The sequence below is a fragment of the Bos indicus genome, chromosome 13 (genome assembly GCF_029378745.1).
Source record: "Bos indicus isolate NIAB-ARS_2022 breed Sahiwal x Tharparkar chromosome 13, NIAB-ARS_B.indTharparkar_mat_pri_1.0, whole genome shotgun sequence".
NCBI lineage: Eukaryota > Metazoa > Chordata > Mammalia > Artiodactyla > Bovidae > Bos > Bos indicus.
Genome location: NC_091772.1, coordinates 40533319 through 40653714, shown reverse-complemented (window position 1 = coordinate 40653714; position 120396 = coordinate 40533319). Strand labels below are relative to the sequence as shown.

General features: G+C 44.3%; 1 protein-coding gene and 1 pseudogene across 2 annotated transcripts; one reads left to right on the top strand and one right to left on the bottom strand.

Annotated features, from left to right (window-relative positions):
- The first annotated feature begins 5536 nt into the window (after window positions 1–5536).
- LOC109567618 (S-phase kinase-associated protein 2-like) lies at window positions 5537–7463 on the top strand (annotated as a pseudogene).
- Window positions 7464–26378: 18915 nt separating this feature from the next.
- On the bottom strand, window positions 26379–119825 carry KIZ (kizuna centrosomal protein). Of its 2 annotated transcripts, XM_019973257.2 has the most exons (14): window positions 119491–119660; window positions 111784–111846; window positions 109598–109751; window positions 104727–104819; window positions 95805–96450; window positions 95107–95422; window positions 71733–71846; window positions 64921–65071; window positions 54211–54376; window positions 53276–53335; window positions 41276–41380; window positions 39159–39255; window positions 26925–26968; window positions 26379–26527 (listed from the first exon to the last, which is right to left on the bottom strand). In XM_019973257.2, exons 1-14 carry the CDS (start codon window positions 119595–119597, stop codon window positions 26460–26462), a joined length of 2184 nt encoding a protein of 727 aa, XP_019828816.2. In that variant the 5' UTR covers window positions 119598–119660; the 3' UTR covers window positions 26379–26459. The 2 variants fall into 2 exon arrangements, with proteins under 2 accessions (XP_019828816.2, XP_019828817.2); XM_019973258.2 differs by lacking the exon at window positions 71733–71846 and having other exon boundaries at window positions 119491–119825.
- Window positions 119826–120396: the final 571 nt, after the last annotated feature.

The window sequence follows — 120396 nt, the reverse complement described above, 5'->3', positions numbered from 1 at the left end:
TGGCTCCTTTCTGTCCACGTGGTTCCTTGGCCATGCCACCTGGCACCCCCCGACCTCCCCACGCTGCTGTCCATGGTGCTACAGAGCAGGGCCTCTATGTCACAGGCTACACCTCACCTTCAGGCTAAAGGACAACCACGTTAGGAAAGTCTGTGCTGTTTCCTTTGCCCTAAGTAGTGCTGTGCCCAAATATAGTTCTGTTTTCTTTTTTTTAAACCAACTTCATTTCGCTTTAATTTACATACATTGAAATGCATCCGTTTCAAGTGTACACTTCAATGAATTTTGACCAGTGTATATACTTGTGAAACCACCACTACAACTGGGACATAGAATAATTCCATTGCCCCACACACACACAAAGTTCCCTGTGCTCCTGTGCATGGGGTGGCAACTCCTCCCCTCACCCCTGGCCTCAGGCAACAATTAATCTGCATTTTGTCCCAGTAGAATAGTTTTTCTAGTGTGTGCTTGTGTGCTCATTCGTGTCTGACTCTTTGCGGCCCCATGGATTGTAACCTGCCAGTCTCCCCTGTCCATGGAATTCTCCAGGCAAGAATACTGGAGTGGGTTACCATTTCCTCCTCCAGGGGATCCTTTTGACCCAGGGATCAAACCTGTGTCTTCTACATTGGCAGGCAGGTTCTTTACCACTAGCACCACCTGGCAAGTTTTTTGTTTGTTTTCTAGATTTTCCTATAAATGAAACCTACCATTTGTAGTCTTTTGTCTGATATCTTTTCCTCAGCGTAATGGTTTTGAAACATCCATATTCTGTGAATCAATCCTTTGTTAATTGCTATGTCTATGTCCCACAATTTCTTGGATCTTCACCTCTTGGTGGATATTTGAGTTGTTTTCAGCTTTTTGGAATAGAGCTTCTGTGGACACCCATGTACAAATTTTTTGTGTTTGCAAATACACTTTTCATTTCTTTAGAGAAAATACTAGGAATAAGAATTGCTGGTAACATATATGGCTTCCCTGGTGGCTCAGACAGTAAAGAATCCACCTGCCATGTGGGAGACCTGAGTTCAATCCTTGGATTGGGAAGATTCCCTAGAGGAGGGCATGGCAACCCGCTCAAGTATTCTTGCCTACAGAATCCGCATGGACAGAGGAGCCTGGTGGCCTACAGTCCACCGGGTCGCAAAGAGTCGGACGCAACCGAGCAACATTTATGTTATATATGTTTGATGATTATAGGCATGGCCTCTATGAGCATTCTTGTCATTGTCTAAAACCTTAGGAGGCTCTCTGATTTCTATGAGTGGAATTCATACTCCTTAGACTAGCATCTTTGGCCCTCTGCCATCTGCTTTTCATTATTTTGCTTTTCCACCTCGCTAGTATACTTATACTTCACTCACTCACACACAATTGAACTTGCTTGTCCACAACTGAGCCAAATATAAGTGGCAGTGCTTCCAGGACTACACATGGATTTCCTCCTCTTTCTGCCTCATTGTCTGCGACCACATACCTACCAAAGGTTTAAGTCCTAACTTAGATGTGTGACTTATGTACATTCTTAAGACAAATTTCACAGATATCATGAATCTTGAAATTTTGTTTGTCTCTAAACATTCCAAGCATGTTTGTAAGATTTCAGAAATCCTCTTTTTGAAGGGTGGGGAGTACAGAAGGCATTCTCTTCACAGATTCAGTCTTCAGGCATTTAGTGAGCATCTACTATGAGCAAGGCATAGTAGTAGATACATTTGTAGAGTCTCCGTAGGATGGGTGTGGGTCACTGCAGCAGTCTAAAAAGGGCAAGTAGCAGACAGCTCCAAGGGAGCATGAAGTGACCACATGGGCTGATACAATTTTATCTGAAGCACAAACAAGAAAACTGGAATGTACAGTTCATAATGATTACAAAGAGGAAGAAAAAGAAAGGGTTTATCTCACCCTGTCTCACTCAACTGTTTTCTCTTGTCATCTTAAAAAATACACAGTGCAAGAGTTGCAAGTTAAGTTTGGTTTGAGGCAAAATGAGGACTGTAGCCTGGGAGACAGCGTTTCAGATAGCTCTGAGAAACTGCTCCAAAGAGGCAAGGGGGAAGGTCAGTACATATGTGATTTTGGCGAAGGTAGAGTACATGCAATTAAGCACGTTATTTTTTACAGAAGGTTCTGATGGTCATGAGGAGCAGCTGTCACCATGAAGAATTTCATGCTTTTCTAGATAAAGAAGATGTAAAAACTGGGCTCATAAAATTGGCCCCTGAAAATATCTAACTATCTGGAGATGTGTTCTATCAGTTCCCCAACCCCCACCCCAAGCACAGAGGGTCTCATTACTGCTCTCCACCCTGAACTCCTTTCAGGGGGTGTCGAAGATCAGCAGCACATGCTTTAATCCTGTAGAGGTAGATGGTAAGTGCCAATTCATAGTTGACACTCTTGCCAATTTGTCATTAACACCCTTCAAGATGGGCTTCCCTGGTGGCTCAGCTGGTAAAGAATCTGCCTGCGATGTGGGAGACCTGGGTTCGATCCCTGGATTGGGAAGATGCCCTGGAGAAGGAATGGCTACCCACTCCAGAGAATTCTCCAGTATTCTAGCCTGGAGAATTCCATGGACTGTATAGTCCATGGGGTCACAAGGAGTCAGCCACGACTCAGTGACTTTCACTTTCACTCTTCAAGGTAAACCTAATTATGAAGATGAAAATAAGGATGGCCGGGAGAAGAATTGTGCATTTAAAAATATTACCAGTGGCCCACTTTGCTAAATTTGCTAAAACCATGCCAATTTGAAGGAGAAAGTCCATTGGTGTAGAAAGCATGCAAGCACCATTTCTCATTTCTTGTATTTTTTAAAAAACTAATTCCCACTGTTCTGCAAATCCTCGTTTTCTTTTCTGAAATGAATCTTCTACCTGGACTAGTGCACGTCTTTGTCTTAGAATATGTTACTCAAATAGAATCACTCAAGAAACTTGAATAAGAACTAAGACAGAATTGGACACTTGTGTAATGCAGAAATGAGTCATGACTCAAATTCTAGTTGCACAATGTGGGAACTAGTCCAGCACCATGAGAGAGTGCCTCAAATTAATTAGTGCTTTCAGAAAGTTAACAAAGGTAAGAACCTGAAAGCTTTTCTGTGTGTGAATGGCAGTCACGTGTTTCTATCTTTCTATCACGGGATCACTTACTTAAGGAGAACTGGCTTAGAAACCTCTGTCTTTTACAGTGAGCACTTTAGCTGATGTCTGGGAAAAACAGGCTTTTATGATACCAAAGACTGGAAATATTTTTCATGCAGCTGATCCCATGACCCAAGGTGAATCAAATAAAGCTCCAAAGAATATGTTTCCCTCTGTCTAGTACCCAGAGATCCCACAGCATGTGAGCCTGACTTTTACTGTCCAGTCCATAGTCTCCTCCTGAAATCTCATTCGTTTTTGCCCAGCCAATCAGCACTGTCAGGCTCCAGATGCTACGGCCCTAAAAGATGCTTCATTGGAGAGAGGAATAAGACATGTGGAGCTTTAAGTTTACATAGTGACCCAAGTCACTGGCCTGACTCTAGACCTACCGCTGTGTGGCCTTGAATAAGCCTCTCGCCTCCTTGGGACCTCACTGTCCTCACTTGTAAAGCCACTTGCTACACCCAGTCACCTCTGAGGATACTTCTGGCTCTAACCATCCAGTATTAGACACCCCTTCCTTGTCCAAATGCCTGTGGCATTTGTGATCTTCACTGAATACGCTGACATACACAGCTTGTTGCCACTTGTTTTCAGCTGAATGGGGCTTCCCTCCCCAATGACTGCGGTCATTCAGTGCTTTTGGTGACGTTTGATAGATCTTGACTGCACAGCTTTGTGTCAGCCTCTTTTTCAGGTGCTGGGTGTTTATCAAAAATGACCTGTTCTCCTCGATTCTACAGTCTTGCTTGGGGTAGGGAGCAACTAAGTGAAGAAACAACATGTAATTGGGTTGTGATAAGTGCTATGGAGTAAAATAAAACAGGGCCTAGGGATAGAGCATGAGAGTGGGGTGTGGGCTCTATTTTAGTGTCAAGAAAAGCTATTTTCCATACTTTAAAATTGGAGTGTGCACATGTGTGCTAAGTTGCTTCAGTCATGTCTGACTTTGTGCAACCCTGTGGATGGTAGACTGACAGGCTCCTCTGTTCATGGGATTCTCCAGGCAAGAATACTGGAGTGGGTTGCCTCGCTCTCCTCCAGGAGATCTTCCCAACCCAGGGACGAAGCCTGTGATTCTTAACGTCTCCTGCACTGGCAGGGGGGTTGTTTATCACTAGCACCACCCGGGAAGCCCTAACATTGGGTTATAATTAACATATATGCTTCTGACACCAGTTTCAGTGTGTAATTGCAATTCTCCATCAAGCAGTTCTCTGACACCAGCTGGGTGTCCTACAATTCAACTAGGTTCTGACACTGTCTACCCCGAGACAGCATCAGACCATGTTCATGCAAGTTCGTGTGTTCGATGCACAGTGAGGCCAAACAAACAGAAAGGTCAGAGTTTGGAGCAGAGCAAGTTTTACTGCCGGGCCATGTAAGGAGACAAGGTAGTTCTCGCCCTGAAAAACCTCTAGTTTCCAAAAGAGTTTCGGGAAAGCATTTTTAGGACCAGGGAAGGGAGTGGTGTCACAGGTCTGAGGTCAGCTTGTGCAGTTATCTGACTGGCTGATGCTGAGGCAGAAGGATGGGATCACAGGGATTCAGAGTGTCTCAGCCCTCAGGCTCCAGGAGGCTTGGGGCTCTGTGCTCTCGGTCTTCAAGTAGTCAACATCTTCCATTTGTTGGAGACTGGGAGGCTTTTACATCTTTAAAACAACTCAGGAAATTTGCATCCAATATTGTTATCTAGATAGTTTGTGTGTGTGTTAGTCACTCAGTCGTGTCCCACTCTTTGCGACCCCATAGACTGCAGCCCACCGGGCTCCTCTGTCCATGGGATTTTCCAGGAAAGCATACTGGAGTGGGTTGCCATTTCCTTCTCCAGGGGATCTTCCTGACCCAAGGATCAAACCCGGGTCTCCTGTACTGCAGGCGGATTCTTTACCAACTGAGCTACGAGAGGAGCTAAAGCAGAGGATGGCGGTGGGGGGAGACATGTCCCTCCCCCAACCCAGGAAGGCCCCAAGGGGTACTTCTTGGTTACAATTTCTGCCCCTCCACCTTTCTTTGGTATTCCTGTCAACTACAAATTGGCACTTGCCATCTACTTATCTATTTGGTGGCTATGGTTTTCCCAGTGGTCATGTATGGATGTGAGAGTTGGACTGTGAAGAAAGCTGAGTGCCGAAGAATTGATGCTTTTGAACTGTGGTGTTGGAGAGGACTCTTGAGAGTCCCTTGGACTGCAAGGAGATCCAACCAGACCATTCTAAAGAAGATCAGCCCTGGGTGTTCTTTGGAAGGAATGATGCTAAAGCTGAAACTCCAGTACTTTGGCCACCTCATGTGAAGAGTTGAGTCTTTGGAAAAGACTCTGATGCTGGGAGGGATTGGGGGCAGGAGGAAAAGGGGACGACAGAGGATGAGATGGCTGGATGGTATCACCGACTCAATGGACGTGGGTTTGAGTGAACTCCGGGAGTTGGTGATGGACAGGGAGGGAGGCCTGGCGTGCTTCGATTCATGGGGTTGCAAAGAGTTGGACATGACTGAGCGACTGAACTGAACTGAACTGAACTGACAGGCTAAAGTGGGAATCTGGGAGGCGGGCACCTCTGCAATTAATGAGCACATTTAAAACTCCCCAACCTGCAGACGCCACACACAGGAAACATTTCCAGGAGACACCCAACCAGAGGACCAATGCCACCACCAGTTTCACGTGGGGATGGGGGTTCTAGACTTCTGATTGCTTTCAGGCATGGGGGTCTCCACCCTGGAGAAGGAGGAGATGGACAGTGAGACTATCCCCCAGCAACTGCTTTCAAACCTGGGCCACCCACAGAGTCCCCCATGAAAATGGCTGAAAAGCAAAGGAAATGACAAGGACTTTGAGATTATCCACAGACCTAAGCTAAACGAGAGAACTTTCCAGCTATTTCTTGGGACTCCCTTCCAGACGAGCTACTCTTAGGAATCTTTTCCGGTCTGTGCCTCCCTGAACTCCTGAAAGTCTCCAGTGTTTGTTAAGAGACAGCATTATCTAGAGTTTGATGAGTCTCTCTGGCAGACTGTAGACCTCACGGGCAGAAACCTCTACCCAGATGTGGTTGGTCGGCTTCTGTCCTGAAGGGTAGTTGCCTTCTGCTGCCCGTGATCATTTATGGACCAATTGTTAGTTGAATATTTCAGCCCTTTTTGTCTACAGCACCTGGACCTATCGAACTTAGTGATTGACGTGTTTACCCTCCACGGCCTTCTGTCTCACTGCTCCAAGTTGCAGAATCTCAGCCTGGAAGGCCTCTGGCTTTCTGATCCCATTGTTGATAATCTTGCTAAGAAAACAAATTTACTGCAACTCAACCTTTCTGGGCATTCTGGATTCTCTGAATCTGCCCTGAAGATTTTGCTGAGCAGCTGTTCCAGATTGGATGAGCTGAGCTGAAACTCTCTTGGTGCTTAGACTTCACTGAAAAGCACCTATAGGTGGCTATTGCACACGGTGTCGGAAGAAGGCAATGGCACTCCACTCCAGTACTCTTGCCTGGAAAATCCCATGGACAGAGGAGCCTGGTAGGCTGCAGTCCATGGGGTCGCATAGAGTTGGACATGACTGAGCAACTTCACTTTCACTTTTCACTTTCATGCATTGGAGAAGGAAATGGCAACCCACTCCAGTGTTCTTGCCTGGAGAATCCCAGGGATGGGGGAGCCTGGTGGGCTTCCACCTATGGGGTCGCACAGAGTTGGACACGACTGAAGCGACTTAGTAGCAGCAGCAGCAGCAGCATACGTGTCGGAGACCATCATCCAGTTGAATCTCAGCAGGTACCAAAGGAATCTGCAGAGATCAGATGTCTCTGCCTCAGTTGGGAAGATGTCCCAATCTTGTCCACCTATACTTAAGTGATAGTGTTATGCTGAAAAGTGACTGCTTTCTAGATATTTACCAACTCAGCTACCTCCAACATAGCACTCAGTGAGTGCTATGACATAATACCTGAAACTTTACTTGAACTTAGAGAAATTCCCACACTAAAAACACTACAGGTCTTTGGAATCATGCTGGATGGTAACCCTCAACTGTTAAAGGAAGCCCTCCCTCATCTACAGGTTAATTGCCCCCATTTCACCACCATCGCCAGGCTGACCATTGGCAACAAGAACCAAGGGATATGGGGCATCAAATGCTGACTGTCCCTGGAGAAGCCCAGTTGTCTATGATGAATCTGTTGTAAGATGGTGTCTCCTCTTTTCTTTGAACAGGAAAAGTAGGCAGGAACCCCAACTGTGGAGAGCTCAGCTATTTTTATTCTTGATTTTCTGTTGCCTTCCTTCTACAAGTATATTAGAGAACCATTGGAGAGACAAAACTGTGAAGTGTTGCTTTTTAGAAATGATTATGAAAGCTTTTATCACTGCTGCTGCTGCTGCTGCTGCTAAGTCGCTTCAGTCGTGTCTGACTCTGTGCGACCCCATAGACGGCAGCCCACCAGGCTCCCCCGTCCCTGGGATTCTCACTGCTATACCCTTAAAAGCCTAAGTTCTATGCTTTTTGAAATTTTAGGGAGAGTGAACCTTTAATTTCAAGATACCTTAAATAGCAAAATTTGAACCACATTTTCCAAGTGCCCTTCTCAGAAAATCTATTTAGAATCAGGCTTAAAAATTACCACCAGCAAATCATTTTCATAGCCTATATGGCAACTGAACTTTCTTCTATTTAATTTTTCAGCACTGCTTTATTGTAAGACATAGGTTGCAAAAAATAATAAGCTATTTGTATTGTAAGCTGAACAGAATGAGAATCAGAGTAGATTTGCAGCAATATCTTCTGAGGATAGCAAGAAAAATAGACATCTCAACTGTGCCTTTAGATTTGAAATCAGGTTGATGGAAACAAATAGCCCCAGGTCATTCACCTTAAAACCTAAATAAAGGAAGAAATGATAAGCCAACCAGAGGTGTAGAACTGGTATAGAATTTAAAGGCTCAAGAGACAGTTTTCTATGACAGGTTAACCTGGGGGATCCTCTAATGCCCATTAATGAAGTCCCGTTTATATACAGTTGGGAAGGTCCCCTGGAGGAGGAAATGGCAACCCACTCCAATATTTTTGCCTAGAGAATCCCATGGACAGAGAAGCCTGGTGGGTTATAGTCCATGGGGTTGCAAAGAGTCAGACACGACTGAGGGACTAATACTTATCTACTTATCTACCTCTACAAAGATTAAATCATGTCCTGCTGCAGCTGCTGACCTTCAACACCCCATGAAAGGAATTCAGGGTGGAGAACAGAAATGAGGCCCTCAGTCCTGGGGGCGGGTGAGGACTGGCAGGACATGTCTTCAGGCAGATATTTCCAGGAGCTGATTTTAGAAGCCCAATTCTTGTATCTCCCCATATCTAGAAAAAGCACTGAAATCGTCCAAGGTGAAGATGGTTCCCTGCGACTAGCAAAGGCTTCACGAGACCAGGAGAAATCTTCTGGAAAAACATATACTTGATGGTATGTGCTTCCCCCTTCACCAAAGGTCACATTTTTACTGACCTTCCCCCCAACCTCTTGAGAGCATTTTCTCAGCGCATTTTGCCTCAAGTAAAACTTAGTTTGTTACTCTCACATTGTGCATTTTTTAACAGCCTTTTAAAATTATTATTAGACATTGATTTACTTATTTGGTTGCCCCAGGATCTTTAGTTACAGCATGCAAACTCTTAGTTGCAGTATGTGGGATCCCATTCCCTGATTAGTGATCGAACCTGGGCCCCCTGCAGTGGGAGCACAGAGTCTTAGCCACTGGACCATCAGGGAAGTCCCTGTGCATTTTTTAAAAGTTTTTAAAAGTTGACACTCCTCAATCTTGAGAAGAGCAAGTTTTGGACAAGAAAAGGAATGAAGGGTCTCTGTGGAGGTACAGTCCCTGTTGGGTTACAGTCCCACAGGTTGAGGGCTCAGTCCTCCAAGACTGTCCTCCTCTGAGACCTCAGAGACCACCTGAAGGCCTGGCCATAACCTGTGCTTCTAACCCAGGGGCTGTAGATCAGAAGTGCCCATGACCTCCTCCTCAGGAGGTCATTAATTTGCTAGGGTGGCTCACAGAACTCAGAGACACATTTTACTTACTAGCTTATCAGTTCAGTTCAGTTCAGTCGCTCAATCATGTCTGACTCTTTGCGACCCCAAGGACTGCAGCACGCCAGGCCTCCCTGTCCATCACCAACTCCAACCAACTTTTCTCAAACTCATGTCCACTGAGTCAGTGATGCCATCCAGCCATCTCATCCTCTCTCGTTCCCTTCTTCTCCTGCCTTCAATCTTTCCCAGCATCAGGGTCTTTTCCAAGGAGTCAGTTCTTCACATCAGGTGGCCAAAGTATTGGAGTTTCAATTTCAGCATCAGTCCTTCCAATGAATATTCAGGACTGATTTCCTTTAGGATGGACAGGTTGGATCTCCTTGCAGTCCAAGGGACTCTCAAGAGTCTTCTCCAACACTACAGTTCAAAAGCATCAATTCTTTGGTGCTCAGCTTTCTTTACTATCTTATCAGTTTGTTATAAAAGGACCTCACCTATGAACAGGCAGATGGAAGAGATTCATGGGGCTAGTGGGTGAGAAGGGCATGGAGCTTTCCTGTTCTGGGGTCCACCATTCCCTCCAATTCAATATGTTCATCAACTTGGACCCTCTCCGAACTTACACTTTGGGCTTTTCTGCAGGCTTCATCTGGTGGGCATGATGGATCACTGACTCCATTTCCAGGCCCTCTCTCCTCCCCTGAAACCAGAGGGTGGAACTGAAATTCCCAACCATCCAATCAAGGCTGGTTCTCCAGCCTCATTAACCTCACAAAAGAAATCTCTACTCGCTCTCAGAACTTGGAAAATTCCCTGAGTTTCAGGAGCTCTGTGCCAGGAACTGGGAAACCAAGACCATATATATATATATATTTCTTATGATAAGTCATAATATCACAACAAACCATATGGTGAACAGTTCTTAAATAGTCAGTGAACTTTGACAATTGTGCAGATGCATGGTAAAGTTAAAACAGGTCTGAACCTGCTGTAGCATGTTCTCGTCATTTCCCTCCTTTGAATTTGACTGGCCTGACTGACTTGATCCCAATGCAGAATGTGGCAGAAGGGATAGTAAGTATGTGACTCCTGAAGCCAGGTTGCTGCTGCTGCTGCTAAGTTGCTTCAGTCGTCTCCGACTCTGTGCAACCCCATAGACGGCAGCCCACCAGGCTCCCCAGTCCCTGGGATTCTCCAGGCAAGAACACTGGAGTGGGTTGCCATTTCCTTCTCCAATGCATGAAAGTGAAAAGTGAAAGTGAAGTCGCTCAGTCGGGACCAACTCTTAGCGACCCCATGGACTGCAGCCTACCAGGCTCCTCCATCCATGGGAATTTCCAGGCAAGAGTACTGGAATGGGGTGCCATTGCCTTTCCGAAGCCAGGTTAGACAAGGCAATACAGCTTCCAGTCTGAAGGGAAAGCGTCTCTTGCTCTCTCTCAATTCATCCACCAGGTTATGAGGATGCCAAGAAATCACATGGAGAGGCCAGGTGTTGCCATTCTGGCCAACAGCTCCCGCTGAGGTCCCGGCCTGGGGATGTTGGTTTTCTCCTTGTCAAGTTGCGTGTGCTAGGCGAGGAGGTGCGGAATCAAAGCAGGACTTAGGGAAGCCCAGGCAGAGACAGCCTCATCAGGAAAGCATTGGAGGCCAGGTCAGAGCGCTGGTGGACAGGGATAAGAGGCAAGGGGCCTCTCCCCAGCCTGTGGTCTGCTTCTTATGGGCCAGGGATCATCCCTCACCCCGCCTCTCCCCCTCCATGAGAATATAGCTAGGTCAGAGTCCCTGCCTATAATCACCAGAATGGAGAAAGATGGCCATGACCCCAAAAGGCAGCTATAATAATATGTGACATCTATTTAAAATCTCAGCAGCTTTCTGCTGCCCTGAAGAAGGAGCTTGTTGGGTTTGGCAAATGGATGCAGCACTAGGCTGGAGGGGTCAAGTAAGGCCACAGACCAGTTTTGCAATTGAGAGCCGGTGTGCTGCTCTAGACTCACGTGGGCCAATGTCATCTCCCCTGTTCCGACAAGACAGGCTTGGCGTGACTTGGAATCTAGGTTCTGCAGGAAGTGATAAAGCGAGGTGCTGTGATGACTGCTTTTCTGACCGGGGCAGCACTGGCCACATAAACATCCACACGCTCCTCATTTGATGATGAGCTCAGGCCAAGATGGGCCTCCAAGGGGAAAGCTTTGAGTCTCCTTTTGCTCGCTCCGAGCAGGGTTTGAGAGTCCTACTGGGTTGAGAGTCTCTTCAAATATCTCAAGTTTGCCCAGCGGGAATGATGTCAACCTTCCGTTTTTAATCAGCAGTTCTTCCCCTGAGGCCACAGAGAAGATGGGATGCAATCTGTCCCTACCCAGTTCTCGCAGAGCTGCTTCTGTAGGAAGAAACAGGGAAGACATTCGATTTCCCAGGTCATTGTATTGCCCATGGGGCCCCTGCAATATTCTGTTTCTGGAGATTTCCTGGGGGAGAGGGTTGGAGGTGGGAGCTGGCTAAACCAGGGTCCTGGTCCTTTCTGTCTACGCAGAAGACTCTTGGAAAGGCACTACACCTTAAAGGATTCAGGTCACAAATAAACCTTCGAAAGTCCTTGTAAACATTTGTTAAATATTCATTTATTAGAATGAAACAGACTCTCCCATGTGACATGAGGGCAACATTATGTGTGGAGCCCTGTATCAAGGTCACAGGACAAAAATCTCTGGAACTGACCAAGCCCCATGGCAACTGTTGCCATGAGCCTCTGGATCTAAACCTGCCAGTTGCCTGATCACATGTTAGGTAAAATACCCACCCTGCTACCACTCTATAGCATTCTAACCAATCACCTAATGCCACCATTCCAGTAGGAATTTTCTCTGTCTTGAGGCTATAAAAATTGGCTACTCGCCCGCATCAGAGAAGGCAATGGTAACCCACTCCAGTACTCTTGCCTGGAAACTCCCATGGATGGAGGAGCCTGGTAGGCTGCAGTCCATGGGGTCGCTAAGAGTCGGGCCCAACTAAGCGACTTCACTTTCACTTTTCACTTTCATGCATTGGAGAAGGAAATGGCAACCCACTCCAGTGTTCTTGCCTGGAGAATCCCAGGGACGGGGGAGCCTGGTGGGCTGCTGTCTATGGGGTTGCACAGAGTCGGAAACGATTAGAGTGACTTAGCAGCAGCAGCAACAGCAGTAGCCCACGTAAGAGGTCAGCTCTCCCTTGAACCAGTCCGCTGTTCTAACAGTGTCTTCCACTCTAATAAACTTTATTTTTCTCTTATTTTGCCTCATGTCTGGAAATTCTTCTCCAACCTGCAGATGGGCCATGACAATAAGTGCCCCAGGAACCTTCAGAATCCTTCCGCACAATACCAAGAAATTTGTGTGGGACCTCCCAGATGGGCCAGTGGTTAAGAATCTGCCTTGTGATGCAGGGGACGTGGGTTCAATCCTTGGTGGGGAAACTAAGATCCCATATGCCGTAGCTAAGTCCAGGAGCCACAACTACTGAGCTTTCGAGTTCTGAAGCTCGTGAGCCATAAATAGAGGGGCTGTGAGCAGCAACCAAAGATCCCACATGACAAAACTAAGACCTGATGCAGCCAAATAAATAAATAAGTAAAAGTAAAACAAAGAAAAATGAAGAAGAAACTTGTGAAGTTATTCAACTTCGGGCAAGATAATGTGCAAACTGAGAATTATTATTACTGTGCATATACCTGTTTCTTCACGTGAAAACTCAAAATGTTCGTTTGGGTTTCCTGTAAGTTCTTATGGAAAAAAAAAACACCTGAATGATCTTTTGGGCCAATCCAATATATTAATAATCGTTCCTCTCCCACATTCTCCCAAGAGGACTTGCTGAGGTTTAAGGTCACCGTGGGGTTAAAATGGGAGACTCAGGAGCCTAACATGAGCTCTCTTCACATAAGAAAATTCTAATTGCTCACAGGTAAAAATGGTTACCTGTTCAGGTAACACCTCCCCTGGCACACTCATGCCCAGAACTACTAAGCCCCCAGTAGTCCACTTGTCAAACTCCTATTAGTCCTCTGAGACTCACTCCAAAAGTAACCTCCTGATTGAATCCATGCACAGAGGTCTATCCTGTCCTTAACATGTTTCCACAGAAAAGTGAAAGTGAAAGCTGCTCAGTCATGTCCGACTCTTTTCAACCCCATGGACTATACAGTCCAAGGAATTCTTCTGGCCAAAATACTGGAGTGGGTAGCTGTTCCCTTCTCCAGGGGATCTTCCCAACCCAGGGATCGAACCCAGATCTCCCGCATTGCAGGCTGATTTTTTACCAGCGAAGCCACCAGGAAGCAGCAAGTAATAACACTATTGCATGCATGCATGTTCAGTTGCTTCAGTCACGTCTGACTCTTTGCAACCCTGTGGACTGTAGCCTGCCAGGCCCCTCTGCCCATGGGATTCTTTAGGCAAGAATACTGGAGTGGGTTGCCATGCCCTCCTCCAGGGGATTTTCCTGACCCAGGGATCAAACCCATGTCTCTTATGCTTCCTGCATTGGCAGGTGGGTTCTTTACCACTAGTGCCACCTGGAAAGCCCAATAATACCATTAGCTAGTATTTATTGCATGCCTTTATTAAGTGAGTGACTGAATAAATCATTACTTCTTATATTATTGCCAAGGTGTCTATGAGAAATGTTTGAGCTTGGAGATTGGATGCTGGCATCTCTGAAAAGGAGAAAGAACTGGTCCTTGGCAAGAATTGGGACCAGGATGGAAGACTGACAGCATTCCCGTGACTCTGGAGAGAGTGAGGTGGTCTGCTTTCAGCTGATTTCATACCGTTGCCATAAGTATGCTCACAAGTGCTAGGAAGCCTGGCAACAGGACCCTGCAAACGCCACTTGGTAAACTTGTTGTTGTTGTTCAGTCATTAAGTTGTGTCCAGTTCTTTGTGACTTCATGGACTGCAGCACGCCAGGCTTCTCTGTCCTGCACTAACTCTTGGAGTTTGCTCAAATTCTTGTCTACTGAGTTGGTGATGCTATCTAACCATCCCGTATGCTGCTGCCCACTTCTCCTTTTGCCCTCAATCTTCCCCAGCATCAGAGTCTTTACCAGTGAGTCAAGTCTTTGCATGAGGTGGCTGAAGTACTAGAGCATCAGCTTTTAGCATCAGTCTTTCCAGTGAATATTCAGGGTTGATATCCTTTGGAATTGACTGGTTTGATCTCCTTGAAGTCCAAGGGACTCTCAGTAAACCTCCATGGTTATTAACCAGCAGGATGCTGCAGAGTGCCTTCCTAGCTCTTGTCTCTAGCACGTTCCCTCGATCGGGAAGCATCCGGCTTTAAATTTGGGAAGACAGGAGATGGCAGACGTCCTGTCCATCAGCATCAGCTGTCGCTGTCCTTTGAGCTGCCAACGTGACAGCTGGGGAAGAGAGGGTTCAAGTTGACTGGCAGAATGTTTTACAACAAATGAGTTTGCACGTAATAATAGTATAATAAATAAGTCTCTAGAGGCACCCGGTTATCGCTTGCATTCCAAAAGTGAGATATGGCCTTACCAGAAGCTCACAGAGCCATCTGTCACCAAATATTAGTCTTGGTGTCAAAGGCTGGACCGGCCTGAGGAAATGGAAAACATCAGTGGAGGCAGGCAAATGGCGGCACCGTGTCTTTCAAAAAAGATTTAAAGGGAGCTACCTTCAGGAGCCAGAGATTTCCAGATGATTTTGAAATAAATATATAAAACTCACTACCCAAAGCGGTTAGACTTGGGGTCTTGGGTGATGAATACTAATGAGCTTTCTCGTTGGATGAGTTTAGTTTCTGTCACTCGGCATCTGTTCTTGAGTAATCTCATCCTTATCTGCTTGGATTTGGGGCTGGAATTACTGAGATCTCCTTTAATGTGTTTTTGCCAGTTTGATGCATCAAAATCTGATTGTCCCCAAAGCACTCTGCTGATGACACAACCACTGGTGACAGGAGCACTGAAAGTGGGTGAAAGCTTGAGAACTGGATAAAAGCTGTTAGGATTTGTAGTTGTTTGCTTTCCTCATTTTTTTTTTTTTTGGTTGAGGAAAGGAAGGAGGGAACTCACGAGCTGACCAGACAGAGAACTGGGCATAAACAACCCCACCCGTCAACAGCACAACCCTCAGACCACGTGGCAACTGGGAAAGCCTGGGGTAGGGGAGCCCAAGAGGCACCTGGGTGGTTGGGAAAGGAAACGCATTAGAGGAGCAATTCACTGAGATGAGAAGTTCCAGGACATGGGCCTTTCAGAAGATCTTCATAAGGTCTTCAGCCTGGACTGGCCCTGACAGAGTCTCATCCTGGAGGATATGTGATGTCCCATTGCCATCGGGACCCTGCAGAGGACTCTACTGGGAGTTACAGGCATGGGTCCCTAGGGACAGAGTTCAAGCAAGGTCAACTTTTGTGGTTCCAAGTCACAGAATTTGCCTCTGCTCAGGTTTCTCTGTTTCGAACAATCCCGCCCCAGGCTTCCTGGACCAGGGCTGGTGGGCACTGACAGCACAGATGGCAGAGTGGTCCCCACCTCCAACCAGGCCCCTGAGGGAACCTCGCTAAACAACCCCCTCCAGACTCCTTGGACTAGAGTTCTGCTGTGATTTCAGGAGCCCCTACTGATCAGACAGACCTGTGTGAGACTTGGAGACTGGTTTGTTCTGGTGGCAGGAATGGGAGTTATTGCATTTGTTGTTCAGTTGCTCAGTTGTGTCTGATTCTTTGGGACCCCATGAACTGTAGCATACCAGGCTTCCCTGTCCTTCACTATCTCCTGGAGCTTGCTCAAACTCATGTCCATTGAGTTGGTGATGCCATACAACCATCTTATCCTCTGTCGTTCCCTTCTCCTCGTGTCCTCAATCTTTCCCAGAATCAGGGTCTTTTCCAATGAGTCGGCTCTTTGCATCAGGTGGCCAAAGTATTGGAGCTTCAGCCTCAGCATCAGTCCCTCCAATGAATATTCAGGATTGATTTCCTTTAGGATTGACTGGTTGGATCTCCTTGCAGTCCAAGGGACCCTCAAGAGTCTTCTCCAACACTACCATGCAAAAGCATCAGTTCTTTGGAGCTCAGCCTTCTCAGTTATTGCATAAAGGGGCCAGAATCCCAGCTGCACATGATAAAAAGAGTTCTGGAGACAGATGGTGGCGATGGTTGCATAAGGTGAATGTGCTTAAAGCCACTGAGCCATATACTTGAAAACGGGTAAGGTGGTAAATTTCACATTACGTGAATTTTACCATGATTTTAAAAATTTCATTTTTATTTTTGACCTTGTGGCTTGTGGGATCTTAGGTCCCTGACCATGGATAGAATCTGGGATCCTGACAGTGAAAACTTGGAGTCTCAATCACTCCAGGGACCACTAGGGAACTTTAAAAAAAAAAAGTTTTTTTAACTAAAAAAAAATCCACCATGGGAGAGGAGTTTCAGGGGGAATGGATACATATATATGTACTGAGTCCCTTTGCTGTTCACCTGAAACTATCGCAACATTGTTAATCAGTTCTATCCCAATGCAAAATAAAAAGTTTAAAAAAATTCCATTCTTACGCACACATAAAAAGGAAACTATGAACTAATTCAGAAAGTTAACACTGTTTTAAAAGTCCTACACATATAGAACCCATCCTTGTAAATCACATAGATCACGCTTTGATTCAGAGTCGCTGATACTGAGGTTTGTCAGCATTGCTGCTCTCTGCACCCTGAGGAGCAAGCCTGGGCAGCATTTAAGGCCGCTCCATCATCCCCAGGACACTCACGCAGGGGCCTGCTGCCCATCCTGCAAGTGCCGATGTCAGCAACACCCACGCCCTGACTCCTGACTGGCCAGCACGGCACAGCCTGGTCTCAGTTCAGTTCAGTTCAGTCTCTCAGTCGTGTCCAACTCTTTGCAACCCCGTGAATCGCAGCACGCCAGGCCTCCCTGTCTATCACCAACTCCCGGAGTTCACTCAGACTCACATCCATCGAGTCAGTGATGCCATCCAGCCATCTCATCCTCTGTTGTCCCCTTCTCCTCCTGCCCCCAATCCCTCCCAGCATCAGAGTCTTTTCCAATGAGTCAACTCTTCGCACAAGGTGGCCCAAGTCTCAGAGCTGTTTAAACGAGGTGAAAAGTATGTGTCGGAAGCGATGAAATCTTTTTCTTGACTTTTATTAGCTGGACTGGGTGAGCCTAAAATGAGGCTGCCAAAATGCTTCCTCCAAAAGGAAATCTTGTCCCCTGTTTAAAACCCTTCTATGGCTTCTGAACGTTGACCGAAAGAATAAAGTCCAAACCCCTCTGCATGAGATACAAATCTCTTCACGACCGTTTCTTTAAAAAACGATGAATTATTTTTAGCATGCAAACATGTAGAGAATAGCATAGCATAGATGTCACGGGGCCACACTCAGATTGGATGAGTATTTGACAAAAGTTGGCACTTAGCCACATTTGCCTAGCACACTTGGTTTTTAAACTGAAAGAAGCTGTTCTGAGTGCATCATCTCTGTACGTACGGCTCGCCCTGCTGTCCTCTTTCCAGGGCCGGTCACTCTGCAGGATCTGATTATGTCTCTTCTGCCCACATTTTACATTTTCACTTCATCTGAATGCCCCCTCCTTCCCTGCAAATGATACAGTGAATTGTTCTGTGTCTTTCACTTTAACGTGGGTTTTACTCACAGTTTAAATCTTTCAGCAACATGTGCTTCTCATTGTTTTCCTGGCAGTGGGCACTAATGTGCCCCAATTTTTGCCATTTCAAACAACAGAACAATTAACATTTTGATCGTGTCTCTTTGTGTTTACAACAGAGTTTCTGCACAGAGACTTTCTTACTAGAAATATAATTAAGCCACAGACGAGAGCTATGTATGTAACTGAAAATGTTCTAGTAGCCACATTAAAAAAAAGATACAAACAAATTGATAACATTAATCTTACTAACGTATTTTTGTTTAATATACCATTTCAACATATAACCAATATGTTAGTGAAACACCCTATAGTATTTCTTTCATACAAAGTCTTCAAATCCGATATGAATTTCTTGGTTTAGATGAGCCACATTTCAAGCTCTCAGGGGTCACAAGAAGCTGGTGATGAGTGTACGGACAATGTGACTGTCAAGTATATATTTAGAGATGGAACTGAAATGGAATAGGATCCCATGGTTCTCTACCCGCCCCTCCCCTCCCACCGCCCATGCCCTCTGCTGCTTTTTGTCTATGGAAATATTTAGCCAAAGAATAAGTTTAATCAGAGAAGTGAGAACATGCAGAAACAAAGGAAAGATAATATTAGTTTAGTCATTAAGCATAAATAAGGACCTTCAGTTCCTTCTCAAGGGCTATAGATAATATTCTGGGCCATATTCTGTGAGCTGTCTGGTAGATACTGAAACCCCCACCAGATGGAGAAGTTCACTACATGATGAGCAGACTATCGCCATGACATTTGTTGTTATTACTCAGTTGGTAAGTTGTGTCCAGCTCTTTGTGACTCCATGGACTGTAGCCCACCAGAATCCTCTGTCCATGGGATTTTTCAGGCAAGGAAACTGGAGTGGGTTGCCATTTCCTGCTCTAGGGGATCTTTCCAGACCAGGGATTGAACCCAGGTCTCCATTTTTTACCACTGAGCCACCTGGGAAGCCCCAGCCATGACACGAGCTGCCACAATTCCAAGAATTGGCCTCAAGAAATGGAAACAAACTGACCCTGGAAATGAAGATTAATTGTACTTAAAATAATCAAGATGATGCTAGTCAGATCACCAATGACCAATTTCAAGAGCTGACTGTGCTGTTTCTACATGCAGCCCCTCCGTCCATCTATAAAAGCTCTTGTACACTGATAGTCAGTGGAGGCAGTCAGCCTTTGGACTGATGTCTGCCCTCCCTCCAAGCGGCCAGCATCTGAACACCTGAAATAAAGCAAACTTTCCTTTCCACCAACCTTGCCTCTTTCATTGCTTTTTGAGAGGTGAGCAGCCAGACCCCACTTCCGGTTACAGAACCATAGCATCACAGGTTATGACACCATCTGCAATGGTGCTTGATATAAATGTGCTCTTCAAAGTGCGTGCAAGTTCTTTCCTGGTGCCCTTCCTGACGCTCAGAGGGATCTGCCTGCCATCCTTGCCTTGTCCTCTGGGTATAGAAAGCTGCCTTGTTGTACTCTCCTTTTGCTGTTTGCTTTTCTGGTAAGTTTGAGTACCTTTTCATGTTTACTGCCCATGTAGGTTACTCTTCCTATGAATCGCTCATTCTAATCCTTTGTTCATCTTTCTGTGTCACATTTTTCTTGTTGATGTGTAGTTCTTTATGTATTTTAGCTGCAGAGCTCTGACGGACTCACATCCTGCAAATGTCACTTTCTAGTCCATGGTTTGTCTTTGCATCTTGTTGGTGTCGTTCTCATACAGAACATTCTAGTTTCAATGTAATATTTATTAATATTTTTCTTTATGAGTTTGTGCATTTTCTATGTGTGTTAAGAAATTCTTCCTTGCTTGGAAGTCATAAAGACACTTGCCTATTATTTTTTTCTTTAAGAGTTTTAAAGTCTTCGTTTTCACTTTAGTTTCACTTTAGTTTATTCTAGTTGGAATTTCCTCTGTGTTAAGTGTGATGTATAAATTTTACCCCCTTACACCCATTAGGATGGCTGCTATAAAAACATACCAGAAAATAACAAGTGTTGGTGAAATTCAAACCCTTATGCACAGTTGGTGGGAATGTATTTAAAATGGTGCAGCCACTGTGGAAAATAGGATGGCGGATCCTCAAGAAATTAAAAACAGAATTACATGATCTAGCAATTCTGCTTCAGGGGACATACCCAAAAGAATGGAAAGCAGGGAAAGAGGTCATTTTTATGTTCATAAAAATAAGTGAATAAGAACCTTATTCACAATAAGTAAAACATGGATGCAACCCAGGTGTCCACTGATGGATGAACAGAGAAACAAAATACAGCACACACCTACAATGGAATATTGTTGTTGTTTAGTCGCTCAGTTGGACATGACTGGACATGACTGAGTTGGGACTCCATAGATCATAGCCTGACAGGCTTCTCTGTCCATAGGATGTCCCAAGCCAGAATACTGGAGTGGGTTGCTAATTCCTTCTCCAGAAGATCTTCCTGAGCCAGGGATCCAACCCATGTCGCCTTCATTGGCAGGCAGATTCTTTCCCACTGTACCACCTGGGAAATTGTATGATGGAATATTATTCAGTCTTAAGAAAGGAAATTCTGATGTGTGCTCAACATGAAGGAAGCTTAAGGACATTATACTGAATGAAATAAACCAGTCACAAGAAGGCACCCTTATGTGAGGTTCTTAGACTAGTCAAAATCATAGAGGCAGAAAGTAGACGGATGGGTGTCAGGGCTGGGGGGAGTGGAGGGCAGAGAGTTATTGTGCGATGGGAACAGGTTTCAGTTTTACAAGATGAGATGAGTTGTGGAAATAGTTTATTTAAAAATGAAAAATATTTTTATCTTTAAATAAAAAGACAATTGGCACACTATTATGAATGTATGTGATACTAATGAACTGTACATTTAAAACATGGTTAAGATGGCAAATCTTATGTACATTTAGCCAGCTAAAAAAATAGAAAAAATGTACTAAGGAAAATGGTGTCAAATGTACCCTGAATGCGTAAGTGAATAAATGAGAGAATGAATGAATGAATGGTAGGGGAGAAATAAGGCAGTGAGCGAAGGATAGAAGATGCCAGGTATTAAGAGATGGCAGTGGAAGGACAGCCAGAAGCTTCGACCTCAGTCTTTGCTGAACAGGAGCAAGGCCACATCCTGAGCTGGGGGAGGGTGAGGCTCGAGGAGCGGGTGTGGGGCTGCTCCCTTCAGAAACTGACAAAGGGTCATTACAGATGCTGCTATCCGCTGAGAGATAATTGAAGCAAAATAAATACTTTATGATTGAAGCATAACACACTTAATTTTGTGTTTTGCCATGTGGATTACCAACTGGTCCAGCATCATTCACTGAAAACTCTGTTACCACCTCATTGGTTTCTGAAACATCTGTCTGTACCCAGATCTCATGCCTGGGTTTTTTTCTGGGGCCTCTATGGCAACCCACTCCAGTATTCCTACCTGGAAAATTCCATGGACAGAGGAGCCTGGCGGGCTACAGTCCATGGGGTCGCAAAAAGAGTGGCCACGACTGAGCAACTGAGCAACATTCTGCTCCAAGTTTCCAGCCCTGAGCCTGGAACACAGACCTAATGATGATCTTGTAATAAATCTTGATGTTTGCTATGGTAAGATCTTCTCTTTATTATGCAGAACTGTTGGCCATTTTGAACCTTTAAATTCCTTCCAAGCTTAATGACCAGCTTGTCAACTTCTTGGAAATGACCTGTTGGGATTTTGATTGAAATGGCATTGACTTCTGGGATTAATCTGGACAGAACTTGTACTTTTGAAAATAGAATCTTCTCATCCATAAATGTGTAGTTCTCTACTGTCAATAGATGTTTAAATTTCGTCTTTCACTGATGGCTTAAAAACTTGAAGATTTTTCACATGTAATTTTTGATTACTGTAAATGGCATCTTTAAAAAATATTTTCAAACTGGCTTTCTGGGTGTATCACTATACTGTTGATTTTTTTTTTAACCTTAAAAAAAATGTATTATTTATTTGGCTGTGTTGAGTCTCAGTCGCTAAACAGCGTTTTCGTTGAGTCATGCAGAATCTTTCATTGTGGCACATGGGTTCAGTTGCTCTGCAGCTTGTGGGATCGTAGTTCCCTGACCAGTAATCGAACCCATGTCCCTTGTATTGCAAGGCAGATTCTTTACCAGTGGATCACCAGGAAAGTCCCTATACTGTTAATTGTTGAAATTGCTTTTATCTCAAAACTCTCACTGGTTTTAATGCTCTTCTCCAGCGTCTGGATCTTCTTTGGAGACAACCTTGGCATCAATCACCCACACTTTGTAGCCTCCCCCCTTGCTCCCACAGTCTGTAGCCCCTCTTCCTCTCGGGCGCCCCTCCAGCCCTCATCCTTGCCACACACGTCCTGCACTGGTTTCACGTGAGGACCGTTTCATTTGCACCAGTTCTCTTATGCCTCTGGGCCTTGCTGGGGTCATTTCTCTGCCTGGAGTGTTCTTGCTCCTCCAGGCCCCGCCTGTCCTGTGCTAATGTCACCTCCCACGTGAAAGTTCCCCAACTCAGCCGCAGGAGGAATAGTGTTTTCGCTGCTCAGAGCTTCAGGGACAAAGGATCTACCAAAGGGGCTGTACACAATGTGCTGAGCTTCAGGCTTTTTCACCCTTGTTGGAGTGAGGGCGCCCGAGGTCAGTGACTATATCAGATCCAGCCCTGTGCTCCCAAAGACTAGTCCCCCAGAGTCTGACACACAGGAAGTGTCAGGATACGCAGCTTGATCAAGCTGTATCCGAACTTCACTTGGTAGAGCTGGGAGGGTGGTCACCCCAGATCTAGAGTTGAATTCTCAACACTGTGGGTTCCCAGGATTGATTTCATCATATTAACCAAGCTCACAAAGTTTGTTTCTTTGACTAGGGTGAAATAAGAGATTGTGAAATATGTATTGATCTCTGCCCCTGGTTTCTGACACAGAGCTCCTAAAACCCCTGGAATTCCTTGGGCAAAGAAGTGGTTTTTTTTTTTTTTCCTAATGAGGTGGCTCTGGGGTGGGGGTGGGGGTTCCTGGAGTGCTGCAGGAGAGGGAGCTGGACACTGAAAACACAAAGCCATGATTAGAAGCTTGAAACTATCAGCTCCAGGCTCCCCCTCTTTGCAGAGTGAAGAGGGGCTAGAGGTGTGTTGTTTTTTTAATTGAAGTATAACTGATTTACAATGTTGTGTTTATTTCTCCTGTACAGCAAAATTATTCAGTTATACATACATACATTCTTTTTTGTATCCTTTTCCATTATGGTTTATCACGGGATATTGACTATAGCTCCCTGTGCTCTACAGCAGACCTTGTTGCTTATCCATTCTCTGTGTAATAGTTTGCATCTGCTAATCCCAGCCTCCCACTCCATGCCTCTCCCAATCCCCTCCCCCTTGGCAACCACAAGTCTCTTCTCTATGTCTGTGAGTCTGTTTCATAGGCAGGTTCATTTGTATCATATTTTAGATTCCACATGAAAGTGATATGGTGTTTGTCTTTCTCTTACTTCACTTAGTATGATAATCTCTAGGTCCATCCATGTTGATGCAAATGAATCTACTTCGTTCTTTTTTATGGCTGAGTGGTATTCTATTGTATATATGTACCACATCTTCTTCACCCGTTCATCTGTCAATGGACAATCAGGTTGTTGGAAGTGGAGTTAATAATCAATCATGCCTACATGATGAGGCTGCCGTAAAATCACCGAAGATTCACAGCGCTTCTGGGTTGCTCAGCACGTGGCGGTGCCGGGAGGGGACTGCACCCAGTGGGGACGTGGGAGCTCCGTGCCCTTTCCCCGGATCCCACCCTGCACATCTTTGCACCTGGATGGTCTCCGCTGTACTTGATCATATTTCATGATAAACTGCTAAATGTAAGAAAGGGTTACACTGGGTCTTGTGAGCCATTCTGACAGATTATCAGACTCAAGTTGTGGGGACCTCAATTTACAGAGCAATCAGATGGAGATTTTGGGAATCTGGGGCCCTACAACCTCTGATTGGCGTCTGAAGTAGGGGTTAGCCTTGTGGGACTGAGCCAGGAAACTGGGGTCTGCACTAACTCCAGATACTACCAGAATGGAACAGAGTTGTAGGACCTGCAGCCAGTGTCAGAGCTCGGGCTGATGTAGGGGGGAAGAACGCCGACACCTGGGGCCAGTCTTCTGAGTGCGGCAGTTGTTAGAGAGCAAAAGAAAACATAGGTTGTTAACTTAGGCTGTGATTCTGCTCTTACCTGGGAAACAAGACAAGCTGTGGGCCCAGTGCACGGCCTCCCTGGGAGCTTAACCCCGGCAAAGACCCCAAAATAGGTTAGCAAGTTGTTGGTGAGCAGAGCGCCCCCTCTTCATATATTTTCAAAAGTCAGTTATCTTCTTTCCCCTAAAGAGTATTTGAAAAGGGAAATTTATACCACTTCTTTTTAAACCAGGGTCACTGGAGATAAATACAAAGTAACTGAAAATAAAATGCATTAATTTTCGATGGAAAATTCTGCCTGGTAATGGCATTGGGCCCCAGGCCTTCCCTACCACTACTGAATGTAAGATACACTCGTGTTGAAGTCCAGCACCACCTGAGGCTTTGCTCGGGACCAGCATCAGTGCTCACATGTGTGGCCTCTAGTAGAAGCTATGCAGAGGCAGGACTCTGTATGTTCCATCAGCACGCCTGACAATATCTAGGAAGCATCCTGGCTGAAGGGCTTGTTTTATTTTTTTAGTGGGTATAAGCAAGCTGTTTAAACTTGGTAAAATCTAGAATTAAAATTAAAAGTGTTTACAAGAGTTTTTAAAGGGTTTTATATGCATAGAAAAACTCTAGAAGCAATTACCCAAACGTCAGTAATGCTGACCACTGGACTTGTGTGTGTGTGGACTAAGTTCAGATTTTTAGAGAAGCTGCAAAGATCACAGAGTTCTTATGTACCTTTCACTCAGGTTCAGTTTCCTCTAGTGGTACATTCCTCTAATCCCACATTTTAAAAAATATTCATTAATTTATTTGGCTGCCCTGGGTCTTAGTTGTGGCATGTGGGCTAGTTTTCCAACCATGGATGGAACCTGGACTCCGTTTGGGGGGCTTGGATTCCTAGCCACTGGACCACCCTGGAAGCCCCTAATTTCACATTTCTGTGGTGCGTTTGTCAGAACTAAGAAACCAACACCAGGCATCACTATCAGCTAAGCTGTGCTGTGAAGTTGCTCAGTCGTGTCCGACTCTGCGACACCATGGACTGTAGCCTGCCAGACTTCTCCTTCCATGGGATTTTCCAGGCAAAAATACTGGAGTGGGTTGCCATATCCTTCTCCAGGGGATCTTCCCAACCCAGAGATCAAACCTGGGTCTCCTGCATTGCAGGCAGACTCTTTACTGATTGAGCCACCAGGGAATCCCTATTTTATCAACTAAACTCCAGACTTGATTTGGATTTCACCAAATTTTCCATTAATGTTCACTCTTTTTGTTCAAGGATCCAATCCAGGGTCCCACATTTCACTGAGATGTCATATCTCCTTTGTCTCCTCTGGCCTGTAACCGTTTCTATGTTCGTCTTTATGATCTTGACTGTGTTTTTCTGTTGTTAGTGCTTTTGTTATCTTGACTAATTCAAGTCACAAGGGTTTTTACCCATGTTTCCTCTTCAGAATTTGATAGTTCAGCTCTTACATTGGGTCTTTGACCCATTTTGGGTTACTGTTTGTACACAGTGTGAGGTAGAGATCCAACTTCATCTCTTCGCATTAGACTGTCCAGTTGTCTCAGCATCATTTGTTGAAAATACCAGTTCGTTCCCCACTGAATGGTCTTGGCAACATTACTGAAAATCAACTGATCATAAATTTGACAGTTTATGACTGGATCATCAATTCCGGATTATATGTGAATCAGTATTTCTCGAAGTACCACACGGTCTTAACTGTCTGCGTGTTAAGTTGCTCAGTCATGTCTGACTCTGGGACTGTAGCCTGCCCCCAAGGACTGTAGCCCACTAGGCTCCTCTGTCCATGGAATTCTCCAGGCAAGAATACTGGAGTGGGTTGCCATTCCCTTCTCCAGGGGATTTCCCTGACCAAGGGATCCATCCCAGATCTCCTGCATTGCAGGCAGATGCTTTACCATCTGAGCTACTACACCATCTTTACTTACCCTATCTTCACTTACTGCAGCATTTAAGTAAGTTTCAAAACTGCAAAGTGCGAGTCCTCCAACTTTTTCAAGACTGACTTGGTTATTTTGGGTCCCCTGAATTTTGTTATGAATTTTAGAATTAGCCTGTCAACTTCTACAAAGAAACCAACTGGGTTTTGATGGGCACTGTATTCATCACTGTGCTTTTTGATAACGCTTCAAAACAAATATGCCACTTTATATTTACATCATGAAATTCCACTGGAATAACAATATGGTCCCTAAGATTGTTAGGGACCAACTTCTCATGTTAAACAACTAGAAAACTTAAAAGGGCACAATGATTTTGGACATTACATCTGAACACAGGGACTTAGCTTGTTTGGAAACTTTATTTCTAACAGATATTGCAGCTTATAAGTCATAAAAATCACCAAAATCATTGGTGGATGTGTTATGGTGTCCTGGGACGTAGAGCAGCTTCGATTTCTGAGTTACTCTCATCAGACTCGCTCCAGAAGGCTGGAAGAGAAAACCAGAGAGCAGCTCAGCATCTCTACAGTCTGATTAGCTCGACTTCACCAACCCAGCCCACAAAGGGCTTCCTGGGGACCCCATGTGGTGCACGTGAGCAGACGTGCCTAGAGCACAGGCCAGGATCCCTGGCAAACTCACACCTGCAAGTTAAAACGGTGTAGTCCCTGGCCACGGGAGAAGCCTCCGGGTCCTTCCCAGGGAGAAGCCTCCTGTTCTCTGTAGAGGCCACGGGTCCTTCCAGGGAGACTTTCGGGCCGTGAGCACAGGCAGGCTCTCCACCCCCTCATATCTCCCTTAAAGGTGCAGATGACACCACACATCACAAACCACCCTTTTTGTTAAAACACAAAATGACAGTCTGGTCTCCAACTGTTTCTCTTACCTTTAGACTTTAAATTGGTAGTTAGCTTCCCTTCATTTTCATGCCTGTAAAATAAAGAAATAGAACCTAAATTTTGAAAAAAAGACTAATAGTTTTACATGGGTAAGTGAGGAAAGAGGCACTTGTTACTCACTGAGAGGCCAAGAAGTTTATGTTTACTCCCCAAGTTTTAAAAGCAGAAAGCAAATGTCAGGGTCCCCTTGGCCCAGAGGCACCTACTGATTGATGCTCTCTGGTGGAAGGGTCCCAGGAGCCTTGGTCTCCCGCTCGCTGGGAAGGCAGGAGGCAGGCCCAGGGGCACACAAGCAGGCACAACTCATCACTGCCAGCCCAGCTGGAAGTAGATGACCCGGGAGCAGCGAGAAGTAAGCCAAGAGGTTACAAAACTTACCTCCATCAAGCCCGTGATACCAACACTCAACCGTTTAACAAGGAGTTCACAATAAACTCTGTGTGCTTAATTAAGGACACTGACTCTGGGTGGAGAAAACTCAAGTGTCCTGTCACCTGTGTTCAGGTTTCCGTGTGTCACATACACGAAAATGTGAGGGTCCAAGGATGCATCTGACGCTGGCTGACATGCTTACTGAAGCCGTTGGCCCGAGCAGGTGGCTCTGTAAGAGGTGGTGCCCACCTCCATCACCTTCTCCATCCCAATTGTCATGCATGTGAGAGTCATCTCTGGGAGCACCATCCAAGCTTCTAATTACACTTAAATTCTTTAAGGTTTGTAGTAAATGGTCAGTTCAGTTCAGTCGCTCAGTCGTGTCAAACTCTTTGCGACCCCCAAAATCACAGCATGCCAGGCCTCCCTGTCCATCACCAACTCCCGGAGTTCACTCAGACTCATGTTCACCGAGTCAGTGATCCCATCCAGCCATCTCATCCTCTGTCGTCCCCTTCTTCTCCTGCCCCCAATCCCTCCCAGCATCAGAGTCTTTTCCAATGAGTCAACTCTTTGCGTGAGGTGGCCAAAGTACTGGAGTTTCAGCTTTAGCATCATTCCTTCCAAAGAAATCCCAGGGCTGATCTCCTTCAGAATGGACTGGTTGGATCTCCTTGCAGTCCAAGGGACCCTCAAGAGTCTTTTCCAACACCACAGTTCAAAAGCATCGATTCTTCGGCACTCAGCCTTCTTCACAGTCCAACTCTCACATCCATACATGACCACTGGAAAAACCATAGCCTTGACTAGATGAACCTTTGTTGGCAAAGTAATGTCTCTGCTTTTGAATATGCTATCTAGGTTGGGCATAACTTTTCTTCCAAGGAGTAAGCGTCTTTTAATTTCATGGCTGCAATCACCATCTGCAGTGATTTTGGAGCCCCAAAAAATAAAGTCTCACACTGTTTCCACTGTTTCCCCATCTATTTCCCATGAAGTGATGGGACCAGATGCCATGATCTTCGTTTTCTGAATGTTGTTTTAAGCCAACTTTTTCACTCTCCTCTTTCACCTTCATCAAGAGGCTTTTTAATTCCTCTTCACTTTCTGCCATAAGGGTGGTGTCATCTGCATATCTGAGGTTATTGATATTTCTCCCGGCAATCTTGATTCCAGCTTGTGCTTCTTCCAGCCCAGCGTTTCACATGATGTACTCTGCATAGAAGTTAAATAAGCAGGGTGACAATATACAGCCCTGATGTACTCCTTTTCCTATTTGGAACCAGTCTGTTGTTCCATGTCTAGTTCTAACTGTTGCTTCCTGACCTGCATATAGGTTTCTCAAGAGGCAGATCAGATGGTCTGGTATTCCCATCTCTTTCAGAATTTTCCACAGTTTATTGTGATCCACACAGTCAAAGGCTTTGGCATAGTCAATAAAGCAGAAATAGATGTTTTTCTGGAACTCTCTTGCTTTTTTGGTGCTCCAGCGGATGTTGGTAATTTGATCTCTGGTTCCTCTGCCTTTTCTAAAACCAGCTTGAACATCTGGAAGTTCATGGTTCACGTACGGCTGAAGCCTGGCTTGGAGAATTTTGAGCATTACTTTACTAGCGTGTGAGATGAATGCAATTGTGCAGTAGTTTGAACATTCTTTGGCATTGCCTTTCTTTGGGATTGGGAGGAAAACTGACCTTTTCCAGTCCTGTGGCCACTGCTGAGTTTTCCAAATTTGCTGGCATATTGAGTGCAGCACTTTCACAGCATCATCTTTTAGGATTTGAAATAGCTCAACTGGAATTCTATCACCTCCACTAGCTTTGTTCATAGTGATGCTTTCTAAGGCCCACTTGACTTCACATTCCAGGATGTCTGGCTCTAGGTGAATGATCACACCATCATGATTATCTGCGTTGTGTAGATCTTTTTTGTACAGTTCTTCTGTGTATTCTTGCCACCTCTTCTTAATATCTTCTGCTTCTGTTAGGTCCATACCATTTCTGTCCTTTATCGAGCCCATCTTTGCATGAAATATTCCCTTGGTATCTCTGATTTTCTTGAAGAGATCCCTAGTCTTTCCCATTCTGTTGTTTTCCTCTATTTCTTTGCATTGATGGCTGAAGAAGGCTTTCTTATCTCTTCTTGCTATTCTTTGGAACTCTGCATTCAGATGTTTATATCTTTCCTTTTCTCCTTTGCTTTTTGCTTCTCTTCTTTTCACAGCTATTTGTAAGGCCTCCCCAGACAGCCATTTTGCTTTTTTGCATTTCTTTTCCATGGGGATGGTCTTGATCCTTGTCTCCTGTACAATGTCACGAACCTCAGTCCATAGTTCATCAGGCACTCTGTCTAGTAAACGGTCAAGGGGATATTAAAAAAGAAATAGTTGCTTGTGTATGGCTTGACATTCCGATGTTTTTCTCATGTTTCTGTTGAAGTTTTCACTCGAGTTTACATTTGGAGATTATTCCATGAAGGCAGATTCTGGCCTTTAGCTGGGAAGAGGGCTGAGAAAGGGCGAGGACCATTGTGCAGCAGTGACTCCAGAAACCCTGGGCACTCACCTCTGTTCCTTTGGGCTAACCTAGGACTTGAAAATCTGCCTTCTGCCACAGCTGCCATAATTTACATTTTTTTTTTTCCAGAAAAGAAGCTCCATGAAGGCATAATTTTCTAGGCTCAACATCTGTCAATGTTCCCTTTAAACTTGGTACCTGTTTCTTTGTTTTGAGATATAGCCGATGTATAGTATTATATGTTACGTGTATACAACACAGTGATTCACAATTTTGAAAGGTTATATTCATTTATAGCTATTATAAAATGTTGGCTATATTCCCTGTGTTGTACAATAAAACCCGTACCTCTTAATCTCCTCCCCTAGCACACCCTACTGGTAACCACTAGTTTGTTCATTGTATCTTGAAAATTTTTTATTGGAGTATAGTTGATTTAGAATGTTGTACCAGTTTCTGTTGTATAGCAAAGTGAATCAGTTATACACATACCTCTACTCTTTTTATTTATTTAAAAATATTTATTTTTTGGCTGTGCTGGGTCTTACTGGCAGCACGTGAGATCTCCAATCTTCGCTGTGGTATGCGAGTTCTTAGTTGCGGCACGTGGACTCTTAGTTGAGGTAGGTGGGATCTAGTTCCCTGGCCAGGGATTAAACCTGGGCCCCTGGCACTGGAAGCACAAAGTCTTACCTACTGGACCACCAGGGAAGTTCCTAACCACCCTCTTTTAGATTCTTTTCCCACATAGGTCATTAGCAGATTATCGAGTAGAGCTCCCTGTGCTACACAGGACGTCCTTGATAGGGTTCTCTGGGTCTATGAGCCTGTTTTTTTATTACAAGCACTGGTTTATTGTATTTTTTTTTAGATTCTACATTAAGGGATATCATACAATATTTGTCTTTCTTTCTTTGACTTACTTCTCTTAGTGTAAAATCCTTCAAGTCCACCCGTGTTGATGTAAATGACAAAATTTCATCGTTTTGTGGCTGAGCAGGGTTTCGTTGTACACATGGACCACATCTTCTTTATCCACTCATCTGCTGGTGGGCCCCTAGGTTGCTTCCATATCTTGGCAACATCAGGGTGCATGTATCATTTCAAATAGTATTTTCATTTCTTTCAGATATATACCCAAGAGTGGAATTGCTGAGTTATATGATAGCTCTTTATATTATATATGATAGTTATCATATGGTTATATGATAGTGTTCTTGCCTGGAGAATCCCATGGACGGAGGAGCCTGGCAGGCTGCAGTCCATGGGGTCGCTGAGGGTCGGACATAACTGAGTGACTTCACTTTCACTTTTTACTTTCATGCATTGGAGAAGGAAATGGCAACCCACTCTAGTGTTCTTGCCTGGAGAATCCCAGGGACGGGGGAGCCTGGTGGGCTGCCATCTATGGGGTCACACAGAGTCGGACACGACTGAAGTGACTTAGCAGCAGCAGCATGATAGCTCTATTTTTAGTTTTTTTGAGAAACCTCCTTCCATACTGTTTTCTACGGTGGCTGCACCAATTTACATTCCCACCAATGTATGAAGTGTTACTTCTTTTCTACAGTCTCACAAATATTTGTTATTTGTGGTCTTTTATAAGGATGGCCATTCTGACCTCATTGTGGTTTTGATCTGCATTTCTCTAACAATTAGCAATTTGAAGCATCTTTCTGTGTTTTTGTTGGTCATCTCCATGTCCCTGAAAAAAAAAATGTCTATTTGGGTCTTCTGCCCATTTTTTAATAGGGTTTTTTTTTTTTTTATTTAGTTGTATGAGCTCTTTATTTTCGATATTAACCCCTTATCAGTCATATCATTAGCAAATATTTCCACCTGGTCTGTATGTAGGCTGTCTTTTGGTTTGTCAATGGTTTCCTCTTCTGTGCAAAAGTTTTTAAGTCTAATTAGGTCCCATTAATTTTTTTTTTAGGTTCCATTTATTTTTGCTTTTATTTCCTTTAGAAGACAGATCCAAAAAAAATATTGTTGCGGGTTGTGTCTACTATTTATCCGGCTCCCACTTCACGAGGACACGGGGCTCACTCTGGGGCAGGGGTCAGCAGATATAACAATGCTATAAAGATGCAGAGAGAGACTAATTTGCCAGTTGATATTCAAATAATTAGAGCCACCTGGCTGGCAGGGGGCTGGCAGGAGCACTACAGGGAGGACTGAGAGAACAGGTGGATGATGGGGTAGGTGGTAGTGTGGCTGCAAGATCCCAGGGAAGCAAGGCACCCCCTGAACTCTACTGTGGCAGCTGGAAGGGATTTCCAGGCCAGGGCAAGACAAGGGCACAGAGGCAGGTAAGCACACGCCAGGTCCTTACCACGTGGCCCCTGCTCTGAGCTCCACACGCATGTCCAGAGCTCACTGGCTGGCTCAACTTGGCTGCCTCTGAAGCATCTCATGGCCAGCATGCCAGCCAGCATGTCCACCCACAACCAAACTCATGCTTCTTCACCAAACCTGGGCCCTTTTCCTGTCTTGGCCAACGGCACCCCAAGCCTTGATTCCCTCCCAACCCTTCGCAACTCCTCTGTTCTCCCACACCCAATCAGTCATTAGGTCCTACCAAGCTTACCTCCCTGCACTTCCCAAATCCTCACTAGTCCCCTATCTGCTGGCACCGCTACAACCTGGTCGGCCAAAGTAGCATCTCTACCTGCCTTTTAACAGCCCCCTAACTGGTGACACCACATCCACCTTGTTCCCTCCAGCCCACTTTCCACTTGGCAGTAAGAGTGAGCTTTTGAAACACAACTCTGATTACTCTGCCTCCCTGCTGAAAATAAAAATTCTTCAATGCCTTCCCACTGCTTTTGGCAAAAGAAGCCTGAACAGCACCTCCAAGGTTGATGTCTAGACTTCATTGGGCTTCCTGCTATAGCCTCCCCATCCCCTCCACCCCATCCTCCATCCCCAAGTCTTCATCAAATTTGCTCTTTCACAGCCATTTCTGTTACACACTGACATGTGACTGCCCTTAGGCTGTCAGCTCCATGAGAACATCCACTGTACCTGTTTCGGTGCCTGGTACCCAGTGTCCCGCCCTTAGCAGGTGCTCAGCAATACATGCAGAAGGAACAGGTGAGCCTCAGTAATCACAGGGCCTTGCTTAAAGGCACTTACTTGATCAACATTTGATGTTAGATTATTTAATCTGCATGTTTCTATTTTTATCTGAGTTCAGATCAGGTTGTTCAAGTGTCTACCCAGAAACATATTTCAAAACTAAACATCCGTGTTCACCAAGGAAGGTGGAAGATGCTCCTGGGTGTTTCCGACACCATTCTCACCCCTGCTGCTGCTGCTGCTTAGTCGTGACCGACTCTGTGTGACCCCACGGACTGCAGTCCACCAGGCTCCTCTGTCCATGGGATTTTCCAGGCAAGAGTACTGGAGTGGGGTGCCATTGCCTTCTCCGTCTCACCCCTTAGGAGCAAGTATTTTTCCCTTTGGGAAGCCATCCCTGCAAGTCGATATGACACTGCAATGCAAGGTTGGTTTTCATTACATGTGATTTGCAGGGTCAATATTTCTTTCTCTGGGTCACATCTAACATCTAAAGCTAAGTCAAGGCCAGTGGGGATGGTGTGAGAAATCTCCTGGGTGTAGACAGAGCCATCTTGTGCACCTATTACCGTAAGGTACCGTAAGAGAAAAACCCAAACCAAATACACTTCTGAAAGCATAAGAATACAAGAGTTCAGGTTACAGGCCATGGGCTAGGTCCCTGTGTTCCATCAGATGTAACGCATCTGGACCCCGATGGCCTGAACTTCCCCGATGGTGTGGATGTCACACCTCCGGTTTGTGCGGCAGAGGCAGCAAAGGTGAGCTGTGGAGGGTAAACAGCGCAGGTGTGTGGTCTCTGTCAACTACTCAACTCTGGCTACAGCACGAAGACAGCCACGGGCAGTATGTGAACTAGTGGATGTGGCTGTGTTCTGATCAAACTTGATGTAGAGACGCTGAAACTTGAATTTCATATAACTTTCAGGTGTCAGGCAGCATTATTCTTCTCTGGATTTTTTCCCAACTGTTAAAAAATGTAAAAGCTCTCTCAGCCTGCAGGCTGCACCCAGAACCAGACAGAGGCCCAGGGCTGGGTCCACTGAGGCCTTCATGAAGCAGGGCCATCACCTCACGCCTAGGCAGTAAACCAGGGAGTCCGCCCTCCCCGGCCCCATGGGTGACTCCTGCAGTCCAAGAGGGCAGGGTTTGTGGGTTCTTCTTTTTCCCCTAGAAGTTCACCATTGGACTGGAGGTCCTATTTCCAAACAGAGCTCTTTCAGGTCAAACACCAGGATAGCTGATTAGACTAAGGTGTGGCCGCGCCCCACCGGTCGCATTCCAACAGGACAGTGTCCCGGCAGGGTGGAACCTCCCCTTCCGCACAGGGAGCACCGTGTGCCCACCTGTCAACATTCCACCACTCAGGCTTCATCGCACGTCTTCCCTCTGTCTGTCCATCAAGCCATCTCAGTTTCCCATGTTATTTATACATTCCCTTGCTGTTGATAAGGGATTAGGACACACGATTGGGACAACTCTCATCAAAATCACTTTTGTTCTCAGCCCTGCTACATGTAAGAAGTTAAGGTTGGCCAGGGTCTTAAACAGCAGGTCTTATTCTAAGCACAGCATCTCGTGAGCACCTAGGATGTGATCCTGCTGACACGGGTAACTAGAGAAAACAGCTGAAATTGACAGTGTCGACTGTTCACGTTAATATGAACAAAAGCTAATAATATTGCTAGAAATAGTCTACATAGTTAACATGAAAGTGAAAGTCGCTCAGTCCTGTCTGACTCTGCGACCCTGTGGACTATACAGTCCATGGAATTTTCCAGGTCAGAATACTGGAGTGGGCAGACTTTCCCTTCTCAGGGGATCTTCCCAACCCAGGGATTGAACCTACGTCTCCCACATTGCAGGCAGATTCTTTACCAGCTGAGTCACCAGAGTCAATATAGGTACAAAATGAGGTGGCAAGGACATCTGTAAGGATTCAGGTTTGTGGGGCCAGCAAATAGAGACGAAGGGAGACCTGAAAAACTCATGGGTTCCTACAGTGTGTTAGTTGCTCAGTCGTGTCCGACTCTTTGCGACCCCATGGATTTGTCCACGGGATTCTCCAGGCAAGAGTACTGGAGTGGGTTGCCATTTCCTTCTCCAAGGGATCTTCCCAACCCAGGGATCAAACCTGGGTCTCCCACGATGCAGGCAGATTCTTTACCATCTGAGCCATCGGGGAAGTTCTACGGCTCATTAAGTCACAGCAGCGACGCGCTGTGCTTATGAAGGAGTGTCAGGGCTGTCAGGTGAGCACAGGGTCCTGGGAGGCAGGCCCAGGCTTGGCGGGGTGGGGCGGGGATGGTGCAGGCCCCAGGAACTCCTCAGAGCTGGGGGGGTTCTAATATTAGTAACACACTGACTCTCAACCTCATGGTCAGTATCATATTTTTGAAAGAAAAATGTATGTATAGCCCATTAACAAACATACCCAAGTTACTGTGGCTTTGAGGCCACGTCCATCAAGTGTGGCAGTGAGACTCCGAGGGTCCTGCCAAGAACTTGGCCTCTGGTGCTGGGGACGATGAGGAAGGGCCCCCCGTGGGAAGAGTCCTTGCAGTTCTAGGGTCTGATCAAAAGCCAGCAAGGAATAACTGACTTATGAGAAGACGTGGTCTCTAGACTCTGAATTCTGTAACTTCTAATGATCTTGACCACTGGTTAAAATCAGTTATTAAAATGTCTCACATAGCGTCTTCATCTAGAATTTTCCTCCAGACATATTTCTGGAAAAATATAAGGCAAAAAGACAATTCAGAAACAAAAAAAATTTTGCAATCAGCGTGCCAACAAACCACTGTGAATCCTTGATTTTAAATTTTCGAGGTCTACTGAAGGCAGAAAGCTTTAATTAGACAAAGTCTGAGCGCCCCCTGATGGTCAACCAGGGGCCCTGCAGCAGATGCCATTTTTAGGGGTCAATTTCTTTACTCCTTCCCTTCAGCCAATCAAGCAAAGACTGTTCTTTCAGGCCATGGCGGGGTGGGGGTGGGGGTAAAGTAGGCGGGCTTATGACAAGAAACATGTGGAATCTTTAGGAAGCTGCTACTTTGGTAGAATTTAAGAAGAATGTAGATTTGCTAAGCCAGAGACACGGGGCTTTTACCCTAGAACCTCAAGGCCATCCAGGAAAACCTCGTGTTTATTATTCTGGACTACGGGTTCCTTGTGATCTTCAGATCATCCCAGGGGAAGTGGCCCCAGGGCCAGGCAAGCAGAGCCAGGACGGCCCCACTGGAGCACGGCTGCTGCCTGGCGCCCTCCACCGGCCGCTTCCGGGGCCGCAAGGCTGGCCCTGAAAGCCACCCACAGCGGGCCCTGCCAGGGTGGGGCGGCCGGGTGACTTCTGCTACTTTTTCCCCAGGCAATTATGTTACAAGCACACTTCCTTTTCTTTCGGTAAAGGTTATCTTGATCCAGGCAGTAAACTGCAGTTAACGTGGTAGGCGGTTAAAATACTCTCTTCGGTTGAATACATGGATCCGGGAGAGTGGAAACGGCTTCCTGGGGAAGATGGGGAGAGACAATGTTTGCGGAGGAGAGGAAGCTCCGGCATGCACCCCTGAACAAAAGGGGACGAGTGGTCTTTACTCGGAGAACAGCTTCCTATTAGGACTCACTCCTTCGTACATTATGCCTTTCATCCCCACTCAACCACAAAATGATTTTGCTCAAGCAAATACAATGGGAGAAAAGATTTACACTGAAAGAATCTTTAATAATAAACTGTTGCCGATCTGCCTACTTGCCCGTGATTTATAATACAATAAACATCGGATTCTATTACGGCTCAGGCACTGAAGCCGAGGCTCGGGAAAACGGAATATGAAAGCACTGGGACCCCACCACCATCACAATGAAATGAGCAGGGATAAATGTGCTAAGAGTATCTCTTTGCATCTTTTATAGCTGATGTGTATTAATCTGTAACGCTTATTAAGAAAGTCATTGCTATGCAAAGCAGCGCCCAATCCCTTTCTCTGGCTTTTCAACAGAGCGCACTGTTTAGCCAATAGGACGGACCCTCTGGCCCTCATTCTGCATTCATCACAGGCAACATTTGCACAATGTATCTCTCAAAGGCGGCTGAAAGGAAGGCCTTAATACTCATGTAAACAACTGCAAACCAATTACTTAATGAATCAGGCCCACACATAATGAGGTGCAGACAAAGAGCTATAAATGCATTTTTGCGCCCAAGCCGCTGCTTTAAAGTAAAATCCCTCAGCTGTAGTTTGGGCTTAACTAGCACATCATAATTATTGTCTCTAGGACATCAGAGGAAGCCATTTTTTTTTTAAAGGTCCAGCAAGGTCTTTTTTTTTTTTTTTTTTTTTTGAGGTTGCTCATCAGCTCACTGACAAAATAGAGCAAAGAAGAATTTTTAAAAGTGCTACAGCAGCACTGCGCTGTTATGTTTATTCTCGAGTACTGGGTTTCGAGACCACTTGTAAAAGCAATAAAGCACGAGGAATGACTGCAGTAAGTGGGGTCCTTAAATGTAAGCCTCTAAGAAATTTCAGTGAGTCCAGGCACAAAGAGCGAGCCTGGGGAGGCATATGAACACCAAACCCAGCACAAGAACCAACCGTGACCAACCGTGAGCCAAACCCACACACTTCAAGCCCAGAACTTTCATCACTGGATTATTATCAAGTGTGGAGAACCAAGGGTTCTTGAAGGGCTCTTTTTTTTTTTTCCTCCTTAAAGAGGATGATGTGATTACTTGTAACTTAGGAAATAAATTCCATGCAGAAATGACAGTAATAACAAAAGGCCCCTGCCTCAAACTGAAGGGAAAAGAAGTTTGATTTTATAATGAAATACTGATGCGAGCTGTGAAATGTCAAACGATCAGACTGAGAAAATGTTCTACAGAATCTGACTGCTTTCTGAATGTGTTTAAACATTGCCCAAAGTAGGGAATATATAAGAAAAATTTAAGAAGAATTGTTTTTTTTTAGGACCTCTAAAACAAACACTTCTAACAATCTTTAAAAACTAAAGGGATGTATTATTAAGCCAAATGGTGACATTAATCCCTAAAAACTGCCTGTAGAATTTATTATCTTTTAAAATTTCTTTCAGGAGACCTAGAACTTGAATTTATAGTAAAATCATAAAAATATACTTTAAAACTCTTCTTATCCCATAATTCATTATCTCTCACTTCCTTCAAAAACATAGATAAAAACACAGGTATTAAAAATAAGTTTCTAAAAATTAAGAGTGATTCCCTAAAATTGAACATATCAAGTTTCTAAAATCAAGAAGTTAATTTCAGAAGATCAACCTCATTTAAATATATTCCAGGTCCTAAAAATACTGTAGAGTTTTCAAAACATAAATGAAAATGATTTTTTTTTTCACTGTAAAAATACTACATTTCTAAACAAGTAAAGTTAATCTTATGGAATGTCAGAAATGTAAAGTTTCTGTTTTAAAATTTCACTAGGGCAAGTAATTTTTCAAATGTAACGTAATCATCTATAGGACATCTTTTAACCCCTTAAAATGTTGTTGCAAAGGCAATTGTATGTCGTTTTAAAAGATATTTAGCTCAAAGCGAAAAGGTAGGTATGTCATCAGACAACTGCTTCTACTCCTACCCATAAACTCTTCCTCAGTGACTCAATGCCACTGCACAATCAGTATTTTATGTTGATTGCAAATCTAGCACACAACTGGCTTATCACTGCTCCAAAAACTACAGTTTTAAACTACAGTTTAAAAAATGTGAAAAGATAAATTCTCACGTTTGAAAACAAGCAAGAAAACATCAGAAAGGGAAATAATAGTCCAGCCCAAATACTTGGTAAAAAAAGAGGAATACAAAAACAAATATCCAACAATTGCTTGTATATATACCCGCTGTCTCCGAAAGAAGAAACAGGCCACTTTATTTCTTTTAAGGCCCTGCGTTCTCTCTCTGCCCTCTCCTGACGCCCTCCATTGTGTGGTTTCTAAGCAGCCCTACTGCGAGCAGCTGTAGACGCTAATTTGTGGTTCACTGAGGTGTCAATGGAGTCTTAAACCAAGGAAACAACAGCTGCAAAACAATACTTGGCTCTGGGGCAAATATTTTCAAAGGTAGACTAAAGTTTCAACTGTCACTTCAGATAAACAAAACCCAAACCATAATGTTCCATCAAGTCACCCAACAAAATCACTTGCAGCAAGAGTTTCACCCTGGGTGGACTGACATTTCTCGTCTTGCTGGCACGATTCAGAAAGGCTCCACGACTTTACCTTGACAAAGGACTCCCTTCGCTGGATGAAAAACTCGCTTCCGAAGCGATTTTGTGAGTTGTCTTTGTCTTGAATGTCCCGCTGCCGGTTTTCAAACCTGAGAGGAGCAAGCACAAACGTGGAGAGTGAGTGTGGCCGCTGCGGTGGATGAAGAAGCCCTAACATGTTAAACAAATGTCAACAGAGAAAGAGCTGTTCACAGAATGCAAGGCGGGGAATGACAGGGAAGGAGTTCCCCTGATAACCTGCTATCACAGGTGGTTTCCTGTGATACTGACACAGAGTGAGTAGAAAGCGAAGCCACTCAAACAGCACCATTTGAAATGACCACGAGGCATGTGTGAGCAGAGTCTCCACAGTGGCCCTAAGCTCTGGATGATTCGTGTTGTTGTAACACTTGGGCAGCGACAGATCACTGAGACAGCGAGAGCTGGGAACCAGTCTCGTGCGTTAACTGGTATTCTAGATGACAGTGCCTGCCCACCCACCTTTAAGCCCTTCTGCCAGACCCTGCACTTTTCCTTCTTGCAGAGGAGAATAAACCTCTACTGAGAACACGAGATGGCTGGATGGCATCACTGACTCGATGGACGTGACTCTGGGTGAACTCCGGGAGTTGGTGATGGACAGGGAGGCCTGGCGTGCCATGGGGTCGCAAAGAGTCGGACATGACTGAGCGACTGAACTGAACTGAACTGAGAACCACTGAGGCCACTCCTTAACTATCCTGAAAAGGCTAATGGGGAACCCACACCGTCCAGCCCTTTCCCTGGAGCTGGCCGGGGTGATCCCTGACCTCTGCCTCCTGGGTGCCCTCAGCCTTGGATGCTTCTACTACCAGTTTGAGCCTGGCAGTCACCTAAGATTGTGGCTATAGGGTGCATGAGCACCTCCTCAAAAGGCGTGTGTTGTTTTCCTAACCTGTAACCTGTGTGTCTGCTCGTAACCTCTGAGGCAAAGCAGTTCTCTTAACAAAGTGCCCACGTTCAGCCCCTAGACGGTCTGCACCTGCTTAAATGAACCGGGTCTTTTCAGACAGGAGAACAAAGTGGCTTCTTGTAGAGACGGGTGTACTGACCGACACGTGACACGTCCATGATTCAATCTGTGGTGGCTCTGAGATCGGCGCGCATGCCCAGCACTGCCTGGGACCATGTCTGACATTCCCCCCGAAATGTCTGTTTGATAAAGACATCCTTGGGACAACCGGGAAATTTGAACATGGACTGGGAATTATGTGATGCTAAGAAATCATTCTTACAGGTGAAGTTCCAGTAGGCTGGTTTATATAAAAATTAGAGGGAATTCCCTGACAGTCCAGTGGTTAGGACCCCGTGCTTTCACTACCAAGGGCCCGAGTTTGATCCCTGGTCAGGAAACTAACATCCCATGAGCCATGCAGCTCGTACCCACCCCTAGCCCCCAAAATTATAAAGTCGTTAAAGTACACTTCCTTCTGCTATTAATCCATTACCTTCACAATAGGAGCTGGAGTAACTTATATTAAAAAATAAAATGTAATAAAGTAGAAACCACTGAAAAATAATAAAAATACAATAACACATGTAAGAAAATTAAGTGAAAGTTGCTCAGTTGTGTCCGACTTTTTGCGACCCCATGAACTATACAGTCCATGGAATTCTCCAGGCCAGGATACTGGAGTGGGTAGCCTTTCCCTTCAAGAAAACTAAGGAAGACTACAATTAAAACAAAAATCCTGGATTGAAGGAACTACATTTAAGCTTAAAAATTGAGCTTTTATTGGGGTTCAGTCTTTTTACTTAAAGGAGCTCAAATCCCCCAACATTCAAACAAGGGAGACAGCCTGGATGACACACCCCACCACTGGTTAACAAACTGGAAGGTGTGAGAAGAGAGGGAGTTTGGGGTGTCTCTGATGGCGCTGTCATGACACGCCAGGCAGACTCCAAGGGTCCGTAGGCTGTTGGCAGCACACATCCTGGAAGGAAGCCACTTCCAAACGCCTGCTATTCAGGACGGAGCCCTGGCTTATCCTAAGGTGGTGACAGCCTGTTACAAAGCAAACTCCAGAGAGCACACCCCTCCCTGCACAAGCCCGAGTGGTGGCTTCGGGCTCCCAGTGTCGCTTTGCTCACCTGGCGGCTGTGACGTGGGGGCTGTGGCCTCTTGGAATCCATCTCCGGCCTGATGCGTGCTGCCCTGGAGGGCGGACTGCTTCAGCCTCTGGTAGGCTTTCGTTTCTACAGGTGAGAAAAAGGCACAGATAACAGGACACCCACAGGCATGAGAATGAAGTTGGACCCTTACCTTACATCACACACAGAAATCAACTCAGAAAGGATTAAAGACTTGAATGTAAGACCTAAAACTATTCAGCTCCGAGAGGGTAGGAGAAGAGCTCCAGAATTTGGCAGTGATTTCTTGGATACAGCACCAAAAGCACAGTCAACAAAATACAGACAAACAGGAAACAACCCACAGACCCTTTGGTCCTTCTCTAAGTGGGGAAGACTGCTGGGAAAAGCACTATAGAGAGGTCCCGTGAAGGACCTGAGTGATGCAGGCTTTCCCGCTGCCTCAGGTCTCAAGGCCTCGTGGGTGAAGTGGAGAAAGGAGACTTAAGAGTTTCAGCAGTGACACAGCAAAACGGCCCCCATGCTCCCCACAGGGCCACAAACTACGGGGGTTGCCATGGGCTGCATTCCTGCTCCTGCTGGTTGTTTAAGAACTGAACCACGAGGCCCTTGTTACTGGTTAAAAATTACCGAAAGGAGAAAAAACATAACTTACCTACTCAGAATCACTCGAGATAAAAAACAAGCATTTAAAATGAGCATCCTATTTTGGAGTAGTAAATGCTATCTAATTTAAAAAAGTACAGATCAGGGATTCTATTTTGAAAATAATAAATTCTAAGGAAACTTTTTAAAAAATAAAAACATTGCTGGGTTGTGAAATCAGTGCACACTGGAACGTGTATTCTGAAAACTTTACTAAAGAAAACAGCAGACGCAGCACATGCAGAAGGGGAAAGTAAGTAAGTGTGTGTGTGTGTGTGCGTGTGTGTGTGTGTGTGTGTGTGTGTGTATAGAAGTGACCTGGCCCATTGTCCCAGGGCAACTCGGACAGGAGTGCATCGTAATACTCTGATTGATTCTAACGTTCTTGTCACTTCAGAGTCCCTGTAAGGCAACCTGGGGCACGGGTAAGGTGTTAACGAAGTCAAAGGTGGGGTGTCTGATTTCTGAACAGGTAAAGAATCACTGTAAATGAGATGAACATGCAGTTGTGAAGATCAACCAAAAAGTTTTTCAGCTTTTATGATACAAGTCCAGACTTTAATGACCATGTGCTATTTCTGCATTCATTTAAACTTATTTGGGCATGGCAAAGAGAGCAAAGATGGAAAGAATTTTTTTTAAAGAGAAAGAAAGAAGAAGGAAGAAAGAGAAGGGAGCAGCCTCTGGGTGAACAAAGGCCCCTGGTGGCTGGAGCTGGAAGCTGGGCTCGTCTGTCTACCGTCTGAAGGGAATCGTTTCACTCCAGCGAGCCGGCTCTCAGGTTTCTCAGAAATCAAGAACACATGTTATTTATCTTCCAGAGAGAATTTTTGTGCAAAACTTCATGTTACTTGTTGCGAGGTGATTTCAGACTGGCGGGTGGGGTGGGGATTAAGCATTCTGTCCAAATATGAGACAGAATGGATCTCCTTGCTTGCCTGAGCCTGGGAGGGAGGGCTGGGCAGTGAGCAGCCTCGGTGCAGGGACCATCCTAGCGCCTGGAAATCAGGGGCCATGGTCACACGCCCCACATCTCCCTCGGGTGCTTGCTGCCTGTCCTACGGGGAGGACTCCAGAATCTCTCCCTGAGCTGTGTCCACTGTCCACATACAGTGGTTTGAAGGGAGAAAGCTAACGTTTCCCACCCATTCAGCCTGAGCCTGCCTCCTTCCTAACCCAGCTCCTCCTTGGCATTTGATCCTTAGACCTCCTGGGGTCCTTCTCCGAGCAGAGTCACTGGTGGCCCCTGGACAGTTTTTATCTGGGATGTGGCAGCCTGGACCTGAGTAATACAGGGTTGGCAAAGCTAGCTGAGGGCCTCCGGGGGCACTGCCTGCCCTTACTTCTGGTGAAAGCTTCTGTAAATGGTTTCAGGGCAGAGGGAGATTTAAAGGTGAAAGGATTAGCTGCACTCACTGGAGGAACAGACACTAACTGAGGCAGGACCAGCGCCCCCAAAGCAGCTGGAGGGGCTGGAGCAGCGCTCAGGACGCCAGTCCTTCTCCCCTCACTCTTTAGTCAGAAGAGCTGCATAAAACAGCAGCCCAAGCACTGAGAGATGACCCAGAAAGGAAAAACAGAATCAAGGTTTGGTTTTAAAAAAAATGACCAGGAGAGGCTGAAGGCTATGCAGCCTGTAGAAATAAAGGCCGAGAAGTTTCAGCACCTGGATCACAGATTCTGCCACAGACAGCAAGGACGGGGCAGGGTATACGTGCAGATTCTTGGGGGCCGGGCAGGACCACACATGTGACTCTGGCCAGACAACGGAGGAGGGAGGTTGGGTCCTGTGGCTGCAGGGCAGCAAGGGGACAGGAGGGGATTTGCGTCCTGTCTTGGGGGGGCAGACAGCTGTCTTGTGGCCACAGACGACAGCTTCCAGGTGAGAAAATGGGCCTAGTCTTGCCAGATTTCTGCCTTAAGAAAATTAAAACACTGCCCAGGCCACTTAGAACATACCTGCAACCCTGAAACCAGAGGGCAGGGAGAGTTTCTTTGTTCACTGAATGAGGCACAAGCACCCCTAGAGACAAACCTCAGCCATGGGACACAAGCTGGATGTCAGGGCCAGCTTTCCCCGCTGAAGGACCCAGCAGAGCCCACAACACAGCAGCAGGGAGGCTGCAGCAGTCCCCTGGGGATTTCGAAGGAGCTGCCCATATCAAACAAACCAGATTTCAGAATCCTTGGAAGCAAGAGGACAATTTTTGCTAGTGGTGCTCAAACAATTCAGACCCTCTTCTGGAAGAGCCTAGAAGACCTGGCCAGGATTTAAACATAATAAGGCAAAGCTACAGACTTGAATTTGTGGCAATCCAAGTCCAGGTTTTTCTGGAAGAAGGCAGTGAAGAATCAATCAGTTGAAGGCTGCACACTGCAGCCGTGCATATTCAGTTATTAAATGAATGAGTGAGCAGATGCAGGAAAGGGAATAAAGCTGGAGGTTCCAGCTGGCCTGTTATGAATAAGGTTGCGACAAGGGTCCTTTGCACCTTTTCAAGGTGCAAAGACCTGAGACCTGAGTCTTCACCACTGCACAGACCCTGTAAGCCTACAAATTTGAGGACTGGGTGGCCCCTTAAGGCTTCACTTTGTAGCCTGTGACTCCCAACTCCACAGAGATACTTCTTCCCGTCAGTAATATCAAACTCTCAAAAAATATTGAGTAGTGCAAACAGTTATATAAAACAACTATTTCTAAAAACACAATATGCTCGGATACACACAGAAATAGCATACATGCAAGCACAAGCGTGCAGCTGTGAGTTGCTCAGTCAGGCTTCTCTCATATACTCAAAGTTGTGTTGAGATGGGGAGTTTCAAAAGTAGAAAATATTGCAGCTTAAAATACAAAATAAGGCAAGGGGTCCAGGGGGTTAATATCTATCCCTGGCTATCAATTCCAGGCTGATGACACAAGATAAAATTATTTTTCCCTACTTGGTCACACAAGCTGGCTGAACCCAATCATCTATCTTCTTGCAAAGTGGTGAAGGATCCCTGAGATTGTTTTCTTTTTCCTTTTTGATATTCATTTTGTGTCTAGAAAATGGGAACCAAGAAAGAAAATGAAAATGTGCTGAATAAAGGGAGGCAGGAGAGAGATGGCGCTGAGGAAGAGAGAAAAAGCCCCAACTTCTTATCTTTCGTTCTCTTTTATATGCAAATGTACACCTGCTAAAATACTTTTAAATCTACAAATAAAAAGAAAAGGAAAATATCTGATGAACAAGTGCCTTTAACAACCCATTACAAGAGCCAGATAAACACTTGGTCCCCCAGCCTCTGAGGGGTGTCTCCAAGGCAGAGGGTCGGCCTGGCTTTCCAGGAAATCCCTGGTGAAGAAAGAGCTGGGTCCAGAGAGGGAATAACAAAAGGAGATGCGAACAATGCTATTAGCGCAGCGAGAAGAGCGACCTTGAACCGAGAAAGAACCGGGCATCTCTGAGCCAGGGAGGATAATTGCGATTCCTGCAGGAAGCATGCAGAAATTCTAAACTTAAATTCAAAAAATATTTTATGTCCCTGGGTTTCCCAGTGCTGTTGCTTTTCATGTGTTTCTGCATCCAGGCCGACTTTTTATTCACATAGTGCTAGATGCAGCAAACCCAGCTGTTTTTGCTAAATAAGACAAAAATTGTGGGATGGAATACTAAAATTAATTCTAAAGGTAAACATTATTACTGAAAACCCAGAAATCACTTGTCTAGTAATCTCAAATTAAAACAAGAAAATATTAAGGATAAGGGTGCTTTCACAATTCTGAAAATACAGAAAACTCATCTATATTTAAGGATTAAAAAAAACAACAGAACACCACCTGTCTATGTGAACGTAAGGTACACAGGTTGGCTCCATAACCAAAATCACTTGTCCTATGTAGACTGCCACGCCGCCAGCAGTCCTGGGCCAGGGGACCTCTCAACCCGGGCTTCTTCTCTGTTCTCGCACGAGATGGCTGATGCTCAGAGAAGGGAAAAGCTCCTCCTTCCAACCAGTTGCCTACAGATGCTTCAGAAAAGAGGTGTTTCCATCACATCCTGAATTTCTATGGGACAATTCAATGGTTACACCTGAAAATAAGTGCCAGGCTGGTAACTGACCTTTAGTGAATGTTTAAAAACCGAACTGAAACCGTTTTGCTGATGCTACTTCACACAATAATTCATAATCACAGTGCCAGCCACGTAACACTGCTCAGTCACGGGAGGTGAATTTTCAACTCTTGAGGTCATGGAATATTTAACTTTTGAGTCATTTTGATCAGGAAGTTATATCTTACTGGCATAATTAATAGTCCTTAAAAACAATATTTTTAGTCATTTGCACTCAGTGATTTATAAGATGAGAAGAGTTGGAATGAAGACTCTTTATTATCCTAATATCATGATATTATAATATCAGCATTATCATCATCTAGAGTTGGGCCAGGAGCGATCATGTAGGTGATGACCCAGAGGCGACAATGTAAACTAGGATGAAGTCCCTCCCCTGCCAGGCTGAATAGTGCTCCTCCCAAATTCACATCCACCCAGTACCTCAGAAGGGGACCTGCTCTGTGAACAGCATCTGTGCCGATGCACTCGGTGAAGTATCTCAGGATGAACTCATCCTGGATTCACTCTGGACACTGACTCTGCTGACTGGGAGGGCACTTCCCACTGGGAAGAGGACACAGAAGCCCAGACACAGAGACGGCAGTGACACGAGGCTGGAGGCAGAGACCGGGGTTGTGCCATCACAGACCTGAGGCTGCAGCAGGCCTGGAAGGATGCTCCCGGCGCCTTCACAGGGCACTGCTGCCACTTTGATTTTGGACTTCTAGCACCCACAGGTGTGAGAGCAAACAGGTCTGTGGTTCTCAGTCTGTGATGCTTTGTCACAGCAGCCTTTGGAAAGTCACACCCTCCCTGAGCCCTGACTGCATCGAAGCATCTAGAGCCTGACCTCCCCCCCTTTCCACTGGGGTCTCTTGCATAAAAGAAGTGTGGTTCACAGGATAACCTACAAGGAGGGTTCAGCTCTGAGGCTCCCTGCTCCATGGTTCTCAGGCTTAGGGAGTTGCCTGGTGTGTTACATACAGACTGATGCCTGGGCTCACACCTGGAGGTCCTGGGGTACCCAGTTCAGGATATGGCTGGTGCACAGGTTGGTCCAAGTGGGATTCTGCTGGCAGCCTCTGAGCAGAATTTCTCAGGCACTTCTGAGTTCATTCTTGGGAATGTATCCGCTTAGGAGCTCTTCCAGAAGGTGCCCTCCATTCCTCCACAGCCACAGTAAATGGGTGCTGCCAGCCTGCAGCATATGAAGTGAGGAGTTCTCTGCTTTCATGAGCAGCAGGCCCCATGGTGAAGCCATGGCAGCCTGACTCCTACCACAGACACAGGGCCACCTGGGCAGGGCCAGGGCCAACCCAGCAGCAGACAGTGCTTTCCTGGCTGCCCCAGGCATGGCATCTGGACCTGACTAGGCATCTCCAGGACAGAACAGGTGCGGTGCAGACTCAAGACAGGCTCCGGAGTGCAAGCGCTTTGCCATTCGCCTTCACAGTCCTGTCGTCACTGCAGTTTTCTCTCCCAGGATATCCCAGGATAGATCCAGTCTCCTATGACGATGTGGCCATCGTCCATTTCCAGCCTTCTCCCATTCTGTGGTAAAGCTCGAGCAATGGTGCTTGGGGAAGCCCTGCCCAGTGTCTGACAGCACCCTTCAAACCTAGGCTGACCTCCCACAGAGCTTCTAAAGGGACGGACCACAGACTGACCTGGAATATTTCAGCTTGCCAAAGAATATCAGTGAGAAATGGCACAGTCAGGCAACCACTTTCAACACAGCTTGACCAAGAGAATTGGTGTCAAAAGAATGAGAGGCTGAATGGACATTCTTAGAGGCTTAATCCTCTTGAGATAAAAGCTGAGAGCCCTTTTCACATGGAGCTTAAGGAGATGAGTTTTGCCAGGATGGGCACGTGGGTGGGAAAAGTACTGGTGGAGTGACTGATGGAAAGAGACGGTGTGATGGCCTGAATCAACAAGCACTTAAAGGAACTCCTTTACATTCTCATTTTCATTCATTTATTTGACAAAATGAGTGCCCACTGTGTGCCAGATATTGTGTCAGGGGCTCTGTTTTCTCTGACACTTAGCATAAGCTGCATCATTTACTAAATTAAAAGTCACCAAATTCTCAAGGTAAATTGAGTATAAATACCAATAAAATTACCAATGGGGGAAACTTCCCTTTGGGGGTGCGAGTGGTTCAGAGGAAGACTTTCTTCATCTAGACAAGCATGGCTTCATTCCTGGCCTAAGTGCTCCAGGGAGATACTGCCCTGATGGTCCTGTACTTCTTGTGGTCTCAGGCTCACCTAGGGGTACAGGCTAACCCTGCTTTACAAGGGCCACCCCGGGACTGTCTGCACTCAGAAATCCTCGCAAGTTGCCCACCTCTCCAGGCTTTGTCCTTCATCGCTCTCAAGAGCATCCTTTCAGGGCTCATCTTTTGTTAAGTTACAAGCTGGTATTTTAACTGATCCAGACGCCCTGAGGCAGGTGCCTCTCTTATACAACAAGAGAGGCTGGCTGGTGAGATGGATGGACTTTTGGGCTTAAATACTTAAGTCTGAGTGGCTATATGGCCCGGGGCTCCAAAATCACTACAGATGGTGACTGCAGCCATGAAATTAAAAGATGCTTACTCCTTGGAAGGAAAGTTATGACCAACCTAGATAGAATATTCAAAGGCAGAGACATTACTTTGCCAACAAAGGTTCGTCTAGTCAAGGCTATGGTTTTTCCTGTGGTCATGTACGGATGTGAGAGTTGGATTGTGAAGAAGGCTGAGCGCCGAAGAATTGATGCTTTTGAACTGTGGTGTTGGAGAAGACTCCTGAGAGTCCCTTGGACTGCAAGGAGATCCAACCAGTCCATTCTGAAGGAGATCAGCCCTAGGATTTCTTTGGAAGGAATGATACTAAAGCTGAAACTCCAGTACTTTGGCCACCTCATGCGAAGAGTTGACTCATTGGAAAAGACTCTGATGCTGGGAGGGATTGGGGGCAGGAGGAGAAGGGGACGACAGAGGATGAGATGGCTGGATGGCATCACTGACTCGATGGACATGAGTCTGAGTGAACTCCGGGAGTTGGTGATGGACAGGGAGGCCTGGCATGCTGTGATTCATGGGGTCGAAAAGAGTCGGACACGACTGAGCGACTGATCTGATCTGATCTGATGGCCCTGAAAAGGACTCTCAATCTTTCCAAGTTTGCTGGGCCATCTGGAGAACTGTCTGTGTTCCTCCAGGGTTGCTATGACGGTTAGAGATGTTAGAGGCTTAGGAGGGTGAGGACCCAGTCTCTGGCTGTCTCTGGCCATCCCTGGATTCAGCCGAAGTAGAGGTGTGACATATATGCAGATTATATACTATTCTTGTATAAAGAAACCCACACACTCATAGATAATCCCCTTAACCTTTGATTTCGACCTGGAATCTTTAAGGTGAACAACTATACTAATGAAAGGGGTGGACTGTGTTAGCAAGCAGATCAAAGGTTCGCTCTTGTTCATCCGTGGTTCATGGATGGATGTCTCTTCCAAGTCCTCAGCAGGTGCCTGTGCTATGTGAGCAGCCAAGGGTCTGTGTTCTCTGGGTGCAGCTCTGTACCAGCTCCTAGCTCCCCAGGGGAGCTGCCTGGCCCCCACCACGAGGCACCCACCACACACCATACAGGGACATGGGGCCCTCACCAGTGAGGTCGCCAGGAGCCCTTGCAGCTGCCGTTTGGGCCTCTTCTTGGACGGTTTCTTCATGAATATAATGAGAAGTTCCCAAAGTCCGTGAAGCTCTCTTCAAGATTCCTCTCTGATGAGGTAATGTCCTTTGGATTCAAATCTTCATTTGCCTTCTGATGTGGAAACTTCTGGCAGAAATGGATTCAGTGGGAGATGCTGTCCATGAGGACCCGTGTCAGCGCAGGGCTGGGCGGTTGCGAGTAGCTACTGTATCTCCAGGAAAGCGAGCTGCTGTCAGGATCCCAGGCCGGAGGTGCCCGGGTGCCCCTCTGGGACCATCTCATGGTTACTCCCTCTGTGGCACCGTGCAAGCCCTCCCACTTCTCCCCTCTGGGTTTCACACGTGAGGTTCCTTTTAACTAGATGCACAGGGATGAAAATGGTACGGCCAGTGGGGCCGGTGCAGAAGACCAACATAAGATGCACACAAAGATCGACGTAAACCACAGCTGACGTGGGCTGCGTGTCCAGTACAGGCTTAGTGCCTTTACACTCCCGACCTCACCTCACACACCATCTGGCTGGGCAGGAGGTCTGCTTTCCCAGGTCAGAGGCTCAGTGGGTGAAGAAACAGAACAGGAAGTAAAGAGCTGGTGACAGCAATGGCTGATGCCAAAGACTACCACATTTTCTTAACCCTCCGAGGGCAGCCTTGAAAATGTTCCTTTTCTTTGGAATATTCTAGAAGGACTGCAGCCTGTACAGATGGGGAAGCCTCAACAGAACTATTACAAAGGGGGAGGATTCTGTCTTAATTCATACACCTGCCTTACTTTGTTGCTGCTCAGTCTGACTCTTTGTGACTCTGTGGACTGCAGCATGCCAGGCCTCCCTGTCCCTCACTATCTCCCGCAGTTTGCTCAAGTTCATGTCCATTGTGCCAGCGATGTTATCTAACCATCTTAACCTCTGTCACCCCCTTCTTCTTTTGCCTTTAATCTTTCCAAGCACTAGGGTTTTTTTCAGTGAGTTGGCTCTTCGCATCAGGTGGCCAAAGTACGGGAGCTTCAGCTTCACTATCAGTCCTTCCAATGCCTTACTTTACCAAAGGCCAATCTCCAAATAATCATGGCAAGACACAAACATTAATGAAGAGATCAAGATCAAGAACTCAGAGATCAAAGCAGCTGTAACGATAGATACAACCACAGCAGAGCAGAGCTGAGGCGCCCAAGGCCTCTGGCAGGCACGTGCTGGGAGCTGCCAAGGAGGGGGTGGTGGTGGCTGGGGCAGAACCACGATGTTCCCACTAAGAAGATGCTTTGGACAGCTTTTTCACATTTTCCTGGTTATGTTATGTCTATTTCTTTGGCCTGTAATAGGCACAAAGAATTTTTTTTTTTTTTTTTTTTAGCTGCCAACTAGTGACAGATCTGGAGAAGGCAATGGCAACCCACTCCAGTACTCTTGCCTGGAAAATCCCATGGACGGAGGAACCTGGTAGGCTGCAGTCCATGGGGTCGCAAAGAGTTGGACACGACTGAGCGACTTCACTTTCACTTTTCACTTTCATGCATTGGAGAAGGAAATGGCAACCCACTCCAGTGTTCTTGCCTGGAGAATCCCAGGGACGGGGGAGCCTGGTGGGCTGCAGTCCATGGGGTGGCACAGTCGGACACGACTGAAGTGATTTAGCAGCAGCAGCAGTGACAGATCAATGACAGATTGTTGGAATTATAATTTAATTAAAAAAAATCTTCACGGAAAATAACCTGTATTACTTTGAGGCACATCATACCTCTTCTTGCGTGAAGAGAAGAAAGATTTGAAACACTGATACTTAACTACCTCCTCTCTTACTAGGAAATTCTGAGATATACAGAGGACACACTGGAAGTTATGGGGGTGGGGCTAAGTGACACGGGTGATGGGGTGAAAGGGCGCAGACTTCTGGTTATAAAGTCAGTAAGTCCTGGGGACCGAATGCACAGCGAGGGGACTAGAGCTAACACCGCAGGACTGTGTACCTAAACACTGATGAGATAGGAAACCTTAAAAGTTCTCAGTAAAAGAAAGAAAACCTGTAACTACATGTGGTGACGGACACTAGCGAGGCTGACTGTGCCCAACATCCTGCAGTGTCTACGCACAGTGACTCATCACGCTGCCACCTGACACAGTATAATGTCCCATGCCAGCTCGCCCTAAGTTAAAAAGTCCTCTGGGAAAATCACACCTGTACTAATGTGGGAATACCGACTCACCACAGGGGGGTCTGGAAAGAGTGCTGAGCAGACAGGGATCGATAGGAGACAAGGGGACTTCCTGGTTCCCCAGGGTTCCCCAACAAGCCCTTGTGATTTGAACTGAAGCAAATTCAGAGGTCGTTAGATATCCTGCACTCAAAGGCAGATACAAAAGAAAAGCACCCAAATGACCTTCTGGATGTCTGTAGTTTGGGAACATCTACACTTTTATTAATTTTACTAATAAAAAAACAAACAGGGGACTCTATCAGAGTTTTCTCAAAATGAAGAATAAAAATCCAATAAACATACCACTGGGAAAATATTTCAAGGAAAAGAAAACCTCTGTATTTTGGAGTGAAATATTATCTGATGCAGAACATATACAATAATTGCTCCACTATAAACTCCTTTTTCAAAATCGGAGTTCATTGCAGACACATGGGTTCAGAATTCATCATCAGGCCATGAATCGTACTGCCATAAAAGAAACTGTTCTCTTTGCTGATAAACAACAAAACTAACTCATATGCAGATGCATGCCTCAGTATCTCGGTGCAATGGTGTATTTACTTGTATAAATATTTAAAGTCAGACCTTTGAATTTATAATGAAGTAGCACACCACTTTACAAAATAAGGTACTAGTAAATTTAGATGTATGACAAATAGAATTCTGATCAGAATACTAATTGCTGCTGTTGATATTCTAAAACTAAAAAAAGTAATGACATTCAGATTTCATCTAAACAAGCCGAATACATGAGCAGAAACCTTAACATATCTTAACGAAACCTTATTGCTAAAATTTGTAATTGATCAGATGGGCTTTGTAACTGAGACACAAGCAAGCTTCCTGTCTGGCACATTTTTTCCTGCTCTTTTTTTTTTTTTTTTTTTTTAATAATGATACAGTCAATTATTATAAGAAAGAATAGAGGAAATCAGACACATCTGTAGTTGGCCATATAATGACTGGTGTCCCCACGGGGACTTGCCTTTACACACAGAGGCAGGCGCTGAAAGGCTCATGGGGGTGGGACACGCTCAAGCACAAATGTGCAACAATTCTGAAGGACTCAGCAGACCTGAGTATTTTCCACCTGTTTGTGTTAACCTAAGGTCACCACTCCGGGAGTTGGTGATGGACAGGGAGGCCTGGCGTGCTGCGATTCATGGGGTCGCAAAGAGTCGGACACAACTAAGCGACTGATCTGATCTGATCTGAAGGTCACCACACTCTCAGGTTGGAGCTCCTGCTCCAGCACATGGTCACTGAATCTGCCTGCTCTTGGCGGAGTCCATGAACACAAACCTAAACTGTTCTGCTTACAGAAGAAAGTAAAATCCCAGGTCCTCAGGCAGCCGTCAACTTACCTGAGATGGGCATCCTCGCTGCCATGCTTTCTTCTGTGCTCTCTTCTCTGCTCTCGTCTTCTAAAAATGGAACAAGTGATAATAACAATGTATTTCAAGGTTATACTGACAGAACCGGCCTTTGTTTGGTTTTTTAGTTGCCATTCCTTTTAACTGCACTGCTCCCTACCTTTTCTTTTTGGTTAGTTTGTTTCTTGTCTGAAATACACTGTGCCTAGAAGAAAGCCTATTCAAAAGCTAAGATATCTCTATGCTGCTTTCATGCAAAATAGTTTAGCCTGACATTGATCATATTTGGGTGGGGCTTAACATACGTGGGCCTCAGGTATAGCACATGTCATCAACTTCTGACCTCATCCCAGGCAGCTCACGTCCCGGACAGCTGACAGTGGTTTCCTGACACATCTTACCAGTAACACTAAAATAATCACCATTTCTAGAGACTAAAAATTGGTAATAAAATTGGGGGGGGGGTCATAAATTCATGGCTTCCTAATCATTTGTTTAGACTTTTATAAGGCTGTATTATAATTTAAAAGAATATTTATTGATTATGAGTAAATTCTATTAAGTGATATAAAAAACTTCAAAGTACTTCATGGAATTCATTTTAATGGAATCATCTCCATCTTTACGGGATGATCAAAAAAGTACCTAATGTCAGGTGTTAATTCTGTTAATATTTCATAGCTTTATAAAAACTAGTTCCATTGGAAATTTAGCAGAACTGAAGACCTACAATTAGGTTTCCCATTCTTCTCGGATTTCAGGTATTTTCCTGAAGTGGAAGGTGGTATAAAACGAGTAATGTATCACACATACTGAATCACAGGCATTGCTTAGCAGCTTTATTTTATGGGCACACTTTGAGAAAGAGGGTGGCACGCTGATTCTGAGTGCAGTTCTGCTGTGGATGAACCCTTAACAATAGCTACCTTGTTCCCTTGTAGTAACACCTTTGGGCCACAGAGTGGGTTTTCCATTCCTTATTCCACTTTCATCACTAGGAGTAGATGGCAAACTACAAGATGACTTGCTGCTGTGAACAGCCAACCTGTTGTCATGCTCTTCTGTGAGATCTTTTTTCAATAACGCAGTTGCCTATAGGGTTTAAAAGCACGCACAAAAAATTAACAAACTGTGGTCACACTCCCCTTGGTCTCAGAGATCAGCCTTCAAATGTTATTTTACGTCAAGCTTTACTTGAGATTTGTCTCCTGACATTTAAACTACATGAAAATGTCAACTCCTCCAGCTCAACTCCAGAAAAATAAATGACCCAATAAAAAAATGGGCCAAAGAACTAAATAGACATTTCTCCAAAGAAGACATACAGATGGCTAACAAACACATGAAAGGATGCTCAACATCACTCATTATCAGAGAAATGCAAATCAAGACCACTATGAGGTACCATTTCACACCAGTCAGAATGGCTGCGATCCAAAAGTCTACAAATAATAAATGTTGGAGAGGGTGTGGAGGAAAGGGAACCCTCTTACACTGTTGGTGGGAATGCAAACTAGTACAGCCACTATGGAGAACAGTGTGGAGATTCCTTAAAAAACTGGAAATAGAACTGCCTTATGATCCAGCAATCCCACTGCTGGGCATACACACTGAGGAAACCAGAAGGGAAAGAGACACGTGTACCCCAATGTTCATCGCAGCACTGTTTATAATAGCCAGGACATGGAAGCAACCTAGATGTCCATCAGCAGATGAATGGATAAGAAAGCTGGAGTATTACTCAGCCATTAAAAAGAATACATTTGAATCAGTTCTAATGAGGTGGATGAAACTGGAGCCTATTATACAGAGTGAAGTAAGCCAGAAGGAAAAACACCAATACAGTATACTAACGCATATATATGGAATTTAGAAAGATGATAACAATAACCCTGTGTACGAGACAGCAAAAGTGACGCTGATGTATGGAACAGTCTTATGGACTCTGTGAGAGAGGGAGAGGGTGGGAAGATTTGGGAGAATGGCATTGAAACATGTAAAATATCATGTATGAAACGAGATGCCAGTCCAGGTTCAATGCACGATACTGGATGCTTGGGGCTAGTGCACTGAGACGACCCAGAGGGATGGTATGGGGAGGGAGGAGGGAGGAGGGTTCAGGATGGGGAGCACATGTATACCTGTGATGGATTCATTTTGATATTTGGCAAAACTAATACAATTATGTAAAGTTTAAAAATAAAATAAAATTTAAAAAAAGAAAATGTCTTCAAGATAAAGTAACACTAGGCTATTTTCCAGCAGAATTTAATTCTTCACGATAATTTACACTCACAAGGAGATGTTTTCTGTGGACTGTAGTGTGGTATCTTTTTACTTGGGAAGGATGTGTGTGAGCCATGACTAACTCTGTTAACCCAGGTGGTACATCCCAGATCCATTCTCTCATGGCCTGAATTCTGTCTTTCAGGCACGTGAGACAGAATTGGTTTGGCTTGAGGAGATTTGGAAAAATGTGACCTTACAGTATCCTCATTCTTCAAATGACCCCTGAACTTTCTCCAAAAGGAGGACGGTGGAAGGACTTAGGGGCTGAGGAGGGTACACTGAAGCAAAGAGAGACCTGACCTCGCTGGAAACCATAACCTTCAGTCAAGGATACGGATACTCTGCACTTTGCCACCAAGTCGGCCAGGGAGCTCAGGAAACTCAGTGGCCACACAGCCTGTCTGCTTCCTCCAGGCACAGAACGGTCTTACCTGTGCCACTCCAAGTGTCCTGGGCAGGGAGGTGGGTGGAGATCTGATCACAGCCAATGTGAGACATAGAGAAAATGTGGCAATTAACAGGATAGGTTAATAGCTGTGACACTTCACATCTGGGTCAGCATTCTTCTCTTAAGAATTAAAAATACACTGGTGACCAGAGCTGAACAATCAACACAATGTCACCGTCTGGCTGCCAAGGCACATGTCTCCCTCTCCCCCATTTGGAGTGGAAGACTGCTTAGTGGTGCCGACCTCTCCCTGGGACATGATGGCAGCAGTAAACCTACCGTGTGGGGAATGGACCTGAGACCCTGCAAGTGAATGTGAAGGGGAGCTGGGCACAGCCTCTCCGGCCATCTTCTATCCAAGCGTGAAGTGGTAACAAGGTTAGTGTCAAGTGAACAAAGGGGAAGATTCTACTCTTTGCTTGTCATCGTGAAAGGACATGACACTTTGACAGGGAGAATCATTGAGGCGGAAGCTCAACGACTCAGCCTGGTGAGTTTGGCCAAGGCCACTGTTATTGGCCTGGACATCCCAGCAAGGTGCTTGCCTTTGGCTTTCCCCTCATTTCGAGATCTCCACCCATCCTGATCTAATCGAATCTGTTCCTGTAGAGAGCGGGAGCCTCCTCTGTGCACCCAATAATCCTGGCTATTTGGAAAGCATTTCCGAAGATGAACAAAAAGAATTGGCCTAGTCTCTGCAGTTAAAGCTGTAATTTCCTTTTCCTGATATTTAAAATAATCCAAACATTATGACAGGGCCTCAAATATGTATTTCTTATTTGTATTATCATGAGACTTACCTGGTGGCTCAGATGGTAAAGCGTCTGCCTACAATGCAGGAGACCTGGGTTCAACCCCTGGGTCGGGAAGATGCCATGGAGAAGGAAATGGAAACCCACTCCAGTACTCTTGACTGGAAGATCCCATGGACAGAGGAGCCCGGTAGGTTACAGTGCATGGGGTCGCAAAGAGTCAGACACGACTGAGCGACTTCACCTAAAGCACCTTTGTATTATCTCATACAATAGCTGTAAGTGATAATTTCTTAGCATGACTTCACAATAGCCACCGTCTGAACCCATGGTTTAAGAATAAAGTTGTTAAAAGCCTGTTGAGGGTTTCTACACTTTCTACTGTGCAATGTGCAAACAGAGGAGACTGTCCTGGATGGTCAGTGACTCAGACAACTTCTCACTAGTCCCTGGTGATGACACATAAGCTATCTGTTTTACACGTCCCTTTCCTACAAGAACTTCTTTTGTTTCAACTGGGTTCCACCTGGGCTTCAAAAGAACACAGACTAAAGTATTATAGCTACAAACGTCTTTCTAACAACCCCTTGTAAGCTTGGTGAGAGTACCACCAATGCCATCATCTCTACCTGGAGCCCTTTTTTAAAATTTTTACCATGGTAAGTGTTGGGCATTCTACAGGTTTCATTTATTTTGTATATTTTATCCCATTTATCGTTACCTACTTAATACTCATATCTCTGGGATTTCTCTTAGCTTTTTGATAGGAACATTAAAGATAATTCTAGAGGTAACTCCTCAGAGATAAGTACTTTATATCTATACGGGTTTTGATGGATGGTCAAATCACAGCATGAGAATGGTTGATCTGATTCTGCTGGACCATGAGGCCAACAGAGAGGGCAGCAAATCTGCCCAGTGGGTCATCTGCAGAGGAATTCACAAGATAAGTCCCTCACAGGGAAGGAATCATGACAAGTTGGGATAGAAACAAAAGTCAGCCTCAGCTAAGGATGGGTCAGAAGGTCCATTCAAAGGATCAGTCAAAAACAACTTATGCAGAATCATAAAGAACACCTGTGATACCTACTCAAGATGTGTGCAGATCTTTGAAAGGGTGCATTTCTAAGAAGGCCCCAGACGGAAGGAGTTTGCAGAGTGACGCTGACAACATGAACCCATACCTGCAAAGGAACCAAATCCCAGAGCAAGCTGCCATGCATGTGCCACCTGGGACTGAAGGGCTCTGCAAAGTGGGACCTTCTATCTGAAAAATTCATCAAAGATGGACCTTCTGATGGTGTTTATGAATGGCCCATGCTTGGGTTCCATCTGATCCGTTAGGCAATAAAGGCTTTTTCTCCTCTCATACATTTGGAGCCAGTCTGGTACAGTGAGGAGGGGTGGGGTGGGGGGCTGGATACTGTTTCATGGTTTTCAGCAGTCTGCAGCCTAAGTCAATATCAACAAACTAGTTCCTCAATGTTCTAACCTTCCCAGGAGCCAGGAGAAAGCACTTAGAAATTCAATGCCAAAGTATACACTATCTGCAGGATGAGTGAGGAAGACATCTCCATATTTCAGATCTCATGGAACATAAACCATCCTATGAATTACATTCAGCAGGACACCTAGAGTTAACTGCCTCGATTTCTCTAGGATTTTCTTAAAGTTCAGTTTAAATGCAGATCTTTCTAAGTCTAGAACCCTAAAAGTCACCTAGGCTAACTCTAAATTTATATCCCCAAACTTAGCAATTGTGATATTCAAATGCAGAAATTGATAAATGAAGATATTAATGGAAGAGGCTTGTATCCAAACACCATTAAGAAAAGTGAGGGATGAAAATCAAACTGCTCAAACTATTATAGCAAACAGAAAAAATTTATATAGAGAGTTCTCAAAAGTCAGCAAGAAAAAATATGACTAACCTGATAGAAAAATGAACAAAGAACGTGAACTGGCAAATTTTATAAAAGAAAAAATACAAAAGGCTAACAAACAGGGAGAGGAAAGAGTTTGATCTCAGTTGTAATATAAAGGTCAGTTCAGTTCAGTCGCTCAGTTGTGTCCAACTCTTTGCGACCGCATGGACTATAGCACGCCAGGCCTCCCTGTCTATCACCAACTCCCAGAGTTTACTCAAACTCATGTCCATTGAGTCAGTGATGCCATCCAACCATGTCATCCTCTGTCATCCCCATCTCCTCCCACTATCAATCTTTCCTAGCATCAGGGTCTTTTCAAATGAGTCAGCTCTTCGCATCAGGTGGCCAAAGTATTGGAGTTTCAGCTTCAACATCAGTCCTTCCAATGAACACCTAGGACTGATAAATATCCTTTAGGATGGACTGGTTGGATCTCCTAGCTGTCCAAGGGACTCTCAAGACTCTTCTCCAACACCACAGTTCAAAAGCATCAATTCTTCAGTGCTGAGCTTCCTTTAGAGTCCAACTCTCACATCCATACATGACTATGGGAAAAACCATAGCGTTGACTAGATAGACCTGTGTTGGCAAAGTAATGTGTCTGCTTTTTAATATGCTGTCTAGGTTGGGCATAGCTTTTCTTCCAAGGAGCAAGTGTCTTTTAATTTCATGGCTGCAGTCACCATCTGCAGTGATTTTGGAGCCCCCCAAAATAAAGTTTGTCACTGTTTCCACTGTTTCCCCATCTATTTGCTATGAAGAGATAGGACCAGATGCCATGATCTTAGTTTTCTGAATGCTGAGTTTTAAGCCAACTTTTCCACTCTCCTCTTTCACTTTCATCAACAAAATGATGAAAGATCACTAAAGAGTGATGAGCTCTTTAGTTTCTCTTTGGTTTCTGCCATATGGGTGGTGTCATCTGCATATCTGAGGTTATTGATATTTCTCCCGGCAATCTTGATGCCAGCTTGTGCTTTATCCATCCCAGCATTTCTCATGATGTACTCTGCATATAAGTTAAATAAGCAGGGTGACAATATACAGCCTTGATGGACTCCTTTCCCACTTTGGAACCAGTCTGTTGTTCCATGTCCAGTTCTAATTGTTGCTTCTTGACCTGCATACAGGTTTCTCAGGAGGCAGGTAGGGTGGTCTGGTATACCAATCTCTTGAAGAATTTCCCACAGTTTGTTGTGATCCACACAAAGGCTTTGACATAGTCAATAAAGCAGAAATAGATGTTTTTTTGGAACTCTCTTGCTTTTTCAATGATCCAACGGATGTTAGCAATTGGATCTCTGATTCCTCTTCCTTTTCTAAATCCAGCTTGAACATCTGGAAGTTCACGGTTTAAGTACTGTTGAAGCCTGACTTGGAGAATTTTGAGCATTACTTTACTAGCGTGTGAGATGAGTGCAATTGTATAGTAGTTTGAGCATTCTTTGGCATTGCCTTTCTTTGGGATTGGGATGAAAACTAACCTTTTCCAGTCCTGTGGCCACTGCTGAGTTTTCCAAATTTGCTGGCATATTGAGTGCAGCACTTTCACAGCATCATCTTTCAGGATTTGAAATAGCTCAACTGGAATTCCATCACCTCCACTAGCTTTGTTCATAGTTATGCTTCCTAAGGCCCACTTGACTTCACATTCCAGGATGTCTGGCTCTAGGTTGGTGATCACACCATTGTGATTATCTGGGTCGTGAAGATTTTTTTTTATAGTTCTTTTATGTATTCTTGCCACCTCTTCTTAGTATCTTCTGCTTCTATTAGGTTCATACCATTTCTGTCCTTTATTGTGCTCATCTCTGCATGAAAAGTTCCCTTGGTATCTCTAATTTTCTTGAAGAGATCTCTAGTCTTTCCCAATCTATTGTTTTCCTCTATTTCTTTGCATTGATTGCTGAGGAAGGCTTTCTTACCTCTCCTTGCTATTCTTTGGAACTCTGCATTCAAATGGGTATATCTTTCCTTTTCTCCTTTGCATTTTGCTTCTCTTATTTTCATAGCTATTTGTAAGGCCTCCTCAGACAACCATTTTGCCTTTTTGCATTTCTTTTTCTTGGGGATGGTATTGATCACTGCCTCCTGTACAACGTCACGAACCTCCATCCATAGTTCTTTAGGCACTCTGCCTATAAAATCTAATCCCTTGAATCTATTTGTCACTGCATTTGTGTCAAATGAACACACAAAAAAATTGGCTGTCATCTGCACTTCTGAATTTGGTGTTCAAAAAAGGTTGATGGTATCCGGTTTCATAAACAGTGCAGAGAACTGATATTTTCATCCATTCCTGGTAAGCGATGACCCTGTCAGGGTGAGTTCTGGCAGTGCAGAGCATAAGCCTGGGAGATGCACAGACCTAAGATCTCTGACCTAAGAGATCTACATCTAGGAACTCATTCTCAGGAAACAGCATGAGAATCTGTAAAAAAATTGAGCTCTCAAATATTCTTTGAAACTTTTTCACTAGAGAAGAAATTTAAAACAACTTAAAATGTTCAATACCAGGAGCCTGGTTAAAGAGACAGTGGAAGGGCCACACAGGGGTCTCTCTCTGCGCAACGGTCAGAAAGGATGGAGAGCATGTGATGATGTGAAAGGAGGTTTCCCTGTGACATGGTGTGGGGGCAGGTCACGGAGGCCATCCACACACAGCACAACCCATGTTGGTCAATATATTAAAGACCACACATCTCAGTGTCAACAAAGTTCTATACAGAGAGCTGGGGAACAGGCAGTTGTCTTGTCTTCTTTCTGTTTACCTTAATATTTCAAGTTTGTTTTTTTCCTGCTATGTTTTTCAGAAAAAGAAAACATATGTTAGCTCTACAAGAATACGGTTTCTGCAATGGGTGGTATAGAGAGAAAATGAATGTGAAAACACTTAATAAAATAAAAAACCTTCATATGGAAATCAATGTTATTAATGCAGATACAGAAGAGCAAGAGAATGAAAAACCAGGGATGTTGACAGCATGGCTATTCCCCTCATACACAGATTTAACTGACCCTTCCTCAAGAACCTTGCAGACCAGAAGTAATTGTTCAGTGTCCAAACGGAAGTACAAGTGTCATCACTGAAGCTGTATGTGGGTTATAGGAGAGGAAGGAGACGGTATCAAAGTAGCAATGAGAAGAAAGGGGACGTATTCACACGAGCCAGTGAACGAGTAGTCAAGAGAGGAGGATGGCACCCCAGGTCACCATTTAGGGAGGGGGTGGGGACTCCCAAGGCTGATTCCACATGCTCTGTGAACGACACCGGTGGGCTGGGCTGCTTTGCCTGTGGACGCTTCCCTGGGTGTAGGTAGGCACCACTTAGGAGAAAAGCAGTATTAATGTACTTGGTATTTTAATGAAGCACCCAACTCATTTTTTTTTTTTTCCACATAGAGTAATTACAGATTTTCCTGATTTAAAAGCATGCAGCTCAATTATGTAATTGCCTAATAGGTTATGCGGGTGCTGTGGATCTTATCTAGTCTCAGGGGGACATAATCCGAGTTTCGGCGGCTTTAATGATGTATTTACTCAAGAGACGGGATTGACTCCAGCTGACAGCGAGGGACCCACAGGTAAACATCATTTACATGTGGCTGTTTAATTAGCCATTTACCCAAGAGATCAAAGTAAATATTTCTCAGCTTCATTAGACTCTTAATCAAATGATTTCTACTAGAGCTTTCTTAAATTTTGAAAATCTCTTACTTAAAAATTTTTTATCTACAGAGAAATATTTAACCGTATTATTTACTAAATATATATATGGTCTATACAGGACAACAACTCAAAGACACTTGACTGTGCTGATTTGTGACTGTCATGGTCCTACAGCCCAGAAAAGCATTCTGTCCTCACATCTGCCAGGCTTGTCCTGCCCATGTCACTCAGGTGGCTGAGTCTTTAGGGCTGTGCTTTTTTTCAGTCACAACCTATTTAGAAACTGCCTGCTTGCTTCTATTTATAAGGATGGGTTTTGTCATTTATTTATTGGTAATTTTTATGGTTGTCACTAGATAGTGATTTAAAAAGGAACAAAATACCTACTAGGGGAGGTAGAAGGTTATTTGACTAATGAGCTATCAATTGGGCACCCCTCTTCCTATTAATTATGGAGTTATTATTTGAAAAATTATGAGTGAACTGGTTGTCTGGAACTTGGAATATGTTTTCTAATATAAACATCACCTTAAAAAAAAAAGACAAGGAGATGGTAAATGGCAATACTGTAGACCAATGCTTATTTTGCCCTTGATGTGACTGAGATATGATGTATCTGCAGTGAGTATGAATGGAGAACAATGCTGTTACAAAACAGAACTAAATACAATGGATAATAAAACCTGAAAACAAAATCCTTATTAGGATCTACATTTATCAACAGATATGAAAAAGAATCTAAAAAGCAATGGTTCTGTTCTTCCTAAAGAACACAGTTCTTTCTTCAAGAACATTTACACGGACAATGCCATACCACAAACAAGACAAAACTGAGGGTTACTGAGTCACATGCAGCGCAGTAAAATGAAAATGTGCTCAGGAAGGATGTGCACAAGGTTACCTTTGAAAAGGGCAGGATCTGTGAGGGGCACCCAGGGGCTGTATCTCTACCTGCAATAATCCACTCCAGAAGGAGAATGGGGAGAAAGGAGACGAGGAGAGAGAGAAGAGCAAGGGTAGGAGCAGAGGCAGGAGCAGAGGAGAGAGGGGAGGGCAAAGGGGTGGGGAACTGCAGAGTGCAGGGGTAACACACATGCAGACGTGGGTCGGTGGCTTCACTGTGCCGCTCCATGTGTGTATGTGTGAAATGCTTTTTAAAAAGTCCTTCTACTCTTTTCTAATTAGAGGACTGGGGGAGGGGGTGTTGGGCAGGGCTGAAGGTGCTCTGAAAGGCTGGAGGGCAACACAGAGGCTCTGGACAGGGCTGCAAAACAGGCTGTGGCTTTGGGACAGAGGGGCAAGGACTGCCTCCAGAGGGGGCTCCTATGGAATCCTGAACTTTGTGCATAATCAAAATAAAGAAGTATTAAAGCCAGAAAACTCTATGTTATATAGAGAGTTAAGCATGTATAAGGGTGAAAACATACTTGGAGGGAATTCCCTGGTGGCCCAGTGTTTGGGACTCCATTCTCTCACTGCCTTGGGCCTGAGCTGGATCCCTGGTTAGGGATCAGATCCACTAGCCAGATGGGCTGCTCTGGACCTGAGTTTCTGCCCTCCAGCCCCACCCACTGCACCTCCCTGGGAACTGGCTCCATGACTCTGCTCCAGCATGACCTGCTCTACCTGTGCAAGTGCTCAGTCCACTCCCGACTGTCCCGCTGAACCACGGCTGGGTGCATCCTTGGCTGTCCCCCTCCCAGTCCACAGGGACTAAATTCCCTGAGGCCCCTCCTGCAGCTCAGCTCAAGGGACTCTGTGGCTCTCAAACTCTGCTGAACCCATGAACACCTCTCCTGAGCCGGGCCAGACCCTGTACAACTTCTGTTCCCTGTCCCCAGGTGTAGTCTGCTCCTCAGCCACAACAATGGCTCTGTTTCCTGGGAAAGTGTGCACTTTCTTGACCTGTTCTTTGGCCCCTAAGTCCGTCACCCACCCCCTCAGAGCCTGCTGAAATCCTGCCTGGCTTTTCAGAGTCACCTTCGCATGCCCCTTGGCTCCCTCAGACATCAGGTCTGCCCTCCTTGCTTCTCCAGATGCCTGGCTCCCCTTCTGGAGGGTCTAAGCCCTCTGCCATGTTCCCACTGCAGACACCCACTCTGCCATCCCCCAGAGAAGGGGCTGCATGGGATTTCTCTCTCTCCCCCTCATAGATCTGGGCTGCTGCCTAATCCACAGAAGTGGACAAATACATATTTGCTGAGTTGACAAAAATGACCACACAGTATGTTTAAAGGATGGTGTAGAGAAAGAAAACCAGAATTCTCCAAGAGGCTCCTGAGCTCCCTGGACAAATGTTGCGGTAGGTATGTTTAAATAGGTTACCTACAGGCCCTGAGTTAACTAACCTTCTGTAAGAAAGGACCTGAAATGTATACACAAAACACTATGCAAAAGGTTTGAGATCAAAGTTCATCCAACCAACCACAAAAGCTCACTTACAATTTACATTTTTCAAATATGTTAATCATTGTTAAGGATGTTAACTATTTTCTCAAATGACTAACTTGTACAATTTGAAACTTATTTTAAAGAATAAAAAGTATTAACCTTTGTCCTCTGGTCCAGTTTGCTGACCAGGAAAACTCCAGACAGCTTCGCTACTTCCTCTTCTTGGACAAAAGTATCATGTCCTTTCAGGGCAGCAATATGTTGACCCGATCGTGTCCTTAATAAGCCTGAGGCTGGTGTTTGTTCAAACCTATGAAACACAATTAGGAGTCCATTAGACATGTGCAATGCTGGGTGACTTATGAGTCCTATATTGTTAAAGGTCCCCACAATCATGATAGCAGAAGACAGATTACACAGAAAAGTCTGGAACCTAATATAATCTGGGATAAGGGGATTTCCAGAGTTCAGGTTTCTTTTTGGGGGGTAACTTTGATTTTATTTTAGTTACAATATCATTGATAGATGAGAATTCTCAACTCTGTCTGCACCCTGGGACCACCCGGGGGGTTTTGCATCATCTAGGTACTTCATGCCACTGCTTCAGAGTTCAGGAAAACTAGTCTGCTGGTGGGGAACCCAGCAAATTGAGACTTTCTTTAAGACTCTCAGAGCGATTCTGACGTGTGGCCACTGTTTCTAACTAGTGCAGAGGTGGTCAGGCTCCTCTTAAATGTAAAGCAAACAACAGTTCATATCTCCACTTCAATTAGTTTATTCTTATTATACTCGTGCAGTGCTTTCATTATTTTTTTTAATAAGTTACTATTAGGAAAAAGTCCAACATAAGCCTATATTGCTGCCTATAATATAGTATTTAGATATTAAACGGAAGAAAAATGTGCTATATTTCAGGCCGGGGACAGGAAACACATCAGATGAGCTTGGAGCACCTTGTCCCAGGAAGGGAGGAAGCTCTCGGACCCTGAGTTGTGTGAACAGGCCTCAGGGGTTCTGCCAAAGAGGCACCCACTGGCCAAAGACGAGACAGTGTGAGAGCCAAAAGAACGATGACTAACATGGACTGGAACGCGGTGCATGTATAAAAATACATGAGTTCATTTAAAAGATAAATAATAAAAAACCTTTGGATTCAGCCTTGAAAAGGAAGGAAATCTTTGTCACATACTACAACACAGATGTACTACAACATGACATTCTACTCCATTATATAAGCCAGTCACAAAAAAACAGTGTGATTCCACTTACATAAGATGCCGAGAACAGTCAAATGCAGAGGCAGAGTAGAGTGGTGGCTGCCAGGGGCTAGGGGAAGGAGGATTGGCGACTTGTTTAATGGGGACAGAGCTCCAGTTCTGTAAGACGACAAAGCTCTAGAGATCTGATGCACAAAAATGTGAATGTACTTAATGCTACTGTACACTTAAAATGGTTAAGGTGGTAAATTTTATGTTTATGTGTGTTTTTACCACTAAAGTATCAACAAACCAACCTTTGGATACTGCTAGAGAAACAACCTGTTACTCCGGAAACTGGTTAAAGAAAGGGATGGAGTCAAGCATTTGTCCTGCCTTTGTGGTCAACAACAAAAAACACAAATTAAAAAAAAAAAAAATTCAGAGTTACCAAGTAGTTGATGGGAAAAGTTTTTTCAATTAATAGATGCAAAGAAAGGGCTGCATTAGAAAAGTCACTGTTCTCTAAGTCCAAATTAATGAATGCACCTAGGAAATGATCAGAATGTTGAGGAAACGGCATGATGGAAGCTTTGAATCAGAGGCACCCGTCTGCCAGTGCCCAAGTCCTCAGCCCAGTCCTGGGAGCACACGCGAAGGGACACAGTCACGTGCTGCCTGAGGCGGTGAAGAGAGAAGGCCCAGCACTGCCTGTGAGGGCGTTCTGCCAGAATTACCTGCCTGGAATATAATTCTGGAACCTGATCCAACCAGCAGTTTACAGTTTACATTTGGATCCTGATTCAAAGACTGCAAATGTAGACAGACTGCTTTTGAGAACACCAAAGCAAACTGACAAGGACTAGGTAACAAAGAATTGTCTTAAGTGGTCAAGTATTAAATATTTGTACGTTAGAGATGTATTTGTGAGAGGAAAAAATGTTGTCTGTCTTAAACTACTGAAGAAAAAGTGTGGGTGAGGGAAAGATAAAAAAAAAAACTAGCAAGATGTTGACAACTGTGGGTCTGGGAGAGGGTACGTGGGACTTCATTATATTCACGCCTACTTCTGTAGATGTTTAAACATGTCAAAGTGAAAGTCAAGTTGCTCAGTTGTGTCCAACCCCCCTTTTCTACCCCATGGACTGTAGCCTATCAGGCTTCTCTGTCCATGGGATTTTCCAGGTAAGAGTACCAGAGTGGGTTGCCATTTCCTTCTCCAAAACATGCCAAAGTATATACTAAAAATCTGTGTACTAATATGTGCAACTTACTTGGAAATGCATAAAAATAACAGATTGGAATTGATGGATGGATGGATGGAAAACAGATTTGGGAGTGTAATAAAATGTCAGTGGTAGAAACTGGGTGGTAGGTATGTTGGCATTACAGTTTTTCTCACTTTTCTGTATGTTTCAAAATTTTCATAATAAAATGGGGAAAAAGTCTAGGTGTAATTCAGAACCTTTGAAAATAAATCTTAATTGTTATAAGATTTGGCCTGATCTAACCCCTGCTTTTCCCCAAGACTTGAATAAAGTGGGATGCACCACTGGAATCCTTGAACTTATTTAAAAACTTCCCCAGATGATTCCAAGGTTCCTGGCCAGTCTGGTAGGAAGGCCCTTGAGCAACTTGTCTCTCCTGGTGACATCGAGACCTCACCAACGTCACAAAGCTTCCAAGTCCTCTGTTCTGTTCTATGTCAATGAGTTACCCTTTGCATCTGCATCTGGGTTTACAGTGATTTCCCTCCTAGGAAAACGCACACATGGGCCAAGGTCAAATTCTAGTCCAGTCATCAAGTATATTTCTCATAATGAGTAAAATCAATTGTTTCTATCTAGAAAGCATGTTTAGTTAGGTTGAATTCAACTTGAAAACAAGTTTAAGGAGGATGAGTTAGTTGGGATGCACTGACTTATCAGACACCAGCCTCTCTCGGGACTGAGACACATGGTTTCTGCAGAAGCAAAGCCAAGGGCAAGACTCTGGTCACTAACACCTATTCCAACTGTAACCATCCTTTGTGTCCTGGCATGAAAGCACTAGCTGAGGTTTCTTGTAATTATTACACTTGCTTCATAAAAGGAGAAAACCCACAGGCTCAAAAAGCAAATGAACTTCTGGAGGAGAAACAGCATCAGAATCTGTGACTTCTGAGTGGCTAAGCCAACACCTGGCAACCAGGAAGGTTTGGGCCATGGTGGACACTGCGTGGAGTCCTGCCCCTGGTTCTACACAAATAGACAGAATTAGAACACCTACGGAGCAGTTCAGAGGACTTAAAGGAGTTTTTTCCTCTCTTGTCCACTTCACTTTGCAAAGTTTCTAGTATCAATGTCACATAGGAAAAAAAAAAAAAAAAAAGCATGATGTCAGCTCAATTATATACTCCTCTAATTAAAAATAGATTTAAAGTCTATAATGAATTTCATACACTTATAATGGTTTCCAATGAGAAAACTGCAATTTAAGCAAAGGTATCAGCATTTCCTAACTACAACTGATTTACAACAGATGGGTAATCTGACCAAAATCTTAAATGCAGACAAAATAATAAATATCTTGAATTTTATTCTGAACATAAGCAGAATAAAATAGATTCTACATATACTCCAAATCCTATAAACCTGACAATTCTTCAGCATTAGTTTGAGAGCACAGTGGGGTGAATGTATCTGAAAGGAGCAATGGACAGAGACAATTAATTGCACCTGGAAAAGACATAAACTCATGGGTAGTCTCATTACGGTTTCTATAGAAGACAAAGTGATTAATCACTTTTATGTTAAAATACATTTTCCAGGAGGCAATAAAGAACAATTTTTTTAAAATAGACTGCCTCAAATGACATGCATCATATTTTAAAAACTCATAATTGTCTAAAATGACAACTTACTAGTAACAGTAAGCCTTTCACATGAAGGTCTTACAACATTTAATCCCAGGTATAACAAAAATCAGTAATAACAATAATAATGATGATAGGAATGGTTTTGTCCTTTTTCTTTGAAGAGGCTTCATTTTGTGATAGAGAATTCAGAAATCTATCTTTCCAATCTATGCTGTGGACCAGGTGTCCCATTTTCTGGATTGAATGGAAGCAAAGAGACGGATGTTGCTTGCCAAGGTTTGGTCAGGGACACAAGCAGGGCCATGGCCACACAAAACATGGCTCTGTTTACAGGCTTTCAGGAGTCCATACGATGTTAGAGCCTTCCCATTCTGCCCAGCTGACATCAATGTCACTAACAACTGAGAAACAGAAGTAGATGATTCTCTTCAAATTTGTGTTTCTGGAAGGACCAGCTGGCAGCTTCGGTCTAAGGGCTGTCCCTGGCAGACAGGAATACCCCATTTAGGGAAATACCTAGCAATACCTTGCCTGTAATGCAGGAGACCTGGGTTCAATCCCTGGGTTGCAAATATCTGGAGGAGAGCATGGCAACCCACTCCAGTATTCCTGCCTGGAGAATTCCATGGACAGAGGAGCCTGGTGGGCTACAGTCCATGGGGTTGCAAAGAGTTGGACACGACTGAGTGACTAAGCACAGCACAGCACTAGGAATACCTCCTGAGCGCTGAGGGCACAGGAGGTGGTGAACATGCAGAGGGCAGGGGAGCATGATGCCAGGATTAAGACCTGTTAGGAAGAACTGGCAGCTAAGACCTGACTGCCTGTCTCTCAGAGGTCAGATAGACACCTGGGACTTTTTCTGAGGCTAGCGAGGGAGCCAGTGGCAATCAGTGTGCAAGGAACAGCATCCTCAGTCATGACACGGGGTAATTCTGATTATAACAGACCACAACAGTGACTTCAGGAACCATTCCTGACTTCTTTATCTGGCTTTAAAAAATGACTGTGGCAGAGACACAGTTCCGAAGGCTCCAGATATTAATTTTAAAATTTGTGTTGGTCATAAAGAAAGATCATTTCTTCTTGGAAAGCTGATTTATACATAACTGTAGATCAATAGTCATGGAAAATGCAACCTCTCATAATGGGAAAGGACGCTCTATTTATGCATGTTGAGAAACTGTAACAAACGCGGGCCGAGTCGATGGAGATGGCATATCTTATCACCACGCCACAGTCTGGCAGCCCAGGTTAAGAGAGTCACATGATGAATCACCTAGTCTAACAACTCAGTCCACAGAGAGAATTATAAATGCATATGTGCCTTCATGCGACATACCACCACTGTGGTTTATGCCAAACAGTATATCAACACACACAGAAGACGGTGAGAAAGAAGTGGCGGGTCCAGCGAAGAGCCTTGCTGCACACAATCACCAAATGGCCAGAGAGACTCCTCTCTAGCCAGCTTCTCCCACCCTTGTAAAGGGCATTTTAAGACTGCCTTTATCTTCACTTTGCATGATAAAAACATGAAAGAGGATTTCCATGCATTGCCCTTCACTGCTGTAAGCTGAAAAGCTACTGACCAGGATGGGCAGGTCCCACATTCTCTGTAGTGTGGAGATCACAGCAAGATTCAGAAGTGGATGTAAACACGTTCCGTTCAGCACTGGTGACCCTCACTCTGCAGTCTGTGGGATGTAGTCCTGTGATCAGCCACATTTTCTTGGGACAAGGTCCTTTTAGAGACCATTACCCGGACGGCTCCTCACGCCCTGATGGGACCCGATACACAATGGATTTATGCCGAATTCCACTCTGAAAACCACGTTATCCTGCCTGTTTATATACTTATACAAAAGAGTCTGCATGACACACAGAAAAGACAGTAGACGCCAGATGTAAGACAACCAGACCTGAAAGCCATCTCACTCTCCCGGCCAGACAAGGCCCTTTCAGGTGGGCTGACCACACCTGAGCAGCCGTTTGTTCTCAGCTGGAAAACGGTGGGGACAGACTTCAGTGAGGGGACTTCACTTCAGTCAGTCCCCCAAATAAAAATCAGGGTAAGGACACTGGTAACATTCATGCACCCATGAATTAGGCACCTACCAGGGGCAGCACTGGAGAAACCACTACACATATTATCTATCTGTAATGCTGGCCCTGACAAGCCACCCAGAGTGCCGAGAAGGTGCATGGATAGATTTCTGACTGATTCAGAAAGAACCATGACTCATGTGTGCCAACCACCCTGCAAACAATTAACCCCGCTTGCTCACGCCCACTTTTGAGCCACTGAAGACACATGGTTGGAGCAGCGCTCTCACACTTGAGGGAGCAGAGGTAAGCATCCGTTCAAGCCCAGATGGCAGGGCCCCACCTCTAGACCCCTGGTTCAGTGGATCTGGGGTGGGACCCAAGAACATGCGTTTCTAACAAGCTTCCAGGATTTGTTGATGCTGTTGGTATAGGAACCATATTCATCAGAGGCCTGCATCACCAGCATGACCTTGGAAACGCAGGGACCCATCTGGGGTTTGGATTTGGCAAGGACACCTGTCCAGCAGGAGGTTCTGCTGGACTACCACCTGGGTGTTCACCAAGTTATGTGAACATGCGAGACTGAGCTTACCCGTGTTCCCTCCCCACTTAAAATGTTGCTATGGGCAGGGGTTCAGCAGATACATGCGCAGGGACTGAGCAAGATATAAGAGCAGGAATTGAGCAGATGTATCCAATTAACAATTAGAAACAAATACATTCACAAAGAAGTAGATGGTGAGGCCACAGTTAAATCGATGCTCCGGGTGCCCAGCACAGAGCTGACTGTGTACAGCAGTGTTTTTCCACCCTTATCTGGGAACGAGAAGGGCCTATCCACCACAGCAGCAACTTGAGGACTGTCATACCTGACTTGCTCTTTGTCACTGCCACCCCTGGGGCAGAGTTGCGAGAGCTGGTGAAGGACAGCGGTTCTGTAGGCATCAGGGCCTTCTCGTAGGATGTCACTGTGGTTACAGAGCCTATAAAATAAAACAGGTGCCGCAGGAGATGTTTATTTGAGCCCAGACGGTCAGCTTCTAGAATCTATGGTGGCTCTTCGTGGTTTATTGAAATATATCTGTAATATAATCTAAACATAAAGATGCAGCAACTACACTGTCTCTTGACAAAGATATAAAATGGGGTGGTTTGAAAAACTTGTCTGTGAGAAGGTGGCTGTTTTAAATCCATCAGAGGAAGTGGCTTTTAACCCTTTGCAGACTTCAGTGAGGTTCACATCCACAGCTGTGCAATCTCACTGCACATCCCACCTCACTGATAAGAATGCCAGATAATCGGAACAGCTGAAAAGACTAATTTCACATTGTCAATCATAACAAAGTTAGATCTCCACTCACATGAAATTTACTTAAATTGTCACTGCTAAGAAATTGAAAACTGCTGGCTGAAGTAGAGGTTATGTCCTCTATTTCTGAATGCAGAAAAAAATGACTATTATTTCTCCATTCAGATCCCACTGCAATGAAATTTTCTTTATTTTTAGAAAGAACAGGAGGGAGTGGAAAGAGGGATTTAGCCCTTGTCATCTATTTGCAGTCCACAGGGACACTGGTGGAGTGTTAATTGTTCTAGGTTAGGTCTGTCAGGGTCACAACAGTCTCCAAAGAGCTTGGTTAGTAAATTCCTTAAAAAAAAAAACAAAAAAAAAAAACACTGCATGACTCTAAAAAGTCATGGGAGAAGATATCAAAGACAAAATACTTCTCCTTTAGAGAAACTGATCATATATGTAGCTGGCAATATACAACACATTCCCCAAGAGGAAAACGAAGCAACTTATAAAGCAATGTTCATAGCAAAGTATTACTAATTTGTAATCAGTCTAAAGGTTGGGAGAGATCTAATGGTTGGGCTAAGTTACTCGATCCATTCGATGGCCATGTGCCTGATGATACAAGGATGAAAAAGACCTGCTCCACCTGTACACTGGAGGCTCCCCCCACCCCCCGCCCCACCCTAAGCAGGCCTTTACCCTGGGCAGGAAATAGAAACAGGTCCCCAGATTCAAGCCTTGTTCTGGACTCTGGGCCCCTCTGCTGGCACCCCCAGCTCCAGGCCAAGTCCCAGCTCTTGTCTAAACCCTGAGCCTGTGGCCCATGTCATGTTGGGTCCCCCCTGCCTGCCCTCGGCTGCCCCAAACCTCCTTGCCCGTGGGATGTGCATGCAGTACCTATGTCTACCAGCTTTTTCGAAGGCAAACTCTGGGTCCCGATTCTCCCTAGAAGGCTGTATCTTGTCATCAACCAATTCACAGAGTGAGACCTGCCCTTAAGAAGATGAAGATAAGCCAATTTCAGAGCAGTAATGATACGTAGAGGGAAGGATGGTCAGGAAGGTGGGGCAGGGCCCTGTGCCAGGCAGGATGCAGACAGAGGGAGACCATAGCTGAAGCCAGGTGGCAGCAAGGCAAAGGCGAGGGAAAGCCAGGCTAAGAGGGGGTGGGACCCAGCAAGGAGATAAGCTGGCTGGGGTGGTGACTGGACAGTAACAGGAAATAAGATTCAATATAAAACTATGGCAAAGAAACAGCGATAAACGTCGTGGGTTTTTGAGTCATGGCTGGTTTCCTGGCAGCTGTAGCTGTGGACGGGGTTGGTGAGGGAGAGACGGGCCAGGGGACCGACCCTCTGCTCTGGGTGGCAGGGACGAGCTCGCAGATATGAGTGTGGTGGTGGGCGGCAGACAGGGAGGACCCACACACCCACCGCTGGTGGGGTGAGGATGCTAAAGGCTGGGCACGTGTCAACCTTAAAGGGCTGGTCACCCCAGGCTCCCATGGCAGAGTGTCTCAGTGAGGCTAGATCTTTCCAGTTTTTAAGAGAAGCTGGAAATTCACCATTGCTAGTTTTATTTTTATAGGACATCTCTCAGATTTTAACATGGTACAACTATTCAGAAGAATGTTAAAAACTGTGCTTGATCCAGCTTAGATGGCCTCTAGACTCACTTTCCGACCAGGGGGACCAGGGCTGAGCCCCGAGCAAGGGATGTGGCTTCTGTATCCTTGCAAACCCAAGTACAGCAGGGGAGCTTGGCAGACGGCTCATGCTGCTGTGCCAAGGTGGAATGTGGCAGTGCCCCCCAGGGACAAGTATCTTACCTCTGCCACTTTTAGGAATGATGAGAAGAGAAAGCCGATCAGTGGGGTCTGGTTACTGTTATAAACTCCTTACGGACAATGCTCCCCGACTCCAGCATCCTCCCCCCATCTCCATCCCAAGTACCACCATGGCAGGGCCAGTGAGCAATCATACGCCAAATGCCTTCCCTCTTTAGCAGTCTGCGGAGTCCAGATGTCAGGCCTGCTCAGACCAACTGCCCCCACACTTGTCTGGCAGTGTCTCCAACTGCCTCCTTCACAGGGATCTTTCTCATCCCTGAGTTCCTCCAGCATGAAGCAGATAGCACCCCACCCTGTGCTGTCCTCCAGCTATGCCCCATCTGACAAGTCTTCCCCACATGACTAAGAGGCCTGTTGAGAACAGCAAGGGTACTTGGGATTTCACAGGATGCTGACGACACTCTTAAGGACACTGTGTGCTGAATGACAGGACAAGATTTAAACCCACATGACATAATTCATGACATGTGTGCTGTTACAGTCTGTTTTTACACGGTGGTGTCACACCGGCCCAGGGCTTCCAGGGCTCAGCAAGGAATGATCTACAAGATGGTCAGTGAGAGCCACCAGCACTGTCCCCACGGAGCCATGGCCCACCCTAGATTAACTCCTAACCTTATGTGCTGAAAGATGAGTGGCTCTGAGTTGAGGATTTCTAATACTTATCTCCCCATGTGACAGACTTTAATTTGCAAAATATCCATCAACACTTGCCTGCAAACAACTTAAATAATTCACACAATGTACAGAGTTAAAAGACGATGTGTGATGAAAATACCATTTTCAAATTCAAGAGCTCAATTTCTTCCCTGTCTTCTATTTGCATTCCTACCAGAACACTTCAGCTAGAAGAGCATTGGCCTGACAGCCCGTCTCTCTCCTGAGGAGAGGGTGTCCGGGCACCAAGGCACTGGGCCCCTACCATCCGTTTGCTTTCTGTGAGGTCCAGCAAGAGGACAAACCTGCTTGAGGACAAGCAACTGCTAGTAACACAAATGGCTGCTTTAACATAATTTTATTTTATCCAGTAATACTTAAGCACGCAATAAATTATGTTTTGGCTAAATTTAAACTAATTACTTTCTGAGAAAGCTTCATTTTCAGTCACACAGAATTCAGGACATTATTTACAAGAAAGCAACTTCATGCCAGGCTAATGTGAGCAGTCAAGGTAGAGTCTTTTTTTAAAAAGAAATAAAGGGAGAAAAGATGCTTTTTCTTTCAGTATCACAAACTGAGAATTACTTCTTGGCAAACAGAAAATAAATTTCTCCTTGACTCCAGCACATGACTTTCCCATCTGCCCTGGTTGTCATCTTCGGGGCACTTGGTGAGCACGCGCTTCAGCTGCAGTGATGGGAGCCTGACTTTGGGGTTTCATTTTCTCCGGGAGACACAGTCTTTGCATAGTGTGGGCCCAGACTCCAGACAGGGACGAGTCTGCTTACACAATTTACACAACACAGTGTTACTTGTTGAAAGTTTTATGGATGATGTTTACTGTCTCTTTAAGGAAATGGAAGAATCAGAAGGCAGTTGGTTCTATCCAGAACGAAGTTTTAGGGAGGAAACTATTTCAGAAAGAGCAACAACACCAAGGCATCACACACAGAGGCGGCGGTGAGACGTGAGTATGTAATGGAGAAATAACCCACACACATGAGGGTGGGAAGAAGGCAACACGGCCTGCTAGTCTCCATCGGATTCCAGAGCTTGTAGAATCCTCGCCTGGAAACTCACAGCTTTGGTAGGTCATACTTTCCTTTTGAAACATAAGGTGACTTTGATCTTTTCACTAAGAACATATGGTCTGGATAGACTAGATTATTTTAAAACCATCATTCCATCAGATCCTAGGTCTGTTTTTCTCCATTTAATGCCCAAGGAAATTTATTGATTACAATGAACAACACTGAAAAATCCTAAGACCCATGAGGTTCCTGAGTTTAAACAGAAGTAACAGAATGCATTCACGCACCTCATGTTCTGAACCCACAACTGACTGAGCGACTGATCTGATCTGATCGGGTTGGCCAAAAAGTTTGGTCGGTTTTGCTGCAATCTGTAAGGAAAAACCAAAATGGACTTTTTGGCCAAACCCAATGTAACTAATGAACCAAAGCCCAATCAAGGTTAGTCAAAACCGAAGTAGCTAATTCAATCTGTGTCGCTTACACATCCTCCTGAAGCAATTTAGCACCTTCGCCAGTAAGAGAAAACCTCCCGTGATGCCCACCCACAGGTGTATACACACACACACACACACACACACACACCCACCCCACTGAGCAGCAGAGAGGCCCGGAGAAGCCCTACCTCCATAAAGATGCAAATTAAGATTTAAACAGGCTAACAATCGGCCGGAGCTAATCCTTTTACAGAGGTGTGAATGGCTATTGAGAACTGAATTCCGGCTGCCAGCTTTTGTTGAGTGGTCCTACAGACACATCTCACGCAGCAGCAGTGCCAAGCCACTGACTCTGAGGATGACTGATAAAACAGTTTCATCAGGCAAGCATCATTTGTTTGCTCTGATACCAATTTCCTGACCATCCATCCAAAGGCGTGCATGTAAGCAGACTGAGGCAGCAGCGCCTTGGGAGCAGGAACGAGGAGCAGCCGGAACAGCTGGGGGTACGGCCCTGGAGGAGTCTGGACGCGAGGGGGCGGTGCGGGGGTGCGGGGGTTTGTTAGCCACACAAAACGGTGGTAGAAAGGACAAACATGTACATAGTTAAACAGTACTTTTCTTTTCACGGCCTGTCTCAAGAAACCTATGTTTCAGGGGCTACTTCAGCCCCCATTGTGCAGCCCCCTGGGTGGTCCCTTCCTGGGGGCCACTTAAAGGCGCACAAAGTCTGGAGGGAGGGAGGAGGAGCCGCAGCACAAAGGCCGGGGCCGGGGTGGGGGGCAGGGGTCTGCGGTGCTGCGGGCCAGGGGTCACGAACAAGGCTCCTCTCTTCACCCGGGAAACAAGGCTCCTTGTCTTCACCTGGAGGCCGGGTGATGGCGCTGACAGCTGGGACCCCGGCACCCGCGCCTGTGAGGCGGCTCTTTCTTTAAAGCAGCAGAGGCCTGACAAGCAAAACCTTTGCCTTTCTCTCTCACTGGCCTCCAAACAGACATTCTTATTTGGCCCCACTTCAGTTTTCAGAACTACTGCCTCTCCAAGACTACCTGTTTTCTTAAGTTCCTTAATGAGATTCTGGAAGGCTTGATTTATAATAGGTGTTCTTTCACCCTTCAACAGAAAGAACCAGTCTGAACCGAGAACCCAGTTCTTAGTAGCCAAGAATTTTTGTGGGTCCCAAATTTCACAGCCAGGTGGATAAAAATCAGCCCTGCCTGATGGGGGTGGGCAGTGAAAGCTGAAAACGTTTGCTCCCAGGGTGTCTGTTACATCCCTGACATGTCACCAGGGGGGTGTCTCCCTTAGGGTGCTGGCTGCGCTCTCCAATCAGAGGTGCATGCAACAGGTCTGCAGAGCCTGGCTTGAAATCCCTGCTGCAAAAATGAACATGCAGCAGCTGCTGCTGCTGCTGCTAAGTCACTTAAGTCATGTCCAACTCCGTGCGACTTCATAGACAGCAGCCCACCAGGCTCTCCTGTCCCTGGGATTCTCCAGGCAAGAGTACTGGAGTGGGTTGCCATTGCCTTCTCCGATGAACATGCAGGGTGAATGACTTATCAGACTACTTGATGCATTTGCAAAACTTAATACCATCAGGCCACATATTTTGGAAAATTTTTAAAAAATATAATACTATGAACACAGTAAAGAATTTTTATTAGACATTATCATTACTGGTTCTATAATTAAACGCTAGAGCCTCTTGATGAAAGTGAAAGAGGCGAGTGAAACAGCTGGCTTAAAACTCAACATTCAGAAAACTAAGATCATGGCATTCGGCCCCATAACTTTGTTAGGTAGTTAGAATAGGGAAAAGGAGTCCAAAATGGCGGTGGCTAAAAGACAAGGAAGGGAAAAGCCCGCAAAAATAGAACAGGACAGTCAAAGGAAGGTCCGAGGACCTGAGTGAGGACTTCAGGTAGAACAGCACTCCTGACTAAGCCCAATTTGCATAGAGCAGGCCCAGGGGGAAGGAAAAAACATAAAAAGAGGAGCCAAAGGGCTCTCGCTCTCTCTCTCCCACGTGCTGGGGTGCTCTCCTCTTCACGTCTTTGGATCGACATGCCCTCACACCTCGAAGATGGATTTTCCTGCTGTCTTCTAACTAAAATAGAGGGGTAACACTGATTTGTCTAAGAGCTATAACACGGTCCATTCGAGACCTGAGAGCTATAACACAGTCTGTCCAAGACCCGAGAGCTGTGACACGCCAAGGGGGCTTTAATGTCCATCACCCCAAATCTTCGTTGTGACAAGACAGAACCAAAGAGCATACACTCGCCTGACAACTTCATGGCAAATAGATGGGGAAACAATGCAAAGAGTGACAGACTTTACTTTGGGGGGCTCCAAAATCACTGCAGATGGTGAATGCAGCCATGAAATTAAAAGACGCTTGCTCCTTGGAAGAAAAGCTATGCCCAACCTAGACAGCATATTAAAAAGCAGAGACATTACTTTGCCAACAAAGGTCCATCTACTCAAAGCTATGGTTTTTCCAGTAGTCATATATATGGATGTGAGAGTTGGACTGTGAAGAAAGCTGAGTGCTGAAGAATTGATGCTTTTGAACTGTGGTGTTAGAGAAGACTCTTGAGAGTCCCTTGGACTGCAAGGAGATTAAACCAGTCAATCCTAAAGGACATCATCCCTGAATATTCATTGGAAGGACTGATGCTGAAGCTTAAACTATAATACTTTGCTTACCTGATGCAAAGAACTGACTCATTTGAAAAGACCCTGATGCTGGGAAAGATTGAAAGTGGGAGGAGAAGGGGACGACAGAGGATGAGATGGTTGGATGGAGTCACCAACGTGATGAACATGAGTTTGAGTAAGCTCTGGGAGTTGGTGATGGACAGGGAAGCCTGGTATGCTGCAGTCCATGGGGTCGCAAAGAGTCGGACACGACTGAACAACTGAACTGAACTGAGTGGGTGCTTTTGGTAAAGGGGCATCTTACTGTCAGGGTAGAACCAACTTTGCTGCAGCATAATGACTGATGGAGGACCCTAAACCAAACATCAGACTTTCGCTGTGCTATTACACATCTGTCTCCATATGTTTGCATGCACTGGGGTGTATGTGTGCATGCATGTGTGTGTGTATCTGCAGAAGAGACTAGGAGGCTCAGGTTGGGCTGGCACAGTTCCAGCACATGAGGAAGACCAGAAGGCATGATGGGTGGTGGACGAGCTCACTGAGGCTCAGGCAGTGGTCAGACCCTGAAATAACTTAGTATATAAGTCACTTCTCCAGGACAGGTGATGTTCTTACGATGCCAATTATGTTTGATGAATGGAAGTCCCATCCAGGGCAGTCAGTGATCCAGGTCCACCTCAGTGATGACACTGAAATGGGAGAAGCAGCACCCAGGGAGGGACCAGCATGAAGGGACTGAACCCTTGGCTGTTGATGCTTGCCCCCTCCTGCAGGAGTCCAGTAAAAATTGAGCAGAGCACCATGGGAAAGACTGTGCCTGCTTGCTACCTGCCCTTGAAATACTGTATTGCAATGAAAAAATCAAATCACTTTACTATTCAAATACTCAATCATCCAAGAAGCTTCTAAAATAATCCCAAAGACAAAAAGAAGAAACAGGAAAGGAGATGATACCAAATTATCATTGTGAATGAACAAATGAATTAACTGTGGAAGAAAGGCCGGCAGGATGTGAGCAAGGAAACAGTCCATGCTAACTGGCCCTCTTGGGTAGATGCTGGGAATTAGGTGAAACAGCATCTCCTGTCAGTGCTGGGCTTCGGAGGATGTCAGACAAGCACATCCCTAATTTGGAGTAACTGCATCTTTCAAAACAGTGGAAACCAATTTCAAGTATGCTCATGACTGTTACTGTTTTAGTCGTATACTGAGTTGTATCCAACTCTTTTGCAACCCCATGGACTGCAGCCCACCAGGCTCCCCTGTCCATGAGATTGTCCAGGCAAGAATACTGGAGTGGGTGCCACTCCCTTCTCTAGGGGATCCTCCCAAACCAGGGATTGAACCCGCGTCTCCTGCACTGCAGGCGGGTTCTTTAATGGTGAGCCACCAGGGAAGCCCGTGCTCATGATGACAGATGTAATTATGCTCCAACAAGCACGGTCAGCACGTGTTCTCATGATCCGTACTTCAGCTGAACAGTAAGGACTGTCAGTGCCATGAGCCAGTACCATAAGAAATTTGTTTAGAGTCTAGAAAGCAGTGTTTTTCACTGTTTGGGGATTCCCTGGTGACTCAGACCGTAAAGCATCTGCCCGCAATGCAGGAGACCTGGGTTCAATCCCTGGGTTGGAAAGATCCCCTGGAGAAGGAAATGGCAGCCCACTCCAGTACTCTTGCCTAGAAAATTCCATGGATGGAGGAGCCTGGTGGGCTACAGTCCATGGGGTCGCAAAGAGTCGGACACGGCTGAGCGACCTCACTTTCCTTTCACTTTCAGTGTTTAAGGTGGCAGGACACCTGGAGTTCTCAGAACTTGGTGCAGAACACCAACGTGCTGATGTACTTCGTTTCATCACACAAATCAGAAAAAGTTTTATGAGTGGACGATGAATATACATGTACAATATAACAATCACACATCCATGATAAAAACCCAACCCATCAAAGCTAACAAGATCAGCGGCTTCCTACAGATTTGTCCTTACTCACTCGATGTTCTCACGCATTTTTTCATGCTCTAGTAGGCAAGCCACAGCAGGGACCGAAGTTTTAGAAAAAAGCAAGTTCTCAAAATCACAAAGATTCATTTTCCTACAGACCTGGAGAAGAGTTGTTTTTTTTTTGTTTTTTTTTTTTACTCACTGCAGGGTAATTCTAGTAGAACACATCTGAGCATCACTGTGATGGAGGAAATGAGTCTAGAATTGCTTGACGGAGCAGATTCAGACACATTCAGTCCATCAAAATGAGAAGCAAATTAAAACAGATTTACATTGATGAGGGAGAGCAGTGAGAAAAAGTGAGAGTCAGTTGGACACCATGGAGGACAGGGTTCAGGACTCCTCCCCACTGGGTTCAGATTCTCCTGGAGGTTAAGTTAACAGAGTGAGTCGCCCAACAAGGACTCAAACGGTGAGATCAAGTGTGAAAGTACAAGAACACATATCTTGGATGTTTTAAAAGCTCACTTCCTGCTTCATTTTGGGTTTTCGGCTGTCTTACATGCATGCACTCCCCATGATGCCCCCCACCCCCCAAGGGAAAGCCTCTCATTCAGGTCCTCAGCTCCAATGTCCCTTCTCTAATCCCACCTTCAAAGTGATTTGTTTTCTTTCAGAAGCCTGTCACTGTGGCTCAAAGACTGTTCTTCAGAGGTGAGAAATATCAGTTAGGGGGACTGTAAAAGGGGAGCCGAGCCGGGAGGAGCTGAAGAGGAGGAAAAAAACAGCGGCAAGATGGAGAGGAGCCAAGTGTTGACGCGTTCCACCCGACGACTGGAGACAGGTCCCAGTTTTGCCCCAAGGACCCTTCCCCACCATCACCCACCCACCTTGAGAGGGGCTCACAGTGAAGCGCAGGGTTTGGTCGGAGCCAGTGGGCATTGCCTTGGCCCAGGGACACTCAGGGTGTGGCTACACAGTGTGGTCAGAGCCAAGGAGGCAGAAGCCCCACTGCTGGGCCCAGGTGTGAGCACCTCCAAGTCACTGGGGGGCACTGCCCGAGCTGGGCAGCCCACCTGAAAGGGGGTTCCTGGTTCACTTCAGGGTGAGGAGAAGGGACTGCAGTGGGTGTGGGGCCATCTGCCCTGAGGACACTCTGGGCGTGAGCTCTGAGTGGAGCTGAACTGAGAGGATCAGGGCAGCAAAAGGGATCTTTCCACTTGGAGTGTGGAGGGGGAAGAAGGAAGTGACCAGAGACAGTAAGAGGCCACCTGTCAAGATGATGGGAGAGCAACAGGAGGGGGAGCTCTGGGGCCACTAAACAAGGCAGGCGCCCCCCGCCCTACTCCAAGAAGACAGAGATGTTCATCACTGTGGTACGTATTAGCATGTCAAGTTTACAGAACAGCCTAAGCTGATCCCTCGGAGAAGGCAATGGCACCCCACTCCAGTACTCTTGCCTGGAAAATCCCATGGATGGAGGAGCATGGTGGGCTGCAGTCCATGGGGTCGCTCAGAGTGGGACACGACTAAGCGACTTCACTTTCACTTTTTACTTTCATGCATTGAAGAGGGAAATGGCAACCCACTCCAGTGTTCTTGCCTGGAGAATCCCAGGGATGGGGGAGCCTAGCGGGCTGCCATCTATGGGGTTGCACAGAGTCGGACACGAGTGAAGCGACTTAGCAGCAGCAGCAAGCTGATCCCTAACGAGACATTAAAGATTCCAGGTAAGCCAAGCTGCAGCGTGAGATGTGAGAGTTGGACTATAAAGGAAGCTGAGCACTGAAGAACTAATGCTTTTGAACTGTGGTGTTGGAGAAGACTCTTGAGAGTCCCTTGGACTGCAGGGAGATCCAATCAGTCCATCCTAAAGGAAATCAGTGCTAATATTCATTGGAAAGACTGATGCTAAAGCTGAAACTATTACTTTGGCCACCTGATACAAAGAGCTGACTCACTGGAAAACACCCTGATGCTGGAAAGATTGAAAGCAGGACGAGAGGATGAGATGGCTGGATGGCATCACCAACTCAATGGACACGAGTCTGAGAAACCTCCAGGAGTTAGTGATGGACAGGGAGGCCTGGCGTGCTGCAGTCCATGGGGTCGCAAAGAGTCGGACACGACTGAGTGACTGAACTGAACTGAAGGTGCAGGGTGGTGAGACACCACTGTCCCACCCTAGACGACACCCTTGGAGCTGCCCAGGCTGGGGCTCAATCCTGTCCCCCCAGAACAGGGCTGAAATGTGACTCCTCAGTTCTCCTCTGCCTTCCCCTGCTGCAGGTGAACCTTGGTCCAGCTGCTCACACACCCTGGCTTCAATGAACCCCACAAGGTTTCAGACGAGGGTTTTCCTTTATGATACATTTTCTACTCTAATTCTCTTGGTTCTGGAAGGGATCCCATTTTTGGGGGAAAACTTATCACATCCATTTGGATGATTATCTTCTGGCTGAACCCTGAGTTCTGGGGGTTCACTGTGATCTTATTTATGTGCTGATGCCAAGCGCAAGCTATGCTTACTCTGCACCATACCCACCACTTCTCAATGAAAAGGACCAGGAAAAATAAAACGCCCATTTTATCAGGATGCGGATTCTTTGATGCTAGAAATTAAATCTAACAAATGGCCAAGAATCAGAAGTGGGAGAGACAGAAGCCAAGTTCATTTCTAACTTAAGAAAAAAAAAAGGCTGGCCCACTGCTGCATGTTATATGAAAGTCTATGTTAAGAGGGTAAATCCGAAGCAGTCTCATTACAAGGAGAATTTTTTTCTATTTCTTAATTCTGATGGATGTTCTTTAAACTTACTGTGGTAATTATTTTGTGATGTGTATAAGTCAAATCACTATGTTGCACACCTTATATTTATACAGTGGTGTATATCAAGTATATTTCAAAAAAGCTGGAAGGAAGAGAAAAAGGCTGGCCATTTCTGTCTCACCTCACGGACGTCCCTGATTCTTGACTTCTGAATCCCTCGTATCAGATTACCACAAGCTAATTAGTTATCAGATGCCAACATATGCCAGCCACTGTGCCAGGTGCTTGTGCCAAAATGTGAATCTGATGAGGGTGATAAATGAGAACTGAGAAGTCAAGCTCGGTAAGTCAATAGTCATACCTGCCAGATGACAGCTGCAAAATGTCACTGCTCTGCAATTCTTCCTGCAATTTCACAGCACATTTTGAGCAAGGTGAGATCAAGAGAACATTTCAAACCAAACAATTCCTGATTTGTTTCCTGTGACGGGCAGGGCTAGCCCGAGAAATAAGGCAACAGGTTTGTATTCTGGGTAACTGTCCAGCCTGAAATGTTTACAAAACACAATCACAGCCTGAAATCACATATTCTACGTGTCAGCAGACAATCATGAGCTTGGAAGGCTTTCTAGAAATCACACTCAGGAAAACAGCAAAGTATTGTGTACAATCTAAAGGGACGAATTGTTAACAGGCTTGAGCAGGCTTGTCACAAGGGGAGAAACATGATATACAAGGGAGAAAGCCGTCCCAGGAATAGATTGAAAAGGTAAAGAGCAAACCAAATGAGAAAGGACTGGGACAAAACTATGCACTTCATCATGACAAAGGAAAGGGACCAAACGAGATCCGGTTTCTTAGGTTTTCAGGAAGGAAGAAGCGGCCAAGCAGAAGTGATTATGAGGGAGACGGGAGCAGGGGACACAGTGAAGAAGGGAGGGGCAGGCTTGGGTGCTGACATTGTTTATTGACTGGGTGGGGGACCAGGTAGTCACCTGTGATAATTAACTGAGCAGTATGCTCAAGATTCGGAGAAGGCAATGGCACCCCACTCCAGTACTCTTGCCTGGAAAATCCCATGGGCAGAGGAGCCTGGTAGGCTGCAGTCCATGGGGTTGCTCAGAGTGGGACACAACTGAGTGACTTCACTTTCACTTTTCACTTTCATGCACTGGAGAAGGAAATGGCAACCCACTCCAGTGTTCTTGCCTGGAGAATCCCAGGGATGGGGGAGCCTAGAGGGCTGCCATCTATGGGGTCGCACAGAGTTGGACACGACTGAAGCAACTTAGCAGCAGCAGCGGCAGCATGCTCAAGATTTGTTTGCTTTTCTGCATGCATGCTATACTTCAAGAATAACACTTATCTTTAAAAAGTATATACAAGAAGGACTTCAGCCTCATTTAGTGCCATCAAGTTAATGCAGGCTAATCCTTGCATTAAGAAAAATACATATATATATGTGTGTGTGTGTGTGTGTGTGTGTATAAAGTATGTCTTTGATAGCATTAGAGAGACAAAGTAGGAAGGAACTACAGGATCAAACTTTAGAGAAAAAGGAAATTCTAGGAAAGAACTACAGGATCAAAAATTGGAGAAAAAGGAAATTCAGAGAGATGACCCTAATGTTTGGAGCACCTTTTCTTTGAAGGGCATGTGCCAATGTCTGAAAAGGTAGCTGATGTAGTGGGGTCATCTTTGGATAACCCTAGAGAGCAAGAGAATAAAAACAGAAGTCCAGGTCCACCAAGGAAGGGGAACCCTAATAAATGATTCATACTTGGAACTGGACACTCGGGGCTACTTCCTACAGATAAGGGTGAAACAGACATAGTCTGGCCCTCAGAGGGACCAAAGCCTGGCTTCAACCCATCTCACTCCTCACACCTGGGTGAATGTGACCCAGGACTGCTTCTGCCCGAGGTGCTGCCAGGAGCAAATGTAAATCCTCTTTAGGTTTCTTCCTGAAACTCATGTATTTTATATATATAAAAGTCATTCCAAAAAAGAGCAGAGAAAAAAGGGGACATAATTATTGACATAAGCAGGATTTCTAAAATACAAATTTATGCCCACAAATTTGAAAACTTAGAAAAATGGATCTCTTTCTAGTATACTACATATTTTCAAAATTGACTCAAAAATATATGAAAACCTGAACATACAGATGAGCATTTAAGAATCAGAATAAATAATCAAACAAAAATGGAGAGAACTTTCATCAGCAGACCTGTTCTGCTGGTGAAAGCAGCTCTCCCGCTGTAGCCTTTCAAGTGCCCCTCTGTCTCCCCTACCCTGGCTCCACTCCAGGTCCCCACCTCTTCTGACTGAGGCCAGCAGCCTATGATGAGACGGCTGGCAGAGGTGGGACACTGGGTTGAGGCTGGCCAATGGGCAGTTTTTTCAACGTCTGTTCACACGCCAGGTGACAGTGGCTGTAATTACTGCCTACTTTGCTGACAATCGGGTCTCAGGATTCCTGTCCTCTTGAAAACCTGGTTATGAACTTTTAAAAATTTAAACCAAAATAAAGATAAGAAAAGCCTCAGCTATGTCAGATCAAAACAGGTGAGCTAACAGGAGAGGCACAGGCAAGACTGGAGAATGAAATGCCAGGTAGAACTTGAAGGGGACGCACTGCCCACCCCACCCCACCCTGGCACTGGGCTATTTTTTCCATAAGTGTAACGCAGGACCTTTCTTTGAGGAAAAATGCCAGAATACGTGGAGTGGCGAGAAAAAAGCTCAGGGGAGCACCTGAATTGAGGGGCAGAGGTCATGTCCAGGAAAAACAAGGCATAATGAAGACAAACGAGCAACAGAGAGCAGACATCTGAAGGTCTTATCATGCTGGAAGGAACAACATGCTTCCAGTGCCTCTTAAGTAAACTCGGGGCCAATGTGAAAGTTGTAACAGTTGTAAACCATTACTCCAGGCAACATGACTCCAGCAGCAAGTCTTTTCTCAGATGTAAGAACTTCCTTCTTACACTTAACTTTTGAGAGGGGCAAAATTAAAATCATTGGATGAGACTCCACCTATATGACTGCATTTTTCTGACCCTGAGAAACCGAGGCTTTCATTTGACTTAGTGTATAAGGCAGCATTACATTTTGCTTTCAGGCATGCTCCATGGGGAGAAAGAACAAAGCAACTTTACAAGTACTTCGTTCAAGCTGGAAGAAAGGCATATAGCACTGCTCCAGCTTATACGAGGCTGGGAAGCACCAAAATCAATATGGACAGAGCCAAAGGTCAAAACGCTGATGCTTGGTTTTCTTTCTCTAATTAAAGAATCTATTTGCTTCTTGAGCGTCCTCATTCAACCTGAAGAAATATTATGCCTGATGACACTCCAGTTATGCAGGCAGTGGAGAGAGTTATCAGCAGACAGTTATGAGTGCAGACTCTGGACCCAGACAGCTGAGTTCAAAGCACGCTGACCCTGAACATAACCTCACTGTGTCTCCGTTTCCACCTCTGTAAGATGGTGATGACAACAGGAATAAATATACTGTTATAAATAAAGCTCTCACAACAGTGCCTGGCACAGAGTTGATGCTACTAAAGGGAACATCATCATACTGGTTGTGGTTTATATGTTCGAGCACAGAAACTGGGAGCATGAGTCTGGCATCTGCTAGTCAGTCCGGACGTAAGCTGCACCTCCAGCCAGCTGTGTGACCTGGGAAGGTTGTTAATCTCTCTAAACCCTACGTGAAACACTCTATTTGGCATCTGCAGCACAAGCTTGGCCCTCAGTTCTCCACACTCTTCACTGCAGACTCTCCCCAGACACCTTTTCTGGTTCCTTCTGAGCTTCCTGACACTGAATGTGGAGCTAGTCCTTGAGCTGCTTTCCTATGCATGTTTATTTCCTAATGTTCCTCTTGGGGCCCATGGGGCTTTAAAATGCATTTACACTATGATGCTTTAGTAGAGTTGCAGGATATAAAGTCTACAGGCAAAAATTAGTTGCATTTCTATATAATGAACAATCTAAAAGGGAAATTAAGAAAATAATCCCATTTACAATAGCATCAAAAAGGACAAAACACTTACAAATAAACTTAACCAACGAAGCTAAAGACTTGTACATTGAAAACTATAAAACACTATTGAAAGAAATTAAACACCAATAAATGGAAAGACAACTCATGTTCACGGATTAGAAGACTAATATTGTTATAATGTATATGCTACCCCGTATGATTGACAGATCCAATGTAATTCCTCAACCTCCCAGCATCATTTTTTTTTTTTTTAACAAAAAAAGCAAACAATCCTAAAATTCATATGGACCCACAAAGGACTCTGAGTAACCAAAATAACATTGAGAAAAAAGAACAAAGCAGGAGAACACATGTTCTCATTTTAAAACATACTATAAAGCTACAGAAATCAAAACAGCATGGTACTGGCATAAATACAGACATATAGACAAATGGAACAGAATAAATCAATGCATATATAGCCACTCTTATCTGGACAAAAGTGTCAAGATAGGGAAAATACACAATGGGGAAAAGTCAATCTCTTCTTCAAGTGGTGCTGGAAAACTGGATAGCTATAGACAAAAAAAAAAAAAAAACCTGGATCCTTATATTATACCAAATATGAACTCAAAATGGATTAGAGACTTAAATGTAAGACCTGAAACTACAGAACTCCTAGAAGAAAACACAGGGGGAAAGCAGCTTGACACTGGTCTTAGCGAAGATTTCTTGGTTATGACACCAAAACCACAGGCAATGAAAACAAAACCAGACAAGCAGGACTATTTCAAACTGAAAATATTCTATACAGCAAAGGAAACCAGCAACAAAATAAAAAGGCAACCTAGTGAATGGGAGAAAATAATTGCAAATCATATGGCTGACTGGGGTCAATATCCAAAACATATAAAGAACCCATACAACTTAATAGCAAAAAATCCAAGCTTCTGATTAAAAAAATGGGTGGAAGATCTGAATAGGCATCCTTCCAAAGAAAATAAGTACAGCCAACAAGTACGTGAAAAGGTGCTCAACATCACTGATCATTAGGGAAATGCAAATCAAAACCACAATCAGGTATCTTCTTACACCTGTAAGAACTGCTATCATTAAAAAGACAAGAAATAATAAGTGCCAGCAAGGATATAAAGGAAAGGGAATCCTCTGTGCACTGTTGGTTTGAATACAAACTGGTGCAGCTGCTATGGAAAACAGTATGGGAGTTCCTCAAAAAATTAAAAATAGAACTACCATATGACCCAGGAATTTCAATTCTGAGTATTTATCTGAAGGAAATGAAAACACTAACTTAAAAAGATATATACACCCCCATGTACACTGAAGCATTATTTACAACAGCCAAAATACAGAAGAAACTTAAGTGTCCACTGATGAATGAATGGATAAAGAAATTGTGGTATATATTTACAATGGAATATTATTCAACAACAAAAAGGAAATCCTGCAATTTGTGACAACATGGATGAACTTTGAGGGCATTATGCTAAATAAAATAAGTCAGTCAGGGAAAGACAAATGTTGTATGATCTTACTTACATATAGAATCTAAAAAAAAAAACCCTGAATTTTATAGATACAGAGAACAGACTGGGAGTCTAGTGGTTGCCAGAGGCGGGCAAAGGGTGGGAGGAGGCCAAATGGATGGAGGCAGTAAAATGCACAAACTTCTAGTTACAAAACAAGTTCTGGGGGTGTAATGTAGAGCATGATGACAACAGTTAGGAATACTGTATATATGAAAGTTGCTGAGAGAGTAAATCCTTACAATTCTCACAATAAGAAGAAAATTTTAACTATGTGTGGTGATGGATCTTACTAGCCTTACTGCGATGATCATTTCCAATGCATAGAAATGTCAAATCACTACTCTGTACACCTGAAACTAATGGAAGGCTATGTGTCAATTGTATCTCAATTAAAAAACATAGAAATATCTTCAAATGAAGGAAAATGAGCCTCCCAAAAGTTAACTTTTCATCAATATGCTGGAACAAGTGGATATCCAGTGCAAAAAAAGAAAAAATAACTTAAACACAGACATTATACCCTTCATAAAAATTTACTCAAAATGGTTCATAGTTCTAAATGTAAAACACCAAACTATAAAACTCCTAAGAGATAATATAAGAGAAAACCTAGATGACCTTGGGTATGGAAAGGCCTTTTCCATACCCAAAGATATGGATCCATGAAAGAAGTAATTGACAAGCTGGACTTTATTAAAATGAAAAATTTATATTCTGCAAACGATAATGTCAAGAGAATGAGAAGACAACTTATACACCAAGAAAAAATATTTGCAGGAAAAGAAATATTTGATAAAGGACTGTTATCCAAAATATACAGAGAACTCTCAAAATTCAACAGTAAGAAAATACAGCAACTCAATTAAAAGTGAGCCAAAGACTTTAAGAGAGATCTCACCAAAGATGATGTACGTACAGCAAATAAGCATATGGAAAGATGTCCCACATCATATGTCACCAGGGAAATGCAAATTAAGACAATAATGATGGGGATTCCCTGACGATCCAGTGGTTACGCCTCTGAGCTTCCATCGCAGGAGGCACTGATACCATTCCTAGTCCAGGAACTAAGATCCCACACGATGCGTAGCATGGCCAATAAACAAACAATAAACAAAAGTGACACAACAATAAGACGCCACTGCACACCTATGAGAATGCCCCAGATTCAGAACACTGATGACACCAAATGCTAGTGACGACGGGCAGTGGCAGGAACTGCCACTCAATGCAAAATGCTACAGCCATTCTGGTAGACAGTTTGGAAGTCTCTTAAAAAAACTTACAAAAGTAATGGGAATACTAGAAGAAACAGAGAACGGAGCAGAAGAAATATCTGAAGAAATAACGGCTGAGAATTTTCCAAATAAACCAAACCACAGATCCTGGAAGCTCAGAGAACACCAAGCAGGACAAACACCCAAAACAGCACACCAAGGAACATCATAAAAATCCTTAATGTGTATGCGTGCAACAACAGAGCATCAAAATACATAAGCAGAAACTGGTAGAACTGCAAGGAAGAATAGATAAGCCCACTATTACAGTTATGTATTTTAACACACCTCCATCAGTAACTGATACATCCAGCAGGTAAAGAGTCAGCAAGGATATAGCTGAAGTGGAGAGCACCATTAATTAACCTGATCTAACTTACATGTACAGGATACTTCATCCAGTAACAGTAAGATACACATTCTTCTCAAGCTCGCATGGAACATTTGCCAAGACAAACCACATTGTGGGTCATAAAACATACCTCAACAAAGTTTAAAGAACAAAAATCATAAAAAGTATGCTCTCAGATCAAAAGAAAATAACAAAGATTATAGGAAATCTAAAAGTGGAGATTAAATAGCACATTTCTAGATAACAAATGAATCAAAGAAGTCTTAAAAGAAATTTTAAAATATCTTGAATGAAAATACAACTTACCAAAATTTATGAGATGGAGTGAAATCAGTGCCTATGGAGAAATTTATAACACTGAATAGATGTTTTAGAAAAGAGGGAAGATCTAAAATAAATAAGCTAAGCTTCCACCCTAGGGAACGAGAAAAAAAGAACAAATTAAATCCAAAGCAAGCAGGAGAAATCACAAAATTTAGAGGAGAAATCAATGAAATTGAAAACAAGAAAGAAAATCAACAAAACAAAAAGCTGGTCCTTAAAAAAATTGGATACACCTCTAGCTACTTTATCTGCAAGACTCTTCCTCTCCATCGTATGCCAGCCTGATCACAGGAGGGCGCTCCACCACCCTCACTGTCCTGTCCACACTGCAGGTATGGGGATCACACAGAGGCACACCAGTGGGCAGGAATATCAGGGGCCATCTCAGAATTCTGGCTAGCTCGTGGGTAAGTCATCCTGAAGACACTGTTTCTCCTAAATCAAGTGATTTACCATATTACCCTTCTCTCAAAATAGCCTTCAACTGCTCTGCAGAACATAGAGATGAACTATATGTACATTAACTGCGCACTGAAGGCCTTTCTCAACCATGGTGACATTCCAAACCTTCACTCTGACAGCTGCTCCCAGACAAGCCTTCAGCCAGGCCCTCTGCCTGCCCCCCAGCCCCACCCCTTGTGTTCTCTGTACCTGCACTCTTTCTTCAGACCCATTCCACCCCTTACCCTCCTCCTCTGTACTCAAAGCCTGGACATCCTTCAAGATGCTGTATCAACACCTGTATAAAACCTGTCCCGACCCTTTGGACTCACACCGAGCTTATCTCTATTTGAATTTGTCTTAAAGTACTGTGGTGGGTTACAAAAATTGACCATAAACTTCTCATTGCAGGGTACACACCCTTTGCAATGCAACTCTGCCACTCATCTCAACAAGAGATGGGCTGTCTTTATCTACCTCTTGACTCTGCGCTGGACCCTGTGGGTGTCTTTAGACAATGGGACGTTAGCAAACAGGATGCAAGCAGATACTTAAAGAGCATCTGTGCACTGGACTTCTCTCCTGCTGTCTTGAGAACCCCACTACCTCTCCCAGGGTGACTGAGGCTGAACTAATCCCCCAAAATGAGGGACAAGTGGCCAAGTTATCCCTGTAGCCCCAAATGACACAGGGTCAACCACCTGTCACATGACAAATAACGAATATCTAGTGTTCAAAGTCCTAGAGCTTTGGGCCAAACTTTGTAGCGAACTGCTCACTCCTTAAGAAAATACAAGATTCAAGGTCCTCCTTTTTAACATTTCTTTTACCCAGCTTCATTCTAGTAAGTGCGCTTGTGAGAAAGGTTAATTACAGCTTGTAATTACAGCTCAGGTGCAGGAATCACAGCATGGGGCTCTACGTCTGGGTCTGGAGGTGTCCGTAAGAGAAGGCAGAGAAGCTCCTAAAGGTGGAAGCAAACCCAGGGTCCATCAACAGGTGAGTAGATAAACAGAATGTGGTTTATCCATACACTGGAATACAATTCAGCCATAAGAATAAAAGAAAGTTCTGAGACATGCTGCAGCGTGGACCCACGGGGAAACCAAAAAACTTGTGTGACTTGCTTTCTTGCGAGACTCATTTCATTGTGTCTCTACAGTATCTCCGAGACATGCCTGAAGTCATCATCATCAATCTCAGCAAATGGGAGGGTCCAGTTTCCTGTTCAATTCTTGCTGTCTTCCTTTGTCCCACCTCTTCACCTTTGTTAACTAAAATTCATTCTAGTAACTTTTCTCAGGCCCCCAAAAGATACTAAAGTAAACTGAGAAGCTCTGGCATTAGGGCGGTATTCTGTAAATATGAAGCCACAGGCTCAGATTAATAAATAACCCTCTGAGCAAAGGAGAAGAGCAAAGGCTGGAGAGAAAGGAAGAGAATGCAGGGTCTCGAGAGATGTGGGAAGTCTGCGAGTTAACAAGAACTACTTAAAACCACTGTAAGGAAAAAAGTAAAACCACTGTCAATCTATGCTTGGGGAGGACTTTCACCACAGATCAACAGACTCAGATTTAGTAACATGGACACAGAAAACCAGCATCACCAACTGATCTTTCATTCTGGGGGCATTCTATTAAGATAAACCTTCAAAAATTCCTCAAATGCTTGCTGCTGCTGCTGCTATGTCGCTTCAGTTGTGTCTGACTCTGCGCGACCCCACAGACGGCAGCCCACCAGGCTCCCCCATCCCTGGGATTCTCCAGGCAAGAACACTAGAGTGGGTTGCCATTTCCTTCTCCAATGCATGAAAATGAAAAGGGAAGTTGCTCATTCGTGTCCGACTCTTAGCGACCCCATGGACTGCAGCCTACCAGGCTCCTCTGTCCATGGGATTTTCCAGGCAAGAGTACTGGAGTGGGTTGCCATTGCCTTCTCCAACTCAAATGCTTAGTTTCCAACAATTTTTGGTAAAATATACTCCAAAATTTCAAGAAGATGGTTTTAGGGTCACAAGAAACAGTCATTCATATAGAATAGGAGATAGAACATCCTTAATTCTACAGTCATACTCAACCTATTCATTTCAAAAAAGGACTGAGTCCTGAGTAAGTCCACTACTCCTCCTACCAAAATACCAACTTGTGCAAGAACTGCTATAAAAAGAAGGCAAATACCACCTGAAATAGAAACATTCTCTTCTTAGTAATAAAGTTTCTAATGATGTAGTACATAATAACCCATACCTCCTCAATGAGAGGCAAGTACCATTACTAGAAAAACCCCATTGGGCTTGCCTCTGCTATAAAGCAAATCTCCCAAGGATGGGCACCACAATGGTTCTTCCATCTACAGCACAAGTACTTTATACTTAAGTGCTCTTAATAAATATTTCTTAAACATCAGTTTGAAGTCCATTAGACTATAAACTTTTCATTCTAAATTGGTAATGAGTGGTAAGAGGCAGTATATTAAAAGCTACACTGGTAGTTTAAAGAAAACATAACACCCTCATGTGCAAGAAATCCACTTGGCTTTTCACTGTTGCTGGGAATGCTGGAGAGCGAGTGATGGCATCACAGTGTCACATGTTCCAAGGTGGGATGGGGGCAGGGAGGCTGTATGGAGGGTTGGCCCCCCGCCTAGGTGTCAATCTTACACCCCTGGCCTTGGTGTCCTCATTTTATTTTTTAGGCCGCTCTGTGTGGCATGGGGATCTTGGTTCCCTGACCAGCAACTGAGCTCAAGCCCTGGGAACTCAAGCCCCCTGCCTTGGGAGCATGGAGTCTTAGCCACTGCACTGTCAGGGAAGCCCTAGTGTCCCATCTTAGATGGTGAGCTCTACTCTGCGTTGTTTACTGAGGTTCCTTGTACCCCTAAGATATTTGATGCTATTAGTGCTACCCTTATTGCAGAACTGATTCTCAACATGTTGTTTCTATGTTTCCTACAACTCCACTACCTCCAATCAACAGCAAACCTGGGTTTCTTGCATTGCAGGTGGATTTCTTTACCGTCTGAGCCACCAGGGGAGCTCGTGGAAAAAAAAAATGAATTTTTTTGACTTGAACTTTTATGACTTGGATTTTATAAGTGCTCAAAATATATAACATTGACACTCCTCTTGAACCTTAAAGTCTCCAATGTCCTCACATTTACACTGAGAAAAGGAAAGCTGCCTTACATATACACTTATTAAAACTTATTAATGCATATTTAATTGTATCACAAAAATGACACAAGGGAAAGGGATAGAAGGATTAAGCAAATTAATTAATTAGATACAAAGTTCTCAGTCTCAAAAATTAAATTCCCAAAAGTTTAAGTGTTTGTCACCTGTGTTACTACAAGTCCAAAATGACTGGTTTTCTAAAAGAATGGTGGGTAAGAAGTGGAGGGAATTACTTATGAATTAACCAGGGATTCTTTAGATATCATTATAAACTGCCAGTCACCATGATTTCAATGATACTCAGAGTTTTAAAGCTACTTCATTAAAAAAAAAAAAGAAACTAGTCCTTATCCAAAAGACTATTTATGAGAATTAAGGGACTTACACACTTACAGCTGAGTGTTCAATAATATACTCCCAGTGGAATGGTCTCTAAAAATATCTATAATTAAAACTGAACAGTGAAAAAAAATGAATGACTTACTCCTTTGCTGGCAAGTTAGTGAAGGACTCATTTGGTGAATCAGGAGTGCTTGGGGCTTGCAAAATACAGTTAGGTTTTCCGGTGGATGGGGCATCTCTTTCTTGCTCAGAGTGGATTACATTTAAGGTCTCTGTTCCATCTTCTTGCTCCATTGTGTCTCCCAGATTTGTCTGTAGTTCTGGACTCTTTAAAATCAGATCGTCTTCACTTACAGAAACTGTGAGGTCACTGCTACTGCTCAAACTCTCCTCCTCCTGCTCTTCCTGCTTTTTTCTGAAGGGCTCCTGTGACTGTGAGTCCTCACAAGGAAGGTGATCTGTAACAGGGAATATGAACAGATGGCCAATCACTGACTTCAGGGAGCTGGGAGAGGTAAGATGCTCTACCTCTCAGAGCAGAACTACTCATCAGCTAGGAACATGCAGAAACAATCCACAAGTAACTGTGGTGTTTTTTTAAAGCACATTAAAAATATTTTTAAAATATCACAGTGGGTTTAAAAATCAGAGAATTTGTTTGCAAAGGTACTTCTATGGACATATTTAAGAATGCATTAGAACGGAATTCATTGGCACAGTCACTACTTTGCTTTGGGACAGATACGACAAGACGGTATTTTGTATTTTTAACACACATCACCACCCAGAAAAACTAAATACTGACAAAAATCAGCAAACCGTCTTAGCCTCTCACCCCACCTGAGGAAGCTTTCCTGGCAGGGGGCTTCTCTTGAGGACATTCGTTTTCAGATACATAGGATTCTGAGCCTGACAGCGGAGAGACTGGCGGTCTGGCTCTTTCTTCCTCGACTTCAATATGCTCCCGTGTCAGTATTTCTCCCTCTGATCCCTCTGATCTCCTGGAACTGTCACACTTTAAATCAGTGGTTCTGTTCTCCGGACTTAATCTCTCCCATAACGGGGAATGGAGTTCGGCCGACTTTTTGCCTTCAGATAAATTACTCTTGCTCTGACATGCGTTGCTTCCTATCTCGAAGCAATGAGTTTGTTCCTCCTCAGACAATGCGCTGGCTGTGACTGGCGTTTTCTCACCAATCTGAAGAGATGTCTTTCCATCTATTTTGTCAGACTTATTTAAGCACTGTGTGTCACCAGGAGTTTGTACTACACGGCTGCCTGTCACATCACTGCTCTGGGCTGTCTGCTGGTGTGAATGTGGGTCAGGAATTGAAAAGTTCTTTGTGGGTTGGGGAGATTTCCGCTCTGTAGTGAAATCTCCAATGCCTGAGACAGCTGACATTTGGCGGCCCATAAAGATGGTTGCTGGTTGATACAATCCTCTTGACATGGCTGTCCCTGAGTTAATTTCTGCCGGCATTACAACCTGCAGCCCCAAACGACATGAATAAGAGTTAAACATGCTGTCTGTGAACAGTGAGGTTATTTAGGTTGTTTTCAGGAACAAAATGAGGTAAGGAAGCATGACCAATGAAATCAACACCTACCATGTTTTATAAAACTCATTGTGTTTTGTTGTTGTTCAGTCGCTATAGTCAAAGCTATGGTTCTCCCAGTAGTTATATATGGATGTGGGAGTTGGACTGTAAAGAAGGTTTCTATACATTAATAATGAAATATCAGAAAAGGAAATTAACTGTCTCATTCATAACTACATAAAAATACCTAGGAATAAATATAACCAAGGAAGTGAAAGATTTCATGTTGAAAACTATAAAACATTAGTGAAAAACACTGGAAAAGACACAAATTAGTGGAAAAATAGTCTGTGCTCATGGATTGGAAGAATTAATATTGTTAAAAGGGCCGTAATCGCCAAAGCAATCTACAGATTCAATGTGATCCTTATCAAAACTCCAGCGGAATTTTTCACAGAATCAGAGCAATCTTAAAATTTCTGTGAAAACACAAATGACCCAAATAGCCAAAGCAATCTTGAGAAATAAGAGCAAAGCTAGCAGCATCATGCTGTTTTATTTTGAAATATATTACAAAGCTACAGTAATGAAAACAGTATGGTACTGCCATAAAAAAAAAAACAAAAAACAGACACATAGATCAATGGAACAGAACAGAGACCACAGAAACAAACCCATACATGTGGTCATTTACAACAAAGGAGCCAAGAATATACAATGGAAAGAGGACAGTCTCGTCAACAAAGGTGTTGAGAAAACTAGACAGCCACATGAAAAAAAAATGAACCTAGATCATTAGCTAATACCACACACAAAAATTAACTCAAAATGAATTAAAGACTTGAATGTTTTACAAAACCATAAAACTCTTAGAAGAAAACACAGATGGTAAGCTCTTTAATGTAAGTCCATGGCAATGATTTTTGAATCTGACACCAAAAGCAAACGTAACAAAAGCAGAAACAAACAAGAGAGACTACTTCAAACTAAAAAGCTTCTGAACAGCAAGGAAAACCATCACCAAAAAGGAAAACTATCGAATGGGAGGGAATATTTGCAAATGATATATTGATGAAAGTGAAAGTCACTCAGTCGTGTCTGATGCTTTGTGACCCCTTGGACTATACAGTCCATGGAATTCTCTAGGCCAGAATACTGGAGTGGGTAGCCGTTGCCTTCTCTAGAGGATTTTCCTAACCCAGGGATAGAACCCAGGTCTCTTGCATTGCAGCTGGATTTTTTACCAGCTGAAACAACAGGAAGTCTTGATATATTGATAAAGGGCCAATATCCAAAATGTATAAAGAACTCATACAACTCAAGAGCAAAAAAAATTGGCAGAAAAGTCTGAATAGACATTTTTCCAAAGAAGACATACAAAGGGCCAAAAAGCATAGGAAAACATGTTCAACTTCACTAATAATCAGGGAAAAGGAAATGAAAACCACAGTTAGATATCACCTCACACATGTTAAAATGGCTATTACTAAAAACAAGAAATAGCAAGTATTGGTGAGGATGTGGAGAAAAGGAAACCCCTGTGTACTGTTGCTGGGAATGTAACTGGTGCAGCTACTAGGAAAACAGTATGGAGATACCTCAAAAGTTGATCTAGCAATTCCAATAAAACAAAGGCACTATCTTGAAAAGATATCTGCACCCCCATGTACACTGCAGCATTATTCACAATAAGCAAGATACAGAAGCAATCTAAGAGTCCAATAACGGCTGAACAGGTAAAGAAGTGGTACAAATACACAATGGCATATTATTGAGCTGTAAAAAAGAAGGAAATCCTGCTATTTGTAACAATGTGAAAAAAATCTGAGGCATTATGCTAAGCGAAATAAGTCATACAAATACTGTATAATCTCTCTTACATGTGTGCATGCTCTTTGCAACCCTATGGACTGTAGTCCGACAGGCTCCTCTGTCCATGGGATTCTCCAGACAAGAATACTGGAGTGGGTTGCCATGCCTTCCTCCAGGGGATCTTCCCGACCCAGGGATCAAACCTGCATCTCCTGTGTGACAGGAAGATTTTTTTTTTTTTAATTTTACCACTGAGCCACCTGGGAAGCCCAATCTCTCTTACATTTGGATTAAAAAAACAAAAACAAAAACAAATACAAACCAAGTTCACAGATACACAGAACAGACTGATGGTTGCCAGAGGTGGAAGAGTGGGGAACAGAAGAAATGGGTGAAATTTTTTTTTTTTTAGTTTAAATAAACTGAAAGCATGTGGAGAAAGTTATAGCAAAGCAAATGAATATAACTGAAAAGACTTATTAGTGAACAGAAGGTAACTTTTAAAACCAGGGGTTCGTCTTTACTGAGGGAAGGGGGAAAGGCCACACTGCTGGAGACAGCAGCAAATTTAGAACTACTGTAACAATGTCTCAGCTAATAATCACCAACTACAGTTTTTAAAGCAGGTGGACCCTGACCGTTATTGCACTTGGAAAAATATATTTATGTTATTCTGCATGTTTTGCAGAATGTGGCAGTAATCTTTATTTTTCTTATTATTTTTCCCCACAGATAAGGAAATTAGTATCATGATGAATGCAGAATAGAAAAATGGAGCTGTCAGACCTAATTTCCATCTTTTCACACAGTACTATTACTGCTCTTAGTTTCTACGTAAACAAGTCCTTAAGTCCCAGTGAGACTTCCCCAAATCCCTTAATAAAAATTTACATATAACAATCCTGAAGGAATTCTTTCACTTTATTATATGTCAGACTGCATTGTGTCCTTCCCTAAATTCTTATGTTCAAGTCCTAACCTCCAGTATGACTGTATGTGGAGATAGAACTTAGAAGGAGGTAATAAAGGTTAAATGAGGTCTATCAATCAAGTAGACTGCTGTGCTTAGGAACAGACCAGAGATCTCTCTCTCCACACACATGCACAGAGAAAAGGACACACAAGAACAGAGAGAGAGGATAGTCTGCAACTCAGAGCTCGCACCAGAAACCACCCCAGCTGGCACCTAGATCTCAGATGTCCAGCCCGTGACAAAATAGATTTGTTTTTCTAGCTACGCAGTCTGGGCTGTTTTGTTATGGCAGTCCGGGCAGACTGAGACTCCATGACAATGTGATTTTTAACTTTTCATTTTGCCACTAGGGTAGATGAGAGACTCAACCAAATTTTCACAACTGTAGCCAAAAGGAGACATTTCTGGCCAATAAATCCAATAGAAGTTGGAACTACCAAAATTTCAAAATGGGTCCATTAAATTCAGGCTTTAAAGGTACATCTTGTAAGTTTTTTGGTACTGACATCATGCTAAAATCATCTAATACATGTTGTTACCACCAGGTGGCTTTCCTTTCCTTTTCCTAATTGGTAGGTACCTCTGGCCTCAGTACCACAGTAAGTGGTGTGACGTCAGGACTCCTCAGCACGGCCACCCCAGTGGAACAGGAAGATGGCTGACTACAGCGACAGAAGGATCAGTGGACATGTGCCAAGCACTTACCAGGTGTCAAGCCAACTTCCATTGGTTACTTTTTAAACCCTTGAAATGACCATTTTTGTTATACCCACTCCAGGAAGACTTAGCAAGGGCAGACAATTTGCTCTTGGTCACAGGATTCAAACCCAGATACAAGGACTCCATTGCCCATCCATTACGCCATAGCACTCGAAACTGAGTTAAACTCAAACTGGGTTACACAATAACACAAGAATTCCTCATAATGAAATCTGAAGTGTATGTCTAATTTCTCACTCCACTTCAACCAGTACAGAATCCCATCTCACCTGATCCAACTGGACTAGTCCAGCAGCAAGGGAGACCATTTCAGTCTCTGCTATGCTTAGCTGAAAATGCATCTAAATGGATACCTGAAATATTTTGCACCACGAGACAAGGCTGCTTTTATTCGACCAGGGATTTCTCCTAACTTTTGAAGAGCTTTCACCCAGACTACCTTAGAAGGCAGTGGCAGCAAGATAGCTAATAAGATGGACACGGTCTGAGTTTGAACTTGGGCTCCTGCAAGCAGTGCAGCCTTTGGCAAGTCAACCAACTTCTCTGAGCCTTCCTCTAGAATGAGGGTAACAACAGTATCTACTTCCAGAACTGTCGACAGGATTAAATGAGTTGATGAATATAAAGTACTTACTGAAGGCCTTGGCAAAACAGATGTGCAGTGACTGTTCCCTGTTCTTACTATTAGGATTAGAAGCAGAAATAACAACCTGTACAGCCATTTTCCATGTGACCCTGGCAGGGAAGTTTCCAACAGTGGAAGTGGAACTCCTCAACCAGCCCTGTGATGAAATTCTCTCGTCCTTTACATTCTTCAGCCCTGGTAGGGTATAATTTTTCTGTGAAGTATCCAGTTCACTTCTGCTTTTAGGGGCATATATTTTACAGTATAACAGTTTAGAAACTTCAGAAACCCCACCTCAAAGTTTATGCTCTCATTCACAAATGCCATCTCCATATGGTACATATGTTTTGGGAACATATGTTTCGATGTGTTTTTAGGTACATGTCCTAGTCACTGTTGATACATAATAAAACTGGGCAAGGAGAAGAACATGCCTAGAGACCAATGGTATTAGAGTCTACCCCAAAGTGAAAAATGACCATGTATAATAGAGCAGGATGACTATATGATAGTAAAATTTGTGAGGATTCAAACTGAGACCTGAACTTTGTCTTTCCTGCTAATTAACAACAATGAGAGTTTACTAAGTGGATTAATACTAGAAACAAGTGTGGGGGATGAACAGACCAATGATTACTGAAGAGAACACATGACTCTGAAGAGCAGCCACCGGAGGCATGGACACACTGGGTGTCCTTTTATAAAACCGAGCCAAAGTTCCACCCTGAAAAAATAGACAACTACTATCTGATCATTCTTAGTAGAGCATCCAAGTTACTGCTTTTGGTTGAAAGGTGCACAATCACTTTTTAAAGATATCCTTCTGTAACTCAGAATTATCATGAATTTGAAAGCTCCTCTCCCCTTCATTGGTGTTTTCCATCTCAATGGCCACCCCAACTCAGGGTCTCTGGTTCATTCCTTGCGTCTGAACAAAGCCTGGTTTCCTCGCTCCATGAGCTCCTTCCCCCAGGGCACCCACACCACACTACCAGGCCTGCCTTCCCCCACCTCTGATGGAACTGCTCTGCGCCCCAGCGCTTCCTCCACCTGCCCCACTGTGCACGTGCACGCACAATGATTCAGGGCGGGGGCGGGGGGGGGATGTCAATCACTGAGCGTGGGACGGAGTTCCACGATGGTCCTTTCCAAGCTCATCTTCTCCCACTTCCTGAAAGAACACTGGCCCTTAGCCAGGCTGACAGCTGCCCACCAGGCTTCCAGCTTCCACTCCCTCATTCACAACATTTCCAAACTGGAGAATATCTATCACATCCCCAGGGACTGGCACCTGCCCTACCCTTCATGTCAGCTCACACGGTACCTCCTCCCCAGGCCGCAGAGGATGCACTGCAGAGGAAGTGAACCCTCTTTCTCCATGGAGCTGGCCCTCAGCACACACTATCCTGGGCCTGGGAAAGAATAGCACTTTGTGGAGAACACCTGGAGGGCAAGCATCATGGCATTCCTAGAGGGACCTCTGCTTCTCAAACAGAGCACTCGCTCAACAATGATCCACTGAATTCAACCACGGGGCTAAGGCCAGTCCCTGGAGACCAGTGCTCCAGGCACAGAGACTAACTCATATGATGCTGAAAGAAGAGGTGCACAGGTTTCCAATGAAAGATAAAACACACCCCCAAATGATAAGGAATTGTTCTAGTTTAGTATTTAGTAAGTATTAACTACTTTGGAAACAATGACAGACTTTATTTTTTTGGACTCCAAAATCACTGCAGATGGTGACTGCAGCCATGAAATTAAAAGATGCTTGCTCCTTGGAAGAAAAGTTATGACCAACCTAGACAGCATATTAAAAGGCAGAGATATTACTTTGCCAACAAAGGTCTGTCTAGTCAAAGATACGGTTTTCCCAGTAGTCATGTATGGATGTGAGAGTGGGACTATGAAGAAAGTAGAACACTGAAGAATTGATGCTTTTGAACTGTGGTGTTGGAGAAGACTCTTGAGAGTTCCTTGGACTGCAAGGAGATCCAACCAGTCCATCCTAAAGGAAATCATCCCTGAATGTTCATATGAAGAACTGAAGCTGAAGCTGAAATTCTAATACTTTGGCTACCTGATACGAAGAACTGACTCATTGGAAAAGACCCTGATGGTGGGAAAGACTGACGACAGAAGGAGAAGGGGACGACAGAGGATGAGATGTTTGGATGGCATCACCAACTCAATGGACATGAGTTTGAGTAGGCTCCAGGAGTTGGTGATGGACAGGGAAGCCTGGCATGCTGCAGTCCATGGCATCACAAAGAGTCAGACATGACTGAGCGACTGAACTGAACTGAACTGACTGAACTACTTTGGGATTTTGCTGTAATGCTTTACCTTTTAATTGATGGAACATCAATGGGAAATTGAAAAAAGGAAACTTATATATGTCTCAAAGTGTTACCTAATTGATTCTTACATATGCAAACAGACAAAGCTTTTAAGGTGGTAACACTTTTCAGTAAAAAGCAAACACTTCTAATTATTCTGTGTAACATGTTAGGGGGTTGGCCGCTATATGTCTCTTGCCCTAATGTTAAATATGACTGAAAAGGAAACTGTATAACTATACATAAGGTAAGGAATCAGTTGTACCAATAGAAAAAAAAAAATCTCCCGTTTTACTTAAGTACCATTGACACTGCCATACTAACAACGTGACTATCAGGAACAGCACAGAAAGAACAAACTGGATCATAGATTTAAAAACATGTCAATTATTTCGCGACCAAATGTCAAACAGAAAGACTGCCTGAATGGCTCAGAAGTCTATCACATCACACCACATTTGGTGTACATCTAATGGCAAAGAAGTCATTTATCATTAAAGGCCTTTTCATATAGGTCAAGGTTGCTGGGGCTTGGTGTTTTGTATCCTACAGTTTAAAGAATGCTCTAAATTCTAGGTTTTTTAACTTTTTAATCTTTAGGAAAGAAAACTAAAACTTTCTATAAACTCAGATTAATGCCTGCTAATGCACAGAAAAAAAAGAAAAACTAAAACCTTGCTCCTACTATAAAAACAAAATAGTGTGGCCTCTGTTTCTTTTCTGATAAGAGTCTTAAATACCAAACAGTTAACTGCATAATAACATTTACTGGCAGCCAGGCAGCCTGCTTAGCAGATATATAAAGCAGGTAAAAGGAGAAAAAGTTAATTTCTTGGCTGAATGATTCCATCGGTAGCTATAGGGCAAACCTGAAAGTCTTTTAGTAAAGTAGCAGTTGATTCTTCTATCAATCTGTAGCACACATACTCTTCCAAGGAAAGCATTAAATATGAAAATCATATCCCGTTATCATCTGTTTCCAGCTTTCAGCCCAGGAAGCTTTTCTTAATGAATGCTGCAGCCTAAGGAGCAAGCACGCTGTTGGCTTCTCTGAATAATGGAGTGATGCTCCCGGTTTTGCTTATTACAATATCGACTTGCTGAGGGGGTTTCACACATAGTCACAAGTGACTACTCTTGCCAGCATGCTCCAAGTTATTACAAGATGTTTTTAGACATTTCATCTAAAAGAGCTTTACTGCTTTTAGTGAAGAAAACATCTATGGTCTTGAACAGAATCATTTATATGGAGATAGGGAGGAGGATTAGAAGCCTGCATTACGGCAGATACATAGCAGAATTTATTTAAGTATTCCTTGCCGTTCTTTTTTGTCTGCTGCTGAGATATGCAATCCTTTCTTTCCACTTTATCTATGAAAAGGTTAAAATGTACAAAATTATGTATACAAAGAAAAGCAGCAAAATGCCCATTTTGTTTACCGCTCATTTAAAACATTTCTGGAATGAAGAAAAAAGCAGCTACAAAGCATTATAAAAACACAATTTCATCTGCTGACAACACTGAGGTTTTCTTTGGGCTCTATCTCTTTTGCAGCCACAGTGACTGCCTTTCGGCAAGTTTAATTGAATTATACACTAAAGCCATACTCTATAAGCAAATGTCTTTAAACAATCACTTAGAGTGTAATCAAAAAGATCTTTGTAACAAGATGATCTTATTTAAAACAATATCTTAAAAGATGAACACTCCAAAAATCCTCTGTTAACAGAAAGTTTATCATTTTAACTTACTACCTTTTCTTTGTCTTCATCTTTCAGTTCACCTTTTTTCCCCAGGCTATCTTTTGAGAGTAGCTGCATCTTCTTAATTTGAGTCTCAAATTCAATCTAAAAATAAACAAAGTTTGATTTTGTGGAGGATATTATTACAACCAACACCTGTCCATATTTTTCAGTCTTTACAACATAAAAGGAACAGTGAAGAGACAGTAGAAGCTGATACAGCTGAGAAATTTAGCTTATCTTAGAAACCACACAATTTCACAAACAACACATATCAAGAGCTGAATTCTGTAAAATGTTATATATTTTAAATAAAATAGCATTGATGGAAGTTTTACTTAGCCTTTCATCAATTCAGGAAATAAAACCTTGATGATATTAAGCTACATGAAAATCCAGTTATTTTATCTTGAAAGTAACACATTAGATGATGTTCTCTGAAAAGTTCTGTCCTTAAAAAGGGAAAAGAAAGCAATCCTACTGATTTCTTATCTGAATGATATCTACACAGTATCCCGGTCCTATTCATCACAGCCACTGAAGGTATTATTTGCTAGACCATCAACTGGAAACACATGCCATTTCTCAGGGATACACATGCACTGTGGACCTCTGTGATCAGCACCGCAGCCATCAGGTTTATTCTGGCCCTAATAACGTAGAGATGTCAGTGTCACTGTCACGCTCCAACTGATGAAAATGACTCCATTATGAAGTGACTTTTCCTTAAAAGCAAGGCATAAAAAGCTTTGTTCAAAGTATAATAAAACTTTGATTCATATGTTAGTAATTAAAGCTTTAAAAAGCCCTTGACTATGGTCATCACAGATAATTTTCCATCACAGAACACTTTCCAAACGAGGCAGTGATGCTCTGCAATTAGAAACACACCTATAAGATAATAAAATTAGAAAACTGTTTTCTCAGTTCTCAGTCTAAATACAAAATGGGCCCAAGTTTTTGTTTTGACACTCAAAAAGTGAACAGACAATAATAACCAAAATTGACTTGTCTCCCTCAAAATATCTTAAAACGTATTACATGATGCCCCATTTTTAGTAAAGTTAAGCAGGGACTTCTTTTTTCTCTATCACAGTGCTATTAACACAATAGATGGCAGTAATGTTATAAAGAGATACCTAATTAAATCAAAGTTTCATAAGGCCAGTAAAAATGACAAAATAAGCCAAGAAAAGATAAAGAAATAAGGCAATTAAGAAAATCCAGTTTACTTCTTTCTGTTCTATATCTACTCTTTTGAACTCAACAGATATTTAATTTTTAAGCCCAAGAGCTTTAAGCAGGCATCCTCTACAAATGCCAAGAGAAAATATCTTTAAAAAGAGATGAGAGGTGGTTTACAAAATAAACACCAAAAATAAAGAGGTTTATTAAATAATAAGTCTTAAGCAAAAACTCTTTCTTCCTATGGCTTACAAATGTTTTCTTATGCTCAAGGATTTCAAGGGGAGGAGACACAGGACCAGATGGGGACTTGCTCCCCCACCCTGGGGACCTTCCCTGAGCCCTGTCATGCCAGCCCCGTGCCTGGCACTTGAATGAAGGAGGCTAAAGTGGAGGCTGGCAATGCTCCTCATACGACCCCGGAAGCTTTCTGGGTGCTCCTAGGTTCCAGCGACCCTGTCTCTGTGCTGAAGGCTCCTCAGCCCTTGGGGAGGCTGCTCTGCCCACAAGAGCACATGGGTAATGAAACCTCACCCTCTGTACCCCTCCTCCATCAGCCCTCAACCAGTGATGCTTGGCAGCCGGGAGCTGCATCTCCCAAATGCTCTGAACCACCCGGTGGAGCGTCCCTGTGGGATTAATCTCCATGTGCCGACTGGAGCTGACTCAACACCCCGTTTCGGTCACCTGTTCTTCCTTGTCTCAGCTACCCACCTGCAGCATCCTTGCACTTCCCATGAAAGCCACTTACAGCCAGACCCTGTCTCAGGATCAGCTTCAGAGAAAAGCCAAACAGACAAGACCAAAGGACACCTGAGGAAAATGCTAATGACAAGCTGCCACGGTGGGGAGTGGGGGTTGGGGGAGAGGATGAAGTGGGCAGGAGGGGTGGGGCATGTCTTCACAGCACCGCTGATTCTCTGGTTTACATTCATGAACGGAGGCTTAAGCACTCTACCTGAATGCTGAGAGGGGACAACCTGAAGGGCTGTAGTCAAGACTATTAGTTGAGCACAGCCAACCTCCAAACCTTGATTTCTAAGTACCCCTCTGCACTCAAAGGGGTACAGAGCTGCACTGTGAACTATACTCACAGCTCCTCACATAAGAGCCTAATTCCAGGTCTGAGGCAGGGAAGCAGAAGGTAAACCTGGAACATCCTGTCAAAAGGACAGGAAAATGTGAAGAGCAAAAGAATAATTACAGTAACTGGTAATGTAATGATGAAATAAAAATTCACAAGCCCACAGTGAATTGTGGGAGGGAGAAGGAGGAGGAAAGGAAGGTCTTCTTCATGAAATGCCAGCTAATAAAGGTATTGATAGAAGATAAGATCAAATCAGAAACATTTCACAACTTCCACTATAACTGATTCAGGCACCATTAATGGATCCTAAAACCACTAGGCAAAAGGCTGCTGAGAAACAAGGTATTCCCAAGATGCCAAGCCACCACTCGGCAGATTATTTACTAATTTTCAAAGCAGAGAAAGGTACCTTACGATAGAGAGACCTAGAGACTGCCGTATTAACCAAGACATCAAACTCAGCCTCGCTCAAGCAGGACCACCCGACATCATAGCTCATATACCTTCTGACTGGATACATCAGGGTGTATATAACTTCAGCCATGACTATTTAAATTTAACTAACACCAAAACTCAGTCCTCAGTGTCCCAAGCTACATTTTAAGTGCTCAACAACCGCGTATGGCTAGTGGCAACTGTATCAGACAGCATCTATAGGGAGAAGGTTCCCATCGCCACAAAGCTCTACTGGGAGGTGCTAGTCTAGGCTGAATTTCTAGTTCACAAGAAATACAGGGAACACTACACAAGTTAAATGACACCACAAAGAAATAACAAGTCAAATTCAGAATGTAAGTCATCCTAGAAACAACTGGCCTGCCTTCTTCAAAAAGTCAGTATCATTTGGGGGAAAAAAAAAAGGAAGAGGGGTAGGAGACCAAATCAGATTAACAGATTAAAATAGAACACAATAACAAATATAACATGTGAGCCCTGGTTGGCTCTTGGTCTGGAAAAACAGACTTTTGAAGAGAACTGCAGAAACTAAAATATCAACTGAATATTAAATATTATGGAATCATTAGTAATCTTGTTAGATGTGATAATGGTATGATTATGGAGAAGACTGTCCTTGTTTTTAGAGAATCCACACTTAAGTATTTAGGGGAGAAATGTCATGGTTTCTGCAGCTTAAAATAAATACACATACAGAGACACAGGCCAAGCAAATATAGCAAAATATTTATAACTGTTATAAATATTTATATTTATATCTGGATAGATCACAAGATGTCAGTCCATTTAGGTTGCTATAATAAAACAGTACTGGTTGGGCAGCTCATAAACAATTGGAATTGTTGATGAGTTGTGGAGGCTGGAAGCCAAGATCAAGGTGGCCTTCTGGAGAGAGCCCCCATCCTGGTTCAGGGCTACCATCTTCTCACTGTGTCCTCAGGTGGAAGGGGCCAGGAGTGCCCTGGAGCCTCTGTTATGAGGCACTAATCCCATTCATGAGAGCCCCACCCTTGTGACTTAAGCACCTCTCAAAGGCCCCACCCACTAATAATACACTTTTGTGGGGTTAGGATTTCAACATATGAATTTGGGCAGGCTTACACAAACGTTCAGACCATAGCACGAATGTTTATTATAATAATTATTTTCATGTATATTTAAAACTTCTATAATACAAGGCTAGGGGGAAAGTTCCGGAGAAGGCAATGGCACCCCACTCCAGTACTCTTGCCTGGAAAATCCCATGGACAGAGGAGCCTGGTAGGCTGCAGTCCATGGGGTTGCTGAGGGTCAGACATGACTGAGCAACTTCACTTTCACTTTTCACTTTCATGCATTGGAGAAGGAAATGGCAACCCACTCCAGTGTTCTTGCCTAGAGAATCCCAGGGACGGGGGAGCCTGGTGGGCTGCCGTCTATGGGGTCGCACAGAGTTGGACACGACTGAAGTGACTTAGCAGCAGTAGCAGAGGGAAAGTTCAAGAGGGAAAAAAAGGAATGCTGAAGCCAACTTCTCCTGTAACCGGTGAGCAGATGGGTTAAGTCAGGTAAAAGCCCTGAGCAGCACAAATAGAAATGAAGCCTCGCCCTCCACGTTTGGCACAGTTTGTCAAGCAGCCTAAGGGAGTGGGGAGCCAGGGTGAGAGATGGCAGGGAAGGGGAAGCTATTCTGACTCTCAAAGTCGATGGGCATGAGGACCAACTCCTTGGACCAGTTCTCCCCCTCAGTTTCCTCCTGACACCTGGCCTGCCCAGAACAGAGGGGCCCACACCAGAGAAAAAGAACCCTCTGAAGAAGGAGCCAGTCTCTCAAGATATCCTGATGATGCCAAGAGATACCAGGTACCGGGTGAGGGGCCAGGTATGGCTGGTGGCCATGCCTGTTTAAGTTAACCACTTATATAGTATAACAAAGCACAGATATTCCAGTAAGTCAACTAAAGCAGAAATCTGAGAACATGCAATTTCAACCTGTCTGATCAAAATGTGGCCATATGGTAATAAATTCCTGGAAAAAACTGACAGTTAATCTTCTGGATAAACAACCTAACGTTAGTGACTGTCACAGATCTGAAACTTATTCTCGCCAGTCCCAATCTTAGCAAAAAAAGACTAGAAAACAAAAACATAAACAAAAAACAGTACAAAACACCACCTTCAGTTCTTGCAGCTTCTCTAAACTTGCAGTAATGTTAGTTTGGATCCGCTCGAACTGCTTTAAATATTCTTGGTTTCGAATACGAGCATTCTTTTCTGATTCACATATTTCCTTCAGGTACTTCTTTAGTTTTATATACTTCAGCTTAGCTCTAGAAGAGTAAAAGCAGATTTTTAAACAATGGAGTTAGACTTGGACAAATCTAAGGATTTGCTTTAACAAAACTGTTAATGAGACAGTGTATTCTAAGATATTTTACCCAAATGCTGCAGCCCAAAGGACAGAATGTATATGCATCTTTAGAGAGGAAATTAATGCAACATCACTGAGGTATCACCTCTAGGCATAACTCTCCTGAGAAATGGACACAAGACCACATTACACCATTCACACATATTTACATGGATTTCTTTCTCAAAATTAAGTGTGGTGTCAAGAGCAGGGTCTATGTGGCCCTGTGCAGGTAAACAGCCCATTACATTCTTTTATGTGACAGCTTCAAAACTACCTGTTCATGCTGCTGCTGCTAAGTTACTTCAGTCGTGTCCGACTCTGTGCGACCCCATAGACAGCAGCCCACCAGGCTCCGCCATCCCTGGGGTTCTCCAGGCAAGAACACTGGAGTGGGTTGCCATTTCCTTCTCCAATGCATCAAAGTGAAAAGGGAAAGTGAAGTCTCTCAGTCGTGTCCGACTCTTCACGACCCCATGGACTGCAGCCCACCAGGCTCCTCCATCCATGGGATTTTCCAGGCAAGAGTACTGGAGTGGGTTGCCATTGCCTTCTCCTACCTGCTCATATAGAAACAGAATCAAACTATACACTATAACCCATAAACATTTTAAAAACTTTAGAAATTTAAAGTGCTCCAAAAGGTCTCATTTAGATATTTTAAATTTTTGTTAGAAACTGCAATAATGCACTGTATTATGAAAATATTTTATAATAGCAAATCGATTGTAACTCTGCTCAAATTGTGAAGAAACGTTTCAGTTCAGTTCAGTTACTCAGTTGTGTCCGACTCTTTGCGACCCCATGGACTGCAACACACTAGGCCTCCCTGTCCAACACCAACTCCCAGAGCCTACTCAAACTCATGTTCATCAAATCCACCCAACCATCTCATCCTCTGTTGTCCCCTTCTCCTCCTGCCTTTGATCTTTCTCAGCATCAGGGTCTTTTCCAATGAGTCAGTTCTTTGCATCAGGTGGCCAAAGTATTGGAGTCTCAGCTTCAGAATCAGTCCTTCTAGTAAATATTCAGGACTGATTTCCTGATGGACTGGTTGGATCTCCATGCAGTCCAAGGGACTCTCAAGAGTCTTCTCCAACACCACAATTCAAAAGCACCAATTCTTCAGCATTCAACTTTCTTAACAGTCCAACTCTCACATCCATACCTATGACTACTGGAAAAACCATAGTTTTGACTAGATGGACCTTTGTTGGCAAAGTAGTGTTTCTGCTTTTTAATATACTGTCTAGGTTGGTCGTAGCTTTTCTTCCAAGGAGCAAGCGTCTTTTAATTTCATGGCTGCAGTCACCATCTGCAGTGATTTTGGAGCTCCCCAAAATAAAGAAATGTTTGGAAACTCCAAAATGAAATACCACATAACCCTGCCTAATATTTTGTTGAAAGGTCAGCTATAATAATTATGCCTTAATCACTCACAGATGCACCATGTTTAAATTGTGACCCAAAAGATAAGACTACAATGTATCTTATTTTTAAGATATTTAAGCAAAATAGATTCCTGAAATTATACAGATACCAAATAATGAAAATATAATAATTTTTAAAATCTATTTTAATCAAATTTATTCTTATACTTGATAGTGATTATATGAAATTACAGTGTTTACTTGAAACATTTACACATCAAAAATAAGGAATAATAACAGGACTACAACTATGGTATTTGTAACATATATTAGGGTTAAATTTTGATTGTTGTTTAGTCACTAAGTCATGTCCAACTCTTTGCAACCCCATGGACTGTAGTCTGCCAGGCTCCTCTGTCCATAGGATTTTCCAGTCAAGAATCCTGGAGTGGGTTGCCATTTCTTTCTCCATGGTATCTTCCCGATCCAGGGATCAAACCCAGGTCTCCTGCACTGCAGGCAGATTCTTTACCATCTGAGCCAGGCAAACTGGTCTTAAAATTTTCTGCTGTCATATCTTACCTGCATACATCAGACTGATGATATTCATAAAGTTTCCTTTCCAGGTCCAATCTCTTCTTTTCGCTATAATAAAGAAGTATTTCATGAATAAATTACACTGGTCAGTAACAGGTAGTCAAATTTAGAACATGATCTCCTTTTTGAAAATGCTTCTCTGGTCTGAAGTGAAAAGAAAGTGAAAGTCGCTCAGTCATGTCTGACTCTTTGCGACCCCATGGACTATAGCCTCCCAGGTGCCTCTGTCTATGGAATTCTCCAGGCAAGAATATTCGAATGGATAGCCGTTCCCTTCTCCAGGGGATCCTCCCAACCCAGGGGTCGAACCCAGGTATCCCGCATTGCAGGCGGATTCTTTATTGTTTGAGCCACCAAGGAAGCCCAAGAATACTGGAGCCTATCCCCTCTCCGGGGGATCTTCCTGACCAGCTGAGCTACTAGGGAAACCCTCTCTGGTTTAAGAAGCAGAAAATGCCAGCTGCATGTGAAACTCAAGACACAAAAGAACTTAGCAGTCACTAGGCAAGTCAAAAAGCAGAAAGGACACCAGTATGAAGCAAAAAGAACAAGCTTTTCGAAATAAATGTGGAAATGCAGTGAGAAAAGCCTGGAAAGCAGGTTCATTCACTCCGCAAGTGTTATTTCTTGAGTGCCTTCATGAGCCAGGCTCTGCTCTAGTCCTGGAGATTGACTTGGTGAATGAGCCAACTAAGGCTCCTACCCTAAACCAGTGACATTCAAGAGGTAAGGACAGACAATACACAAGATAAACATGTAAAATACAACATGGCCAGCATCTCTGAGAGCTATAAGGATTCCGCCAGGTCTAGACACGAGGCTACCCTAAAACCATCCTGGACTGCAGGTTGGGGGATCATTCTGTTTTCCACCAGATGATCCTGGGCAGGACCTCATGGCTGAGTCAGGAAGGGGTTTCTGAGAAGCAGACCTGGCCTCACTCACGTTTAGGGGAGACCAGGTCCCTGACACCATGACTGTGATCTGGGGGCGTTTCCCTGTATAACCTGTAAACACCATCATGATCGGTCACTGACTGCCATTCCCAGGAACTACGCCATGCAGGCTTCTGAGCTTTCTGATGAGTGCTGGCAGGAAGCTGGAGGACAGAGCGGGCATGCCCACCTGCACACCTGGTCTGGTGAGAAGCAGGGGAAACTGGGCAGCAGAAACGGTGGCAGTGGCCAAAACCCAGGGGCTGGAGAGGAAAACCACTGGACAGGAGGCCATTCCAGCCTCAAAAAGAGCCCTGGGGAGGTTCAGTCGCAGACTCTGCTCCATGACCACCAGAGTAACAGCTTCAACTGAAGCCATGCTGCTAATTTAAGCTAACATTAACTAAGGGTGAAAAAGAAATTGTATAATGTCTTTAAAAAAAAAAAAAAAAAAGACTGTGAATCAAAGACAAGGATTCCGGCAAAGGAAGGGTTCAGTGGCTCCCTGTGGGAAAGGGCTGAGGCATGGTCACTTGGGAGCCCTGGATTGTTAGTTTCTATTTTCCTTCAGTCATTTTTTTCCCTTAAAACCCCCAAAGGTTATACTGTTAGCTTTATTATAAGTAAATTTCTCTGCTCAGTGTAATCTAGAATGAAAACCACTGTTTAGCCAAAATTCTTTTAAAGGGAAAATGGTGTCCAAAACCCAAACACCTAATCTCTGCTTGTGGAACACAACCCATTCCTTAGCTGGGAAGTGCCTATGTTTAAAAAAGAAAAAAAACTTGTAGAATCACCAGTTTTAAACTAGTAGCTTCAAACAGATCTTTACTTTCTCATTACTAAGAGTGAACTTGAAGTAAATATGGCATAACGGCTTCCATGTTAGAGATTTTTATTCCCTGTCTAAGATTTCACAATCAGTATGATAACAAGGAGTGGCTGACTGGACAGTGTAAGCAATTTAACACTAAATGACGAGGGCAGAGGGTCCTTAAACATGGCTATGACTTTTGTCCCTGATGTCCTTCTTCAGGCCTATTGTGCTCCTGCCAGTAAAGCGTGATCATTGTCTGTTTGCAAGGAACCATCAGTTGGACCCAGCTGGAGGGTTATCCTCTGGGATGAGAGGTGTAGCCTATGAAACTGCGAGGAACACGAAAGACAGGTCAAGACAGGGGAATGTGTCCAGACTGGGAGAGGCTGGAGAGACACATTAACACAGGTTCACAGGTGGAATCCTGGACCAGGAAAAAAAAGGTGTTAAGACAGCTGCTGAAATTTGATTGGAGTTTGTGGACTGGTATATGGATGTTAGTTTCCTGACAAGAAGGGTTATTTGGTAACCGTGTCAGGGGCATCACATACCTGCCCTTTTCAAATGGTTTGGACAAGTCTCGTGCTCTTAGACAGGCAGACAGACAAATAGAAAGGGGGAAAGAAAATGAAATAAAAAGTTAAGAGTTGAGAGATCTGGGTGAGGGGAATACTAGAAGTCTTTGTCCTATTTACCTGCAACTTTTCTGTAAGCTTGGCCTTGTTTTAAAATAATTTAAAAAATTCACCCCTCACATGGAAAAGGACCACAGTCTTTATGGAAATCCATCAGCTCTCAAACAACCAGTTCTTTTCAATAAAGAATGTAAAACTTCCTCATTCCTACTCTATCTTCACTACACACAGACATCCACTGGTCACACTTCTCTACTCTAACACTTCAAAAACTGAAAAATCACAGTCAAATACCTCTTGGCCTTCTAATTCCAGACAAAATGATGCTGATCTCATTACCTCTTCCTCACAGGCTCATTTTTCTGAACACATCCACACGGCAGCACTCCAACACTGACTTTCCTATCTGTTCTTCTCAATCTAAGACTTAAGATATTTACCCAACAAAAAAGCCAGAGAAAGGCTTATTGGGAGGATCATCTTGCAATTTCTGCACCTTAAATCTCTATTTCAAAATCTTTAAATACCCAGCCCTGGGATGTATATTCACAGGTCCAAGTTTGCATCACCTCATCCTAGACCTGACCTTTTGAAGTTTTACACACCTGGGTGGTCCTCAAAGCATAGCCACCAGCTTTAGTTTTCTCCTTATAAGCCACTTGTTACTCTGTTTTTGTCTCAATACCATCTTCAGCTTTACTCAACAAATATCGCAGCATCAATTTCTGGACTATTATGGTATCTCACTCTGAATCAATACCGGCACTGAAAAAACTGGGGTTGGTTAATAGCCTTTCAAAGGGATGTTTTTATATGATTTTAAGAGTCGATTCCACATTCATGTTGCTACCATGCTTGTGGCACTAGATACATTGTAACAAATCACTGCAACAAGCTCTTTTAGATTCAGTGACTGGCCTTCATCACAATGAGGAGAAAACACCAGAAAACACCTTAAACAAAAAGGAAAAAATTCAGAATATAAAATTACATCTATATGTGACAACAGCTAAGACAATGTGGGTTAAAAATATACCACTTACGAAGTGGACTGCCAGGAGTTGGTGATGGACAGGGAGGCCTGGCATGCTACAGTCCAGGGAGTCGCAAAGAGTCGGACACGACTAAGCAACTGACCTGAACTAAACACTGCGATGGCCCACCTCTTAAGAGAACTGAGAAAAGACAAGTTGTTTTTCTCTTTCATTCCCAGGACATTTCCAGACTGACAAACCAGCTGTGACTACCTGCGGTTGCAGACATCAAAACAACTCCAGTTTTAGGAGACAAAGGTCCTTACGGTCACTGGGATTGATCAAACAAACAGGTACATCCAAACACTGAAATAGGATATAGACAATAATATTCATTGCTCATTGCTTTGCAAAACTAACAGCTTTCAACTTTCTTTTACTTTAAGGCTCACTGCTCTCAGTTCAGTTCAGCTGCTCAGTCGTGTCTCACTCTTTGCGATCCCATGGACTGCAATATGCCAGGCCTCCCTGTCCATCGCCAACTCCCAGAGTTTACTCAAACTCATGTCCACTGAGTCAGTGATGCCATCCAAACATCTCAATCTCTGTCGTCCCCTTCTCCCACCTTCAATCTTTCCCAGCATCAGGTCTTTTCAAATCAGTCAGTTCTTCGCATCAGGTGGCCAAAGTATTGGGGTTTCAGCTTCAGCATCGGTCCTTCCAATGAATATTCAGGACTGATCTCCTTTAGGATTGACTGGTTGGATCTCCTTGCAGTCCAAGGGACTCTCAAGAGTCTTCTCCAACACCACAGTTCAAAAGCATCAATTTTTCAGTGCTCAGCTTTCTTTATAGACCAACTCTCACATCCATACATGACTACTGGAAAAACCATACCTTTGACTAGACACACCTTTGTTGGCAAAGTAATGTCTCCGCTTTTTAATATACTGTCTAGGTTGGTCATAACTTTCCTTCCAAGGAGCAAGCATCTTTTAATTTCATGGCTGCAGTCACCATCTGCAGTGATCTTGGAGCCCAAAAAAATAAAGTCTGACACTGTTTCCACTGTTTCCCCATCTATTTGCCATGAAGTGATGGGACCAGATGCCATGATCTTAGTTTTCTTAATGTTGAGCTTTAAGCCAACTTTTTCATTCTCCTCTTTCACTTTCATCAAGAGGCTCTTTAGTTCTTCTTCACTTTCTGCCATAAGGGTGGTGTCATCTGCATATGTGAGTTATTGATATTTCTACCAGCAATCTTGATTCCAGCTTGTGCTTCTTCCAGCCCAGTGTCTCTCATGATGTACTCTGCATATAAGTTAAATAAGCAGGCTGACAATATACAGCCTTGACATACTCCTTTACCAGTTTGGGACCAGTCTGTTGTTCCATATCCAGTTCTAACTGTTGCTTCCTGACGTGCATACAGATTTCTCAGGAGGCAGGTCAGGTGGTTTGGTATTCCCATCTCTTGAAGAATTTTCCAGTTTGTTGTGGTCCACACAGTCAAAGGCTTTGGCATGGTCAATAAAGCAGATGTTTTTCTGGAACTCGCTTTTTCGATGATCTGATAGATATTGGCAATTTGATCTCTGGTTCCTCTGCCTTTTCTAAATCCAGCTTGAACATCTGGAAGTTCACAGTTCATGTACTGTTGAAACCTGGCTTGCAGAATTTTGAGCATTACTTTACTAGCACGTGAGATGAGTGCAATTGTGCGGTAGTTTGAGCATTCTTTGGTATTGCCTTTCTTTGGGACTAGAATGAAAATCAACCTTTTCCAGTCCTGTGTCAACTGCTGAATTTTCCAAATTTGCTGGCATATTGAGCGCAGCACTTCTACAGCATCATCTTTTAGGATCTGAAATAGCTCAACTGGAATTCCATCATCTCTACTCTCTTTGCTCGTAGTGATACTTCCTAAGGCCCACTTAACTTCGAATTCCAGGATGTCTGGCTCTAGGTTGGTGATCACACCATTGTGGTTATCTGGGTCGTGAAGATCTTTTTTGTATAGTTCTTCTGTGTATTCTTGCCACCTCTTCTTAATATCTTTTGCTTCTGTTAGACAAAACAGAATCTCACTGCTCTACTAGACAAAAAAAAAAAACCTCTGGCCTTACTTTACCTCAAAGCCCCTATCTCTGGTGATGAACATGTCAGAGAAGCTGAATGACCAGCTCAAGGTCACATAACTGTTCATGGACTAGAAGCTTGGTTTCTACATTTCTCTTGCAGTTTTCTCTGCATCCAAAGTTATTTGCCTCTGTGTTTATTACCTATGCATTAGAGTTAGTTAGGGACTTTTTAAAATGAAAAATGAATACACACAGTAACAGATTTGTACTGACTCAAAAATGAAAAAAAATCTCCCAAGGCAGAACCATGAATAGGCTATAAAGCATGACTCAGATTCCTTATATAATTTCAACAGCCTCACCTTGCTTAACAGTGCAACCATTAAGTATTAAACATAAAGTGAGTAATAATCATTACACAGTTATCATACCATAAGGACTATAAACGGCCAGGTGTTCTGAGCACAGGAAACAAAAATGATAACTCACAATTAACTTCGTTTTTGTTTTTTTAATGCTATCATTCAAACTAGTAACATTTTAAAATTAGAACCTGGGTTAAGGGGAACTTCCCTGGTGGTCCAATGGTTAAGACTCTGCACTTCTAATGCAGGGGTTGTGGGTTTGATCCCTGGTCCAGGAACTAAGATCCCACATGCCACATGGTAAGACCAAAAAATTAAAATAAAAATAAAATTAGAACATGGGTTAAGAGATACAAATAACTCAAGGCCTGTGGTAAGGAAGCCACTCTTTTAACAGAATAGAGGCAACGAGCCCTTTAAGTGTATGATGCACAGAGCAATGTTTTGTCCCTTAATTATCAGGTGTGTGCATTTAATACCATTTTTGAAATATCATGATGCCAGTTTTCCTGATTGACCAGAAAATGGTCACTATTTAGTGGTAAATGAGTGGCTACTCAGTTCTACATAACACATTCCCAACTCCTGGACACTAGCTGGTTGACTTTGGACACCAGCTGGGGGACACTAGCTGGCTGACACTTCTACTCATTCAATAAACATGTATCCAGTCCCTCTGCCATTTCAGGTACTCTAACATGAGCCGAAGGTCCAGCTCCATATGGCTCCTGTCCTCTTGGAATTCTCAGTGTAGGCAGGATACAAGTCACTTGATGCACTACCTAGAAGTCTTGAAGAATGCACGTAAGTCAGGAATTGGTTGATTCATACTTGGCACAGGGAAGGCACTACAAGAACTGAATTTTTTTTAAGTTGGAGGAGAGTTGAGTGGGTGGGTGGGTGTGCAGTGGTATGTCAGAAAGAAAACAAGACGTAGAAAGATTAAGAGTTAAACAAAATAAATAATAATAAATTAAAAGGTGAGGAAGATTAAGGAAGCCTGTTGCAGATGCTCTATAAACAATCTGATAGGAATTAAATTTAGCATAGGATGAACACAATTCCTTTTCAAAACCAGTAACTTCTGCCTTTACCTTACATGTAACTATTGTCATTTCAGAATCATCACTGCGTGCAGCACCCCTCTTCAGTAAAATGACTCTGTAACTTTTAAACACTCATTAAAAGTGCTATTTATCAAAAGATCCAAAATTCTATTTCCTTTCTTGTCGACTAATGAGATTTCCAACTCCAATTAACTTAGCAGCTAAATAATAGCTTCAACAACCAATCTTTTATGTAGATATTTGTAGTAAATTGCTTTGTAATTTTCTCTCTTTACAGTGATCAATTGGTTTTCAGTGATTCTCATCTTTTCATGTCTTAATCAACGTATCACGAACCATCTTAAAGTTGGGACTTCTCCCGCTGGAAATCTGGCCCTGTAAAAGTCTCGTGCATTTAAACAGGGCGCATGTTTGACAAACACACGCACACGCACACGCACACACACACACACACACACTCTCCCGCCTGCATTCCTGGGCCTGTCATCACCGAGGGAGCGCGGCTGTCAGGGCGTGATGACAACCTGAAGGGCCGGGGAGGGGAGTGTGGAAGGGGACCAGAGAAACTCACACGCTTTGATTGAGAGTGACAGGCAGGAGACTCCGGCTTTCACTCCTGGGCGCATCCAGGGACATTCCCGCCGGGGACCTCCCACGGCGGGGTGGAGGGCAGTGTCTCCGGTAAACTCCGTCCTCCGGGAGTTTGGGGGACAGGGCTGGTCTGGACTCCAGCCCAGGGGAACCGTGGTCGGGGGCGGGGCTCCCGTGGACCCTCGGGCCGGCCGACTCCCCGCCCCCGCCCCAGCTAGGCCGTACCTGTTCCGCAGCCCTTGCTGGAGGTGGGCCACCTGCTCATAGTAGTCGGGGCTCGGAAGCGCGGAAGCCCCGCGCGTCCCACCGCCGCGGCCGCTCCGCTCCGTCATGGGACGGTTGAGGTCCTGGTTGTCCCAGGCGACAGCCCCAACATGCACCGCGAGCCAACACGGCGCCCGGACGCCGCGCAGGGGGCGGGGCTCGGACCGTGGAGGGGCGGGGCAGACGGCCTCGGGGGCGGGGCGCCGTTCAGAGGCGGGGCAGACGGCCAAGAGGGCCCGGGCGAGGAGCTGTGGAGGCCGGGGCACACGCCTCGGTGTCGGGACGCCCTGCAGGGGCGTGACAGACGGCCAAGAGGGGCGGGGCGCCCGGGAAGAGGGCGGGCCGAGTCTGCGTACGGAGGGTGGAGAGGCGGGCTTGTAACTTGGTATCCAAGGCCTCACTGTACCACCCCCACCCAACCCCTGCCGCGAGACTGGGGCTTTCCTCTCCTCTAACCGTTCGGAGTTCTTGAGAGACCCTGGCCCTCCTTCGGGCGGGGCCCTTCTCTGAAGGCCAGGTCTGAAGATGACCCCTGATCCTCGCCCCTCCACGGTAAAGAGGATGGAGGCTGGGCTAGAGTAATCCCGTGATGGGTGTGTTTTGCGGGGGTGGGCATCAAACTGCTTTAATTTGACTAGGTGCATACACTCCTTCCCTCCCTTCTTCCCAGAATGTGCTGAGTGTTGGCATCCCTAAGGGCGCAGCGGGTAAAGAATCCGCCAGCCTTGCAGGGATCCAGATTCGATCCCTGGGTAAGGAAAATCCCCTGGAGAAGGGAATGGCTACCCCTTCCCACTTTCCTTTCCTGGGAAATCGCATGGACAGAGGAGCCTAGCAGGCTGTATAGTCCATGGGGTAGCAAAGGGT

Excerpts from the sequence above, each read along its gene's own strand:
- KIZ (XM_019973257.2), bottom strand. The coding sequence starts at position 119,597 with ATGACGGAGCGGAGCGGCCGCGGCGGTGGGACGCGCGGGGCTTCCGCG. Across the intron at positions 65,072-71,732 it reads AGTGACAAAGAGCAAGTCAG|GTTTGAACAAACACCAGCCT; the intron begins GTATGACAGTCC and ends TGTGTTTCATAG. Across the intron at positions 53,336-54,210 it reads TGTTACTACAAGGGAACAAG|AAGACGAGAGCAGAGAAGAG; the intron begins GTAGCTATTGTT and ends TTCCATTTTTAG.